Source organism: Coregonus clupeaformis, chromosome 24, assembly GCF_020615455.1.
Source record: "Coregonus clupeaformis isolate EN_2021a chromosome 24, ASM2061545v1, whole genome shotgun sequence".
NCBI classification, from domain to species: Eukaryota; Metazoa; Chordata; class Actinopteri; order Salmoniformes; family Salmonidae; genus Coregonus; species Coregonus clupeaformis.
Window position 1 is genome coordinate 17,306,214 of NC_059215.1, and position 140,000 is coordinate 17,446,213.

General features: G+C 44.6%; 3 protein-coding genes across 9 annotated transcripts in view; 2 read left to right on the plus strand and 1 right to left on the minus strand.

Moving 5' to 3' along the window:
* The window catches only part of LOC121537903 (extended synaptotagmin-1), a 47,410-nt gene extending 39,943 nt beyond the window's left edge, over window positions 1-7,467 (plus strand). Inside the window, exons 24-31 of the mRNA XM_041845545.2 lie at window positions 269-355; window positions 718-864; window positions 1,427-1,566; window positions 4,174-4,260; window positions 4,587-4,724; window positions 6,002-6,107; window positions 6,227-6,276; window positions 6,365-7,467. Of these exons, the coding sequence (XP_041701479.2) occupies window positions 269-355; window positions 718-864; window positions 1,427-1,566; window positions 4,174-4,260; window positions 4,587-4,724; window positions 6,002-6,107; window positions 6,227-6,276; window positions 6,365-6,392 (783 nt within the window). The 3' untranslated portion in view covers window positions 6,393-7,467. The remainder of the gene's footprint in view (window positions 1-268; window positions 356-717; window positions 865-1,426; window positions 1,567-4,173; window positions 4,261-4,586; window positions 4,725-6,001; window positions 6,108-6,226; window positions 6,277-6,364) is intronic.
* Window positions 7,468-9,889: 2,422 nt separating this feature from the next.
* LOC121537904 (formin-like protein 3) lies at window positions 9,890-93,463 on the plus strand. Of its 4 annotated transcripts, none has more exons than XM_041845548.2 (24): window positions 9,890-10,938; window positions 50,045-50,128; window positions 50,371-50,528; window positions 53,999-54,082; window positions 57,180-57,326; window positions 58,289-58,397; window positions 58,642-58,718; window positions 63,514-63,607; window positions 66,766-66,951; window positions 67,248-67,397; window positions 69,747-69,848; window positions 70,196-70,583; window positions 70,995-71,093; window positions 71,436-71,560; window positions 73,098-73,300; window positions 74,040-74,343; window positions 74,608-74,688; window positions 80,133-80,262; window positions 80,591-80,751; window positions 81,135-81,236; window positions 82,147-82,239; window positions 88,079-88,202; window positions 88,982-89,117; window positions 93,349-93,463. In XM_041845548.2, exons 1-23 carry the CDS (start codon window positions 10,822-10,824, stop codon window positions 89,071-89,073), a joined length of 3,210 nt encoding a protein of 1,069 aa, XP_041701482.1. In that variant the 5' UTR covers window positions 9,890-10,821; the 3' UTR covers window positions 89,074-89,117; window positions 93,349-93,463. The 4 variants fall into 4 exon arrangements, with proteins under 4 accessions (XP_041701482.1, XP_041701480.1, XP_041701483.1 ...); XM_041845546.2 differs by having other exon boundaries at window positions 88,982-89,103; XM_041845549.2 differs by lacking the exon at window positions 88,982-89,117 and adding an exon at window positions 89,744-89,791.
* Window positions 93,464-99,898: 6,435 nt separating this feature from the next.
* LOC121537905 (low-density lipoprotein receptor-related protein 1-like) overlaps window positions 99,899-140,000 on the minus strand; it is a 211,359-nt gene continuing 171,257 nt past the window's right edge. For 2 of the 4 annotated variants that reach the window (XM_045207073.1, XM_045207072.1), the window contains exons 57-91: window positions 138,953-139,136; window positions 138,506-138,591; window positions 138,020-138,139; window positions 137,503-137,690; window positions 135,358-135,563; window positions 127,567-127,755; window positions 127,266-127,414; window positions 126,736-126,829; window positions 126,301-126,417; window positions 125,148-125,267; window positions 124,765-124,887; window positions 124,205-124,330; window positions 123,777-123,893; window positions 122,174-122,280; window positions 117,010-117,142; window positions 116,484-116,606; window positions 116,119-116,241; window positions 115,697-115,834; window positions 115,362-115,499; window positions 113,622-113,741; window positions 112,737-113,020; window positions 112,143-112,324; window positions 111,895-112,001; window positions 111,580-111,699; window positions 111,118-111,294; window positions 108,538-108,678; window positions 108,192-108,365; window positions 107,363-107,524; window positions 106,821-106,995; window positions 103,765-103,866; window positions 103,450-103,523; window positions 103,153-103,246; window positions 102,921-102,956; window positions 102,082-102,226; window positions 99,899-100,818 (exon numbers count right to left, since the gene is read on the minus strand). In XM_045207073.1, the coding sequence (XP_045063008.1) occupies window positions 100,669-100,818; window positions 102,082-102,226; window positions 102,921-102,956; window positions 103,153-103,246; window positions 103,450-103,523; window positions 103,765-103,866; window positions 106,821-106,995; window positions 107,363-107,524; window positions 108,192-108,365; window positions 108,538-108,678; window positions 111,118-111,294; window positions 111,580-111,699; window positions 111,895-112,001; window positions 112,143-112,324; window positions 112,737-113,020; window positions 113,622-113,741; window positions 115,362-115,499; window positions 115,697-115,834; window positions 116,119-116,241; window positions 116,484-116,606; window positions 117,010-117,142; window positions 122,174-122,280; window positions 123,777-123,893; window positions 124,205-124,330; window positions 124,765-124,887; window positions 125,148-125,267; window positions 126,301-126,417; window positions 126,736-126,829; window positions 127,266-127,414; window positions 127,567-127,755; window positions 135,358-135,563; window positions 137,503-137,690; window positions 138,020-138,139; window positions 138,506-138,591; window positions 138,953-139,136 (4,824 nt within the window). In that variant the 3' untranslated portion in view covers window positions 99,899-100,668. The remainder of the gene's footprint in view (window positions 100,819-102,081; window positions 102,227-102,920; window positions 102,957-103,152; window positions 103,247-103,449; window positions 103,524-103,764; window positions 103,867-106,820; window positions 106,996-107,362; window positions 107,525-108,191; window positions 108,366-108,537; window positions 108,679-111,117; window positions 111,295-111,579; window positions 111,700-111,894; window positions 112,002-112,142; window positions 112,325-112,736; window positions 113,021-113,621; window positions 113,742-115,361; window positions 115,500-115,696; window positions 115,835-116,118; window positions 116,242-116,483; window positions 116,607-117,009; window positions 117,143-122,173; window positions 122,281-123,776; window positions 123,894-124,204; window positions 124,331-124,764; window positions 124,888-125,147; window positions 125,268-126,300; window positions 126,418-126,735; window positions 126,830-127,265; window positions 127,415-127,566; window positions 127,756-135,357; window positions 135,564-137,502; window positions 137,691-138,019; window positions 138,140-138,505; window positions 138,592-138,952; window positions 139,137-140,000) is intronic. The other 2 variants (XM_045207075.1, XM_045207074.1) reach the window with 1 other exon arrangement.

Here is a 140,000-nt window from a genome sequence, read left to right on the forward strand (position 1 = left end):
GAAACTAGCTGAAACGAGTCACCTACGATTCCCCACATGGCAGCTTCTTGTCATTGTTGCTAGCTATCTGGCCATCCAGAATCACAACAACTCATGGACTTCTGCCACGTTGAAGCCAATGCATAGTTTTTGTGACGTTGTCAGCTAACCCATCTATAGTTCTCTTCACTCCACGTCTATTTACAAATATGCTTACTAGAGAATACAAAATGAAGTATGGACAATTTTTGTTTTATCTTTGGTTTCTCCATTAATCTATTTTTCAAAGGTGTGTGAGCGCTCTACATCTCCTCAGTGGGATGAAGCTTTCCACTTCCTGGTTCGTGACCCTAAAGAGGAACTCCTTATAGTGAAGGTGAGTGAAGGGTCCACCAGGGTTGAAAAGTAAACATGTGTTTTACTGTATGAACGTCTTGGCTTAAGATTGTTTTTCTCTTGCTGCTGATAGTAGTGTTAACACGTTTTCATAGATCGCTTACACCTATTGATATGCCATTCAAAGCTGGGAGACAATGTGTTGACATTGGAATGATGACATTACGGTGCCCTATGTTTTCTCTGATGTGTGTATATGTGTGTGCGTGTGTGCGATTGTGAGTGCATGCGTGTCTGTCTATGTTTCGTGTGCACCATCTATGTTTCGTGTGCACCCATCTATGTTTTGTGTGCACCCATCTGTGTGCGTGTGTGTGTGCCTGTTTCTCTGTGTGTGTGTAGCTGTCCCACAGCTGGGGCCAGGCCCTGGGCATGGTGGTGTTGCCCCTGAGAGAGGTCCTGTCACAGCAGGGCCTGGTGCTGGACCGATGGCTCAGTCTGGACGGGGCCCTCCCAGAGAGCCAGATTCTACTGAGGGCCACACTCAAGGTTAACTCATAATGCAGACACACACACACTCTGTAACAAACCACTGTCCAGACCTGGGTTCAAATAATATTTGTATTCTCCCAAATACTGTATCTGTGCTAGATTGAGCTTGTCTGGCACAAGGGAACAGTAAAGTGTAAACTCTGCCCATCTGGCATTTCAGGCAGGCTCAATCAAATGCTCAAAGTATTTGAAAGAAAGCAAATACGATTTGAACCCAGGTCTGACCCATACACACACACTCTATATACCAAACAAACTCAATACTGTCATATGATTTTCATACTCTGTACTAAACTCAACACTGTCCCATGACTATTTCTCCAAAACAACATGATTCCATTTGCTCTGAACACCCTCTTTCTACATTAATGTCATCATGTGAGCTCTTCATACTTTCTATCCCGATAACAATTTTACTGTCACATGTCTCTTACTCATAAATGTTATATTTTATCTGTTTTTCAAAAGTGTGTTGTCACTGTGTGTGAAATTACCTTTAAAATGGAATAAACTGAAGCTTGAAATTTGAGAGGAATATGAAATGTCCTTTTTCCTTTAGATGTTGAACACCCAGCTGGCAGTGTGTCGTAGTGGTGTGTCCAGTGATTCTACTGAGGAGGGCAGTGAGGAAAGAGACCAGGTCATACACAGACGGGACACTGAACCAAACCTACGACACAGATCACCGTTCTCTCAATTGTGAGTCATTCTGAAGCTCACACTCGCATCAACGCCTCATTGTGTTCCGGTCACATTACAGTACAGTACATTACAGTACAGTACATTACAGTACAGTACATTACAGGACAGTACATTACAGTGCAGTACAGTGAGAACTGAGAACTGATGTCCAATGGGCCTGCATGGCACACGTTGTTCTTCTCACTGCAGTTTACTGTACTGTAATGTGCTGTACTATAATGTGTCCTTAACCATAGAAATAACACATTTCTGTGGTTTAAAATGATCATAACTAGGGCCCAGAGTGTTTCCTGACCTCGTGACCTGACCAGGAAGAACTCTGGGCCTAGTCATAATCAATGAGCAGGTTGACGTTTATTGGGATGAATCTTGTCCTGCAGGCAGAACTAAGCGATTTCCGCAAGATGGGCCAGCTGCAAAGTCAACATTGGCTATTTAAAAAAAAAAAACATTAAAACAAAAAGCAGGTTTTTGGTCTTAATTTAAGGGTTAGGCATTAGGGTTAGCAGTGTGGTTAAGGTTAGGGTTCGGCATTAGGGTTAGCAGTGTGGTTAAGGTTAGGGTTATGCATTAGGGTTAGCAGTGTGGTTAAGGTTAGGGTTCAGCATTAGGGTTAGCGGTGTGGTTAAGGTTAGGGTTAGCCATTATGGTTAGCAGTGTGGTTAAGGTTAGGGTTCAGCATTAGGGTTAGCAGTGTGGTTAAGTTTATGGTTAGGCATTAGTGTTAGCAGTGTGGTTAAGGTTAGGGTTAGCCATTATGGTTAGCAGTGTGGTTAAGGTTAGGGTTCAGCATTAGGGTTAGCAGTGTGGTTAAGTTTATGGTTAGGCATTAGTGTTAGCAGTGTGGTTAAGGTTTGGCATTAGGGTTAGCAGTGTGGTTAAGGTTATGGTTAGGCATTAGGTTTAGCAGTGTGGTTAAGGTTAGGGTTAGGCATTAGGGTTAGCATCGTGGTTAAGGTTAGGGTTCGGCATTAGGGTTAGCAGTGTGGTTAAGGTTACTGTCCGGTTTAAAATAATATTTTATGACTTTGTGACTGTGCCAGCTAGTGACCACTAGAGCTGCTTCCAGAACAAAATTAATTACGAAAAATGCTAACCTGCAATGAATTAATACATGTATAATCCATGTAAACTGTCACCATGGGAATTCTCAATTGGGCAAAAGTTCGTCCTCGTTGTTTGTCCTCCGTTTATGCATTTCACCAAACAATTTCATACACATCAAATCAAAAATTATTTATGATAGTAAATCTAATACAAAATAAGCACATTGTGGGCAGGATTCATTCTTCGGTATCATCACAATCCAATTCCATGTATTCAAAACAAAGGTTGGTTTGCTCATAGTTTTGTTGACTTTCCATTTGCGCCCAGAAACACAATCCACAATAGAAATAAGGAAGGGTGAATACAATAGAGGAACACAACTGATATGAATGTACTGGCCTATATTCAAACCAAAGTAAAGCTCTATAATGGAATATCACAATGTTGGAGATGATGACTTAGGAGTAACCCAAAGTTATGTATAAGTAACACAACTGATTTCTCTGCATGTTCGCAATATTGTAAAAAATCATAACAATTAGACAGTCCCCACTGACCACGTCTTTCCATATATTGTACATGGTATGACACTGATGGGGTGATTTAGAATTTCATGCAGTAGTATTTACTGAATGCCGGAAAACAGTGAACACAATTGCACACATTTCTGTTCTGATCAAAACAATGTTTTAATATTCTGTCAACAAAACACTTAAGACCTCATTTTGTATTCACTGATGACATTTGTATTTAATGTTTTGCAAAAGGTGGTCTAAGATATGCAAGTCATGTACTAAGGCAAGAAAATGATCAGAAGCTCTGTAAATATATTTGAGCATTTTATCATTGCTGTTCTGCTATAGATACGTTTCAACACAAATCAAAAATTGTTTGTACAGGATTGAGAAACTGTAATAGGCGAACGGAGGAGTACACTCTTTTAAAAAATGGTGCTATCTAGAACCTAAAAGGGTTCTTCGGCTGTCCCCATAGAATAACCTTTTGAAGAACCCGTTTTGGTTCTAGGTAGAACTCTTTCATGGAAACCAAAATAGTTCTACCTGGAACAAAAAAGGGTTCTCCTATGGGGACAGCCGAAGAACCCTTTTGGAACGCTTTTTTCTAAGAGTGTTGAGTAATGAGGTGTATCCTACCGGAGTCCTGCTGTAAGAGTTTTGAAATGTGCCACACCCCCTTCGAATCAGTTGTTGTTTTATCAGAGTAGAAAAGCATGCACACATTTATTTGAAATATGCTACTTATCCTTTTATCTATAAAATGTCTAGCACAACTAGCTACATTTCTTTTGATCACTTTTCATATGTATTTTGGGATTCCTCCTCTGTAAACGTAATTTGCCTGATGACATGCTAGTGGAGAAGGAGAGTCTCATTTCATACAAGCACATTTGTTTCCACATTTCCTCTCCTCACCCCCTCCCCTTGATTACCTCTGACCTTTTTCAAAAGGAGGCGAGGAGAGGACGGGGGAGAAGACGTGAGGAGTCGAGTAAAACCAATTGAGATTCTCCCCGTTTACCTTTTTCTCTTCTCTCAGAGGTGATCAGAGCCCTGGCCAGGTGAAGCTACAAATTGGCTACTCAATAGAGGAGAACAGGCTGTACATCATCGTCCTCTCCTGCAGGTCTGTCCTGAACAAAATTACCCACAAACAATGCACTGGATTTGCTGGTGGTTTACAGTAACTTGCCGTATAGTGCTATAGCCTTCATGTTCTATTGTTTTTTAATGTAATGTAAATGCATTCAGAATATTTGTGAATGTGAAGCCATTGTTATATTGTATTTGAATTAATACATAAATATTCTTAAAAAATAAAGAGAGAAAAAAGTTAGCCCCATAAGACTGTTTCAATGGGCTATTGTTTGTCTACTTCCAGTATGTGAACATTGTGCTTCCTGTACCCAGTGTCTGACACAGTTTGTCACCCAGTTCTCTGTTTGCCTTTAGGGGCCTGCCAGCTTGTGGGTCTGCTAAGGATGGCTCCAACCCCTATGTCTCCTTAATCCTTCTGCCGGACAAGAACAGGACCACCAAGAGAAATACCATCACCAAGAAGAGAGACCTCAACCCTGAATTTAACGAGAGGTGAGATGGGAGGTGAGACTAGAGAGAGGGAATGTGTAGGGACAGGAGGTTAGAGACAGGAGGGGACACCAGGAGACTAGAGAGAGGGAATGTGTAGGGACAGGAGGTTAGAGACAGGAGGGGACACCAGGAGACTGGAGAGAGGGAATGTGTAGGGACAGGAGGTTAGAGACAGGAGGGGACACCAGGAGACTAGAGAGAGGGAATGTGTAGGGACAGGAGGTTAGAGACAGGAGGGGACACCAGAAGACTAGAGAGAGGGAATGTGTAGGGACAGGAGGTTAGAGACAGGAGGGGACACCAGGAGACTGGAGAGAGGGAATGTGTAGGGACAGGAGGTTAGAGACAGGAGGGGACACCAGGAGACTAGAGAGAGGGAATGTGTAGGGACAGGAGGTTAGAGACAGGAGGGGACACCAGAAGACTAGAGAGAGGGAATGTGTAGGGACAGGAGGTTAGAGACAGGAGGGGACACCAGGAGACTGGAGAGAGGGAATGTGTAGGGACAGGAGGTTAGAGACAGGAGGGGACACCAGAAGACTAGAGAGAGGGAATGTGTAGGGACAGGAGGTTAGAGACAGGAGGGGACACCAGAAGACTAGAGAGAGGGAATGTGTAGGGACAGGAGGTTAGAGACAGGAGGGGACACCAGGAGACTGGAGAGAGGGAATGTGTAGGGACAGGAGGTTTTCCAGACCATGTAACTCTGGGCCCTAGTTATATAATAGTTTGTTCGGTACTGTTCTCTAGCTTTTGGTATGTCTAAAGTCCTAGCCCTATGTATGAAACGATCAGCTATACAGTAGTTAGTTGTGTGTTATTACTAGCACTGACTTTGCTGATAGCTACTTATCGAGGAAAAGTGTACTTACTATGCCTGTGATATGTGGTTGTCCCACCTAGCTATCTTAAGATGAATGCACTAACTTTAAGTCACTCTGGATAAGAACGTCTGCTAAATGACAAAAAATTAAATGTGATAATATTATTTGGAATAGTTATGTATAATAATACTATGTGGAATAGTTATGTGTAATAATACTATGTGTAATAGCTATGTGTAATAGTGATGTGTAATAGTTATGTGTAATAATACTATGTGTAATAATACTATGTGTAATAGCTATGTGTAATAGTTATATGTAATAATACTAAATGTAATAGTTATGTGTAATAATACTATGTGTAATAGCTATGTGTGATAGCTATGTGTAATAATACTATGTGTTATTACATATACTAATATCTGGCATTGTATGTCTTATCATTTTGTGCAGGTTTGACTTTGACTTCACTCTGGAGGAGTGCATGCAGAGAAGACTTGACCTGACTGTCAAAAACAACGTCTCCTTCATGAGCAGGGAGAGAGAGCTCATTGGAAAGGTATTATTTGTGTAAAATCCTTAAATATATTTTCTCTAATTATTTAGCCCATTTAGTCGTTCTAATGTAATATTTACTTCTCCAAGTGAGGTGAACTGTGTTTTTGTTGTTGTGTTTAGTTACAGCTAGATCTTGACCAGATAGACCTGGAGAATGGCGACACACAATGGTAAGTGCCATCCCATGTGCTACCTCTTCTACATTTGTTCATATGCATTCCACATTACTTTGATTGATAAGATCTCTTACTTTCTCAGGTACGATTTAGTAGAGGAGACCAATTAGATGAGATGATGGCCTCACATCCCTGCAGTGCAATGTTACTTTGACTACTGCTTGTTCTGTATGGTTTATTTTATATTTTTATTCAGCCAATGCACAATGGGACCACCACTGAAGAATCACTTACATTACATATCATCCCAACAATATCACAATTTATCTGTAAAAAGAATAATTACAAATGATAGATTTGGTCAGTCTTATTACAGTCTTACGAAGGCTCTGGAAGAAAGAATTCCTACATTCCTAATTCGAGTCTGAGAAAGTGTTCTTTAGAATCTTTTGGCTGAGTAGATATTTGATATGAAGGCAAATATGTTGCTCCTAAAGGAATCTATCTTGAAAAGCATAAAGTATTTTATAACCCCATAGTTCAGAAAATGCAGCAAAAATCCTGAACAGTTTAAACCTTCAGGTATTTTGAGTTGTTCTCATCACTTCAGTTCTTATTTACTACAAAAGTAATTGTTCTCGGAGGGTACTTTCTTACTTTGTTGCATTGTTTCATTTGTTTTATTACAAAGCTATATCAACCATCTTGAGATAAGTGTTTTAGAGTTAATAGCGACCAGGGCCCAACATACTGAGTTACGGGTACTGGCAGATATGATGATGAGGGTGCTGAAATGTTACCCTGTAGTTTTAGAGCATTTACGTGCCAACATGGATGGATTTTACAATCCTGAAATTATTACTTTTATATTTGTAAAACTTTTTTTTTTTTTTATGAATCAATCATTTTGTTACATTGTTTTTATGTTTGTATTTTTGCCTTATATATTCCAATACTGTGAACAATTTGAGAAGATTGAGAATAATGTTTATACTGATTGTGTTCATTCTGTTCCAAATGAAGAAGTTTTGTATGTTTTAATCAGATGTATTTAAAAGTTGATTTTATAATTCAGGAAAAGTGTTAGGAAATGACCCAGACCCTCACATTTGCCACTGAAAACACACTCTAGCTTTACAGTAATGCAAAGTCTGAATCACTGTTCTTTTATTTGATAAAGAGAACATTATACAGTGGGAAGAACAAGTATTTGATACACTGCCGATTTTGCAGGTTTTCCTACTTACAAAGCATGTAGAGGTCTGTAATTTCTATCATAGGTACACTTCAACTGTGAGAGACGGAATCTAAAACATTGTATGATTTTTAAGTAATTCATTTGCATTTTATTGCATGACATAAGTATTTGATACATCAGAAAAGCAGAACTCAATATTTGGTACAGAAACCTTTGTTTGCAATTACAGAGATCATACGTTTCCTGTAGGTCTTGACCAGGTTTGCACACACTGCAGCAGGGATTTTGGCCCACTCCTCCATACAGACCTTCTCCAGATCCTTCAGGTGTCGGGGCTGTCGCTGGGCAATACGGACTTTCAGCTCCCTCCAAAGATTTTCTATTGGGTTCAGGTCTGGAGACTGGCTAGGCCACTCCAGGACCTTGAGGTGCTTCTTACGGAGCCACTCCTTAGTTTCCCTGGCTGTGTGTTTCGGGTCGTTGTCATGCTGGAAGACCCAGCCACGACCCATCTTCAATGCTCTTACTAAAGGAAGGTTGTTGGCCAAGATCTCGCAATACATGGCCCCATCCATCCTCCCCTCAATACGGTGCCGTTGTCCTGTCCCCTTTGCAGAAAAGCATCCCCAAAGAATGATGTTTCCACCTCCATGCTTCACGGTTGGGATGGTGTTCTTGGGGTTGTACTCATCCTTCTTCTTCCTCCAAACACGGCGAGTGGAGTAGACCAAAAAGCTTAAAAAAATTATCATCAGACCACAAGACCTTCTCCCATTCCTCCTCTGGATCATCCAGATGGTCATTGGCAAACTTCAGACGGGCCTGGACATGCGCTGGCTTGAGCAGGGGGACCTTGCGTGCGCTGCAGGATTTTAATCCATGACGGCGTAGTGTGTTACTAATGGTTTTCTTTGAGACTGTGGTCCCAGCTCTCTTCAGGTCATTGACCAGGTCCTGCCGTGTAGTTCTGGGCTGATCCCTCACCTTCCTCATGATCATTGATGCCCCACGAGGTGAGATCTTGCATGGAGCCCCAGACCGAGGGTGATTGACCGTCATCTTGAACTTCTTCCATTTTCTAATAATTGCACCAACAGTTGTTGCCTTCTCACCAAGCTGCTTGCCTATTGTCCTGTAGCCCATCCCAACCTTGTGCAGGTCTACAATTTTATCCCTGATGTCCTTACACAGCTCTCTGGTCTTGGCCATTGTGGAGAGGTTGGAGTCTGTTTGATTGAGTGTGTGGACAGGTATCTTTTATACAGGTAACGAGTTCAAACAGGTGCAGTTAATACAGGTAATGAGTGAAGAACAGGAGGGCTTCTTAAAGAAAAACGAACAGGTCTGTGAGAGCCGGAATTCTTACTGGTTGGTAGGTGATCAAATACTTATGTCATGCAATAAAATGCAAATTAATTACTTAAAAATCATACAATGTGATTTTCTGGATTTGACAGACCTCTACATGCTTTGTAAGTAGGAAAACCTGTAAAATCGGCAGTGTATGAAATACTTGTTCTCCCCACTGTATGTGTAGAAGCTAAATATGTAGCCTTATCATGAATGTGTATGTTCACAATCCAAAGCAGCATTGTGTTGTGTACAGTATGTTTGTGTGTGGTTGTATGTATTTGTATGTGTTTGTAGTGCCAGTAGTGGCCTGGGGTCTGCAATAAGTCAGTCAATCAGTCATGTTACAAGTTGTGTGTTACAAAACACGTAGTCTTAGACTCCCCCCCCCCCCAAAAAAAAAAAAGAACCCAAAGGGCCGGTTTCCTAGACACAGCTTAAGCCTAGTCCTGGACTAAGAAGCATGTTGAATGGAGATTCAATGGAGAGTGCTGTTTAGTCCAGGACTAGGTTTCATTTGTGTCCAGGACACCAGCTCTGAAAGAAGCCAGCTAAATTTGTGGCAAGGAAATTCTCTTCCCCCCACTGTCACTCACTTCCAAGGCTTGAAACATTTATTAAAATGCTTGAAAATGTTGTTGGGAAATTAAATAAGTAGAAAATATGTTGTATGAGAGAGAGAAAGAGCAAGAGTAGAGAGAGACGTATAGAGAGAACAGCTCCTGCGCTTTCACACATGCATAACAATCACCACGTCTCTGTCGGCGCACTTTCATTAAACGTTTGCACTTTCAAAATCCCACTCATCTTTATGCTGGGAGATTGATGTAAGAGATGATCGCTGATTTAGAAACAAAACAAATGTCAACTTCTTCCGATAAATCAAGATGATCCCAATCTTCCCTCCTCCTGTTACTCACCTCTTCTGTAAGACAATGTCTTCCTACCAAAATGACACCCTATTCCCTAGATAGTACACTACTTATGACCAGAGCCCTATGGGAATACATTTACATTTTAGTCATTTAGCAGACGCTCTTATCCAGAGTGACTTACAGGAGCAATTAGGGTTAAGTGCCTTGCTCAAGGGCACATCTACAGATTTTTCACCTAGTCGGCTCGGGGATTAGAACCAGCGACCTTTCGGTTACTGGCACAACGCTCTTAACCACTAAACTACCTGCCATTTGTGACGCACAATATTTTATTATAAGATCAGCAGAAATCCTGTATACCACTTGTAGACTACACTGAAGACTTACTGGCTTATTGGCTTTAATGTCAAGGGATAAATACATTTAGTATGTGATGTATGAAGAAAAAAAAAAGTATGCACATTGTTAGTGCTGTAGTCATGATGGTGGCGATAAAGTGCTGATATCAAATTTACCAAATTGACCCAGATGTAGCAGGGTCTATGTCAACTATAACAGATGTGAGTGAATAGTAGAGAGATAGGCAATGTGATTGACAAGCCAACGCCTCAATAGAGAGGGCGTTCCTTTGCGAAAAGGGGCGGGGCAATAGCAGAAACTCTGCCTTCTGAGTGGAAGCAAGCACATCGAAGAGTCTTCTAATTTGGATCACACAACAATAATGAATGGAAAGGCATCGTAGCCAAGAAAATTCAGCTCAGCAACTAAGTAGCCTAGCTATTTGGGTGGATTATTATTGAAAGAAGAATTCACAGAAAGAAATGGAGATGGATTGGCCGGGTAAATTGGAGACCATTCTTTGGAACAGAAAACAATTGTATCCTCATTGTTACTGTTGAGAGATGAGGTTCCGTTTAGAGTAAGTTACAGTTTAGTGTTCTTTACAAATGCAAAAGTAGCAGTTTTTTTTTTATTGAGACAGAATGAAACTGGTGTGGTGTAAACTTTTGATTTAAACGGAAACTTTTGGAACAGAAGTGCTGTGATTTGGAATAACGCACTGGTGCATTTTGGAGGAACAGAGAACATTTTCCCACTTTTGGAAAAACTCTGGAAGAACGTCGAAAGAGGGAACTTTATCTATTCTACTTAAAGGATACAGTACTTATTTTAACCATGGGGAATATTGAGAGTGTGGATGGACAGTCGGACAATATGAAGCATCATGTAATGCCGTTGAAAGTGCCAATGCCTGACCAGTCGGAGTTGGAGGAGAGATTTGCTTTAGTTTTGGTAAGTGACTGTTGCCTCAGATAAATGTTTGAATTGGAATGGCTTCTGAGTTTGGTTTCCTGTGTTCCAGACTGTCACAGAGAGGGGACATATCAAACTTCAAAAGCGCACAATTAACATGTAAAAAAACATTAGGCTACCTACTGATCTGTCATGCTGACGTGATACAGTGTAGACCATTTATCACGAGTACAGAACATATGACCTACCATAGGGTAGGCTTTAAGAGGATGTGTGACGTTTTTCTTTAAATTAGTGGAATGTGTATGTTCACAATCCAAGGCAGCATTGTGTTGTGTACAGTATGTTTGTGTGTGGTTGTATGTATTTGTATGTGTTTGTAGTGCCAGTAGTGGCCTGGGGTCTGCAATAAGTCAGTCAATCAGTCATGTTACAAGTTGTTTGTTACAAAACACGTAGTCTTAGACAAAATACCCCCCAAAAAAATAAAAATAAAAATAATAATAATAATAATAACCCAAAGGGCCGGTTTCCTACACACAGCTTAAGCCTAGTCCTGGACTAAGAAGCATGTTGAATGGAGATTCAATGGAGAGTGCTGTTTAGTCCAGGACTAGGTTTCATTTGTGTGTGACGTTTTTCTTTAAATGAGTGGCCTAAAGTTATGATAAACAGCTCATGGATTTACACAGGCAACACTTATTTTTTCATTAAGATATTATTCCTTTTATCATATGGATCAGTTGGTCGGGTACCCCAAACAGGTTTCTAACATCAGAAACACAGGGAAAACACGAAAATACCATTTATCTAACACAAATGGTTAATCAAGACAATCCATATTTATCAGCCTAGTGCACTGTGATGTCTACAGTAAGACAGTGGATCTGTTTATATAGTTTCGTGTGTCCTTCTTGTGGAAAGAAATATGAGCAAAACTAAACTATCACACTTTTCCTTTCTTCTCCTGTAATGATATAGTTGCTGATACCGGTATTCTAAATTGGCCGACCCGACCCATTCTGTCCTACCCCCATCTGCTTTCTGTTTCTCCCCCTCTCGCTCCTGCGGTTCTTTTGTTTCCAAAAAGTCAGCTCCAGGCTTTGGGCTAATTTACTGAAGCCTATTGCCTTGTAAGAATTGGCTCGTTTTCAGAGTAACATTTCACTTTAATTATCAAACTTTTAATGACACGTATATGGCCCAAATTCCCGTTATGGAATTTCCTTTTTTTATTTAAAATTACGCACAGTCGCTTTCAGATCATTCGCTGACAGATTCCAACAACATTTTCTGAATTCCCCTAAAACTCCCACACGTGTGAGATCATAAAAAGAGAACCACCCCATCTCCTCTATTGCTCTGCTCGCCATCTTTGCATGGCCCATCTTGCGGGCTTGAGTTGTGCTGGGGCTTTGTGATGCTGTGTAGACTACACAGTCAAAACACACTTTATCCATTCAGCTGAAGTGTCAAGTGTGTCTGTCATCCTAAATCAAGAGACCAAGAAGATACTTTCTTTGTGTGTAATAATGATGCACTTTTATGTGCCAAAACTAAAGTGAACATTTAAAAAAAGTTGGTGGTGACTTTGTTTTTATTGGAATGCAATACCTTTGATTCCAGAAAATAGTAGACATCCGGTGATGGATAGTATGGCACAAATAATCCCTGTAATGTAAATGATGAAATAGTGGGCTATATGCCATCATTATGGTTTATAATATATTTATAATGACTATAACACACTTTAATCATAATAAGATTTGTTCTTGTGACAAACTCTCACCACCATTGGAATATTTTTCTTCATAGCTGTGTCAATAGCATAGCTATGGGCAGTGGTTATGCAAATGATATCGTATTCTTACATTTGAAAGCAAAGTTCCTTGTCATTCTTTCAGAACAAACTGTCCCCAAACCACATCTCTCCAAACCACTAATTTAAGAATCCAAACAAAAAAAGACTAATCCCTTCATTCCACCATGAATCAAAAAAATCGTTTCTCAGCCCATATGGCTTCCGCTGACCATGTCAGTAAGTCCTGTTAAACCTCTACAAATGTGTAGAGTCCAGTGTTTCCCACTTATATGATCAACCTCACCACACCACATCACACCACACCCAGCCTGAGTTTAGTGTCTGTGTGTGGACTTTACAGTAACAGTATTGGCATGTCCCAGAAACACTGCAGCTGGCATCCTCTCCTCTCCTCTCCTCTCCTCCCCTCTCCTCTCCTCTCCTCTCCTCTCCTCTCCTCTCCTCTCCTCTCCTCTCCTCTCCTCTCCTCTCCTCTCCTCTCCTCTCCTCTCCTCTCCTCTCCTCTCCTCTCCTCTCCTCTCCTCTCCTCTACCATGATACTCGTACAGCTAATTATTGAGCCAATCAACATCCCTCCTGAGAATGCCTGTCTCTTTTATATACTGTACTCTGTAACTGTATATCAGTCCACCTATAGGGACATTAATGTCTGTTGAAGTCTCTCATGTTACACTATATACAGTGCATTTGGAAAGTATTCAGACCCCTTGACTTTTTCCACATTTTGTTATGTTACAGACTTATTCTAAAATTGAGTAAATTGTTTTTTCCCCCCACATCAATCTGCACACAATACCCCATAATGACAAAGCAAAAACAGGTTTTTATAAATGTTTGCAAATAATAAATAAACCCCCCCAGCAAATATCACATTTACATAAGTATTCAGACCCTTTACTCAGTACTTTGTTGAAGCACCTTTGGCAGTGATTACAGCCTCGAGTCTTCTTGGGTATGACGCTACAAGCTTGGCACACCGGTAGTCCCCTGTAGCTCAGTCGGTAGAGCAAGGCGCTTGCAACGCCAGGGTTGTGGGTTCGTTTCTCACGGGGGGCCAGTATGAAAATGTATGCACTCACTAACTGTAAGTCGCTCTAGATAAGAGTGTCTGCTAAATGACTAAAATGTAAAAAATGTATATGGGGAGTTTCTCCCGATCCACTCAAGCTCTGTCAGGTTGGATGGGGAGCGTTGCTGCACAGCCTTTTTCAGGTCTCTCCAGAGATGTTCGATCGGGTTCAAGTCCGGGCTCTGGCTGGGCCACTCAAGGACATTCAGAGACTTGTCCCGAAGCCACTCCTGCGTTGTCTTGGCTGTGTGCTAAGAGTCGTTGTCCTGTTGGAAGGTGAACCTTTGCCCCAGTCTGAGGTCATGAGCACTCTGGAGCAAGTTTTCACCAAGGATCTCTCTGTACTTTGCTCCGTTCATCTTTCCCTCGATCCTGACTAGTCTCCCAGTCTCCCAGTCCCTGCCGCTGAAAAACATCCCCACAGCATGATGCTGCCACCACCATGCTTCACGGTATGGATGGTGCCAAGTTTCCTCCAGACGTGACGCTTCGCATTCAGGCCAAAGAGTGCAATCTTGGTTTCATCAGACCTGAGAATCTTGTTTGTCATGGTCTGAGAGTCTTTAGGTGCCTTATGGCAAACTCCAAGCGGGGTGTCATGTGCCTTTAACTGAGGAGTGGCTTCCGTCTGGCCACTCTACCATAAAGGCCTGATTGGTGGAGAGCTGCAGAGATGGTTGTCCTTCTGGAAGGTTCTCCCATCTCCACAGAGGAACTCTAGAGCTCTGTCAGAGTGACCATCAGGTTCTTGGTCACCTCCCTGACTAAGGCACTTCTGCTCAGTTTGGCCGGGCGGCCAGCTCTAGGAAGAGTCTTGGTGGTTCCAAACTTCTTCCATTTAAGAATGATGGAGGCCACTGTGTTCTTGGGGACCTTCAATGCTGCAGAAATGTTTTGGTACCCTTCCCCAGATCTGTGCCTAGACACAATCCTGTCTCGGAGCGCTACGGACAATTCCTTCGACCTCATGGCTTGGTTTTTGCTCTGACATGCACTGTCAACTGTGGGACCTTATATAGACAGGTGTGTGCCTTTCCAAAGCATGTCCAATCAATTGAAATTACCACAGGTGGACTCCAATCAAGTTGTAGAAACATCTCAAGGATGATCAATGGAAACAGGATGTACCTGAGCTCAATTTCGAGTCTCATAGCAAAGGGTCTCAATACTTATGTAAATAAGGTATTTCTGTTTTTCATTTGTAATACATTTGCAAAAATGTCTAAAAACCTGTTTTCACTTTGTCATTATGGGGTATTGTTTGTAGATTGCTGATAAAAAAATATGTAATCAATTTTAGAATAAGGCTGTAATGTAACAAGATGTGGAAAAAGTAAAGGGGTCTGAATACTTTCAGAAGGCTGTGTTGGTGTGTGTGGACCATGATAGATCCTTAGTGATGTGGACAAGCTCTCGACCCGCTCCACTACAGCCCCGTCGATGTGAATGGGGGCGTGCTCGGCCCTCCGTTTCCTGTAGTCCACGATCAGCTCCTTTTTCTTGCTGACGTTGAGGGAGAGGTTGTTGTCCTGGCACTACACTGCCAGGTATCTGTCCTCCTCCCTGTAGGCTGTCTCATCGTTGTTGTTGATCAGGCCTACCACTGTTGTCTATACAAATATCCCACTTTCAATTACTTTTCCCTGATTTTCTATGTTGTCCCTATCACATCCCTGCACTTGTTGACTGCTGTGCTAAAGTCTCAGCTCCCAGCTATTATGACAAACTATTATATCAAATATCCAAATATTTCACATCATCACCCCCACATAGAGAACTGCCTGCAGAAGCCAGTGTGTGGTAATCAAAGGCCAAGCTCAGCTAGAAGCTGTTCTCAGTTAGATATGGCTGGTGGGGGTCATGCAGAAACAGTTAGAAACAGTTACTTTTAGACATCATATTTTCCAGAGGGCAAAGCACTGCGGCAGGGGGTATGTTATGTATCAACAGTACTGTGTCCTCTCATGGCCTTTGGTTAGAAATGTGAGTTCTTAAAGGGCAATTCCACAGTAACGGAATTATGCTTTGACTCAGTTTTTTTTTCACTTTAAAATGTGTGCCAAACAAAAACCATTGATTTCAAAGTTTAACAAACCATACAACTCTATGCACAACCTTTAACAATTTCCACTGAACATTTTACAAAAACGAATTTAGTAGAAGAATTGTGCAGGTGCAAACGTTGGTAACAGAATTACAGTAAAATCTACCTCAGTTTTGTATACGACCACATTCTCCAAAAACGCTGTTAAATATCTACTCTGAATTAAGATTAAAATATGTAATCTTTTTTTATTATTGAACTACAGTAAGTGAAGTGGATTTACACCTGGTAACAAATTACAATAACAGAATTACATCATGGGTCCCTGATCTGTACTACATAGAAACGCATAATTATGATGATGAATTTCCTTCTCCTCATGTTTCAGAAGTTTGGACATCACAGAGCAGCACAGCAGAGCAGAGTAGGGTAGAGTGCAGTAGAGTACAGTACAGTAAAGTAGACTATAGTTCAATACAGTAGAGTACAGTACAATATACTGTACTGTACTCTACTTTTCTTTACTGTACTGTACTGCATTCTACTGTACAGTATTGTATTGTACAGTACTCTACTGTGCTCTACTCACTGTATTGTAATGTACTGTATTGCATTGTACTGTACTCTACTGTGCTCTACTCACTGAACAGTAAACAGTATTGTGCTGTATTGTACTCAGCACTGTACTGTATTGTACTGTACTCTACTGTGCTCTATTCACTGTACTGCACTCAGTACTGTACTGTATTGTACTGTACTCTACTGTGCTCTATTCACTGTATTGTACTCAGTACTGTATTTTATTGTACTGTGCTCTACTGTGCTCTATTCACTTTACTGTACTCAGTACCGTAATGTAATGTACTGTATTGAACTGTACTCTACTCACTGTACTGTATTGTGCTATCCAAACTTGTGAAACATGCGTCTATGACAGTCTGTCACAAGAGACTAAGTGATATGTAACAGGTTGAACTGCATAACTCATGGACAAATACACCAATAACAGATAGATAATAGTAAACTATCTACAACTGTCGTAATTTGAAGGATATCTTTTCATCCTCCTTGTCATCCCCACAAGACACTTCCTTGACTTTGTATCTTGTTGCGAGACAGAACAACATGTGTTTTTAGTGGTTTTATGGTGACAATGGTCTGTGTGTTTTTAGTGGTTTTATGGTGACAATGGTCTGTGTGTTTTTAGTGGTTTTATGGTGACAATGGTCTGTGTGTTTTTAGTGTTTTTATGGTGACAGAGGCTGCTGCCTCTGTTTAGGAGGTAAATAGACTTCAAAGCTCCAGGTTGTCAGGAAGAGAGGGAGACGCATGCACACACACACACATACACACGCACGCACGGACACACACTCACGCACACACATGGACACACACTCACGCACACACACGCACGCACGCACGGACACACACTCACACGCATACACACGCACGCACGGACACACACTCACGCACGCACATACAAACACACCATCTTGAAGTTGGAGGTAGTCAGGATATGGAAGAGAGGGCCATGGCTTGGCTAGCTGGCCGTGATTAGAGGTCAGGTCAGGTCACACTGGGGGTTTCCTTCCCAGATAGAATGGTACTATACTCTCAAAACAATCTCAGGGACTCTACATTGTTGTCTCACTCTGTTTGCTACAATAGATGAGGGAAAACGTTTCGATTGGTCATAAGATGGGGTAAAATGTTTCTATTGGTCATAAGATCCCATGTAGCTCAGTTGGTAGAGCATGGCGTTTGCAAGCCAGGGTTGTGGGTTTGTTTCCCACGGGGGGCCAGTATGAAAATGTATGCACTCACTAAAAACTGTAAGTCGCTCTGGATAAGAGTGTCTACAAAAATGTAAAAATGTATTGGTCATATTTTCAATGAATAAAAAATTGTCTCCATTTTGTTACAAGAAAAATGGTAGAATTTTCTATGGAAATAAACAAATCAGCATAAATAGAATTTCATAACTGTTTTCCATAAATGGAATTTTGTTATCACATTCTTCGTTCCGTGCATGCCTGTGTGTGTGTGTGTGTGTGTGTGCGCCTGCATGCGAATGCTTGTGAGGGTGCACTGGGATATGTGTGTGTGTGTGTGTGTGTGTGTGTGTGTGTGTGTGTGTGTGTGTGTGTGCGCCTGCATGCGAATGCTTGTGAGGGTGCACTGGGATATGTGTGTGTGTGTGTGTGTGTGTGTGTGTGTACTAAGGATGTGCATATGTGTATGTGTTTGGTGGGGCAGCCTCCCTCTCTCAGACAGAAGCAGGCAGCTCCCAGACATCCCTTGGCTTTTGGAATGGCAGCAGCGCAGACAGCAGCACATTATGATGTAATGAGTGCAGGCTGTGCCAGTGCAGTAATATCTATCCATCCACGGCTAACGACTTTAGCAGAATCACTCATCTATGGATGGGAGAGGAAATGGAGGAGGTTTTGAGTGGAGAGGGGGGCAGAGGATGGGGGAGTGGGGCAGGGGGTAGGAGGAGGACGGGGTGGGATGAGACCCCTGGGTTAAATTAGACTACTTCATGCGGTCTGATAATAAAATGGTTGGGTCAAGTCTAACCAGGAGCATGTGCTCTTTTCTCTCTTCTCTCTTGTTCAGTCCATCATCTCTCTCTCTCTCTCTCTCTCTCTCTCTCTCTCTCTCTCTCTCTCTCTCTCTCTCTCTCTCTCTCTCTCTCTCTCTCTCCCTTCCTTCCTTCCTTCCTTCCTTCCTTTCTTCCTTTCTTCCTTCCTTCCCCCCCCCCCCTCTCTCTTCAGAAACAGTCCTAGCTCTGTTTCTCTTCTTCTGTGGCCTAGCATTTGTACAGCACTCTACAGAGGTTTCGATACGGTAAGCTTTATTAGCTAACCTTCTCCATATGACGTTCTCCTTGGTGGTGGTGTTTTCAAAGGTGTGTATGGCTGGGCTGGAGTGGGGGCTGGGACCTTGCAGTTCTGGGATGGCCAGATCCTCTTTCAAAGTGCCACTGCTCTGTGTGTGTGTCTCTGTCTCTGTGTGTGTGTCCCCGCACCACTCCACTCCACCGCTGGATCCCTGTGGTCAAGTCTGGGCTGGGGCCACAGGACAACTCAGCCAGGCTCAGCTAGGCTCACAGAGAGAGCAGAGGGAAAATTCCCTTTGAACTGGCTGCCTGACACTGTGCTGCCTACTGCGGCCCTCTACTACTGACTTTACCAACGGGTTAGAACAGCACACACATAATTCATAGCTGTTTGGGAAAGAGACTGTGATTATTGTCTCTACTTGATTGCGTTGATTGGAATCCATCCTAACAGATTTGTCAGAGACTTTGTCCCAAAAGGCACCCCATAGGGCTCTAGTCAAAAGTAGCACCCTATATAGGGAATAGGGTGCCATTTGGGACACAACCAGAGTGGTGCAGAGAGTTGTAACATACTCCGAGGTTTGATTGTGGTACAGGCAAGTCCCTCTGGTTTGCATGAGCTCGGATATTTATGTGGAATGAGATTTTGAGAAGTTGGAGGAAGGAAAGGAGGGTTAGTGAACCATAGTCAAGTGAAATGAGACAGAATGTGATGACAAAGTGACTCCTTCACCCCTCCTCTGACATCAGCAGTAGTCAGAGAGAGAGAGAAATAGAAGTAGAAATGATCCATGACTGGACTGCTAAATGACTGGTCTGCGGTGCTTTACCCATTCTACTTATTCTGTTTCTATGGTCAGAAAGCACTAAAAAGACCTGGAGGGAGTCGGTCAGGATGGTGTGTGTGTGTGTGTGTGTGTGTGTGTGTGTGTGTTTGTTTGATAGATGCCACTCAGCTGAAACTAAAAGATTCAAGCTGTGTGCAGCGTTTATGGGACATTCAATCTAAATCATTTTCCTTTGTTTGGGGGAAGCTGCATTTTACACTCTTAGAAAAAAGGGTTCCAAAAGGGTTCTTCGGCTGTCCCCATAGGAGAACCCTTTTTGGTTCCAGGTAGAACCCTTTTTGGTTCTAGGTAGAACCCTTTTTGGTTTCAGGTAGAACCCTTTTGGGTTCCATGTAGAACTCTCTGTGGAAAGGGTTCTTCATGGAACCCAAAAGGTTTCTACCTGGAACCAAAAGGGTTCTACCTGGAACCAGAAAGCGTTCTTCAAAGGGTTCTCCTATGGGGACAGCCGAAGAACCATTTTAGCTTCTATATAGCACCTTTTTTTCTAAGAGTATATGTTTCTGAACAGGCAGCGGGTATGTGTTCATCTGTCTCCATCAGCGCCAAGCCAAGGGCCAGGCTCCATACAGCCACAGAGAGAGAGAGGAGTGGAGGGACTGTGGGATCAGGATGCAGTCTCAAATGAAGGCACTTCCACCTGTCTTTCTCTCCCACAGGCTATAGCTAGTCCCTATTATGGCCTAGTCTTTATGGGCCTGGGCCTAAAGGTTTCTAGTGCTTTTCTGAGCAAAGCAGTTATTTAGAAAAGCCCAGCTCAAGTTGAAGAGCATGACTGAACAGATACAGCGTGTCTCTACACACATGGAACGTCAATGACTCTGGAAGGGTTCTTCATGTGACCCACCTGACTGAACAAGGATTCTTCCATTCCATTCTTCAGTTCCGTTCTTTTAAGCAGCCATTCAACTGACCACCTTGATAGTATTGTTGAAGAGTACTCACGACTTCAACTTTAATGGTCTTGGCTGGAGGTTTGAGTCAAACATTGTTCTCTCCACTGAACTGTGGAATATGAAGTTGACTGAGTCTATGGAATGAGTATACATAGTGTGTTGTGCTGCCTCCGTACAATAAGCCATTTTGTATGATCTTTAATGTTGTTAATATAGTCAAGTATTGTTTATGTATGAGGGAGTGTGCAGGGCTATATTTATGCATGTGCATGTGTTAGTGTGTGTATGTGCATGCATGTGGGAGTAAAGGGGGGGGGGGACTGGTTTCCTCCGCAATACAATGGGGACTCTGTCAGTGGTGTTGTTTTAAACAGGGGGCCTCATCCCCTGGTGCCTTTTGTGCTACACTTATACGTTATGATGCTCACAGGGACGGATGCGAAGCTCACAGGGACAGATCCCGAAGTTCACAGGGTGATGGCTTTAACACTATGTATGCGTCCCAAATGGCACACTATTCCCTATGTAGTACACTACTCTTCACAGGGTCCATAGGGCTTTGGTCAAAAGTGGGGCACTAAATATGGAATAAAGTGCCATTGGGGATTCAGCCCATAAATCAGAAACCAGCTTGGTGATATAATCATTTTACCACTGAGAAACCAGCTTGGTGATATAATCATTTTACCACTGAGAAACCAGCTTGGTGATATAATAATTTTACCACTGAGAAACCAGCTTGGTGATATAATCATTTTACCACTGAGAAACCAGCTTGGTGATATAATAATTTTACCACTGAGAAACCAGCTTGGTGATATAATCATTTTACCACTGAGAAACCAGCTTGGTGATATAATCATTTTACCACTGAGAAACCAGCTTGGTGATATAATAATTTTACCACTGAGAAACCAGCTTGGTGATATAATAATTTTACCACTGAGAAACCAGCTTGGTGATATAATCATTTTACCACTGAGAAACCAGCTTGGTGATATAATAATTTTACCACTGAGAAACCAGCTTGGTGATATAATCATTTTACCACTGAGAAACCAGCTTGGTGATATAATAATTTTACCACTGAGAAACCAGCTTGGTGATATAAACCTTTTACACTCAGAAACCAGCTTGGTGAAATAATCATTTTACCACTGAGAAACCAGATTGGTGATATAATCATTTTACCACTCAGAAACCAGCTTGGTGATATAATCATTTTACTACTCAGAAACCAGCTTGGTGATATAATCATTTTACCACTCAGAAACCAGCTTGGTGATAAAATCATTTTACCACTCAGAAACCAGATTGGTGATATAATCATTTTACCACTCAGAAACCAGCTTGGTGATATAATCATTTTACCACTCAGAAACAAGCTTGGTGATATAATCATTTTACCACTCAGAAACCAGCTTGGTGATAAAATCATTTTACCACTCAGAAACCAGCTTGGTGATATAATCATTTTACCACTCAGAAACAAGCTTGGTGATATAATCATTTTACCACTCAGAAACCAGCTTGGTGATAAAATCATTTTACCACTCAGAAAACTGTCTTGGTGATATAATCATTTTACCACTCAGAAAACTGTCTTGGTGTATGTGTTCACTAGTGTTATAGTCATTTAGCACTAAGCATGCTGTTTGGACCTTATGTAAGATATTGCATCTCCCCCCTCTATCTCCCCCCTCTATCTTTCTCGCCATCTCTCGATACTAGGGTGTGGACTACTTCTGCTTTCTCAATGTATTTTGAGAGAGTGTTGAGGGTTGCCCCGGCAACTAGCAGTGAATGACGCTCAGAGTGGGTGGTTAGGAAACATGGGAAATGTCTTCTTGTTGCCAGACATGTGACCAGACTTGGGCCTAGATTCAATCAGATCAAGCGTTAACCGGCGTTAGCCGAGCTGCATAGCTGATGTTTTGGCGGTGTCAGAGATGTAACTGTGCTGGAGCTGTCAAATCGGTTAGCAGCTGCTCTTGATCATTGTCACAAAGCCACACCTGTTCCACTCGAGTTAGAACTTCAGATTGAGAAAGTGTAGGTTATATAGAAATAATGACGCTCAAATTGAAAATCATTAAATGAAATAATGAGGATTTCGATCATCCTAATAGAGGTGTAGATTACATTTCACATTCCAGTGTTCCAACTTATAAACTGGCTGCATGGGATTTATGTTAATGCGACTCCGTGTAGCCAATGGCAATGTCCACTTTAGGTATAATGTCGGGAGCCGCTTGTGGATTTGACAGTAGTTCCACCTCTGAAACAACAGCTATGCGGAGGTCTATTAAAGCGGATCTGATTGAATAGAGCCCTGAGTCTTTGTCCCAAATGGTACCCTATTCCCTATATAGTGCACTACTTTTGACCTGGGCCCATAGGTTATATAGGGAATAGAGTGCCATTTAGGACGCACATGGCATAGTGTGTATGTCAGGGCTCTCCAACCCTGTTCCTGGAGAGCTACCCTCCTGTAGGTTTTCACTCCAACCCTAATCTAGCGCACCTGATTCTAATAATTAGCTGGTTGATCAGCTGCATCAGGTTAGTTAAAACTGGGGTTGGAGCGAAAACCTACAGGAGGGTAGCTCTCCAGGAACAGGGTTGAAGAACCCTGGTGTAATAAGTATGTATACACAGTCATTTTCACACAGGGTCTAGGCTTCTCATTCCTTCACTGACCACTTAAGGCTCGCACACATCCCACTGAATGTGGATCTAGCATTTGTCTGCCAATCGTTCAGTGTGTTTTAGGGACCACCCGCAATAGATGTCTGACTGCCGTTTTCATACGATTCTACATGTAAAATTGTTGCACACTCTCTCAGTTTTAGTTGACTTTTCCCTCATTTTCAGCTCAATGCCTCTTTCCCATCAAACGTCATCCTGACCAGCCCCTGAAAAAGTCATGAGTCTTGGGGTTGGGGATAGTGTGGCTACATGTATTATCTTTAAAGCAATCAATCAATCAAATGTATTTATAAACCCAGCCTAAAACCCCAGAGAGCAAGCAATGCAGATGTAGAATCCTGGTGGCTAGGAAAAACTCCCTAGAAAGGCAGGAACCTAGGAAGAAACCTAGAGAGGAACCAGGCTCTGAGGGGTGGTCAGTCCTCTTCTGGCTGTGCCGGTGGAGATTATAAGCGTACATGGCTAGATTGTTCCTCGAGATGTTCAAACGTTCCTAGATGACCAGCAGGGTCAAATAATAATCACAGTGGCTGTAGAGGGTACAACAGGTCAGCACCTCAGCAGTAAATGCCAGATGGCTTTTCATAGCCGAGCATTCAGAGGTCGAGACAGCAGGTGCCGTTGAAAGAGAGGTTGAGAGAGAGAGGGGGTCGAAACAGCAGGTCCGGGATAAGGTAGCAGGTCCGGTGAACAGGTCAGAGTTCCATAGCTAGACCGTACTACTGCCACACCTGCGGTCACGAGTCATTAAGGCAGTCAAATTCCACGTGATCGTTTAGTCACGGTAATTAGGCTACTCCAAGCTCTGATGCTGCTGATGGTCATTAGTAGCCTACCAAACTTGCTAACTGCCTGGTACTCAGCACTCTATTGTCCCTCTAATCACTCGGACATCAATGCAAATGTTTTCAAAAATCTAATCAAACACTTCATGAGAGCCCATGAGCTCATGTTGCGCAACATTTCAATAGGCTATGCAATTGCGCGAGAAAACTGAGTGATGGCCTCTACTGAAAAGAGGAGGATCAGCTTTCTATAGGCTAGGCCTACTATATTTATTTTTCAACTTTCCTAATATTAAGCACATTGCTTATATTTACAACAGGAGTATAGCCTACCTGGCTGGCATGAAAATAAATCACGGGGAACTGTCGTCCATTCGCTATTTAAGTGCATAGATTACATGTATTTTTTCCCCATGCCCCTGTTTCGATACAGGTGCATGATAATGGTCCATTCTAAATCAAAACAAATTTCACACATATATTTTTTAGTATACGTAAAGACAAGATTAAATCAAGAATAGTCTGATTGGTGACAATATTAGCCTATCACTGAATGATGCCCAGCATAAGAAACAATGCCTTTTTTTTGTGACTTTTTCGAATCATAGTCGCACACCTCATGTAGCATAGCCCATAGGCCTATATGTTTTAATAAGGTTTGTATCACAACTAAAATTAAGCACATTAATCTGCCTTACAAGGGGTGAAGAGCCTAACTGGCATACATAAGCAGCGCGTGAGTTTCAAGTTTGGAGAAGATAATTTTCACCATAAAAATGCACCTTCATAATAAAAGCATTACATGCAGAATTGCATTTGCAGTCACTTTTGATAATGGTGTTTTCCGCTAATGGAACATTCGTGCTTATAGCCTACTACCATGTGCGCATTGCTGCGCTTATAATGTGAAGAAATAGCCTAATAGTTTATCAACATTTTAAGCTAAATGTTCTGATCTGTTGCGTCAGCCACATTGCGCAAAAAATATTTTTTGATGCTAGTGGTTGTATTAATTTGGGATCTATCGCATCCCACAACTGTCCCAGATTATGTTTGGAATATTTATTTCTCGCACAGAATAGAATAGGTCTACCTTTGTACTATGGGGGGTAGTAGATTGACATGGGCTAGTGCTTTTGCTGTTCGTTAGGCCTACTCATCTTGTTGGCCGACGAAAAGTAAATGTGGACAGTTCTTCCAATATCTTCAATATGCACCTCGGAATTGGATAAGGATGCGTCCCCGATGTGTCTGTCTTCACTTGTAGCCTGTGAGAAATACCCGATCACGTGATGGAGCGTGCAACACAGTGAGAAGGGCACAACGGCCACTGGCCGCAAAAGGCATGGATTTTTTTAGGGTGCATTACGGCCACACAAATAGGATGCCGCCGTGAAATTCTGAATGAGTGACTGATGTAGTGTGTACAGCCTGCGCAAAAAAACAAAGCAGAACTCATGCCTTTCAAGCAACTTTTTTTCAAATCATCATTAGTTGCATCATGCAGCCTTACAATGTATTACAAATCAAAACATATAGCCCAACGTTTGTAGAACAACTACAGTTACATTAATAACTCTAAATTAAGCATATAGGAATACCTATTTCTTTGTTAACCGCTCAACACAGAATAGCGGCATGTGCGCACTCCCTCAAATCGTTTGGAGAAAATATCCTTTCTATTTTATTCAGCTTTGTTTAATTGTATTCTTCATACTAAAACTCAGCAAAAAAAGAAACGTCCTCTCACTGTCAACTGCGTTTATTTTCAGCAAACTTAACATGTTTAAATATTTGTATGAACATAACAAGATTCAATAACTGAGACATAAAAAAAGTTCCACAGACATGTGACTAACAGAAATTGAACAATGTGTCCCTGAACAAAGGGGGGGTCAAAAGTAACAGTCAGTATCTGGTGTGGCCACCAGCTGCATTAAGTACTGCAGTGCATCTCCTCCTCATGGACTGCACTAGATTTGCCAGTTCTTACTGTGAGATGTTACCCCACTCTTCCACCAAGGCACCTGCAAGTTCCCTGACATTTCTGGGTGGAATGGCCCTAGCCCTCACCCTCCGATTCAACTGGTCCCAGACATGTTCAATGGAATTTAGATCCAGGCTCTTCACTGGCCATGGCAGAACACTGACATTCTTGTCTTGCAGGAAATCACGCACAGAACGAGCAGTATGGCTGGTGGCATTGTCATGCTGGAGGGTCATGTCAGGATGAGCCTGCAGGAAGGGTACCACATGAGGGAGGAGGATGTCTTCCCTGTAACGCACAGCATTGAGATTGCCTGCACACCGCCCCAGACCATGACGGACCCTCCACCTCCAAATCGATCCAGCTCCAGAGTACAGGCCTTGGTGTAACGCTCATTCCTTCGACGATAAACGCGAATCCAACCATCACCCCTGGTGAGACAAAACCGTGACTCGTCAGTGAAGAGCACTTTTTGCCAGTCCTGTCTGGTCCAGCGACGGTGGGTTTGTGCCCATAGGCGACGTTGCCGGTGATGTCTGGTGAGGACATGCCTTACAACAGGCCTACAAGCCCTCAGTCCAGCCTCTCTCAGCCTATTGCGGACAGTCTGAGCACTGATGGAGGGATTGTGCATTCCTGGTGTAACTCGGGCAGTTGTTGTTGCCATCCTGTACCTGTCCCACAGGTGTGATGTTTGGATGTACCGATCCTGTGCAAGTGTTGTTACACGTGGTCTGCCACTGCGAGGACGATCAGCTGTCCGTCCTGTCTCACTGTAGCGCTGTCTTAGGCGTCTCACAGTACGGACATTGCAATTTATTGCCCTGGCCATATCTGCAGTCCTCATGCCTCCTTGCAGCATGCCTAAGGCACATTCACACAGATGAGCACGGACCCTGGACATCTTTCTCTTGGTGTTTTTCAGAGTCAGTAGAAAGGCCTCTTTAGTGTCCTAAGTTTTCATAACTGTGACCTTATTTGCCTACCGTCTGTAAGCTGTTAGTGTCTTAACGACCGTTCCACAGGTGCATGTTCATTAATTGTTTATGGTTCATTGAACAAGCATGGGAAACCGTGTTTAAACCCTTTACAATGAAGATCTGTGAAGTTATTTGGATTTTTACAAATTAGCCAGATCAGCACCCAACATAAGGACAACTCAGAGTATGCTATTCTGTTCTTCTGAAATAGACTACATTTTCTTCATATCATGCTTCTTTAGACCTGTCTACAATAAATAATGGATTTATTGTAAAGGTGTAGGCTATATTACATTGATTTATTTGACTTTTTTAAATGTAGATGTTCCAAAGGTCAGCATCAGTGGCTTGTAGGCTAAGTGTGGAAGCCAGGAGATGCTAAATGTGTTTATGTTAATTAACGGTCAATTACCGTGAGACCAACAGTTATTTGCTTGACAATCACCGGCTGATGAGATGTCATGACCGCCACAGACCTATCCACAGCCAGAGGCAGAACAGCAGAAACTGGATCAGCAGCACAACCAGGTGGTCTGGGGACGGGGACATCCAGGAGTCATCAGGCCAGGTAGGCCTGAGGCATGGTCCTAGGGCTCAGGTCCTCTGGGAGGGGAGACAGAGAGAGAGAGAGAGCAAGAGAGAGAGAGAGAGAGATGGGAGAAATAGAGGGAGCATACCTAAGATCACACAGGACACCAGATAAGACAGGATAATTACACCAGATATAACAGACTGACCCTAGCCCCCCGGCACATTGACTATTGCAGCATAGATACTGGGGACTGAGACAGGAGGGGTCGGTGGACACTGTGGCCCAGTCCGACAATACCCCCAGACAGGGCCAACCAGGCAGGAATATAACCCCACCCACTTTTCCGTTCACTTCCTTTTCCATTCAGTACTGTGGTTTTAAGGTTAGTTATAGTAATGTACATCAATTATAGTCCTTATATCCACATATGGGTGAAATTCCAGAACCCTTAGTTCCAGAGGGGCCATTCTGCTGGTTCTGTTGTGTTTCCCCTCCAGGCTCCAGCAGATCTCTAGCTAACACGCTGACTGACTGGGCAGGGTGTCGAAAGGGCCAATCGGCCATCACCTGATTTACTGAGACGTTCATCTACCTGCATTCCTGGCGTACCATGTGTATTTCCTCTGCTTTGAGGCTTCCCCGTTTCTGCCTGGCGGACAGCCAGAGGGAAACAAACAGGACATCCGCTGTTACGCTGGAATGAATGAATAACTGATTTGTGATTCATGAGCAATTGTAATGGCCATTTTGTTTATGTTGCATCTCATAAACTTTTTCATTCCTCTGTTTCCTATGTCAAAACAAATTCACAGGAAATATGTCATTGGTCAGTTAGCTAGTAGCCGTGTTTTGTCAGGTGGGGGCATGCTAGGACATTGTTGTGTGATAAGGTCATTGATATGTTTTGGACATTCACAACAATCGCCTACTGTTGAAAGAACTCTAGGATATGTGGCCAGTGGGCAAAACTGGTTGAAATGACCTCGATACAACCAGTTGGATGTAATTATGTCATTTCAACCAGTTTTACCCACTTGGAAATGCCACCACTAGGCTTTAGATTCATATTGGAGGTTTGCACATCTGGCTCCTACACAGTGACCCTGAGCCCCTGACAAGGCTGTTTATCTCCCAGTGACTCCCACCCTGCTGATAACAAGCTTGGCTTCAAAGAACCCTATGATGAAAATTATCTTGAAACTCAACTCAGCAGGACTCAACAGGCTATCAGTGGCATAGACCATTCTCCTCATGTCCCAGATCCAGTCCCATTGGAGGATAAAGAAATAAAAATACCCTAACAAATAGTTTGAGGGGATAGCTCAATTATTGATTGTTGTTTTCTTCTGAAATGGTTTTCGGGAATCGCTCTCTTTATGTCGGCATGACGTGTGTCTCAGACCGACAATGGAATGTCTAGACTTTGTGTCTTTGGTTCTCCATTAGCAAGCAGCGGCTGGTAGAGAACGTAATCAAAGGTCACACTCTGAGAGCCAGAAGGCCCAGGGGAGATGAGGCAGTTGTCAGGCCAGGCTTCCAGACCTGGGTTCAAATACTATTTCAAATAATTCCAAATACTATTATCTGTGCTGGATTGAGCTTGGCTGTTGCAATGGAACCAATAGAAAAGTCCTGAAAGTGTAAACCCCATCCACCTCGCACTCCAGGCAAGCTAAAGCACACTCTTGAATTACTTGAAAGATTTTCAACAGTATTTGATCCCAGGTCTGCAGGCTTCAGAGGGGAAAATGGGGGGCTGCACTGCACTGTGTGTGTGTGTGGGTGTGTGTGTGTGTGTGTGTGTGCGCGCACGTGCAGCAGCAGTCAGCCCTGGCCCCTGGACTGCATGGTAGACAGAGAGCAGAGCAGAGCATAGCCGGCTGTAGGGCAGACTCCACAGCTGGAAAGCCTGTTGCTGCCGCATCATGTTGGGGATTTTTAACCCTCTGATTCATTTTTTTATGCTTTTCAGGCTTCCAATTCAGCTATTATGTTGCTTAGTAGCATGGATTCATTTTCTGTAGAGCAGCAGATCAGTGTCAGAACATTAATTCTACTTGATACTGTTTAAACATGATATGTTATATACAACATATTAAATACATTTTTACATTACTTTTTTTACTTCAAGTTACTTTGTGTTTTGAGTACAGATCAGTACTATCATTAGTTGTCATTACTGGAAGTTGTTTGGGACAATGGGATTGGAACGTTTTCATTGTCCTGGTGGTTCAGAGATTCCACAAGTCAAGAATGTGGTTCTGTCATTTAGCTTAGCATGTAAATGAACACCTCACTTAGCTCAGGTTGCTTCTGTAAACAAGAACCAGCAGGGGGGAGAGATAGGGTCGTATGTCACCCTGCCCATACTCCTCCCCCAACACTCCACCTCTTTCTCCCCCTCTCCTCTCTCTTTTCATCCTTTCTTCTCCACACGCTCCCCCTCTCACTCAGATCCCCTGTTTTTCTCTCTAATTCTCTCTACCCCTTTTCTCTCTCCCGTACTCTCTACCCTACTGCTCATCTCAATTCAATTTAAGGGCTTTATTGGCATGGGAAACATCTCTCTCTCTCTCTCTCTCTCCCCCCCCCCCTCTCTCTCTCTCTCTGTCTCTCTCTGTCTCTCTCTGTCTCTCTCTGTCTCTCTCTGTCTCTCTCTCTCTCTCTCTCTCTCTCTCTCTCTCTCTCTCTCTCTCTCTCTCTCTCTCTCTCTCTCTCTCTCTCTCTCTCTCTCTCTCTCTCTCTCTCTCTCTCTCTCTCTCTCTCTCTCTCTCTCTCTCTCTCAATTCAATTCCATTTAAGGGCTTTATTGGCATGGGAAACATTGCCAAAGCAAGTGAGGTAGATAGTAAACAAAAGTGAAATAAACAATAAATATTAACAGTAAACATTACACTCAGAAATTCCAAAAGAATAAAGACATTTCAAATGTTATATTATGTATACAGTGAGGGAAAAAAGTATTTGATCCCCTGCTGATTTTGTACGTTTGCCCAATGACAAAGACATGATCAGTCTATAATTTTAATGGTAGGTTTATTTGAACAGTGAGAGACAGAATACAACAACAAAAATCCAGAAAAATGCATGTCAAAAATGTTATAAATTGATTTGCATTTTAATGAGGGAAATAAGTATTTGACCCCTCTGCAAAACATGACTTAGTACTTGATGGCAAAACCCTTGTTGGCAATCACAGAGGTCAGACGTTTCTTGTAGTTGGCCACCAGGATTGCACACATCTCAGGAGGGATTTTGTTCCACTCCTCTTTGCAGATCTTCTCCAAGTCATTAAGGTTTCGAGGCTGACGTTTGGCAACTCGAACCTTCAGCTCCCTCCACGGATTTTCTATGGGATTAAGGTCTGGAGACTGGCTAGGCCACTCCAGGACCTCAATGTGCTTCTTCTTGAGCCACTCCTTTGTTGCCTTGGCCGTGTGTTTTGGGTCATTGTCATGCTGGAATACCCATCCACGACCCATTTTCAATGCCCTGGCTGAGGGAAGGAGGTTCTCACCCAAGATTTGATGGTACATGGCCCCGTCCATCGTCCCTTTGATGCGGTGAAGTTGTCCTGCCCCTTAGCAGAAAAACACCCCCAAAGCATAATGTTTCCACCTCCATGTTTGACGGTGGGGATGGTGTTCTTGGGGTCATAGGCAGCATTCCTCCTCCTCCAAACACGGCGAGTTGAGTTGATGGCAAAGAGCTTGATTTTGGTCTCATCTGACCACAACACTTTCACCCAGTTCTCCTCTGAATCATTCAGATGTTCATTGGCAAACTTCAGACGGGCCTGTATATGTTCTTTCTTGAGCAGGGGGACCTTGCGGGCGCTGCAGGATTTCAGTCCTTCACGGCGTAGTGTGTTACCAATTGTTTTCTTGGTGACTATGGTCCCAGCTGCCTTGAGATCATTGACAAGATCCTCCCGTGTAGTTCTGGACTGATTCCTCACCGTTCTCATGATCATTGCAACTCCACGAGGTGAGATCTTGCATGGAGCCCCAGGCCGAGGGAGATTGACAGGTCTTTTGTGTTTCTTCCATTTGCGAATAATCGCACCAACTGTTGTCACCTTCTCATCAAGCTGCTTGGCGATGGTCTTGTAGCCCATTCCAGCCTTGTGTAGGTCTACAATCTTGTCCCTGACATCCTTGGAGAGCTCTTTGGTCTTGGCCATGGTGGAGAGTTTGGAATCTGATTGATTGATTGCTTCTGTGGACAGGTGTCTTTTATACAGGTAACACGCTGAGATTAGGAGCACTCCCTTTAAGAGTGTGCTCCTAATCTCAGCTCGTTACCTGTATAAAAGACACCTGGGAGCCAGAAATCTTTCTGATTGAGAGGGGGTCAAATACTTATTTCCCTCATTAAAATGCAAATCAATTTATAACATTTTCGACATGCGTTTTTCTGGGTTTTGTTGTTGTTATTCTGTATCTCACTGTTCAAATAAACCTACTACTAAAATTATAGACTGATCATGTCTTTGTCAGTGGGCAAACGTACAAAATCAGCAGGGGATCAAATACTTTTTTCCCTCACTGTATATACAGTGTTGTAACAATGTGCAAATAGTTAAAGTACAAATGGTAAAATAAATCAACATAAATATGGATTGTTGTTTACAATGGTGTTTGTTCTTCACTGGTTGCCCTTTTCTTGTGGCAACAGTTCACAAATATTGCTGCTGTGATGGCACACTATGGTATTTCACCCAGTAGATAAGGGAGTTCCTCAAAATTGGGTTTGTTTTCAAATTCTTTGTGGATCTCTGTAATCTGAGGGAAATATGTGTCTCTAATATGGTCATACATTTGGCAGGAGGTTAGGAAGTGCAGCTCAGTTTCCACCTCATTTTGTGGGCAGTGTGCACATAGCCTGTCTTCTCTTGAGAGCCAGGTCTGCATATGGCGGCCTTTCTCAATAGCAAGGCTATGCTCACTGAGTCTGTACATAGTCAAAGCTTTCCTTAAGTTTGGGTCAGTCACAGTGGTCAGGTATTCTGCCACTGTGTACTCTCTGTTTAGGGACAAATAGCATTCTAGTTTGCTCTGTTTTTTTGTTAATTCTTTCCAATGTGTCAAGTAATTCTATTTTAGTTTTCTCATGATTTGGTTGGGTCTAATTGTGTTGTTGTCCTGGGGCTCTGTGGGGTCTGTTTGTGTTTGTGAACAGAGCCCCAGGACCAGCTTGCTTAGGGGACTCTTCTCCAAGTTCATCTCTCTGTAGGTGATGGCTTTGTTATGGAAGGTTTGGGAATCGCTTCCTTTTAAGTAGTTATAGAATTTAACGTCTCTTTTCTGGATTTTGATAATTAGCGGGTATCGGCCTAATTCTGCTCTGCATGCATTATTGGGTGTTTTTCGTTGTACACAGAGGATATTTTTGCAGAATTCTGCATGCAGAGTCTTAATTTGGTGTTTGTCCCATTTTGTGAATTCTTGGTTGGTGAGCGGACCCCAGACCACACAACCAAAAACTGAGATTTACTGTCAGGGCCCAGGTCTGACAATTTTAACCGCAAACTTGTTGTTTGTGTACATGGATTTTGTCGTATGTTTTCCCCCCAACCCCACTTTCCATAAATTTGTATAGCAGACCCTCATGCCAAATTGAGTCAAAAGCTTTTTTGAAATCAACAAAGCATGAGAAGACTTTGCCTTTGTTTTGTTTTGTTTGTTTGTCAATTAGGGGGTACAGGGTGAAAAAAAAGCCAATTTGACATTTGCTCAGTACATTGCTTTCACTGAGGAAATTAAGTAGTCTGCTGTTAATGATAATGCAGAGGATTTTCCCAAGGTTGCTGTTGACGCATAGAAGATGGGCCATAGCTAAGGATGATGTTAAAGAGTTTAAGTATAGCCAATTGGAATTTGTGGTCTGTATATTTTAACATTTCATTGAGGATACCATCAACACCACAGGCCTTTATGGGTTGGAGGGTTTGTATTTTGTCCTGTAGTTCATTCAATGTAATTGGAGAATATTCTCTCTCTCTCTCTCTCTCTCTCTCTCTCTCTCTCTCTCTCTCTCTCTCTCTCTCTCTCTCTCTCTCTCTCTCTCTCTCTCTTTCTCTCTCTCTCTCGCTCTCTCTCTCGCTCTCTCTCTCTCTCTCTCTCTCTCTCTCGGAGCCAGCCCCAGTAGTTCCAGTCTCTTTGTGCTGATGGCTCTGGCTCTGCTGGTCTTTGTTATGACTGCCTGCTTCGGGTTACCTCGGGTTACCTTGTGAAGAGTGCCAGGTGGATCTAATGCCAGCACAGAGAAAGAGGGGCAGCGTTTTCTCACACTCCTCTCTCTCTTGCTCTGCCTTTCTCTTCATTCAATTCAACAGGTCTTTTACCTGAGAGCACCAAAACAGTGACACTATCTTTGGAAAACACACACACACACACACACACACACACACACACACACACACGACTCAAGGCTGTTTTATTTACTGAACAGCCAAGGAAGTCCCCCTTGTCCCATGACGATGCTGAGGATCCTGTCCTATGTCCCTTTCATTGTGCTTCACCCCCAGTGTGTGTGCATGTGTGTGTGCCTGTCCTGTCCCCTTTCATTGTGCTTCACCCAGGGTGTGTGTGTGTGTGTGTGTGTGTGTGTGTGTACGTGTGCGTGTGTGCGTGCGTGTGTGCCTGTCCTGTACACTTTCATTACATTGTCCTACCAATGTTTAGAGTAAATGTGATGTAATTTTCCTTCAGGTCATTGGCATGTATGGATGACCTCACGTATGGGAGTCTGCAAGGTAGGGCAGGGGGAGAGGGGGAGTGGGAGAGGGGAGAGGGGGAATGGGAGAGGGGGAGTGGGAGAGGGGAGACAGGGAGTGGGAGAGGGGAGAGGGGGAATGGGAGAGGGGGAGTGGGAGAGGGGAGACAGGGAGTGGGAGAGAGGGTAGAGGGAGAAGAGAAGGGAGGCAAGGTAGAGGAGAGGGGAATTAAGTGAGACGGAATAGGTAGATAGGGAGGGGTGAAGGAGAGAGGGGGGAGAAGGGAGAAGGGTAGGAGGAGGGCTCTATTCTCAGAGTCTTCTCCCACTTGTTATTTAAGGGGGGAGGATGTTTATCTTGAGCTAAATCCAGACGACTCCACTCACTAATACTGGTTCACCGCCCAAACTCAATAGATAGGGTTTGCTTTTTAGAAGATGTGCTCCGTAAAAATGTCTAAAGAAAACCCAGTGGTCCAGGGCCAGGCCATATTCATGTTGTTTTCTTTGCCTGCTCAGTCTTGGATCCTTCTTGGATCTAGTTTCTTCCAGGGATCAACAGGAAGTGGCTTTCCATCCTTACCAGACAAAACCCTTTATTAAAGTGTTTCAGGGCTAAGCCTATCTCCTCCTCTATTGGCCAGCCTAGGGCTTCGCTCTCCATTTTTTAAGTGTTATCAGACACAGTCTAGGCGAGTGTTTCGCACAGTGGGATCGCTTTTAAAGGGAAAGTCACCAGTCGGCAGAGATGGAGACCACATATACTGTACTCTGCCAGTCATTTTTTAGTGGTCCTGTGTAGCTCAGTTGGTAGAGCATGGCGCTTGCAACGCCAGGATTGTGGATTCAATTCCAGGGGCCACCCATACGTAAAATGTATGCACGCATGACTGTGACTTGCTTTGGATAAAAGCGTCTGCTAAATGGCATAAATTATGTGTGATTGTCTCATAAAAACACATCAGGTCTTGTCTGCTGCAGTCCTTCTCTGACTAGGAGATGGTCAGACACTACCAGACGGTCAGGGTCGGGAGTGGAGTGTCTGTCTGTCTTGGGCTCACTCTCTAGCCCCGTTTATACCCTGTTCTATATTGCGTCCTTTGTCCTGTACATGTCCACTTCCTGATTGTGCCCAAATTTTTTGATAGGTGTAGATGATTAAAAGACACAATGTGATCTGATTGTGATCAGATCTTCCTGACCACCTCTGGAGGTAGTCAGGCACACATTGTGTCTGGATATCAATCAAGTGTAGATGGATCTGGATGGTTAAACCATTTAAATCATTATTATATCACCCTCTAAAATCATTGACAGGTGACATCATTGACTTATGACATCAATATATTTCATAAAATAGATAATCTAATATTAATTTGAAAGAATATCTGCCAAATGATTTATATACAAGGAGGGACCAGGAAATCTGGTCACAATGTGGACACAGTGGACAGATATCAGACCCATTTTAATACCATGTGTAGAATGTGGACAAGATCAGGACAAAGGACGCATGTTTGGACCAGGTATAAACAAGGCTTCTGTGTCTGTCTGTGTCTGGGCTGACACATGGATAGCTCCTCCTCCATCCCTCTCTCTTTCCTCTCAATGTCTGGCGTCTGTACAGCACATCAAATGGTAGACAGGGTGAGGTAGACAGGGACAGCTTCAGTGTAATCTATAACCAGCATTCTTTTAAACAAGTAGACAGATTCTTAGAAGTAGTGTCTAGTGTTCAAACTGCATTGCAGTTCTCAGCAATCAGAGAAAATCTTACCTCAACTAGATTTAATCAGTTTGGCTCTGTGACTGGGATCCAGCTTTCAGTCTAGATTTCTATGTTTTGAAGATTCATCACATTCAAACTTGGTCAGCCTATGGATTTAAAACAGAGATACGATCCTACCCACTATGCAATAATTTGCTTAATAACTCCTAGATTTACATGGGTTTTAGCCCAAACATAGAGCTCTTTATTGGGCTTGTTTGTGTTTGAGACTGTACCACAGAGATCTTGATTAAATAAACTGATGTCTGATATCTGGACACCAACCAGAAACACAATCAAACAAAACAAACTAGAAAGTCCTCTAGCTCCAGGAATACACATCTCTGTTTTTCTAGTGTTATTTCAGTAGAACATGGGACTATGGGAGGAAGCTCTGTTGATAGGACCGTAGTACTAAACGGTTGGTTGTGTGAGACTATGGTTGTGTCCCAAATGGCACCCTATTCTCTATGGGCCCAGGTCAAAAGTAGTGCACTATGTAGGGAATAGGGTGCCATTTGGAAAGTTGTCTATGACTAATGGTCTAATTTGGTACAGTATATCTGTCCTTTGTAGGTGTTGGATCTGTGGGAAAGTAAAGAGCTTGTGAAACATCCTGTTGGTCCTCCATGTTTCCCTCAGTAGTTCATTTGGGAGCTTCTGGCAGCTTTAAGGCCCTGCAGTAGACTAGTGTCCTGTCACACTCCAGAAACAGGAGGCTCCTGCCCGATGGGCTGCTCTGGCTCAGACAAGGCTACTACTCTGGCTGCTTTGCAGGTCATAAACTGAACTAGAGGATAAGTGGAAATCAGGCTAGAGACTGGTGTATATTTTACATTACATTTTAGTCATTTATCCAGAGCGACTTACAGGAGCAATTAGGGTTAAGTGACTTGCTCAAGGGCACATCGACAGACTTTTCACCTAGTCGGCTCGGGGATTAGAACCAGCGACCTTTCGGTTACTGGCACAACGCTCTTAACCACTAAGCTACCTGCCGCCCCAAGCAGATGAAGTCCCTGTTCCCTGGTGATTATGACATCTGTGTTGCGTGCTGAATCTCTGTGGTACTTGGTCTCTCTCTCTCTCTCTCTCTCTCTCTCTCTCTCTCTCTCTCTCTCTCTCTCTCTCTCTCTCTCTCTCTCTCTCTCTCTCTCTCTCTCTCTCTCTCTCTCTCTCCTCCCTCCCCCCCTCCCCCCCTCCCTCCCTCTTTAAGCTGACTTGTTATTGCCTCCCGCCCGCCTCCCCCTTCGCTTACTCTTTCCGACCGCTTTTGCGTGAGTAGTTGATTTGTGTCTGCATCTGTAAGACAGAAAGGGAATTAGAGAGCGAGAGAGAAAGAAGGTCAAAGGTGAGCAGAACTGTCTGCCGCCATGACCTCACCTCAGACAGCAATCTAGAAAAGTATTCTATAGTGTGTATTGCACATGCTCAGATCTAAGGGCATTTCACACAACTGAGCCGGACCAACATGTACTGAACTGTCCTGGTTACGCATCGACCATCGTTGCTGAAAGCGTGCTAAAAAAATTCTGCTGTACTAGTGTTTATTGCATTTCCCCAGACCCTAGACTCACCATTGAAACTAGCTCTTGTGTCCCATGATTACAATGGAAGCCTAATCATTAGTCCCATTCTGGTCCTTGTGTCCCATGATTACAATGGAAGCCTAATCATTAGTCAGATACTTCTGGTGATAATAGAACTGCTATAGCTGGTCAGGTTGGATCATAGACAGTATGAGAACAAAAGCCTTGCCACAGACCTGTTTGTTCTGTCCTGCCAACTCCTACAGTCATTGGCAAAACAGCACAAAGAGATCTGGGACAAGGCTATGAGAATACATGTTGGATGTGTAGTGAATTAGGGAAGTGTTGTTACCAGGCTCAGGCCCTGTGTGTGCCTCTCGGGATCAATGGGATACATATTATCACTGCCCACTGGCTATTGTCCTGCAATATGCTATTGGAAAAAATAGCTCAAATGTCAAAGGATGGGAATGGCACTGACTTCACAGAATCAAAACAAAGCTGTGTTTTCACTCCTTGGTCAAGCAGGCCGATCAATCTCAGGTCAAACAAGAAATGCCGTTTGCAGGGGAGATGTGGTGGGCAGAGTGGAACGATCACATTTTTGGAGTTTCTTTCTGCATCACTGTATTTTTCCTTCCTTATTCCAAAACACTCAGGAGAGGTACTACCTCTGTTGGAGTAGTGTTATTTCAAGAGTAAAAAAAAGTACTACTTTCTTAATACTTTCCATAGCTTCTTCTTGTAAACACAGGAAGTAGAAAGTCAAATTAAGTTAGCTAAATTGGGTTATGTTGCTCCAATTACCAGATTCTACCTTGAGGGGAAACATCCTCTCTGTCTCTGTGTGTGTTGCAGACAGCAGTCAGAGGGCCCGGAGAGGCAGGAGGAACACTGTCGTAGTCGAGTCGTTGTCGTAGTCAAGTAGTCGTCCTACTCTTGTCTGTCCTGCTTTTAAAGCAACACTAAACTGCTGCATACTCATACACCTGTATGTACACACACACACACAAACATGCAGGTGTACACCACAGGAGGTTGGTGGCACCTTAATTGGGGAGGATGGGCTGGAGCGGAATGGGTGGAATGGTATCAAATACAGCAAACACATGGTTCCCATGTGTTTGATGCCATTCCATTTGCTCCGATGCAGCCACTATTATGTACCGTCCTCCCCTCAGCAGCCTCCACTGACGTACACACACACCTGTGTATGTACTCCCCATATTGTAACCATTAGGGGAGATGTAAACAAGCCTGAACATGGAGCTGTTTGGCTTTTCATTTTCATTGAAGAGATCACAGGACCAAAGAGTAGATACATACAGTTGAAGTCGGAAGTTTACATACACCTTAGCCAAATACATTTAAACTCAGTTTTTCACAATTCCTGACATTTAATCCTAGTAAAAATTCCCTGTCTTAGGTCAGTTAAGATCACCACATTATTTTAAGAATGTGAAATGTCAGAATAATAGTAGAGAGAATGATTTATTTCAGCTTTTATTTATTTCATCACATTCCCAGTGGGTCAGAAGTTTACATACACTCAATTAGTATTTGGTAGCATTGCCTTTAAATTGTTTAACTTGGGTCAAACGTTTTGAGTAGCCTTCCACAAGCTTCCCACAATAAGTTGGGTGAATTTTGGCCCATTCCTCCTGACAGAGCTCGTGTAACTGAGTCAGGTTTGTTGGCCTCCTTGCCCGCACATGCTTTTTCAGTTCTGACCACACATTTTCTATAGTATTGAGGTCAGAGCTTTCTGATGGCCACTCCAATACCTTGACTTTGTTGTCATTAAGCCAATTTGCCACAACTTTGGAAGTATGCTTGGGGTCATTGTACATTTGGAAGACCCATTTACGACCAAGCTTTAACTTCCTGACTGATGTCTTGAGATGTTGCTTCAATATAACCACATAATTTTCCTTCCTCATGATGCCATCTATTTTGTGAAGTGCACCAGTCCCTCCTGCAGCAAAGCACCCCCACAGCATGATACTGCCACCCCCGTGCTTCACGGTTGTGATGGTGTTCTTCTGCTTGCAAGCATCCCCCTTTTTCCTCCAAACATAACGATGGTTATTATGGCCAAACAGTTCTATTTTTGTTTCATCAGACCAGAGGACATTTCTCCAACAAGTACGATCTTTGTCCCCATGTGCAGTTGCAAACCGTGGTCTGCCTTTTTTATGGCGGTTTTGGAGCAGTGGCTTCTTCCTTGCTGAGCGGCCTTTCAGGTTTTGTTGATATAGGACTCTAGGAGACAGAATGCGTCTCCTTCCTGAGCGGTATGATGGCTGCGTGGTCCCATGGTGTTTATACTTGCGTACTATTGTTTGTACAGATTAACGTGGTACCTTCAGGCGTTTGGAAATTGCTCTCAAGGATGAACCAGACTTGTGGAGGTCTTTTTTTTTATTTTATTTTTATTTATTTCACCTTTATTTAACCAGGTAAGCCAGTTGAGAACAGGTTCTCATTTACAACTGCGACCTGGCCAAGATAAAGCAAAGTAGTGCAATAAAAACAACACAGAGTTACATATGGGGTAAAAAAAAAAAACATAAAGTCAGAAATACAACAGAAAATATATATACAGTGTGTGCAAATGTAGCAAGTTATGGAGGTAAGGCAATAAATAGGCTATAGTGCAGAATAATTACAATAGTATTAACACTGGAATGCTAGATGTGCAAGAGATTATGTGCAAATAGAGATACTGGGGTGCAAAAGAGCAAATTAAATAACAATATAGGGATGAGGTAGTTGGGTGGGCTAATTTCAGATGGGCTGTGTACAGGTGCAGTGATCGGTAAGGTGCTCTGACAACTGATGCTTAAAGTTATTGGGGGAGATAAGAGTCTCCAGCTTCAGAGATTTTTGCAATTCGTTCCAGTCATTGGCAGCAGAGAACTGGAAGGAATGGCGGCCAAAGGAGGTGTTGGCTTTGGGAATGACCAGTGAGATATACCTGCTGGAGCGCAGACTGCGGGGGGGTGCTGCTATGGTGACCAATGAGCTAAGATAAGGCGGGGATTTGCCTAGCAGTGATTTATAGATGGCCTGGAGCCAGTGGGTTTGACGACGAACATGTAGTGAGGACCAGCCAACAAGAGCGTACAGGTCACAGTGGTGGGTAGTGTATGGGGCTTTGGAGACAAAACGGATGGCACTGTGATAGACTACATCCAATTTGCTGAGTAGAGTGTTGGAGGCTATTTTGTAAATGACATCGCCGAAGTCAAGGATCGGTAGGATAGTCAGTTTTACGAGGGCATGTTTGGCAGCATGAGTGAAGGAGGCTTTGTTGCGAAATAGGAAGCCGATTCTAGATTTAACTTTGGATTGGAGATTCTTTATGTGAGTCTGGAAGTTGAGTTTACAGTCTAACCAGACACCTAGATATTTGTAGTTGTCCACATACTCTAGGTCAGACCCGTCGAGAGTGGTGATTCTAGTCGGGTGGGCGGGTGCTAGCAGCGTTCGATTGAAAAGCATGCATTTAGTTTTACTAGTGTTTAAGAGCAGTTGAAGGCTACTGAAGGATTGTTGTATGGCATTGAAGCTCGTTTGGAGGTTTGTTAACACAGTGTCCAATGAAGGGCCAGATGTATACAAAATGGTGTCGTCTGCGTAGAGGTGGATCTGAGAGTCACCAGCAGCAAGAGCGACATCATTGATATACACGGAGAAAAGTGTCGGCCCAAGAATTGAACCCTGTGGCACCCCCATAGAGACTGCCATAGGTCCAGACAACAGGCCCTCCGATTTGACACACTGAACTCTATCTGAGAAGTAGTTGGTGAACCAGGCGAGGCAGTCATTTGAGAAACCAAGGCTATTTAGTCTGCCAATAAGAATGCGGTGGTTGACAGAGTCGAAAGCCTTGGCCAGGTCGATGAAGACGGCTGCACAGTACTGTCTATTATCAATCGCGGTTATAATATCGTTTAGGACCTTGAGCGTGGCTGAAGTGCACCCGTGACCAGCTCGGAAACCGGATTGCATAGCGGAGAAGGTACGGTGGTATTCGAAATGGTCGATGATCTGTTTGTTAACTTGGCTTTCGAATACTTTCGAAAGGCAGGGCAGGATGGATATAGGTCTGTAGCAGTTTGGATCTAGAGTGTCACCCCCTTTGAAGAGGGGGGATGACCGCGGCAGCTTTCCAATCTCTGGGGATCTCAGACGTTATGAAAGAGAGGTTGAACAGACTAGTAATAGGGGTTGCGACAATTTCGGCGGCTAGTTTTAGGAAGAAAGGGTCCAGATTGTCTAGCCCAGCTGATTTGTAGGGGTCCAGATTTTGCAGCGCTTTCAAAACATCAGCTGTCTGAATTTGTGTGAAGGAGAAGCGGGGGGGCATGGGCAAGTTGCAGCAGAGGGTGCAGAGTTGGTGGCCGGGTTAGTGGTAGCCAGATGGAAAGCATGGCCAGCTGTAGCAAAATGCTTGTTGAAATTCTCGATTATTGTAGATTTATCGGTGGTGATAGTGTTTCCTAGCCTCAGTGCAGTGGGCAGCTGGGAGGAAGTGCTCTTATTCTCCATGGACTTTACAGTGTCCCAAAACTTTTTGGAGTTAGTGCTACAGGATGCAAATTTCTGTTTGAAAAAGTTAGCCTTTGCTTTCCTGACTGCTTGTGTATATTGGTTCCTAACTTCCCTGAAAAGTTGCATATCGCGGGGGCTATTTGATGCTAATGATGTACGCCACAGGATGTTTTTGTGCTGGTCAAGGGCAGTCAAGTCTGAGGAGAACCAGGGGCTATATCGGTTCTTAGTTCTGTATTTTTTGAATGGGGCATGTTTATTTAAGATTGAGAGGAAATTACTTTTAAGGAACAACCAGGCATCCTCTACTGACGGAATGAGATCTATATCCATCCAGGATACCTGGGCCAGGTCAATTAGGAAGGCCTCTCGCTAAAGTGTTTTAGGGAGCGTTTGACAGTGATGAGGGTGGTCGTTTGACCGCGGACCCGTTACGGACGCAGGCAATAAGGCAGTGATCGCTGAGATCCTGGTTGAAGACAGCTGAGGTGTATTTAGAGGGTATATTAGTCAGGATGATATCTATGAGGGTACCCATGTTTAAGGATTTAGGGTTGTACCTGGTAGGTTCGTTGATAATTTGCGTGAGGTTGAGGGCATCTAGCTTGGATTGTAGGATGGCTGGGGTATTAAGCATATCCCAATTTAGGTCACCAAGCAGTACAAACTCAGAGGATAAATGGGGGGCAATCAATTCACATATGGTGTCCAGGGCACAGCTGGGGGCTGAGGGGGGTCTGTAGCAAGCGGCAACAGTGAGAGACTTATTTCTGGAAAGGTGGATTTTTAGAAGTAGAAGCTCAAACTGTTTGGGCACAGACCTGGATAGTATGATAGAGCTCTGCAGGCTATCTCTACAGTAGATTGCAACTCCACCCCCTTTGGCAGTTCTATCTAGACGGAAAATGTTATAGTTGGGGATGGAAATTTCAGAATTTTTGGTGGCCTTCCTGAGCCAGGATTCAGACACTGCTAGAACATCAGGGTTGGCAGAGTGTGCTAACGCAGTGAATAACTCAAACTTAGGAAGTAGACTTCTGATATTTATGTGCAAGAAACCAAGACTTTGCGATTACAGAAGTCAACAAATGATAGCTCCTGGGGAGTAGGAGTGATACTGGGGGCTACAGGGCCTGGGTTAGCCTCTACATCACCAGAGGAACAGAGGAGGACTAGAATAAGGATACGGCTAAAGGCTTTAAGAACTGGTCTTCTAGTGCGTTGGGTACATAGAATAAAGGGGGCAGATTTCCGGGTGTTATAGAAAAGATTCAGGGCATTATGAACAGACAAGGATATGGAAGGATATGAGTAAAGTGGAGGTAAACCTAAGCGTTGGGTAACACTGAAAGAGATAGTATCTCTAGAGGCATCAATTGAGTCGGTCTGTGAGTGTATGGGTGGAGGGACAAAGGAGCTAACCAAGGCAGGTTTAGCTAGGCTGGGGGGTCTACAGTGATATAGTACAATTAGAAATAACCGAAACAACAATAAACTAACCATGTTTGGGCTGAGGCTAAACATAAACAGGATGTAGTACCGTAAAAGGAACAGTCCAGCAGATATCAGCTGTATAGCTGAGTTATCATAAGGTCCGGTGGTGAAGCGCTAGTGAGTAAGAGGCCACGGCTAGCGTGTGCCACGTCCGTTTTGTTGTAGCCAGCTGGTAGCGATGAATCCGGAGTTAAAGGTCCAGTGATTCAGTGATGCCGGCGGAAAAAAACTGATATGTTCTGGGTCGATAACACGCAGTGCTGACTGGCGAATATCCGGTGATCAATGTCCAGTGATTAAAATTAATCCCGCGGAAAAAAATCAAATGTTCTGGGTAAAACACCGCTAGCTGTGGCTAATAGCAAGTAGCTAGTTCAGTTTAGTGAGTAAGCGTGTGCTAACGGGCCAGGGCTAGCAGATGGATGGAATCTTCGTGGTTACGTCGTAACCACATCAGACGACTTCGTCGGCAGACCAGTCGTGCAGGATCGGCGGGGATCCGTGTCAATACTAGGTGGTCCCGTCCGGTTGATAGAGAGGTAGATAGCCGGGAGATGGGCCCAGCTCAGGTTGATTAGCCAGACCACAGCGTCCGTCCTGTTGTAGCCAGCTGGCAGCGATGAATCCGGAGCTAAAGGTCCAGTGAATCAGTGATTCCGGCGGAAGAACTGATATGCTCTGGGTCGATAACGCGCTGTGCAGACTGGCCGAATATCCGGTGATCAATGTCCAGCGATTAAAATTAATCCCGCGGAAAAAAATCCAATGTTCTGGGTGAAACACCGCTAGCACCGCTAGCTGTGGCTAATAGCAAGTAGCTAGTTAGCTGGCTAGCTAGTTTCAACTGGAGATTCTAGATTCTAGATAAAAGGTAAGTCAATAATAGAATCCGTTCCACATTGAGTGAGGCGGGTTGCAGGAAAGTATATTTTGTAGAAGGATGAAAAGTCTGATAGGGAAACATGTACGAAAAATACAAAAAACTGGGTATTTACAGGCTATTTACAGACACACGACAGAAACAGAACTGCACTACTTCGCCATCTTGGATTCCTTGGCTGATTTCTTTTGATTTTCCCATGATGTCAAGCTAAGAGGCACTGAGTTTGAAGGTAGGCCTTGAAATACATCCACAGGTACACCTCCAATTGACTCAAATTATGTCAATTAGCCTATCAGAAGCTTCTAAAGCCATTACATCATTTTATGGAATTTTCCAAGCTGTTTAAAGGCACAGTCAACTTAGTGTATGTAAACTTCTGACCCACTGGAATTGTGATACAGTGAATTATAAGTGAAATAATCTGTCTGTAAACAATTGCTGGAGTTACGTGTGTCATGCACAAAGTAGATGTCCTAACCGACTTGCCAAAACTATAGTTTGTTAACAAGAAATGTGTGGAGTGGTTGAAAAACAAGTTTTAATGACTCCAACCTAAGTGTATGTAAACTTCCGACTTCCACTGTATATTGCTGTTAACTGTTTGTTTTTCTTTGTAAGGTTAATGTTTGGAAAATTAAAACATTTTCACAAGAATCAAAACAACTATGCCATGCCCCCTTGCTTTAATACTCTCCATTGAGATAGAGATAGAAGAGTGGAAGGCCATGGCCCATCTAGCTGACTGAGACTTATTAATGATGCTATTTAGGATTTAAACTAATAACTCCGATAAAGGATGCTCTCTCTCTCTCTCTCTCTCTCTCTCTCTCTCTCTCTCTCTCTCTCTCTCTCTCTCTCTCTCTCTCTCTCTCTCTCTCTCTCTCTCTCTCTCTCTCTCTCTCTCTCTCTCTCTCTCTCTCTCTCTCTCTCTCTCTCTCTCTCTCTCTCTCTCTCTCTCTCTCTCTCTCTCTCTCTCTCTCTCTCTCTCTCTCTCTCTCTCTCTCTCTCTCTCTCTCTCTGTCTGTCTGTCTGTCTGTCTGTCTGTCTGTCTGTCTGTCTGTCTGTCTGATTGGTTTTAAGGCCAGTGGACAGCAGCATTAGATTAGGGGAGTAGTGAACCCTGCTCTATGCATCAGTGGCGGTCAGTGCCGTTTATGATGAGGGAGGACTTTTTTTTTCTCCATAAGAATGGCCTTATTTCTATTACAGCATGTTGGATGACTGTCATTCATATTCCATTCACCCAGTTCAATGTAACATCGATAGGTTTAGGCTACTACATGATACTAGAATTTTCCCTATACCCATCATGAGGTTGCTACAACCTAACCTATGAATGAAAGTTTACAACGTAGGTGCACACAGGTCGAGTGAAACATTTGAGATGACAGACAGTGACACATGGACAGACAGTGACACATTCAATACCGCCTTGCACACTCTTGCCTGCATCTAGCTTATCTAGGGTGTAAACATTAGTCCAACAGCAAACGAGAGTTTCTATTGGACAAATTCAGGTATTTTTATCGCTGTTTCGTTTGCTTTCTTTTAAGAAACGTAAGAATCGGCTGAATGAATACACCCCTGATCATAGCAGCCACGTTTATTCATTCTAGCCTCTACGCACTCTCCTCCTCTCACCTTTTCCCTTTGTTTGTGGACTTCAATGAACAACACATCAGCTGTATGTGACCAGGCGAAAAAACCTTTCCAAGCCAAACCATATCATAACCGCTACACAGAGCCTACATCGTTGTCCCCATATTAGCTAAAGTAACGTCCTAGTCAACATAGCTAATAGAACTAATGCGTTAGTAAACCCGCTACAATCATGCAGTAACGTTACAGTGTATAGTCTGTAAGCAGTTACACCGGCGGGCCGTGGTGGCAATAAATTAATAAAGCCAAAAGCTTACCTTGACTTGGAAGAGCTCCAGTGTTGTGTTGGATAGTCATAGTCAGCTAGCTAACTTAGCATCCCTCTGTTTGAGCCGGGTGTTTGAGTAACTAAACTAGCCAGCTTCATTTGCTAGTTAAGTAAGTGAAACTGAAAGTGAATTATTTTTACGAAATCTCTCTCTCTCTCTTGCTTCTCCTTCATTTTTGAAGAAATTAATTTGTTGAAAACTGTTCAACTATTGTCTTTCTCTATTAGCAGATTATTTCACTTATAATTCACTGTATCACAATTCCAGTGAGTCAACTACTCACCACATGTTATGCACTGCAGTGCTAGCTAGCTGTAGCTTATGCTTTCAGTACTAAATTCATTCTCTGATCCTTTGATTGGGTGGACAACATGTCAGTTCATGCTGCAAGAGCTCTGATAGGTTGGAGGATGTCCTCCGGAAGTTGTCATAATTACTGTGTAAGTCTATGGAAGGGGGTGAAAACCAAGAGCCTTCTAGTTTTTGTATTGAAGTCAATGTACCAAGAGTAGGATGGAAGGTAGCTGTCCTCCGGCTAAACCATGGTGCTACCCTACAGAGTGCTGTTGAGGCTACTGTAGACCTTCATTGCAAAACAGTGTGTTTTAATCAATTATTTGGTGACGTGAATATATTTAGGATAGTTTTTCAATGTTTTACCATTTTTATTTTTATGAAATTCACTGAGGAGGATGGTCCTCCCCTTCCTCCTCTGAGGAGCCTCCACTGCTATGCATGTATTATGCCCCAAGGGTCTTTCTTAATTACACAGCTAGCTGGGGCTGGGACTGAGACTGGGGCTGAGGCTGGGGCTGGGACTGAGACTGGGGCTGAGCCTGGGGCTGAGCTGAGCTGAGCTGGGCAGCAAACCAAAGACAAATGAGTTCTGGGCTGAGGCTATAGCCTGGTCCCAGATCTACACAGCTAGCTGGGGCTGAGGCTGGGGCTGGTGCTGGAGCTAAGGCTGGGGCTGGTGCTGGAGCTAAGGCTGGGGCTAAGACTGGGGCTAGGGCTGGGGCTGAGGCTGGGGCTGGGGCTGGGGCTGAGGCTGAGCTGGGCAGCAAAACAAAGACAAATGGGTTCGGGCTGTAGTCCACTTAGCAAACATAAGTAGTTCTCCAACAAGGCCCATACGTACTCCCCCCAAGAAGCTGACAGAAGTCGTAAACAACATTACTGTACTGTACTGGTGGTAACGCACAAGTGTCATCAGCTTTGTTTGTTTTGTCTGAGAGTCTGAAATATTTCTAGTTGAACTGTACTGTTGACTATTTAACTTCGTGGTCAGTTTCCCAATGTGTTTCTGACATTTGGAATAAATGAGAGGCAGCTCACACATCAACAGTCCTACAGAGAGAGAGAGAATGAGAGAGAGAGAATGAAAGAATGAGTGAGAGAAAACTGTGTGGTAAATAACATTCTCCCCCAAGAGAGACAAGCGGGGGAGGAAAGAGAGACTGAGTGAGAGAGAGAATTTATAGCAAATTTGTAACCATTATAAACAGGACGCATTCCTTGTGTAGCCTAATTCTGGAGATCTGGAATGCTCAGCATCTGTGTTTTTTCTGAGCTGTGTGGGTTTTGGAAGGCAGAGGCACTATATCCCCTATATAGTGCACTGCTTTTGCCCTATGAGCCCTACACTAGCGAATACGGTGCCATTTGGAAGGAAATGTCTTGTCAAAGAGCCCTAATGTAACATATTCTCACTGATCTCTTCACTACAGTCAGGCCCGAGGGTCCAATATAGTTCTCAGATACTTTTTGTTGTTGGTTGAATTATCTTTCTTAATTTTTAGAGTCTTTCCGTTTCAGTTATTTTCTTTAATCTTGTATTATTTTTCTTATTTTTTTAAAGAAAATGTAACTAGTTCTTTGTAGACGTTCAAAGGATCAATGATTATAGTTGCTGTTTCTGTCAATGTGGTTTTAGAGTTTAAACAAAGAGTATGTAAGTCTGAGTCAATGTTACCCTTCCTCAGCAGTAGCCTGGATATCCAGACTGTTTGTTTCACTACTGAGTCAATGTGATTCAGTGATTCAGGCTACCTCAGCAGTACTCCACAGCACAGAAGCAATGTGCCGAAGTCCTCATTCATCACCTCAGACAGTCAGTCCAACATGATTCATGCTGTACATGCTGCTGATGGAAAGATCCAATCACCCCACTGCACTGTGGAAAATAAATTAAAATACACTTTATATGTGATATTCCACTGCTATGAATCATTGTAGGGATATGAATAGAAAGGCATAGGAAAGTCCATGGGGCATGATGACACCCCACATGCTGGTGTTACTAATAGAATGGTTTATTGGTTCGTTGATACATTTAATCTTGTACACATTCACAGCTAAAAGCTGAATTGCAGTATACTTGCTACTAATGGTTAAAGGGTCCAGAGGATCATGAATAGACTGGGTTGTGATCTGTTAAAGCTCAGTTAGTGTGGCTCTGTCTCTTTCTGCAATTCCTCTCATCCTATCTCCTCACCTCCTCAACCGTACTGGAGGTCTCTCACCTCAGCTCCTCCAGTGCATTTTGAGAAGGAGGCGAGGAGAGAAAATGCAAGAAGGAAAGATGAACGAGGAAAGATGATTTGAGAAATTGCCTGTGTGTGTCAGGAGGAGAGGCCGGGTGAGGCCAGGGGTGAGTTATACAGGTCAAGCTGACAGGCAGTTTGTGGTGTGTGTGTCTTTGTGGGTGTGTGTTGGTGCGTGTGTGTGTGTTTGTGCGCGTATGCTAGTTTACGTGCGTGACCGCGTGTGTGCTCTGTATGTGGGCTGTAAAATGGGGGGTCCTGAGTCTGAGGCTATATGAGAAAACAGAGCAAAGTCTTCATGGTCTCTTCACAGAGAAGCATTGAGGCAATCAGATACACTTGACTAGGTGGCGAGGAGCTAGCTGTAGCTAATGGCCACGTATTGTTGCACTTCCTGGTATTTAAGATATTTCAGAGTTGAACCCTGACCTCTGTTTATGGGCTCATGACTCATGGTAGGAAGTCTTTACCCAGAGGCACAGAGGCCCATGTCATATAGTCTGTGTTCTGGAACACACACACACACACTTAAACAACAAATGAGTCTAGAGCAATCATGTTGAATTACCTCATTTGAGCCATAGTATTAAAACTGTGATGTTGCCTGCCCTGTGGCTCTCAGCTCTCATGTTGTGTGTTTTTATTGCTGGATAAGTGATAGTAATAAGATAGTAATAATAGCCATTTCCTCGCTGATAGAGAGACAGAGAGGCTGTAGCCTGTATAGCCTGTGGTTAAAAAGTGCAGTGTAGTCGGACTGAAGGTTTTAGAAGCTTGTTGCGACCAACCGCAGAGGAGGGTTGCATCCCAAATTGTACCCTATTCCCTGTATAGTTCACTACTTTTGACAAAGGCCCATAGGGCTCTGGTCAAAAGTAGTGCACTATATAGGGAATAGGGTGCCATTTGGAACACAGAGGAGGGTTTTGGATGAGCTCATGCAACATGCTGCTGCAAGTCAACAGGAAGTGAGGTCATAGGCCTGTGTCACTGCCAAGGATTCGGGAGAGGACGTGTTGACCCACCCAAGGAACTAAAAGACACTAAACTGGCCTCAAACAACACAATATACTGAGGCAGGGTCATCAGCTCTGGAACGGTCATGAAATCATGAATTATGATGAAATGATCAATGAATGGTTCAACAAAGCGGTGTGAACTGATATTGCATTGGGGTGTGGCTGATGAAATCTTGTCTTGTGTTTTCAGAATTCCATGAACCTTCCTCCTGACAAAGCCAGACTCCTCAGACAGTATGATAATGACAAGAAATGGGACCTCATCTGTGACCAGGTAAACTCCTTTAAACACTACAACACATGTAGGTTACTACAAGTGAACAATCCCACACCTACACCTCTACAAACCCACACATCTAGTCTATTCAGAAACCAATAGCTATGAAGCAATGTTGATAGATTTGATAGAACCATTTATTTTTCCAGTGTAGGTTTATTCTTTACTGCATAATGATTTGAACCCTTTTACGTTGCACTGATGACTCTGTCCTCCCTCTTCCCTGTGTGTTCTACTAGGAACGGTTTCAGGTGAAGAACCCTCCTCACACCTACATCTCCAAACTACGGGGCTACTTAGACCCAGGAGTCACACGCAAGAAGTTCCGAAGGCGGGTCCAGGAATCCACTAAGGTTCTGAGGGAACTGGAGATATCACTGAGGACTAATCACATAGGGTGATGATCTATTCTCATCCCTCCCCTCCCCTCCCCTCCCCTCCCCTCCTCTCTTCTCTTCTCTTCTCTTCTCTTCTATTCTATTCTCATCTCTTGTTTTCCCCTTTAAGAAACAATTCCATGATCTCCCCTTTCAGAATGACCCTTGTTTTCCCCTTTAAGAAACAATTCCATGATCTCCCCTTTCAGAATGATCCTTGTTTTCCTCTTGAAGAAACAATTCCATGAACTCCCCTTTCAGAATGACCTTTGTTTTCCCCTTTAAGAAAGAAAGGGCCTTTCTGTCCTCTTCCTCTTCCTCTTCCTCTTCCTGTCCAAGGGACCTACAGCTTGTTTTCCTGATGCCCAGATCACTCCTAACTCCTATTGTTTTGTCCTGCCAGCCTCCCCAGCCTCCCCAGTCTTCCTCTTCACAATGCCCAGATGGTAGTCATTGTATTGTGCTGCTAGGAAAGGAATGGTCCACTCCCCCATAAAATAGTAGAGAGCAGGAAGCTTAGTTGTGTATGCCAGAGGGACAGGAAGCATGGCCGACCAACGATGAACCCTGTGAAAAACACACACACATGCACGGACATGCAGCATGGACGCACGCACACATGCACACTCACGCACGTAGGTACACAGACGCATACACATACATGCACACACACACACACATCTGTACATTTTAGTCACACACAGGTATGGACATGTACACGACACACACACACACGCAGGTCCGCGTACATACGCACACATACACAAATTCACACATATACGAAAAATACTCAGTTTGGAGAAACCTTCTCTCAGCCCCACCCTCCTCTCTGTCACCCTCACACACTGTTTAACTGATGTCATAATCAGACGTCAGACAGATACTTACTGTACCTCTGATGGGTGTGAGTTAGAGATGTCCTTTAAATCAAACTAAAATATACTCTCGTATTTAGAAGAGTTCTTTGTGATCTGTCATTGTATTCAGGGCGTGGCTCCAAGAATAAGACCTATTACATGTTTCCCTCATCAATACAAGTCTGTGTTCTGACATAGGAAAATAATGGGGATGCTATTTTCAGACAGAGGCTGTAGTTTAGTGGGTCGAATAGAGTCAGTGGAACAGAGCCATGGTTATTGCGTGTGTCCGAATCCTAGCCCCTCTCCGATTGACAAAACAATCTGAAATAGCATCTGGTTGGACAGGAAGAGAAGGTGGGGAGAGGGAGGGGAGAGAGGGGAGAGAGGGGAAGGGAAGTAGAGAGGGGAAGGGAGGAAGAGAGAGAGAGAAGGAGAGAGGGAGGGAGGGGGGCTGGTAGAAAGGAAACTGATCAAGCGCGCCTCCCCTTCCACCTCCCCCTCCTCCCTTTTACTCCTCCCTACACCCAATCTCACTGCTTCTGTCTCTTCCTCTGTTTCTCTGCTCACCTCTCTCTCTCACGCCCCTTCTCTCTCTCTCCCTCACACAATTCCACTCCCCTGTGGTTTCCTAAGGGGGGAGCAGGGGTCTTGAGGCTAAGGGGGAAGGCAGATTTAATACCGTGACTGTCAGGGGCTCCAACCTGAGCCCAGACCTCTCTCTCTCAGCCATTCCATATGCCTTCCATATTATTTCTCTCATCGCAATGGGAATTCCTTTGTTTGGACTTTCTTTTTCACCCCTCCAGGAAACTGGAATTAAATGAAGAGAAAATCTGAAGCCGTGCTCTCTCGCATTTACTTTCCGTTGCTGCCTTGCCAAGTCCTTTTTCTCTCCGCCAGGGATGTAGTGGGGGTGGAGGGGAGTGGGGGGGGACCCCATTTTGAGCAGACTTTAGTCTACAAGATGTAGACTCAAATATGTAGGCTTTTACAGCTTGCCTCTCTGTTCCTCTCGCCTGCCACTCTGTTCCTCACTGTCTCTCTCTGTTCCTCTCTGTTCCTCACCTGCCTCTTTGTTCTTCTCTGTTATTCTCTGTTCCTCTCTGTCCCTCTCATTCCTCTCTGTGCCTCTCTGTTCCTCTTTCCTTCCTCTCTGTTCCTCTCTCCTTCCTCTCTGTTCCTCTCTGTTCCTCTCTCCTTCCTCTCTGTTCCTCTTTCCTTCCTCTCTGTTCCTCTCTCCTTCCTCTCTGTTCATCTCTGTTCCTCTCTCCTTCCTTTCTGTTCCTCTTTCCTTCCTCTCTGTTCCTCTCTGATCCTCTCTCCTTCCTCTCTGTTCCTCTTTCCTTCCTCTCTGTTCCTCTCTCCTTCCTCTCTGTTCCTCTCTGTTCCTCTCTCCTTCCTCTCTGTTGCTCTTTCCTTCCTCTCTGTTCCTCTCTCCTTCCTATCTGTTCCTCTCTCCTTCCTCTCTGCTCCTCTCTGTTCCTCTCTCCTTCCTCTCTGTTTCTCTCTCATGCCTCTATGTTCCTCTCTCCTGCCTCTATGTTCCTCTCTGTTCATCTCTCCTGCCTCTCTGTTCCTATATGTGCCTCTCCTTCCTCTCTGTTCCTCTCTCCTTCCTCTCTGTTCCTCTCTGCTTCCTCTCTGTTTCTCTCTCCTTCCTCTCTGTTCCTCTCTGTGCCTCTCTGTTCCTCTCTCCTTCCTCTCTGTTCCTCTCTGCTCCTCTCTGTTCCTCTCTCCTTCCTCTCTGTTCCTCTCTGTTCCTCTCTCCTTCCTCTCTGTTCCTCTCTGTTCCTCTCTGTTCCTCTCTGTTCCTCTCTCCTTCCTCTCTGTTCCTCCCTGCTCCTCTCTGTTCCTCTCTCCTGCCTTTCTTTCCCTCTCTGTCTCTCTCTGTGCCTCTCTGTTCCTCTCTCCTTCCTCTCTGTTCCTCTCTCGTTCCTCTTTCCTGCATCTCTGTTCCTCTCTTCTTCCACTCTTCTTCCTCTCTGTCCCTCTTCTTCCTCTCTGTTCCTCTCTGTACCTCTCTGTTCCTTTCTGTTCATCTCTCTTGCCTCTCTGCGCCTCTCTGTTCCTCTCTCCTGCCTCTCTGTTCCTCGCTGTTCCTCTCTCCTGCCTCTCTATCAATCTCTCCTGCCTCTCTGTTCATCTCTCCTGCTTCTTTGTTCCTCTCTGTTAATCTCTCCTTCCTCTCTGTTCCTCTCTGTTCCTCTCTCCTTCCTCTTTGCCCAGAGTTTTTCCCTGGTCAGGTATTGTGGGGGAAACTCCTTGCCCTACTACAGATGTAGGATCTTAATTTGATCACCCAGTTGCAGGATAAATGTAACACTTGTAGTGTATTTGAGGTTTAAAAAGGCTTCTGAAGTTTTTGAACTTAGACATTTCCACTTTGACATTTCAGACTTGATATTCCCTTGTCAAGAATGTATAAACCCCTACAAAAATGTCCATTAATTATAATCCACATAATAATTCACATTTCCTTTTGCTACTTGATTATATTCCTGCTGTAGCAAACTGGCTCAAATTAAGATCCTACATCTGTAAGTTATGATCCATCACTAGCAGATAAGGGTGTGTTGGCTGCTGAATAATCTGTCCTGCTAACCTCTCTCTCCATGTCCCATGTCATCCAGGTGGGTCCGGGAGTTCCTAAACGATGAGAACAGAGGTCTGGATATCCTGGTGGAGTACCTGTCCTTTGCTCAGTGTGCTGTCATGTGAGTACACACAACCTAAGCTAAGCTTAGCATATCTTCAGAAGAGACTGGAAGTAGTTAGCTACCTAACCAGATTGGCACTGGATCCAAGAAGTGTTGATACAAACAGATAGGAGCAAAGGACACAGTCTTGTGTCTGTAAGAATGGGCAATAGCACACTGGATGGATTCCTTATAGCATTGTGTTTCTTTGAATGTGCCTGGGTGTGCTTGTAGGCCTCATATGCTGCATACTTGGCAGACTGAATGAGTGGTTCAAATCAAATCAAATGTTATTTGTCACATGCTTCGTTAACAACAGGTGTAGACTAAAGCTGTCTGCATCCTTCCCAATCCGAAACAGTTTGTGCATATATTATGACGACATTTAGTGATTTTTGTTATTTTCGTTTTGGTCTACGGCAAGGGTTTTATCGGCTATTCATGCACACAGCTGAAGTCTACGCCCCTTTGCGGTGATTGGTCAACAGCAGGGATTCTTCAATGAAGTGTTTGTTGTCATTCAAGGAGAGACGACTCGCTTTCATGCAACTTTTTTTCACTTGAGGAATACTGCACCAAACATATTAGTTAGATGTACAATTGCGTTACTAAGACGTCAAAATTAAGTACAGATTTCTTGAGTTATCTTAGATTAATTCGGACTATTTTGAGGAAGTGTATACTGGCTACGGCATCTCAAGAGGGAGAAACAGTACTGCCCTACCAAGCAAAAAGGCAGTAACTGCTAATTTGGTCGAAAATGAGTTAATGTCATTTTTGCTACATTAAATACATGCTTAATCATGTGGACAAGTATCCTGCCTCTATTGTATTGTGTTTTGGAGAAAATGGGGTCCATGTTAGCAGTAACTGCATAAGGTTACTGTGAAACCAAGGTAAATAAAAGCAATTTTTCTCAGTTCCACGCTATGAGCAGTTACTGCCTTTTTGCTTGGTAGGGCAGAGTACTATTGCCGCTTTTTTCTCGTTTTTCAAGCTAAGGTCTTTTTAGGGAGTATGAACCTAGTATGCAGATGCCTTAATAGTGAAATGCTTACTTACAGACAATGTTCCCTCTAATTTAGTTTTGGCACTGAGCAAATTTAAGGGCTGCTGAGCATAAACTTGAACGTTGTGAAAATTCTGTGCAACTTCTGGCGCGTTTACTGTGAACACTGAGGCTGTACCTGCTTTAAGTTACAGTTTTAACAGTGTGGCTATTTGATCATAATGTAGGCCTACCAGAGTAGCCTACCATAAAACAAATTGAGAAAATGCATCACATAACATTTTAACATGGAAATAGCTGTTCTATCATTCAGCCTACAGTAGCAGCCAATGTGTGGTGTTCAATGTAGGCCTACATTCCATGAGACTTTTGAAAAAAAAACATGCAGGGCTTGTCATTAACCTGTTTATCCACTTGTCCTTCAGACAAGGAGGTGACTGAAAATGTTACTGTGTTGTTTGATGCAAGAAACCACTTTACAAATGCATTATTATTCCCATACCATTATTACAGAGAAATTAACCAATTAAAAACAGTACTGTAGCAATGAGGATTGTGCAGTAAGCTATAGGCCCAATACAATTACCACCGCATATTGGCTTTGCTTGAATTGCCCTGCCAATGCATTGTTGTTCTGGCCATTCACATCGGTAATAGATCCGTTGTTGTACTTGTGAAGGACAGCTGAGTGAGCTACATTTAAATAATTAGCTTTTTATTTTCATTTTACTGGGCTGATGGTGCCTGCATCTGATGGTCAGTCTCAGTGGAGGGAGAGCAGCAGACTGAGGGTCCACCTCTCAACATCCCTCTGCTCTCCCTTTCCTCCACTGACACTGACACAAAAGGGACACCGTCTTCCAGCTGATGGCGAAACTCAAGTCGCACCTCATTATGTACAAATTCATGTTGTTACTCCTATGAACAGTTGTTCATGTTGTTACTCCTCGATATAAAAAAAGACCCAAGCCGCTAATAACATCAACACAAGCCTATAGATACACTTTCCTACTCATTCATTACTGCTGCAGTGCTTGTTGTAGCGGTGAGTGGAAATAGGAAGAACGCAAATGTTACGGCTTATACGGTGTTGAATACAAAGTGTTGACAGTGCTGAGTAAGAACTTAAACATGAACTCACTCATAAAAACAGCATCTCTTTGCTGTATTCGTTGACAGTGTCTCTCTAGACATGGTTTTAAACGTTTTGAAATCTCACAGTATCAACTTTGCTGTAGATTTATTTTATGCCTGCTACGTAACTGCAGACACGGTCATGTGAGCCATCCGATTGGCCAGCGGTAGGCCTATAGTGCACTTGATTTGCTCTCTGGGCCCGCCAGGAAGGCAGAGTTTGTGCCTTCAGACACATGAAATGGTTCAAAATGGCAACAGTTGGCCTATCTGGCGCGCAGGGCAGCTGAATCGGGTGCACCTACCGCCAACAGCCCTAGACAAAAAAAAAATAGGAACACAAGGCTTTATCTTTGGGTTTTTTACAGAAATGTTTGCCGATCGACTAGGAATGCCTTAGAGATCGACTGGTTGGTGACCACTGCTCTAGAAAGTTTAATCTCGTGCTTCTCTCTGTGGGCTGATATTTCTGTGTGGCAGTCTCAGGCTGCGCGTGCAGCTTAGAGGGAACATTGCTTACGGGTCCTTTTCCAACAATGCAAAGTTAAAGATAAAGATACAAAATGAAATAGAAATAGTGACACGAGGAATAAATAGGTTGGACTTGATTGTGAGCCACATGTCTGTGCTTTTATATTGCCATGCTGGCATATTATGGACTGGGCCTGAATGGGAATGACTGAGCCTTTCAACTCTGTGTTGCACTAAGCTTTACTGTGCAGACTTTTACTGTGCAGTTCTACTGTATAACATAACCTTTGATCTTTTACCAAGCTGCATTTCTAACCTAATCTACCTCGACCCCCTGTCTGCCCATCTTTCTTTCTGTCTTTCTATGTATCTGTCTTTCTGTTTGCCTGCCTGCCTGCCTGCCTGCCTGCCTGCCTGTCTGTCTGTCTGTCTGTCTGTCTGTCTGTCTGTCTGTCTACCCGTCCGTCCGTCTGTCTGCCTGTCTGTCCGTCCGTGGCCCAGGTTGAATTTTGAGGGTCTGGAGAATGGGGAGGAGATTTCCATGGACAAGGCTAAATCCTGGAGTAGGTCTATAGAGGATCTACACCAGAGTGGCGCTCAGCCTTTCTGCAACACGCTGGTCCGCTCTGCGCGCCAGTCTGTTCTCCGGTACGTATCGTCTGCTACTGTGTTGCTGCTGTTACTGTGCCTTGCTCCTTTAACCCTTGGCCCTGACGTATGTTAGCATGTTAGAATATCAGGTAGCCATCCAAACATATGTTAGCATGTCAGCTAGTCCTCTGCTATGATGATGATGATGATGGTGCCATGATGTTGAGCGGTCTCGGTCTGGAGAGGATGTGATAGGATAAGATGATAAGTGATGGGGTATGTGTCGTCACTCCTGAACTCATTGCAGGGGGTTGTGGGTTCATCTGTATGCTGTTACAGGTGAAGGAGCTGTTACATTGAAGGAGACAGAATGGTTGTTTTTGGCCACCTGAACTGTGCGTTTCCTTCCATGTTTGATGGTCTTCCTCCATCCAGATGTGTTCCACTATTCTGTCATGGACAGATTAGGCCCAGCTGTTCTGAGCTCCACATGTGGGCCGTCTGCCCTGTGATTCTTCATCTAGTGAGCACATCATAGCCAGTGAGAGGAGACCCAGAAGACTCTGTTTCAAAAAGCAGAAGCAGAAAAGATATAGACATGAAAACAGAGAAAAAGGAGAGCGAAAAAAAGAGAGAGACAGAAAGATGAGAGGATGTGGAGGATAGCCTGCTCTGTGACAAGCAGACATCAGCCTGGGGACAAACAGGTGTCAGGAAACCACCCAGAATGCATCAGTAACCACAGGGGCCATTTCGGGTCCCTCTGCTCTGCCAAATACTCTCCGTGACTCACGTTGAGCTTGGTGGTAGTGGAGCACAAACCCAGTAGATGCAGCCACATGACTGCCAGATACTGTACAGAAAACACACAATATGAACACACAATGAAGATGGGCTCTGACTGTTCAGATCAACCAAGAAGAATGAAGTGGAATCATAAGTTGTTGTTGTTGTTGTAGTATGATAACTAAACGTTGAATAAAAAACATGTTGTTGTTGACCTTTGCCCTCTGTTGCAGCTATGGCACAGCACCGAACAGCAAAACCATTAAGAACTCACGACTCGTGAGCCAGAAGGACGACGTGCATGTTTGCATCATGTGCTTGCGAGCCATAATGAACTACCAGGTACTGACTGGTGATATCCACTATCAAAGCAATCCCACTGTCACCAATATACAGTATAACCACAAATCACAATTCTCTCTCATTACAAAAAAGGGCAAATGCAGCCTAATTTTCTATTTAAGAGATGTCAGAGAGTCTGCTGTGGATGAGTGTGATTTTTACTGTATGAGCCACCACAGAGGTGAGTGGTGGAGTGTTCTTCTGTTTGACCACATCTTGTTCTATCTCTATTTCCTCTCTCCAGTATGGCTTCAACCTGGTGATGTCCCACGCACACGCAGTCAACGAAATAGCCCTCAGTCTGAACAATAGGAACTCAAGGTAAGCAGAACTCGGGCTGATCCTGCCTCCTTAGCTTGAGTATAGCCATTTTGAAAGATTCTTATAAAGGTTCATATGCAAACCAAGATAGTGCAGAGAGAAGCATTGTCACAAGTGAGGATGAGCCGGGGGGGGGTGCTCGGGGGGGGGGGGGGGGCTCCCACCCATCGGCTTCTCTGTAAAGTTGGGGGCTCCTACCCATCGGCTTCTCTGTGAAGTTGGGGGCTCCTACCCATCGGCTTCTCTGTAAAGTTGGGGGCTCCTACCCATCGGCTTCTCTGTAAAGTTGGGGGCTCCTACCCATCGGCTTCTCTGTGAAGTTGGGGGCTCCTACCCATCGGCTTCTCTGTGAAGTTGGGGGCTCCTACCCATCGGCTTCTCTGTGAAGTTGGGGGCTCCTACCCATCGGCTTCTCTGTAAAGTTGGGGGCTCCTACCCATCGGCTTCTCTGTGAAGTTGGGGGCTCCTACCCATCGGCTTCTCTGTAAAGTTGGGGGCTCCTACCCATCGGCTTCTCTGTAAAGTTGGGGGCTCCTACCCATCGGCTTCTCTGTGAAGTTGGGGGCTCCTACCCATCGGCTTCTCTGTGAAGTTGGGGGCTCCTACCCATCGGCTTCTCTGTGAAGTTGGGGGCTCCTACCCATCGGCTTCTCTGTAAAGTTGGGGGCTCCTACCCATCGGCTTCTCTGTGAAGTTGGGGGCTCCTACCATCGGCTTCTCTGTAAAGTTGGGGGCTCCTACCCATCGGCTTCTCTGTAAAGTTGGGGGCTCCTACCCATCGGCTTCTCTGTGAAGTTGGGGGCTCCTACCCATCGGCTTCTCTGTGAAGTTGGGGGCTCCTACCCATCGGCTTCTCTGTGGAGTTGGGGGATCCCACCCATCGGCTTCTCTGTGAAGTTGGGGGCTCCTACCCATCGGCTTCTCTGTAAAGTTGGGGGCTCCTACCCATCGGCTTCTCTGTAAAGTTGGGGGCTCCTACCCATCGGCTTCTCTGTAAAGTTGGGGGCTCCTACCCATCGGCTTCTCTGTGAAGTTGGGGGCTCCTACCCATCGGCTTCTCTGTGAAGTTGGGGGCTCCTACCCATCGGCTTCTCTGTGAAGTTGGGGGCTCCTACCCATCGGCTTCTCTGTAAAGTTGGGGGCTCCTACCCATCGGCTTCTCTGTAAAGTTGGGGGCTCCTACCCATCGGCTTCTCTGTGAAGTTGGGGGCTCCTACCCATCGGCTTCTCTGTGAAGTTGGGGGCTCCTACCCATCGGCTTCTCTGTGGAGTTGGGGATCCCACCCATCGGCTTCTCTGTGAAGTTGGGGGCTCCTACCTATCGGCTTCTCTGTAAAGTTGGGGGCTCCTACCCATCGGCTTCTCTGTGAAGTTGGGGGGCTCCTACCCATCGGCTTCTCTGTGAAGTTGGGGGCTCCTACCCATCGGCTTCTCTGTGAAGTTGGGGGCTCCCACCCATCGGCTTCTCTGTGAAGTTGGGGGCTCCTACCCATCGGCTTCTCTGTGAAGTTGGGGGATCCCACCCATCAGCTTCTCTGTGAAGTTGGGGGCTCCTACCCATCGGCTTCTCTGTAAAGTTGGGGGCTCCTACCCATCGGCTTCTCTGTGAAGTTGGGGGCTCCCACCCATCGACTTCTCTGTGAAGTTGGGGGATCCCACCCATCGACTTCTCTGTGAAGTTGGGGGATCCCACCCATCGGCTTCTCTGTGAAGTTGGGGGATCCCATCCATCGGCTTCTCTGTGAAGTTGGGGGCTCCCACCCATCGGCTTCTCTGTGAAGTTGGGGGCTCCTACCCATCGGCTTCTCTGTGAAGTTGGGGGCTCCCACCCATCGGCTTCTCTGTGAAGTTGGGGGCTCCTACCCATCGGCTTCTCTGTGAAGTTGGGGGCTCCTACCCATCGGCTTCTCTGTGAAGTTGGGGGCTCCTACCCATCGGCTTCTCTGTGGAGTTGGGGGATCCCACCCATTGACTTCTCTGTGAAGTTGGGGGCTCCTACCCATCGGCTTCTCTGTAAAGTTGGGGGCTCCTACCCATCGGCTTCTCTGTGAAGTTGGGGGCTCCTACCCATCGGCTTCTCTGTGAAGTTCGGGCTCCCACCCATCGACTTCTCTGTGAAGTTGGGGGCTCCCACCCATCGACTTCTCTGTGAAGTTGGGGGATCCCACCCATCGGCTTCTCTGTGAAGTTGGGGGCTCCTACCCATCGGCTTCTCTGTGAAGTTGGGGGCTCCTACCCATCGGCTTCTCTGTAAAGTTGGGGGCTCCTACCCATCGGCTTCTCTGTGAAGTTGGGGGCTCCTACCCATCGGCTTCTCTGTAAAGTTGGGGGCTCCTACCCATCGGCTTCTCTGTAAAGTTGGGGGCTCCTACCCATCGGCTTCTCTGTGAAGTTGGGGGCTCCTACCCATCGGCTTCTCTGTGAAGTTGGGGGCTCCTACCCATCGGCTTCTCTGTGGAGTTGGGGGATCCCACCCATCGGCTTCTCTGTGAAGTTGGGGGCTCCTACCCATCGGCTTCTCTGTAAAGTTGGGGGCTCCTACCCATCGGCTTCTCTGTAAAGTTGGGGGCTCCTACCCATCGGCTTCTCTGTAAAGTTGGGGGCTCCTACCCATCGGCTTCTCTGTGAAGTTGGGGGCTCCTACCCATCGGCTTCTCTGTGAAGTTGGGGGCTCCTACCCATCGGCTTCTCTGTGAAGTTGGGGCTCCTACCCATCGGCTTCTCTGTAAAGTTGGGGGCTCCTACCCATCGGCTTCTCTGTAAAGTTGGGGGCTCCTACCCATCGGCTTCTCTGTGAAGTTGGGGGCTCCTACCCATCGGCTTCTCTGTGAAGTTGGGGGCTCCTACCCATCGGCTTCTCTGTGGAGTTGGGGGATCCCACCCATCGGCTTCTCTGTGAAGTTGGGGGCTCCTACCTATCGGCTTCTCTGTAAAGTTGGGGGCTCCTACCCATCGGCTTCTCTGTGAAGTTGGGGGCTCCTACCCATCGGCTTCTCTGTGAAGTTGGGGGCTCCTACCCATCGGCTTCTCTGTGAAGTTGGGGGCTCCCACCCATCGGCTTCTCTGTGAAGTTGGGGGCTCCTACCCATCGGCTTCTCTGTGAAGTTGGGGGATCCCACCCATCAGCTTCTCTGTGAAGTTGGGGGCTCCTACCCATCGGCTTCTCTGTAAAGTTGGGGGCTCCTACCCATCGGCTTCTCTGTGAAGTTGGGGGCTCCCACCCATCGACTTCTCTGTGAAGTTGGGGGATCCCACCCATCGACTTCTCTGTGAAGTTGGGGGATCCCACCCATCGGCTTCTCTGTGAAGTTGGGGGATCCCATCCATCGGCTTCTCTGTGAAGTTGGGGGCTCCCACCCATCGGCTTCTCTGTGAAGTTGGGGGCTCCTACCCATCGGCTTCTCTGTGAAGTTGGGGGCTCCCACCCATCGGCTTCTCTGTGAAGTTGGGGGCTCCTACCCATCGGCTTCTCTGTGAAGTTGGGGGCTCCTACCCATCGGCTTCTCTGTGAAGTTGGGGGCTCCTACCCATCGGCTTCTCTGTGGAGTTGGGGGATCCCACCCATTGACTTCTCTGTGAAGTTGGGGGCTCCTACCCATCGGCTTCTCTGTAAAGTTGGGGGCTCCTACCCATCGGCTTCTCTGTGAAGTTGGGGGCTCCTACCCATCGGCTTCTCTGTGAAGTTCGGGGCTCCCACCCATCGACTTCTCTGTGAAGTTGGGGGCTCCCACCCATCGACTTCTCTGTGAAGTTGGGGGATCCCACCCATCGGCTTCTCTGTGAAGTTGGGGGATCCCACCCATCGGCTTCTCTGTGAAGTTGGGGGCTCCCACCCATCGGCTTCTCTGTGAAGTTGGGGGCTCACACCCATCGGCTTCTCTGTGAAGTTGGGGGCTCCCACCCATAGGCTTCTGTGTGAAGTTGGGGGCTCCCACCCATCGGCTTCTCTGTGAAGTTGGGGGCTCCCACCCATCGGCTTCTCTGTGAAGTTGGGGGCTCCCACCCATCGGCTTCTCTGTGAATTTGGGGGCTCCCACCCATCGGCTTCTCTGTGAAGTTGGGGGCTCCCACCCATCGGCTTCTCTGTGAAGTTGGGGGCTCCCACCCATCGGCTTCTCTGTGAAGTTGGGGGCTCCCACCCATCGGCTTCTCTGTGAAGTTGGGGGCTCCCACCCATCGGCTTCTCTGTGAAGTTGGGGGCTCCCACCCATCGGCTTCTCTGTGAAGTTGGGGGCTCCTACCCATCGGCTTCTCTGTAAAGTTGGGGGCTCCCACCCATCGGCTTCTCTGTGAAGTTGGGAATGAAAACCATACATCTAGCCTGGAAAAGCATGGACTGCATCCCAAATGGCACCCTATTCCTTTTTTAGTGCACTCATTTTGAGTAGGGCCAATAGGGCGCTGGTCAAAAGTAGTGCACTACAGGGAATAAGGTGCCATTTGGGACGAAGGCCTGTTATACATCCAGTGTGTTAGAGGAGTGTTTAGTATAGAGGGGATTACAGTGTTAAAGCGTGGGAGCTGATCCCTTCATAATTACCTCTTTTAGCATAAGCTCTGCTAGAGCCGTGACCAGCCCCTGCTCTCCTGCTTCTATGTGGGTGTTAAACATCAAAGTATGGATTTATGGATTACAGCTTCTCTATGTCTTCATGCAGTGCTTTAACAAGTGTTTGGAATGTATAAAGTCGATGGAGAGATGACATCTTTAAAGATTAATCTTATCAAAGTCATAGTGTGGTGGATGTGAACCACGTACAGGTGGAATACAGTGTCTTTTTTGTTTTGTCTACAGGACAAAAGCCCTGGTTCTGGAGCTGCTGGCTGCAGTGTGTCTGGTTAGAGGAGGTCATGAGATCATACTCTCTGCCTTCGACAACTTCAAAGAGGTGCAGTACAGCAAAAAATCAACAGGAAAATGCTAACAATAGTTCGTCCACCAGATCTGATTCAAATACTTTGAGGGTTTGATTGAGTGCCAGATGGGTAGGGTTTATACATTTGGGACTATTCCACTAGTTCCATTATGCCAAGCAAGCGCAATCAATAAAACAAATACTACTTGAACACAGTTCTGCTATGCAAAGCCCAAAACCCTGCTATGTCTGGGGCTATTAGTCTCATTAAGCCACCAGATGTGAGGCAACCTTGATAAGGATCATCTCCCCTTTGGGAGTGAGTGGATCACAAAGGTTTGCTTAGCCTTTCAGTTCCTAGCCTGTGTAGTCATCTAAACACCGGAACGACCCAATTACTCTGAGCAATCTGCAGAGCCCCACAGAGCCCCAATACTCTAATCAGCCACCCAGTCAAACAATGTGGGAACCAACCTAGATAGTTTGTGTGTATGTATTGGTATTGATATGTAGGCTACTTGTGCCTTAAAAAAAATATATGTTTTATTGATGTACAGTACCAGTCAAAAGTTTGGACACACCTACTCATTCAAGCGTTTTTCTTTATTTTTACTATTTTCTACATTGTAGAATAATAGTGAATAAATCAAAACTATGAAATAACACATATGGAATCATGTAGTAACCAAAAAAGTGTTAAGCAAATCAAAATATATTTAATATTTGAAATTCTTCAAATAGCTCTTGGCATTCTCTCAACCAGCTTCACCTGGAATGCTTTTCCAACAGTCTTGAAGGAATTCCCACATATGCTGAGCACTTGTTGGCTGCTTTTCCTTCACTCTGCGGTCCGACTCATCCCAAACCATCTCAATTGGGTTAAGATCGGGGGATTGTGGAGGCCAGGTCATCTGATGCAGCACTCCATCACTCTCCTTCTTGGTCAAATATCCCTTACACAGCCTGGAGGTGTGTTGGGTCATTGTCCTGTTGAAAAACAAATGATAGTCCCATTAAGCCCAAACCAGATGGGATGGCGTATCGCTGTAGAATGCTGTGGTAGCCATGCTGGTTAAGTGTGCCTTGAATTCTAAATAAATCACAGACCGTGTCACCAGCAAAGCACCTCCACACCATAACACCTCTTCCTCCATGCTTTACGGTGGGAAATAGACATGCGGAGATCATACATTCACCCACACTGCGTCTCACAAAGACACAGCGGTTGGAACCAAAAATCTCCAATTTGGACTCCAGACCAAATGACAAATTTCCACCGGTCTAATGTCCATTGCTCGTTTTTCTTGACCCAAGCAAGTCTTTTCTTATTATTGGTGTCCTTAAGTAGTGGTTTCTTTGCAGCAATTCGACCATGAAGGTGTGATTCACACAGTCTCCTCTGAACAGTTGATGTTGAGATGTGTCTGTTACTTGAACTCTGTGAAGCATTTATTTGGGCTGCAATTTCTGAGGCTGGTAACTCTAATGAACTTATTCTCTGCAGCAGAGGTAACTCTGGGTCTTCCATTTCTGTGGTGGTCCTCATGAGAGCCAGTTTCATGCACTTGAAGAAACTTTCAAAGTTCTTGAAATGTTCCGCATTGACTGACCTTCATGTCTTAAAGTAATGATGGACTGTCGTTTCTCTTTGCTTATTTGAGCTGTTCTTGCCATAATATGTACTTGGTCTTTTACCAGATAGGGCTATCTTCTGTATACCCAGCCCCCCCCCCCCCCCCCCCCCACCCACACTCCTTGTCACAACAGAACTGATTGGCTCAAACGCATTAAGAAGGAAATAAATTCCACTAATTAACTTTTAAGAAGGCACACCTGTTAATTGAAATGCATTCCAGGTGACTACCTCATGAAGCTGGTTGAGAGAATGCAAAGAGTGTGTAAAGCTGTCATCAAGGCAATATATTTTGATTTGTTGAATAATTTTTTTGGTTACTACATGATTTTGGTTACTACATGATGTGTTATGTCATAGTTTTGATGTCTTCACTATTATTCATGTAAAATTAAAGAAAAACCCTTAATGAGTAGGTGTGTCCAAACTTTTGACTGGTAGTGTAGTTCTGTCCTTGAGCTGTTCTTGTCTATTAATGTTCTGTATTATGTCATGTTTCATGTTTTGTGTGGACCCCAGGAAGAGTAGCAGCTGCTTTCAGAACAGCTAATGGGGATCCTAATAAAATACCAATACCAACCAACCAACCAACCAACAGCTCTCTAGTGGGATTTTAAAATGTCATCATAATGACAGTTGACACTTTACTGAAATGTTTTGGGCCCTGGTCAAAAGTAGTGCACTATATAGGGGATAGGGTGCCATTTGGGACACACTCCTGTTTTATAGCCATATATGTTCTGTAATTAAGTATTAATTACAGCACAACAATTCTAGGCTAAAGAATGCTGATATGGAATAAGGGATTGGACTTGTGTCTTTATTAAAATCAGAGGGGTTTCTTTATGTTGGGAAATCAGCTCTGTGTTTGTATGTGTGTGTGTGTGTATCCGTTTGTGTGTGTATATGTGTGTGTGTGTATCCGTTTGTGTGTGTGTATGTGTGTATCTGTGTGTGTGTCTGGCGAGATCTTTATCCCTTTGCCTTATTTTATTCTGTTCCCTTCCCATGAATTCCTATAATCAGTCTTTTCATTGCAAATGGAGTGTGTTGACGTCTGCTTACACTCATAGCCTTGGCATCCCAGGCGGTATGTTTTTTGTTTTTATCATACTTCATTAATAAATTGAAGTATATTGAAGTATGTCCGTGATAAATATACTTTTGTATATTTTAAATGATCTAAATTGGAACAATTTTAAATACATGTAATGCCTTTAATGTCAACTTTATTAGTGTTTCATTAGGCATTCTGTAGGGAGGGAAGATTATCAGTAATTCAAAATAAAAAAATGATAACGGGTCACTCTCTAACCTGAGACTGTTATACAGCACAGCAACTCCATATGACAAAGAGACAGCCATACATTTTTATGTCAAATATATTGGAAAAATATTGGACCATATCGGACACTGAGGTGGTTCAGAAGTGAACATAACTGAAGTATATCCTACTCTATTGGACTGGAAGATTACTTTTTTCACTGCTTGGCAAACCTCCCCAAAATATGCTCAGGTCTGTATTGATCTAATACATTATCTTTCTATTCCTTTTCAGGTGTGCAAGGAGAAGCATCGCTTTGAGAAGCTGATGGACTATTTCCGTGTGGAGGATGGGAACATTGACTTCATGGTGGCCTGCATGCAGTTCATTAACATCGTGGTCCACTCAGTAGAAGACATGAACTTCAGGGTTCACCTGCAGTATGAGTTCACCATGCTGGGCCTAGATGACTACCTGGAGGTACGGAGGATGCTATAAATACAATATAATAAATCATCTAAATCATGTATTCATGAACAGTCACTAAAACCAGGGCCTGGAATTATACCTGGTCAGGTCAGGAAAAACTCCTGGCCCAACATCTACTTGAATGTCTTATGCCTTTTTGAGGCAGCATTTGAAGGCAGGAAGTGAAAATTGTCATTTTAAGTTCTGTCCCTTTTCCAAGATGCCTTTTAAAATGTTACCTTCTAAGGTACCTTCATATGTGTCTTACTGTGAATCACTGACCTGAACCTCTCCTTCTCTCCCTCCAGAAATCCAAGTACACAGAGAGTGACAAGCTGTCAGTCCAGATCCAGGCCTACCTGGAGAATGTGTTTGATGTGGGCGGCCTGCTGGAGGATGCAGAGACCAAGAACGTGGCTCTGGAGAAGGTGGAGGAACTGGAGGAACACCTGTCCCATGTAAGAACCACCAGACTGACCACCAGACTGACCACCAGACCACCAGACTGACTACCAGACCACCAGACTGACCACCAGACCACCAGACTGACAACCAGACCACCAGACTGACTACCAGACCACCAGACTGACTACCAGACCACCAGACTGACTACCAGACCACCAGACTGACAACCAGACCACCAGACTGACAACCAGACCACCAGACTGACCACCAGACCACCAGACTGACCACCAGACCACCAGACTGACTACCAGACCACCAGACTGACCACCAGACCACCAGACTGACTACCAGACCACCAGACTGACAACCAGACCACCAGACTGACTACCAGACCACCAAACCACCGACTGACTACCAGACAACCAGACTGACAACCAGACCACCAGACCACCAGACCACCAGACTGACTACCAGAACACCAGACCACCAGACTGACTACCAGACCACCAGACTGACTACCAGACCACCAGACTGACAACCAGACCACCAGACTGACTACCAGACCACCAAACCACCGACTGACTACCAGACCACCAGACTGACAACCAGACCACCAGACTGACTACCAGACCACCAGACTGACTACCAGACCACCAGACTGACTACCAGACCACCAGACTGACAACCAGACCACCAGACTGACTACCAGACCACCAGACTGACTACCAGACCACCAGACTGACTACCAGACCACCAGGCTGACCACCAGACTGAACACCAGACTGACCACCAGGCTGAACACCAGACCACCCACTATGCCTCTTTACAGGAGTGGGGATGTCTTGGGGATGTGGGGATGTCTTGGAAATACATGCATTCTATAGATTCTATATGTGTCCTTTTCCATTCTGAACATTTTACATGAAACGGTTCCATGAACAAAGTAATCAGGTACATCATTATTGTCTGATTAGGTCTTCTCTGGTGTGTCAGTCAGTCAGCAACACAAGTAAACAATCCACCAAACTGTTACAATGACAGAAAGGTCAGAGTCAGACATGCCGTCATCCTAAGAATTTCAAAACAAACCCTGCTTTCAGGGACCAGGAATTATGGGGGAGGAAGAGAGTGAAACATTCCACCCTAAGAATTCCTTTAGTTTACAACACGTGCTATCTGTCCAAATTCAAAAGTGAAAACTGTGTCAGCTCAGCCTCACTTACACTAGCTGTGTCATGTTGCTAGGCATATCACATTTCTTATTAATTCTGCAGAGAATACAGTACAGGAGAGAGAGAGAAAGACAAACAGACCCCACAGAGCCCCAGGACAATAACAACAACACAATTAGACCCAACCAAATCATGAGAAAACAAAAAGAGAATTACTTGACACATTGGAAAGAATTTTTAAAAAAACAGAGCAAACTAGAATGCTATTTGGCTCTAAACAGAGAGAACACAGCGGCAGAATACCTGACCACTGTGACTGACCCAAACTTAAGGAAAGCTTTGACTATGTACAGACTCAGTGAGCATAGCCTTGCTATTGAGAAAGGCCGCCGTAGGCAGACCTGGCTCTCAAGAGAAGAAGACAGGCTATGTGCACACTGCCCACAAAATGAGGTGGAAACTGAGCTGCACTTCCTAACCTCCTGCCAAATGTATGACCATATTAGAGACACATATTTCCCTCAGATTACAGAGATCCACAAAGAATTCGAAAACAAACCCAATTTTGATAAACTCCCTTATCTACTGGGTGAAAACCCACAGTGAGCCATCACAGCAGCAAGATTTGTGACCTGTTGCCACAAGAAAAGGGCAACCAGTGAAGAACAAACACCATTGTAAACAACAACCCATATTTATGTTTATTTATTTTCCCATTTGTACTTTAACTATTTGCACATTATTACAACACTGTATATAAACATAATATGACATTTGAAATGTCTTTATTCTTTTGGAACTTCTGAGTGTAATGTTTACTGTTAATATTTATAGTTTATTTCACTTTTGTTTACTATCTACTTCACTTGCTTTGGCAATGTTAACATACGTTTCCCATGCCAATAAAGCCCTGAATTGAATTGAGAGAGAGAGAGAGAGAGAGAGAGAGAGAGAGAGAGAGAGAGAGAGAGAGAGAGAGAGAGAGAGAGAGAGAGAGGGGGGGGGGGGGGGGAGAGAGAGAGAGAGGGGGGAGAGAGAGAGAGCGAGAGAGAGAGAGAGAGAGAGAGAGAGAGAGAGAGACTGGATCAATGCTTTAATTCACCTCCTCCTCCCCTTTCTCCATCTCTTTCTCCATACCTCTTGTCCTGTCTCTACACTCACTCCTTTTCTCTCCATGCCTCCTACCTTCTCTTACTTTGCTCACCCTCTATCCTCTCCACCCTGTACTAGGTGACGGAGAAGCTTCTGGACGTGGAGAATGAGACCATCATGAAAGTGGCTGACCTGGAGAAGCAGCTCCTACAGAAGGACAAGGATCTCCATGTCATACGGGTAAGATAAGCTAGTGATCACTATTATGATACAGAATTAAATTATCATTATATTTCTCATATACAGTATCAAATGTACTCTTGATGATTCAGTACAGCAATAGCGTGCATTCGCATGTCTCAATGTTGTATTAATATGTTGTTTTGCAACAGTGTTTTACAACTCCTGGAGAACTATATGTACGGCAATGGCAGAATAACATTAAAGTTTGATCAACTATGCTCTAGGAAGAATGCTATGATAGCAAATTGATTGGTAGGAAATGGAGTGATTATGATCCTGTATAGTTGGTGGAGTCATCATAGTGTGGTTTCTCTCTGTCTCCCAATGGTGTTCTGACCCAACAGGAGACGTATGAGTCGACCAACACCCAGGTCCACACCCTGAGGAGGATGATCAAGGAGAAGGACGCTGCCTTCCAGAGGAGCTTCAACATAGAGAAGCGCCTGCTGGAGATGGAACAGCAGGGGACCATCCGCCTCCGCAAGCAGCCGGACGGGGACATCGCCATCGAGCCCCTGGGAGGGGGCGGTGGTGGTGGTGGTGGAGGAGGAGGAGGGGGTGGAGGTCCGGGGGTGCTTCTGGGTGACTTTGGGCAGAATGGAGGGTTCTCAGTGGGGCCTGGAGGAGTAACAGGGCCAGGAGGACCAGGAGGACCAGGGACTAGTCTATCAAGGGCCAGTGAAGCACCACCTCCCCCACCTCCTCCTCCCCCTCCACTTCCCTCTGCTTTAGGTACAGTACCATGAGCAGTTATACTCTTTCACATCATTGTGCCGACTCCAACTGTACTGTGTTGGCTTTCTTTTCACATTGTCCTTCACAGCAGGGGTTCTCAACCTTTTCCATTCCGAGGCCCACTGAAAGGTTGAGAATCACTACTTTACAGCACGGTTCCAGGAACTATGGTGAAACACACACACACACACACACACACAGCTGGATGGACGCACAACATTAGTATATGCCACCATAAACCAATATGAATGATCTTCTATTCATCGTACTGATTTGGTACAGCATGTTAGAGCTCCACTAGTCTCTCTCACAGACATTCATAAGCTTGAGATTTGATTATGGCTCAGGAGAATAGAGCTACAGAGACTGCCGTTGTTTTATGCTGAGTGTTTGTCTTCTGTTCCACAGGAGAGAATGCTCCATGCCCACCTCCACCCCCACCCCCTCCTATGGCCCCGCCTCTACCAGGAACTGCACCCAATTTCATCCTCAATATGGGCCTATCAGGTAAGAGCATCTAAATATACTGTATTGCACATCTGCTACGGGGCCATTATGGTTAATCTAAACTAAAAAGGAACTTAGGGTGGAGTATAGAATGTGTTCAAAAGAATACAGTACAATATACAAGTCGGATTGTGTGATGGTAATATGCCTGATTTTCTATGTAATGGCTGTCCTAATTTTCTATGTAATGGCTGTCCTAATTTTCTATGTAATGGCTGTCCTGATTTTCTATGTAATGGCTGTCCTGATTTTCGATTAAATGGATGTCCTGATTTTCTATGTAATGGCTTTCCTGATTTTCTTTATAATAATAATAAGGACTCTAATAATGTCGGTCTGCAGCTATCAGGATCAAGAAGCCCATCAAGACCAAGTTCCGTCTGCCTATATTCAACTGGACCGCTCTGAAACCCAACCAGATCAATGGTACGGTCTTCAGTGAGATAGATGATGAAAGAGTACTAGAGGTGAGTCTACCAGTTCAGGACAAACTTCCCTTTACGGGCCTTCATCTGACCGTTTACCACCTTAATTAGGGGCCTTCATCTGACAGTTTACCTCTTAATTAGGGGCCTGAGTTGTTCTTAGTCATGTCGCATGGTCAGGAAAATAGGCCCTCAAGTGTGACAATCTGGCTCTATGGACTTTGATTTTGAGCCAGGGTTGTTCATTTCACTTGGGTGTATTTCTATGTTGGTTAGTCTAGGTTGTTTTTTCTATGTTTGGTCAATGACTCCCAATCGGAGGTAACGAGTGTCAGCTGTCGGCTCGTTATCTCTGATTGGGAGCCATATTTATACTGTGTGTTTTCACCTTGGGGTTGTGGGTTTTTGTTCCAAGTTTAGTCTTTGTTACTATTGGACTTCACTTTCGTCTTTTGTTTTGTATTGACGTGCTTTTCTAATTAAAAGTCATCATGTTCACTCGCAACGCTGCGCCTTGGTCCGCTTATTTAGACGATCGTGACACCTCAAGGCCCTACTCCTAACTCATTCAAGGCCCCACTCCTAATTCATTCAAGGCCCTACTCCTAATTCATTCAAGGCCCTACTCCTAATTCATTTAAGGCCCTACTCCTAACTCATTCAAGGCCCCAGTCTTAACTCATTCAAGGCCCTACTCCTAACTCATTCAAGGCCCTACTCCTAACTCATTCGAGGACCTACTCCTAATTCATTCAAGGCCCTACTCCTAACTCATTCAAAGCCCTACTCCTAACTCATTCAAGGCCCTACTCCTAACTCATTCAAGGACCTACTCCTAACGCATTCAAGGCCCTACTCCTAATTCATTCAAGGCCCTACTCCTAACTCATTCAAGGCCCCAGTCTTAACTCATTCAAGGCCCCAGTCTTAACTCATTCAAGGCCCTACTCTTAACTCATTCAAGGCCCCACTCTAACTCATTCAAGGCCCTACTCCTAACTCATTCAAGGCCCCAGTCTTAACTCATTCAAGGCCCTACTCCTAACTCATTCAAGGCCCCAGTCTTAACTCATTCAAGGCCCTACTCCTAACTCATTCAAGGCCCTACTCCTAACTCATTCAAGGCCCTACTCCTAACTCATTCAAGGCCCTACTCCTAACTCATTCAAGGACCTACTCCTAACTCATTCAAGGCCCTACTCCTAACTCATTCAAGGCCCCACTCCTAATTCATTCAAGGCCCTACTCCTAATTCATTCAAGGCCCTACTCCTAATTCATTCAAGGCCCTACTCCTAATTCATTCAAGGCCATACTCCTAACTCATTCAAGGCCCCACTCTAACTCATTCAAGGTCTTACTCCTAACTTGATCAAGACCCTACTCTTAACTCATTCAAAGCCCTTCTTCTAACTAATTAAATGCTGATTGTCAAACCATCCCTGCTTTGTTCCGTATGATTATTATTTTTTTGCACAAAAAACCCCTCCTAACTGAAACATTTTCCTTGTCATAGAAAATGGACATGCTTTGAGGTATCACCTTTGACTGAGTGTATCGTGTGTGTTGTCTGTCTATAGGACCTGGATGTGGAGAAGTTTGAGGAACTGTTTAAGACCAAGGCCCAGGGTCCAGTGGTGGACCTGAGTGGCCCCAAGACCAAGGTGTCTCAAAAGGCTGTCAATAAGGTCTCCCTGCTGGACGCAAACCGCTCCAAGAACCTGGCTATCACCCTGAGGAAGGCCAACAAGAGCACTGAAGAGATCTGCAAAGCCATACAGACGTACGTACTGTAGCCTATAGCTTGCTCTCCATCAATCAATCACATCAACAATTCAGTTGTCAAAGTGCTTTACAGTGACCAGCCAAGCAGAAGCACAGTGGCAAGGAAACACTCCCTAGAAGGAAGAAACCTAGAGAGGAGGCAGACTCAGAATGTTATGTTTCCAACCTGTCTCCCGTCCTGTCGGATGTTTATAACCTGTCTCCCCCGTCTGATGTTTATAACCCGTCTCCCCCGTCTGATGTTTATAACCCGTCTCCCCCTGTCTGATGTTTCTAACCTGTCCCGTCTGATGTTTCTAACCTGTCTCCCCGTCTGATGTTTCTAACCTATCCTGTTTGATGTTTCTAACCTGTCCTGTCTGATATTTCTAACCTGTCTCCCCCCATCTGATATTTCTAACCTGTCTCCCACTTGTCTGATGTTTCTAACCTGTCTCATGTTTCGAACCTGTCCTGTCTGATGTTTCTAACCTGTCTCCCACCTGTCTGATGTTTCTAACCTGTCTCCCTCCTGTCTAATGTTTCTAACCTGTCCTGTCTGATGTTTCTAACCTGTCTTGTCTGATGTTTCTAACCTGTCTCCCCGTCTGATGTTTCTAACCTGTCCTGTTTGATGTTTCTAACCTGTCCTGTCTGATGTTTCTAACCTGTCTCCCCATTTGATGTTTCTAACATGTCCCGTCTGATGTTTCTAACCTTTCAGTATTGTAACCTGTACTATATTTTTCTCCCTATAGCTTTGACCTGAAGGCCCTGCCGGTGGACTTCGTGGAGTGTCTGATGCGTTTCCTTCCAACGGAGGCGGAGGGGAAGATGATGCGTCAGTACGAGCGGGAGCGGCGACCGCTGGACGCGCTGACGGACGAGGACCGATTCATGCTCTTCTTCTCCAAGATCGAAAGGCTCACCCAGAGGATTAATATTATTACGTTCGTAGGGAACTTCTCAGACAACGTCAACATGCTAACCCCGCAGCTCAATGCCATTATCGCAGCGTCCGCATCCGTCAAGTCTTCACCCAAGTTAAAACGAATGCTAGAGGTAAGGGTTCTCTCATCGTGATCGTCCATCATCAGCGATTAAACTGGTTTGAATTGGAAGAGAAGCATCCTTTCACATTATCTGTCAGTGGTGAGTTTCCCAAAAGATTCATAGCACTAAGATCATCCAGGTCAATTGTAGGCAATGGACGAAAGATGCTCTTAGTGCAACAAAGCTGTAGGGAAACTCAGTAGCTTTTGCTTGACCATGGCCACATTAGTATGGTGCTAAGATGTTTATTCTTTACTTTCTGTACTCTCATAGATCATCTTAGCCCTGGGAAACTACATGAACAGCAGCAAGAGAGGATCTGTGTATGGCTTCAAACTACAAAGTCTTGATCTGGTGAGTACTGTATGATACAAAGTAGCACATTCTAGAGAGTTGCTCTCTGCAAGTCCTCAAGAGACTGCTCAAGGGCTACACTTTTCAAGATGTACTCCTCCAGAATGAAAAGATCCTTGGCTGTAATGAATGGCGCCGGAGAAGATGGCTGCCGTTTTACAGCCCTCTAACCAATTGTACTATTATGTGTGTTTTTCCGCGTAATTTGTAATTTATTTTGTACATAATGTTTCTGCCATCGTCTCTTATAACCAAAAAGAGCTTCTGGATATCAGGACAGCGATTACTCACCTCGTATTGGACGAAGATTTTTTCTTCAACGAGGTGGCCGCGAAGGATATCCTACAGACACCAGACAAGGCCCAAATCCCTGTCATTCGCATGAGAAAGAGACAGAGATATCGTGGACGTAGGTCGGGGTACCTTGTAAGGATCCGACAGCGAGCGAGTAAACTGCCTCTTCCATCAATCCTATTAGCCAATCTTCAATCATTTGAGAATAAATTGGATGACCTAAGATTACGGTTATCCTACCAACGGGACATTAAAAACTGTAATATCTTATGTTTCACCGAGTCGTGGCTGAACGACGAAATGGACAACATACAGCTAGCGGGCTATACGCTACATCGGCAGGATAGAACGGCTGACTCCGGTAAGACAAGGGGTGGCGGTCTGTGTATATTTGTAAACAACAGCTGGTGCACAAAATCAAATACTAAGGAAGTCCTGAGGTTTTGCTCGCCTGAGGTAGAGTATCTTATGATAAGCTGTAGACCACACTATTTACCAAGAGAGTTTTCATCTATATTTTTCATACAGTGAGGGAAAAGAGTATTTGATCCCCTGCTGATTTTGTACGTTTGCCCACTGACAAAGACATGATCAGTCTATAATTTTAATGGTAGGTTTATTTAAACAGTGAGAGACAGAATAACAACAAAAAAATCCAGAAAAACGCATGTAAAAAATGTTATAAATTGATTTGCATTTTAATGAGGGAAATAAGTATTTGACCCCTCTGCAAAACATGACTTAGTACTTGGTGGCAAAACCCTTGTTGGCAATCACAGAGGTCAGACGTTTCTTGTAGTTGGCCACCAGGTTTGCACACATCTCAGGAGGGATTTTGTCCCACTCCTCTTTGCAGATCTTCTCCAAGTCATTAAGGTTTCGAGCCTGACGTTTGGCAACTCGAACCTTCAGCTCCCTCCACAGATTTTCTATGGGATTAAGGTCTGGAGACTGGATAGGCCACTCCAGGACCTTAATGTGCTTCTTCTTGAGCCACTCCTTTGTTGCCTTGGCCATGTGTTTTGGGTCATTGTCATAATGGAGTACCCATCCACAACACATTTTCAATGCCCTGGCTGAGGGAAGGAGGTTCTCATCCAAGATTTGACAATACATGGCCCCGTCCATCGTCCCTTTGATGCGGTGAAGTTGTCCTGTCCCCTTAGCAGAAAAACACCCCCAAAGCATAATGTTTCCACCTCCATGTTTGACGGTGGGGATGGTGTTCTTGGGGTCATAGGCAGCATTCCTCCTCCTCCAAACACAGCGAGTTGAGTTGATGCCAAAGAGCTCGATTTTGGTCTCATCTGACCACAACACTTTCACCCAGTTCTCCTCTGAATCATTCAGATGTTCATTGGCAAACTTCAGACGGCCCTCTGCTTTCTTGAGCAGGGGGACCTTGCGGGCGCTGCAGGATTTCAGTCCTTCACAGCGTAGTGTGTTACCAATTGTTTTCTTGGTGACTATGGTCCCAGCTGCCTTGAGATCATTGACAAGATCCTCCCGTGTAGTTCTGGACTGATTCTTCACCGTTCTCATGATCATTGCAACACCACGAGGTGAGATCTTGCATGGAGCCCCAGGCCGAGGGAGATGAACAGTTATTTTGTGTTTCTTTCATTTGCGAATAATTGCACCAACTGTTGTCACCTTCTCACCAAGCTGCTTGGCGATGGTCTTGTAGCCCATTCCAGCCTTGTGTAGGTATACAATCTTGTCCCTGACATCCTTGGAGAGCTCTTTGGTCTTGGCCATGGTGGAGAGTGGAATCTGATTGATTGATTGCTTCTGTGGACAGGTGTCTTTTATACAGGTAACAAGCTGAGATTAGGAGCACTCCCTTTAAGAGTGTGCTCCTAATCTCAGCTCGTTACCTGTATAAAAGACACCTGGGAGCCAGAAACCTTTCTGATTGAGAGGGGGTCAAATACTTATTTCCCTCATTAAAATGCAAATCAATTTCTAAAAAAATTCTGTCTCTCACTGTTCAAATAAACCTACCATTAAAATGATAGACTGATAATTTCTTTGTCAGTGGGCAAACATACAAAATCAGCATGGGATGAAATACTTTTTTCCCTCACTGTAGCTGTCTATTTACCACCACAAACCAATGCTGGCATTAAGATTGCACTAAATTAGCTGTATAAGGCCATAAGTGAACAGGAAAACGCTCATCCAGAGGCAGCGCTCCTAGTGGCCGGGGACTTTAATGCAGGGAAACTTAAATCCATTCTACCTCATTTCTACCAGCATGGTAAATGTGCAACCAGAGGAAAAAAAACTCTAGACCACCTTTACTCCACACACAGAGACGCATACAAAGCTCTCCCTCGCCCTCCATTTGGCAAATCTGACCATAACTATATCCTCCTGATTCCTGCTTATAAGCAAAGACTAAAGCAGGAAGCACCAGTGACTCGGTTAATAAAAAAGTGGTCAGATGACGCAGATGCTAAGCTACAGGACTGTTTTGCTAGCACAGACTGGAACATGTTCCGGGATTCTTCAGATAGCATTGAGGAGTACACCACATCAGTCACTGGCTTCATCAATAAGTGCATCGATGATGTCGTCCCCACAGTGACCGTACGTACATACCCCAACCAGAAGCCATGGATTACAGGAAACATCCGCACTGAGCTAAAGGGTAGAGCTTCCGCTTTCAAGGAGCGGGACTCTAACCCGGACGCTTATAAGAAATCCCGCTATGCCCTCCGACGAACCATCAAACAGGCAAAGAGTCAATACAGGACTAAGATTGAATCGTACTACACCGGCTCTGACGCTCGTCGGATGTGGCAGGGCTTGAAAACTATTACAGACTACAAAGGGAAGCACAGCCGCGAGCTGCCCAGTGACACAAGACTTCCAGACGAGCTAAACCACTTCTATGCTCGCTTCGAGGCAAGCAACACTGAAGCATGCATGAGAGCACCAGCTGTTCCGGATGACTATGTGATCACGCTCTCCGTAGCCGATGTGAGTAAGACTTTTAAGCAGGTCAACATTCACAAGGCCGCAGGGCCAGACGGATTACCAGGACGTGTACTCCGAGCATGTGCTGACCAACTGGCAAGTGTCTTCACTGACATTTTCAACATGTCCCTGACTGAGTCTGTAATACCAACATGTTTCAAGCAGACCACCATAGTCCCCGTGCCCAAGGACACTAAGATAACCTGCCTAAATGACTACCGACCCGTAGCACTGACGTCTGTAGCCATGAAGTGCTTTGAAAGGCTGGTCATGGCTCACATCAACACCATTATCCCAGAAACCCTAGACCCACTCCAATTTGCATACCGCCCCAACAGATCCACAGATGATGCAATCTCTATTGCACTCCACACTGCCCTTTTCCACCTGGACAAGAGGAACACCTACGTGAGAATGCTATTCATTGACTACAGCTCAGCATTCAACACCATAGTGCCCTCAAAGCTCATCGCTAAGCTAAGGATCCTGGGACTAAACACCTCCCTCTTCAACTGGATCCTGGACTTCCTGACGGGCCACCCCCAGGTGGTAAGGGTAGGTAACAACACATCTACCACACTGATCCTCAACACGGGGGCCCCTCAGGGGTGCGTTCTCAGTCCCCTCCTGTACTCCCTGTTCACCCATGACTGCATGGCCAGGCACGACTCCAACACCATCATTAAGTTTGCAGACGACACAACAGTGGTAGGTCTGATCACCGACAACAATGAGACAGCCTATAGGGAGGAGGTCAGAGACCTGGCCGTGTGGTGCCAGGATAACAACCTCTCCCTCAACGTGACCAAGACAAAGGAGATGATTGTGGACTACAGGAAAAATAAGAGGACTGAGCACGCCCCCATTCTCATCGACGGGGCTGTAGTGGAACAGGTTGAGAGCTTCAAGTTCCTTGGTGTCCACATCACCAACGAACTATCATGTTCCAAACACACCAAGACAGTCGTGAAGAGGGCACGACAAAGCCTATTCCCCCTCAGGAGACTGAAAAGATTTGGCATGGGTCCTCAGATCCTCAAAAAATTCTACAGCTGCACCATAGAGAGCATCCTGACTGGTTGCATCATCGCCTGGTATGGCAACTGTTCGGCCTCCAACCGCAAGGCACTACAGAGGGTAGTGCGTACGGCCCAGTACATCACTGGGGCCAAGCTTCCTGCCATCCAGGACCTCTATACCAGGCGGTGTCAGAGGAAGGCCCTCAAAATTGTCAAAGACTCCAGCCACCCTAGTCATAGACTGTTCTCTCTGCTACCGCACGGCAAGCGGTACCGGAGTGCCCAGTCTAGGTCCAAAATACTTCTCAACAGCTTCTACCCCCAAGCCATAAGACTCCTGAACAGCTAATCATGGCTACCCGGACTATTTGCACTGCCCCCCCACCCCATATTTTTACGCTGCTGCTACTCTGTTAATTATTTATGCATAGTCACTTTAACTCTACCCAAATGTACATATTACTTCAACTACCTCAACTAGCCGGTGCCCCCGCACATTGACTCTGCACCGGTACCCCCCTGTATATATAGCCTCCCTACTGTTATTTTATTTTACTTCTGCTCTTTTTTTCTCAACACTTTTTCGTTGTTGTTTTATTTTAATTTTTTATTAAAAATAAATGCACTGTTGGTTAAGGGCTGTAAGTAAGCATTTCACTGTAATGTCTGCACCTGTTGTATTCGGCGCATGTGGCCAATAATTTGATTTGATTTGATTTGATATGTATTCTGGTCATGTATTCAGTTCCAGGTGTTCCGTTTATCTCCACGTTAGTTATACAAGGCTACACTTGTACACTTGTTTCAAGAGTGATAAAAGAGGCTGATATGTATTCTGGTTGTGTATATCTTTTTCTCATTCAGCTGCTGGAATCTAGTTATAAAAGCCTACATATGTATCAGTGGAGGCTGCTGAGGGGAGAAGGGCTCATAAAAATGGTTGGAACGGAGCCAATGGAATGGCATCAAACCATGGGTTTGATGTATTTGATGCCATTCCACCAATTCTGCTCCAGACATTACCACGAGCCCGTCCTCCCCAATTAAGGTGCCACCAACGTCCTGTGATGTGTACACTTGTTTGGAAATGTACTCCTCCAGAGTAAGTGAAAAGAGCCTTGACTGATATGTAATCTTCTCCTCCCCTAGCTACTGGACACTAAGTCTACAGACAGGAAGATGACTCTGCTCCACTACATAGCTGTGGTTGTCAAGGAGAAGTATCCTGAGCTGGCTAACTTCTTCAACGAACTGCACTTTGTGGACAAAGCTGCTGCAGGTGAATACACAGTTACACACACAGACACCATGCAACTGGAATGGGATTATTCTCTTCTCACTGTATGAAGAAGACTACAGCACAGTTGAAATGAGGAGGCTTGATATTTTTGTGTGTGTGTGCGTGCGTGCATGCGTGCGTGCGTGCGTGTGGGGTCCTCTGTAGCTCAATTGGTAGAGCATGGCGCTTGTAACGCCAGGGTAGTGGGTTCGATCCCCGGGACCACCCATACGTAAAACTGTATGCACACATGACTGTAAGTCGCTTTGGATAAAAGCGTCTGCTAAATGGCATTATATTATTTATTTTTATTATTATCTCTCTCTAGTGTCTCTGGAGAATGTGCTGCTGGACGTGCGGGAGCTGGGTAAAGGGATGGATCTGATCAGGAGAGAGTCTAGTCTCCATGACCACTCTGTTCTCAAGGGCTTCCTCCAGACCAGCGACACTCAGCTGGACAAACTGCAGAAGGATGCCAAGACCGCTGAGGTACTCACCCCACCTCCATCCTATCAAAACTACAAACATCCTATCAAAACTACAAACTTAATTTTTCAACACTAACGTCGCTAACATTTTAAACTTGTAAACTTCTTCCGCTACTGCAAAAATATTTTTTGACCACTAAAACAAGCACACAATTTTTCTTCAGGAAAAATACCTCTTCTAAAACTACCAACTGGTCAAAACACAACACAACACACTGTAACACGAAACAACACCTCTTACTTCCTAGACACAGCACAACAAAGGCCAAAACGCCTGTGCAACAATACAGCACAACACTATAGAAAAGGCTTTGTTAAGGTTTGCAATGTTGACAAATGTTGTGTTCCTACCCTTGACACTTCTCTCTCCCGGGTCATTTCTAGGAAGCCTTCAACAATGTGGTGAACTACTTTGGGGAGAGTTCCAAGACTACTCCTCCCTCCGTGTTCTTCCCTGTGTTTGTGCGATTCATCAGAGCTTACAAGGTAAGGAAGGACCAAACAACACACGTCTTCTACAGGGGTCACGTATGTAACAGGCCACTTAGCTAACACTGTTATCCAAAGTGACTTATTGTAAAGTGAGTTCATACATGTAGGATGTGTATGTGATCCCTGTAGGAAATGAACCCACGACCTTGTAGTGACGTGTGTCACTAGCTCCACACTTTTACCAACTGAGCCACACAGGGCCATGTTTAGGTTACTCTCTCTGTCCTATGGGAGTTAGCCTATCCTTGGTTAGCCTTGCTGCCTCCCAGAGAAGAGCAGAACTGTCTGTGTGCCACAGGACAGGGTGTAGACTGGAGTCACAGATCTAATAACAGGAAGGGCCAGCTGGGTCAGAGCAGTAGCTGTGGTGTTTAAACTGGGCCCGTCTCCCCCCTTCCCACCTGCCTTTCCCTCCTACCCCTGCCTCCCCCTTCTGACCCCTGGACCAATGACCCCGCCCTGCACTCTGCCTCCCCCGGATGGACAGCTCTGTCCTGCCACACAGACACCTTCCTGAGATTGTTCTCTACACGGATTTATGGATCTGTTGAAGAAACGTGCAGTGCAGCAAAAGGATCTGTGCGTTTGAATGCATTTGTGTGTGTTGTGTGTGTTTGTGTGTGTGTGTGTGTGTGTGTTTGTGTGTGTGTGTTAGAGAGAAACAGGGAGGGTGAAGAGCGAAAGACACACATACGCACAGAGAAAATGAATGGTGCTGACTGTTTAGCTACATGAAAGTATGTTCTCTCTATGTTTATTTAACACCCAGATCCAGTTAATCTATTATAAAATATAATATTTCCATAGCTTGGCTTAGCCAGTTTCTTGATTTGGACTATTGAGTTGTAGTCTCTTTTCTGAGTTTTCTCTGAATGGCGTCCATTTTGTGTTGTCCTCCCTACAGGATGCGGTGGATGACAATGAGCAGAGGAAAAAGCAGGAGAAAGCCATGAGAGAGAAGTTACTGGCTCAGGAGGCCAAGCAACATGAGCCCAAGGTACAATACTAGAAGTCTCCCTAGCCCTGACTCTGACAGACAAGGCCCAAAATTATTTTTTTCATTGGCAAGATTAGCAAATTTAGGCATGACATGCCAGCAACAAATGCTGACAAATGCTGACACATCCATGTATATCTGACCAAATTATGAAAGACAAGCATTTTGAATTCTGTGAAGTGAGTGTGGAAGAGGTGAAACAATGATTGTTGTCTATCAACAATGACAAGCCACCAGGGTCTGACAACTTGGATGGAGAATTACTGAGGATAATAGCGGACGATATTGCCACTCCTATTTGCCATATCTTCAATTTAAGCCTACTAGAAAGTGTGTGCCCTCAGGCATGGAGGAAAGCAAAAGTAATTCCGCTAAGAATAGTAAAAAAAACTTTACTGGCACAAATAGCCGACCAATCAGCCTGTTACCAACCCTTAGGAAACTTTTGGAAAAAATGGTGTTTGACCAGATACAATGATATTTTACAGTAAACAAATTGACAACAGACTTTCAGTACGCTTATAGGGAAGGACATTCAACAAGCACAGCACTTACAAAAATGACTGATGATTGGCTGAGAGAAATTTATGATAAAAATTGTGGGGGCTGTTTTGTTAGACTTCAGTGCGGCTTTTGACATTATCGATCATAGTCTGCTGCTGGGGAAACATATGTGTTATGGCTTTACACCCCCTGCTATATTGTGGATAAAGAGTTATCTGTCTAACAAAACACAGAGGGTGTTCTTTAATGGAAGCTTCTCCAACAAAATCCAGGTACAATCAGGAATTCCCCAGGGCAGCTGTCTAGTCCCCTTACATTTTTCAATCTTTACTAATGACATGCCACTGGCTTTAAGTAAAGCCAGTGTGTCTATGTATGCGGAGGACTCAACACTATACACGTCAGCTACTACAGTGATTGAAATGACTGCAACACTTAACAAAGAGCTGCAGTTAATTTCAGAATGGGTGGCAAGGAATAAGTTAGTCCTAAATATTTAAAAAATGAAAAGCATTGTATTTGGGACAAATCATTCACTAAACCCTAAACCTCAACTAAATCTTTAATGAATAATGTGGAAATTGAGCAAGTTGAGGTGACTAAACTGCTTGGAGTAACCCTGGATTGTAAACTGTCATTGTCAAAACATATTGATACAACAGTAGCTAAAATGGGGAGAAGTCTTTCCATAATAAAGCACTGCTCTGCCTTCTGTTCAGTCGTGTGGTCAGGTGCCATAAAGAGGGACTTAGGAAAATTGCAATTGGCTCAGAACAGGGCAGCACGGCTGGCCCTTGGATGTACACAGAGAGCTAACATTAATAATTTGCATGTCAATCTCTCCTGGCTCAAAGTGGAGGAGAGATTGACTTCATCACTACTTGTATTTGTGAGAGGTATTGACATGTTGAATGCACAGAGCTGTCTGTTTGAACTACACAGCTCGAACACCCATGCATACCCCAAAAGCCATGCCACAAGAGGTCTCTTCACAATCCCCATGTCCAGAACAGACTATGGGAGGCGCACAGTACTACATAGAGCCATGACTACATGGAACTCTATTCCACATCCAGTATAGTGCCTTGCAAAAGTATTCATCCCCCTTGGCATTTTTCCTATTTTGTTGCATTACAACCTGTAATTTAAATGGATTTATATTTGGATTTCATGTAATGGACATACACAAAATAGTCCAAATTGGTGAAGTGAAATGAAAAACCAAACTTGTTTAAAAAAATTCAAATAAATGAATAACGGAAAAGTGGTGCGTGCATACCAATTGTGCAAGTTCTCCCACTTAAAAAGATGAGAGAGGCCTGTAATTTGCATCATAGGTACACGTCAACTATGACAGACAAAATGAGAAGAAAAAAAATCCAGAAAATCACATTGTAGGATTTTTTATGAATTTATTTGGAAATTATGGTGGAAAATAAGTATTTGGTCAATAACAAAAGTTTCTCAATACTTTGTTATATACCCTTTGTTGGCAATGACACAGGTCAAACGTTTTCTGTAAGTCTTCACAAGGTTTTCACACACTGTTGCTGGTATTTTGGCCCATTCCTCCATGCAGATCTCCTCTAGAGCAGTGATGTTTTGGGGCTGTCGCTGGGCAACACGGACTTTCAACTCCCTCCAAAGATTTTCTATGGGGTTGAGATCTGGAGACTGGCTAGGCCACTCCAGGACCTTGAAATGCTTCTTACGAAGCCACTCCTTCGTTGCCCGGGCGGTGTGTTTGGGATCATTGTCATGCTGAAAGACCCAGCCACGTTTCATCTTCAATGCCCTTGCTGATGGAAGGAGGTTTTCACTCAAAATCTCACGATACATGGCCCCATTCTTTCTTTCCTTTACACGGATCAGTCGTCCTGGTCCCTTTGCAGAAAAACAGCCCGAAGCATGATGTTTCCACGCCCATGCTTCACAGTAGGTATGGTGTTCTTTGGATGCAACTCAGCATTCTTTGTCCTCCAAACACGACGAGTTGAGTTTTTACCAAAAAGTTATATTTTGGTTTCATCTGACCATATGACATTCTCCCAATCCTCTTCTGGATCATCCAAATGCACTCTAGCAAACTTCAGACGGGCCTGGACATGTACTGGCTTAAGCAGGGGGACACGTCTGGCACTGCAGGATTTGAGTCCCTGGCGGCGTAGTGTGTTACTGATGGTAGGCTTTATTACTTTGGTCCCAGCTCTCTGCAGGTCATTCACTAGGTCCCCCCGTGTGGTTCTGGGATTTTTGCTCACCGTTCTTGTGATCAATTTGACCCCACGGGGTGAGATCTTGCGTGGAGCCCCAGATCGAGGGAGATTATCAGTGGTCTTGTATGTCTTCCATTTCCTAATAATTGCTCCCACAGTTGATTTCTTCAAACCAAGCTGCTTACCTATTGCAGATTCAGTCTTCCCAGCCTGGTGCAGGTCTACAATTTTGTTTCTGGTGTCCTTTGACAGCTCTTTGGTCTTGGCCATAGTGGAGTTTGGAGTGTGACTGTTTGAGGTTGTGGACAGGTGTCTTTTATACTGATAACAAGTTCAAACAGGTGCCATTAATACAGGTAATGAGTGGAGGACAGAGGAGCCTCTTAAAGAAGAAGTTACAGGTCTGTGAGAGCCAGAAATCTTGCTTGTTTGTAGGTGACCAAATACTTATTTTCCACCATAATTTGCTAATAAATTCATTAAAAATCCTACAATGTGATTTTCTGGAATTTCTTTTCTCAATTTGTCTGTCATAGTTGACGTGTACCTATGATGAAAATTACAGGCCTCTCACATCTTTTTAAGTGGGAGAACTTGCACAATTGGTGGCTGACTAAATACTTTTTTTCCCCACTGTATGTATTCACCCCCTTTGCCATGAAGACCCTAAATAAGATCTGGTGCAACCAATTACCTTCAGAAGTCACATAATTAGTTAAATAATGTCCACCTGTTTGCAATCTAAGTGTCACATGATCTCAGTATATATACACCTGTTCTGAAAGGCCCCAGAGTCTACAACACCACTAAGCAAGGGGCACCACCAAGCAAGCGGCACCATGAAGACCAAGGAGCTCTCCAAACAGGTCAGGGACAAAGTTGTGGAGAAGTACAGATCAGGGTTGGGTTATAAAAAATATCAGAAACTTTGAACATCCCACGGAGCACCATTAAATCCATTATTTAAAAAATGGAAAGAATATGGCACCACAATAAACCTGCCAAAAGAGGGCCACCCACCAAAACTCACGGACCAGGCAAGGAGGGTATTAATTAGAGAGGCCAAAGATAACCCTGAAGGAGCTGCAAAGCTCCACAGCGGAGATTGGAGTATCTGTCCATAGGACCACTTTAAGCTGTACACTCCACAGAGCTGGGCTTTATGGAAGAGTGGCCAGAAAAAAGCAATTGCTTAAAGAAAAAAATAAGCAAACACGTTTGGTGTTCGCCAAAAGGCATGTGGGAGACTCCCCAAACATATGGAAGAAGGTACTCTGGTCAGATGAGACTAAAATTGAGCTTTTTGGCCATCAAGGAAAACGCTATGTGTGGCGCAAACCCAACACCTCTCATCACCCCGAGAACACCATCCCCACAGTGAAGCATGGTGGTGGCAGCATCATGCTGTGGGGATGTTTTTCATCAGCAGGGACTGGGAAACTAGTCAGAATTGAAGGAATGATGGATGGCGCTAAATACAGGGAAATTCTTTCAGTCTTCCAGAGATTTGAGACTGGGACGGAGGTTCACCTTCCAGCAGGACAATGGCCCTAAGCATACTGCTAAAGCAACACTCGAATGGTTTAAGGGGAAACATTGAAATGTCTTGGAATGGCCTAGTCAAAGCCCACACCTCAATCCAATTGAGAATCTGTGGTATGACTTAAAGATTGCTGTACACCAGCGGAACCCATCCAACTTGAAGGAGCTGGAGCAGTATTGCCTTGAGGAATTGGCAAAAATCCCAGTGGCTAGATGTACCAAGCTTATAGAGACATACCCCAAGAGACTTGCAGCTGTAATTGCTGCAAAAGGTGGCTCTATAAAGTATTGACTTTTTTTGTCTTATTTCTTGTTTGTTTCACATAAAAATATATTTTGCATCTTCAAAGTGGTAGGCATGTTGTGTAAATCAAATGATACAAACCCCCCAAAAAATCAATTTTAATTCCAGGTTGTAAGGCAACAAAATAGGAAAAATGCCAAGGGGGGTGAATAATTTCGCAAGCCACTGTAACTCATGCAAGCAGTAAAATTAGATTTAAAAAACAGATACAAATACACCTTATGGAATAGTGGGGACTGTGAAGAGACACAAACACAGGCACAGACACATAACAAATACAAATACTCAAACTGGACTCAACTAACATTAGTAACGTTGAGCTTAGAGTACTATAGAATTTAGACTAAATGGTGGATATGACCACCTGACTGACCACCAGGCCACCAGACTGACCACCAGACTACCAGACTGACCACCTGACTGACCACCAGACCACCAGACTGACCACCAGGCCACCAGACTGACCACCAGACCACCAGACTGACCACCAGGCTGACCACCAGACCACCAGACTGACCACCAGGCCACCAGACTGACCACCAAACCACCAGACTGACCACCAGACTACCAGACTGACCACCAGACCACCAGACTGACCACCAGGCTGACCACCTGACTGACCACCAGACTGACCACCAGACTGACCACCAGGCTGACCACCTGACTGACCACCAGGCTGACCACCAGGCTGACCACCTGACTGACCACCAGACCAAATGTGGGAGAGACAGACAGCAAGGTTTATACAAATCTTCGCTGTTGAAAACGAAATGCTAGTCTAAAAGAAATGGGAGATAATGTCTAGATTATTTTTATAGCGGAGATTGCCTGGCTGGGCTGATGAGACAGTTGAATGCGCAGTGAGATGGAACAGAGTAAATAGGCATTTCAACGTCATAACTTTAGCCGGTGGTAACTTGTGGAATAGACACCAGCTGGAATGCCCCCCGTGTAGCTCAGTTGGTAGAGCATGGCGCTTGCAACGCCAGGGTTGTGGGTTCGATTCCCACGGGGGGCCAGTATGAAAAAATGCATGCACTCACTAACTGTAAGTTGCTCTGGATAAGAGCGTCTGCTAAATGACTAAAATGTAAATGTAAAATGCTGTATTAACCAATCAGCATCCAGGATTAGACCCACCCGTTGTATAATTCTCAATATAAGACTCTCACACGTACAATAAGGAGTTAATGCATTTGTATGATTGAAACGATCCATGGGCAGCTCAAGCCATTTAGGCAGAATTTGATATTCTTCCTCCTCTCCCTCCCAGGTCCAGGTAGTGAAGAAGAGGCAGCAGCAACAGGAGCTGATCTCAGAGCTGCGTAAACGCCAGGCCAAGGACCACCGACCCGTCTACGAGGGGAAGGACGGCACCATCGAGGATATCATCACAGGTGGGCTCGATATGCAGCCACCCAGGCCCCAGTAGGTCAAAGCCCCATCCCAAGCAGCCCCAGGGGCTGGGGCTAGGCTAAGATCACTGTGGTCCTCAACTGCTCGGCTAGAGGAGGACTGTGTTACGTGGTTCAGACACCACTACCAGAGGCTCTAGAGCATCTAGACAACAGCAGATTCCAGTTCTGAATCATGTTCCTTTTTGTGGCCTGCTAGTTATCTAGATTAGTAGTGTCTCATCACCATATGGTATCTGTGCAGCTAAGCGGCAATTGAGCCTCAAAGTATAAGTAGGCATGTAGTCGAGCCATTGCGCTCCCAATGCCCTGCTCCATGGGAGGTGCTAACAATGTTAATCATTGTAATAATATGTTAATAATGTGTTAATAATGCTTTTCCTCCCCACTACTAGGGCCTTTACAAAACGTACGTCATCTACGTTATTCAACATGCAGTATATCCCTGTCCTCCTGGACATAGCGTGCGTCTGAAATAGCACCTTACTCCCTGTAGTGTACCACTGGTCAAAACGTAGTGCACTAAATAGGGAATATGGTGCAATTTCAGACACAGCCAAAGACCTTGTGGTCCATATACCAAAACAGGGAGGTGTGGCACAGAGAGAGCTGGGATACTGGCTATACAGATATTACAATGACAACACTGAGAAGTGGACCAACCTGATGGCAGATTAGGGGGTGGACCACAGTACAGCACAAGTACAGGTTCCTCTGTCTCAGGTGTGATGTTTTCTCCCCTCATCCTCCTCCCCCCTCAGTGTTGAAGAGCGCCCCCTTCACAGCCCGTACTGCTAAACGAGGCTCACGGTTCTTCTGTGAGGCACAGCTGTGTGACGACTCCAACTGCTAGCCTCTACAGTTCCTCCCCCCTAATGCCAAGGTTGTCCAAAACAGGTGTCCCCTCCTCGTTCCCCCCCTTCTACCTGACCACTGTGCATGCAGCATGACCTCCCACCCTGTCACTCCCTAAGACTACTCCTTAACCCTTCCTTTACTAACTTAGGTGGCAATTTAACAGTTCAGCACAGTGCAGTTTGTTTGAATCCTGGCCCTCGACTCTTATTGGTGGGCAAGTGATGTGTTCAAAAGACCTCTACCTGAATTACCAGGGTAGAAGTCAGACAGCCAAACCTCTTTGGATTTCTGAACCTGCTAAGACTGTATCAAAAGCTAATGTTAAAATGTGAATACATAATTATTTACTACCACGAAATATAATCATATGGCTCAATATGACCAATATGAAGTTGCAGCTAGCATAATAGCATGGGCATGGAAAGCTACATTACGGTATGTAATATATACTGTATGTACATTTTTTATCAGGTTTTATACTTTTTAAAATTTATTTTTTATAAATCTTAAAAGTACACTATAGTAATAAAGAGGTTTGGCTACAACTGCTAACAATGCCTTGTGGTTCCATGAAATGAACTAATGTGGATGGGTTGGTTCCCCTCTAACCTGGTAACCACCTTTCCTCAACCATCACCCTGTATTCATTCTACCCCTCTGGACAGCTGAACAGAAGATTAATGACAGTATATGCCACTTCTAAATGCTGCTGGGTAAGGAAGGTAGCCTGAAGCCTGTTTGCTTGGCCCTGGCCATGCTCGTACTGTGTGCTGCGGCCTGCTGCCATGCTGTGTGCTGCGGCCTGCTGCCATGCTGTGTGCTGCTAGCTACACAGTCTACGGTGCTGCTACAGTGATGTCAGCTGCTTCAGCCAGCCCAGTGCTTCAGATGCAAACAGGAACATGCTTTACTCTACAGCAAAGCATTCGGATATGCTTTACAACAGCCAGGACTGCTTTACTGCACATCAATCAGATATGCTTTTACAACAGCCACAGCAAAGCAGTCAGATATGCTTTACAACAGCCAGGCCTGCTTTACTGCACCACAGCCAGACAGTCAAACATGTAGCTTACAGTAACATGCTTAATAGTTATATAGCTGGATACATCCCCTCAGTAATCCAAACAGTCCCATCCCCCAGAATACTACTTCAAGTTCATGCCAGGTCATTTTCTTTTCCATCAACTTTACCTCTTAGGAAAACAGATCCAGCGGTAGTAGGGCGATTACATTTAAAGGGGCTATCAGCAGTTGATACATCCATTTTTGGACTTATAATTTCATTATATGTATTCTTGAAGAATATATAGTGCCTTGCAAAAGTATTCATCCCCCTTGGCGTTTTTCCTATTTTGTTGCATTTCAACCTGTAATTTAAATTGATTTTTATTTGGATTTCATGTAATGGGCATACACAAAATAGTCAAAATTGGTGAAGTGAAATGAAAAAAATAACTTGTTTCAGAAAATTCAAAAAAATTAATAACGGAAAAGTGGTGCGTGCATATGTATTCACCCCCTTTGCTACGAAGACCCTAAATAAGATCTGGTGCAACCAATTACCTGTACTTGCTGCAAAAGGTGGCTCTACAAAGTATTGGCTTTGGGGGGTTGAATAGTTATGCACGCTCAAGTTTTCAGTTTTTTTGTCTTATTTCTTGTTTGTTTCACAAAAAACACATTTGCATCTTCAAAGTGGTAGGCATGTTGTGTAAATCAAATGATACAAACCCCGCCAAAATCCATTTTAATTCCAGGTTGTAAGGCAACAAAATAGGAAAAATGCCAAGGGGGGTGAATACCTTCGCAAGCCACTGTACACTATGTATACAAACGTATGTGGACACCCCTTCAAATTAATGGATTTGGCTATTTCAGACACACCCGTTGCTGACAGGTGTATAAAATCGAGCACACATCCATGCAATCTCCATAGACAAACATTGGCAGTAGAATGGCCTTACTGAAGAGCTCAGTGACTTTCAATGTGGCACCGTCATAGGATGCCACCTTTCCAACAAGTCAGTTCGTCAAATTTCTGCCCTGCTAGAGCTGCCCCGGTCAACTGTAAGTGATGTTATTGTGAAGTGGAAATGTCTAGGAGCAACAACGGCTCAGCTGCGAAGTGTTAGGCCACACAAGCTCACAGAACAGGACTGCCGAGTGCTGAAGCGTGTGGCGCGTAAAAATTGTCTGTCCTCGGTTGCAACACTCACTATCGAGTTCCAAACTGCCTCTGGAAGCAACGTCAGCACAAGAACACAAGCCTAAGATCACCATGCGCAATGCCAAGCGTCGGCTGGAGTGGTGTAAAGCTCGCCGTCATTGGACTCTGGAGCAGTGGAAACGCGTTCTCTGGAGTGATGAATCACGCTTCACCATCTGGCAGTCCTGACAGACGAATCTGGGTTTGGCGGATGCCAGGAGAACACTACCTGCCCGAATGCATAGTGCCAACTGTTAAGTTTGGTGGAGGATGAATAATGGTCTGGGGCTGTTTTTCATGGTTTGGGCTAGGCCCCTTAGTTCCAGTGAAGGGAAATCTTAACTCTACAGCATACAATGACATTCTAGACAATTCTGTGCTTCCAACTTTGTGGCAACAGTTTGGGGAAGGCCCTTTCCTGTTTCAGCATGACAATGCCCCTGTGCACAAAGCAAGGTCCATACAGAAATTGTTTGTCGAGATCGGTGTGGAAGAACTTGACTGGCCTGCACAGAGCCCTGACCTCAACCCCATCGAACACCTTTGGGATGAATTGGAACGCCGACTGTGAGCCAGGCCTAATCGCCCAACATCAGTGCCCGACCTCACTAATGCTCGAGGCTGAATGGAAGCAAGTCCCCGCAGCAATGTTCCAACATATAGTGGAAAGCCTTCCCAGAAGAGTTGAGGCTGTTATAGCAGCAAATGGGGGACCAACTCCATATTAATGCCCATGATTTTGGAATGAGATGTTCGACAAGCAGGTGTCCACATACTTTTGGTCATGTAGTGTAACTTATAAATGCCTCATGAGCTTAGTTCAACTGTCATACCCCATCACAAGCTTGTTTTACTGCAATGTTTGTAAACAAAGTAAATGTAAATGTATATAGCCTCAAAACATGGTTAAATCTACCCTTTTGATATCATGGATGGTCAGTCCTTGCATTAATGGCTCTGTTTATGAATTTGAGAGTGATTACATTTCTCCAGCCTCATCCCTCAGCTTTTTACCAAAACAGGGGCAGGGACAACGCTTTGTCATTGTTTCTACTGCTGATTGCCACTATAAGGTAGTTTCCAATTGAGCCTATATATGCAGCGTTTTCCCGTGAATGCAGACTCCGCGAACGCGAGAACATTGCCTTTGAATTTAAATTGCGCTATAGCGCGGATCTTTCACGCTATAGATTTAATCTACATTCATCCACCATGACAGTAATTTCTTCTACTCAGCTCCCTCCATCATCACCACCTCACCTCTTGTCTTCCATGTCGCATGCTGTGTCCAGTGTTCTGTCCATCCACCGCTCACCAGTCTGTCACCTGTTGATGACATGTCTCAATGTTGTGTTTGTCCCTGGTAACTGTGACTTGCGGTTTGCTGAACAGCTCGTTGGTCAACCAGCTCTGTTGAGGCCTGCACATATCCACACACACACACACACACAGACATATTCAGACAAAATTCACATTTATTCAGACAAATGGACAGAAACATTGGTAACACTACTTGAACACTCCATTTTAAGGGCTACATAACACTGTCATAATCATGATGGTATAAACATTTTAAGGAGATGAGAGCTCCTCTCAAGCGACAGGCTAGATTAGTTTTATGAATATTTAGCGTCTCTATAGCACAGTACCTCACAGAGCTTGTTGATTACAACTGTGATATTATTATAACGTTTGATTATTGTTTTGTTCCCTACATTGTTGACATAGTGGTTTGTTTGAATAACTAAACCCCCATAGCCTTGGATTGAAAAATCTATATTTCTCTGTCAGTTTTAAGTTGACAATTAAAGGCGTCATTCTCTTTTTGGTTAATGGATACCCACATTCAATTGGCTACCCATTTGACAACATATAAGTAAAATTGAAAATTCTAAATATAATTTAGACCATATTTGCAGAAATATGCTGTTAGAATAAGCACTGCAAATATAGGTTCCTTAATCAACAACCTCAAACCTGAGCATGACGCCACTGGACCAGAGTTTGACTTCCCAGTTAACCTGCGTGACCCCTCTCTCGCCCTCCCTCACCCACTCACAGATCTCCGCAGCCAGCCTTTCCTGCGGCACGACACGCTGATCCGGAGCAGCTGGAAGAGACCCTAAACAAACCACTCGTTCTTCCTCCCTCTCACCCCTTCCCTTTATAACCAAACCCCCCCTCTTCCATGTGTCCCGGTGGTCTCACCCACCCGAGGCTGCACAGAGACTAAAAGGCTGACAGGACCGACCCAATGGCCCTTGTTTTACGGGGGTATTTATTTATTTATGGATATCCTTTATGGACACTGTCTCTCAACAAGCAGGTATAACTGTAGTAGCACAGACATCATGTGTGTTAGCCTACCCTCCTCTCCCACTGCAAACACACAAACACATGCACACACACAGATAACAGAGGTCTACAGCGAACACCAGTGTGTTGGCATTAAGAACAGGACTGGGCAGAGAGAGTCCAAAGAAGAAGAGTATAGTGGTGAGTTGAGCCCTTAAAGGGGCGGCTCACCCCACACAAACAGGAAGGAAGGACACTTCAACTGCATAAGGTGGACATGGAACCACAAGTGCCTCCTGCCAAGTGCCTGCTAACATGGATCTTATTTCCATGAACCTGAATTTCCTCAGATTGTGCAATCCAAGCAAGATTGAGACTGGGAGACAGTCAAGTCGCTTGGATAAAATGACAGCATATGTTGACTCTGCTGCTGGGATTTCCACTTCAAATAGAACTGGGTTGTTTTCATAAGGCACCAAATGGAAGAAAACAGAATGAAACAGTGAGGGACTACCTGGACTTGACCAATACAAATCGTAATTTTCATTTTCCGTTGCAAAACGTTTTCGGTTCTCTGCCCTACCTAATGAATAGGGCCCAGGGTTTTGCCTTCACAGGATGTCTCTGTCCACAGATTAAAGAAGGATTGAAGATGATTGTTATAGAGACTTTAGATCATTGGGAGTCTTTTCTGGACAAGCTAGCCAAACCAAACTTCCTCTACTCTCGGGTCATTTCCTATTGTGCTAAAAAAGTGCCTTTTTGATAGTATTATTTCTGTGACTCAGCCATCATTTGTATCTTTAAATGCTTTTTTTGTTAGATTGTATTTTGTATTGCCTTTGTATGATAACATTCAAATACTGTAAAAAATACGAATAATCTGAATCCCAGATTTAATCACTAAAGTATCTAAAGTTTGCTTCTCAGTGCTGTGATATACAGTGGGGAAAAAAGTATTTAGTCAGCCACCAATTGTGCAAGTTCTCCCACTTAAAAAGATGAGAGAGGCCTGTAATTTTCATCATAGGTACACGTCAACTATGACAGACAAAATGAGAAAAAAAAAACAGAAAATCATATTGTAGGATTTTTAATGAATTTATTTGCAAATTATGGTGGAAAATAAGTATTTGGTCAATCACAAAAGTTTCTCAATACTTTGTTATATACCCTTTGTTGGCAATGACACAGGTCAAACGTTTTCTGTAAGTCTTCACAAGGTTTTCACACACTGTTGCTGGTATTTTGGCCCATTCCTCCATGCAGATCTCCTCTAGAGCAGTGATGTTTTGGGGCTGTCGCTGGGCAACACGGACTTTCAACTCCCTCCAAAGATTTTCTATGGGGTTGAGATCTGGAGACTGGCTAGGCCACTCCAGGACCTTGAAATGCTTCTTACGAAGCCACTCCTTCGTTGCCCGGGCGGTGTGTTTGGGATCATTGTCATGCTGAAAGACCCAGCCACGTTTAATCTTCAATGCCCTTGCTGATGGAAGGAGGTTTTCACTCAAAATCTCACGATACATGGCCCCATTAATTATTTCCTTTACACGGATCAGTCGTCCTGGTCCCTTTGCAGAAAAACAGCCCCAAAGCATGATGTTTCCACCCCCATGCTTCACAGTAGGTATGGTGTTCTTTGGATGCAACTCAGCATTCTTTGTCCTCCAAACACGACGAGTTGAGTTTTTACCAAAAAGTTATATTTTATTTTCATCTGACCATACGACATTCTCCCAATCCTCTTCTGGATCATCCAAATGCACTCTAGCAAACTTCAGACGGGCCTGGACATGTACTGGCTTAAGCAGGGGGACACGTCTGGCACTGCAGGATTTGAGTCCCTGGCGGCGTAGTGTGTTACTGATGGTAGGCTTTGTTACTTTGGTCCCAGCTCTCTGCAGGTCATTCACTAGGTCCCCCCGTGTGGTTCTGGGATTTTTGCTCACCGTTCTTGTGATCATTTTGACCCCACGGGGTGAGATCTTGCGTGGAGACCCAGATCGAGGGAGGTTATCAGTGGTCTTGTATGTCTTCCATTTCCTAATAATTGCTCCCACAGTTGATTTCTTCAAACCAAGCTGCTTACCTATTGCAGATTCAGTCTTCCCAGCCTGGTGCAGGTCTACAATTTTGTTTCTGGTGTCCTTTGACAGCTCTTTGGTCTTGGCCATAGTGGAGTTTGGAGTGTGACTGTTTGAGGTTGTGGACAGGTGTCTTTTATACTGATAACAAGTTCAAACAGGTGCCATTAATACAGGTAACGAGTGGAGGACAGAGGAGCCTCTTAAAGAAGAAGTTACAGGTCTGTGAGAGCCAGAAATCTTGCTTGTTTGTAGGTGACCAAATACTTATTTTCCACCATAATTTGCAAATAAATTCATAAAAAATCCTACAATGTGATTTTCTGGAGAAAGAAAATCTCAATTTGTCTTTCATAGTTGACGTGTACCTATGATGAAAATTACAGGCCTCTCTCATCTTTTTAAGTGGGAGAACTTGCACAATTGGTGGCTGACTAAATACTTTTTTTCCCCACTGTAAATGAGCTTAGGCCAAGTGTCTTCCAAAACGTTTTTAGCGTTTAAAAACATTCATTTTTAGCGGGTAAAAACATTCATTGTATTTGCTCTCTATTACCTCTTCACCTTTATGACCTACTACAGTACAATTACCACTTCAGTCGTACAACTTAATTACCACATAATTACCACTTAAGTCTTAAACACTCCCAAGTTAAACTGAATTATTTCAAACCACTGACAAAGAACCAGAAGGAACTTTATCTTGCTCAGAAGTTGAAAGCAACAGTAAAGTTGGTCTGAATGTTATATAACTGACAAGACTGTCTTGCTTAGCAAGTGACGAATGTATGAGGATGTTTCTAAACTGACTGTTTAGCTTACTTGCATTTGTTGGTGGGTAAAGAATGCATTCCTATGAGTCTAACCATGTTCTCTATGCTTGCTCTCTTTGCTTCCTGTTTTAGAACCGTAATTACCTTAATAGCCATTGAGTAAGCAGAATGATTGTGCACGCTGAGACTCTGTGTTTCAATATGACATTTCCACAAAAGGGACCGCCCATATTTACACTACTTACATTACCTTAAAGTTGTACGAGACAATTCTCTTATAGCAGATATTTCTATACACATTTACAAATCAATGAATAGAAAAAGGCTTGTACTTTAAAAAAATAAAATGAAATAGTGCCTGATATTTGATGTATGTTGTCTTAAAGATGACTGCACTTCCCCGTTAATAAACAAAATGACAATGTGACCCAAATTTAAACATATCTTCTTTCTCTCTCTCTTTCGGGCTATCCTTCTTTCTTTCTTTCGGTCTCTCTCTCTCTCTTTCGGTCTCTCTCTCTCTCTCTCTCTCTCTCTCTCTCTTTCGGTCGCTCTCTCTCGCTCTCTCTAAATGAAGGTCAGAGCCACCATGCGTTTTTACTATAAAAATCAATTTAATTTCTTATATCAAAAAGAAATAAAATCATAACCAACTGAAATAGAGCAACAAAAATCCATGTGTCAGGTTTTGTTTTGCTGAAGTATTTATGTCAAAATTAAAACAGATTGTACCTAATTTACATCAAATAAAAATGTAACAGAGCAGAAATGAAATTAAAATCCAATTCATGATGAATACTGTTAATATCAAATGATGGTTAAGCCAGAGTGGTTTGCTTTTGGGTTTGTATGTGTGTGTGTATTGTGAGTTACATGCAGTGTAAACTGTAATATAGTATGGCAGATATGGCTAATCACCTCCGATTGGTTAGAAGCAGCATGGTCAGCAGCGCGTGATTGGCTGAGACTGAGATTGGACCAATGACAGACAGGAAGGCAAACAGACATAGACAGACAGTTCTATCAGAGCAACAGACAGACAGACAGGACTGACTGGCTGACAGGGATGGCTAGACAGACAAGCCGACAGACAGACAGATGGATAGGTAAGGGATAATCAACGAGGGGCTATGCGTTCTCTGGAAAATAGTGCATGACGTGGAAGGTGTGTTCCACGACACGTTAGCGGAGTGGAACTAACCTTCCATGGTTCCAGAGAACGCATTGAGCCCTGAGTTGATTATCCCTTTTATACCATGGCTATAATTTATCATATTTGCCACTAGAAATGTATTAATTTGCCAGTAGAAATGTGACAACATCCACTGAAGTAGTTAGCACGTTTACTCGCTAGCTAGATAGCTACAGTAGTTGCCTTGGTAACCAAACAGGCTTGCCAGCTTAGCTAACCAAACCATCATCCTAGCTTGCTATTATGAAAATCGAATTCAACAATGCCAATAATGTTTTCAATTCGAATTTTGCCTTCAAAAGCTGCTAAAAAAATATAACATGTAAGAACGAACTTCATAGCCTTTGAATTATACTGTGCAATTATACCATGCGTTATAAGGAAATAATGCATGCTCTAGAATGCCCTTCAAGCCAATCAGAAACGAGTATTCAACAATGCCATAGCATAACTAGCGTTAGCAGCAAGGCAGAGGGGGAATCAAGAGGGGACGCTAATCAGGAGGCTCACAATCCTAACCTCCTGAGGAATGCACTTACAATGAGCAGAAACCGAAATTACATAGGCATGATGTAATTATTACATACATTAAAAACAAAACATAAAAACACACAACATTGTTGTTTTAAAATTCCCCACAGAAGTACCATGAAACAACTGTCTTTCTGGCCTCTCCTGAAAGTATGTTTACAATCACAGACAAAGACAAAAGCATCGTCAGCTTGTTGTTTTATCGTAAATGGTTTGTTTCAGCAATGTCAGGCATTCACAGAGGCTTGCTTGGTGCTAAAACTGCCAATCACCAGGCTGACTGTTTACAGTTGATAGTGTACTAAACAGTCACTGAGATGGTCCTGGAACCTATGGGCCCCAATATGCATCCTCTCACATCCAGGCCCCCCTAAACACATTCTGGGTTACCCCAAAACATGTCCTCTCGTACCGCAACAATGGCCTCAGTTACTTCCCAAGGTCACGGATATCCGTCCCCTGAATCTTCATCCTGGAATGTCTGCTTTAATACAATCATCTTCCTCCAACACATTACACACTCCATTACTCCACTGACTTTCATTCATTAAGCACATTTAGCCAGTCATTTATATCAGACAAAAAAAGAAAACGTGCTAAAACATAGTACAGACCGACTGTTATTTCATGTTTGTGTAAATATACACTATATATACAAAAGTATGTGGACACCCTTTCAAATTAGTGGATTTGCAATTTCAGCCACACCAGTTGCTGACAGGTGTATAAAATTGAGCACAAAGCCATGCAATCTCCATAGACAAACATTGGCAGTAAAATGGCCTTACTGAAGAGCTCAGTGACTTTCAACGTGGCACCATCATAGGATGCCACCTTTCCAACAAGTCAGTTTGTCACATTTCTGCCCTGCTAGTGCTGCCCCGGTCAACTGTAAGCGCTGTTATAGTGAAGTGTAAACGTCTAGGAGCAACAATGGCTCAGCCGCGAAGTGGTAGGCCACACAAGCTCACAAAACGGGACCACCGAGTGCAGAAGCGCATAGCACGTAAAAATTGTCCACGGTTGCAACACTCACTACCGAGTTCCAAACTGCCTCTGGAAGTAACGTCAGCACAATAACTGTTTGTCAGGAGCTTCATGAAATGTGTTTCCATGGCCGAGCAGCCGCACACAAGCCTAAGATCACCATGCGCAATGCCAAGCGTCGGCTGGAGTGGTGTAAAGCTCGCGGACTAATCTGGGTTTAGAGGATGCCAGGAGAACGCTACCTGCCTGAATGCATAGTGCCAACTGTACATTTTGGTAGAGGAGGAATAACGGTCTGGGGCTGTTTTTCATGGTTCGGGCTAGGCCCCTTAGTTCCAGTGAAGGGAAATCTTAATGCTACAGCATACAATGACATTCTAGACGATTCTGTGCTTCCAACTTTGCGGCAACAGTTTGGGGAAGGCCCCTTCCTGTTTCAGCATGACAATGCCCCCGTGCACAAAGCGAGGTCCATACAGAAATGGTTTGTCGAGATCAGTGTGCAAGAGCTTGACTGGCCTGCACAGAGCCCTGACCTCAACCCCATCGAACACCTTTGGGATGAATTGGAACGCCGACTGCGAACCAGGCCTAATCGCCCAACATCAGTGCCCGACGTCACTAATGCTCTTTTGGCTGAATGGAAGCAAGTCCCAGCAGCAATGTTCCAACATCAAGTGGAAAGCCTTCCCAGGAGAGTGGAGGTTGTTATAGGGAGGACCAACTTCATATTAATGCCTATGATTTTGGAATGAGATGTTCGACGAGCAGGTGTCCACATACTTTTGGTAATGTAGTGTATATATACTGTATATATATAACCTTTAGTCTTCTGCAAGGAGGAAAAAGACAATCACTTGGAACATAGTTCTCAACAGAACAGACATTAGTATATGTGATGCTGACTGACTCCTAGTTCCAACAGCCATGGTCTCACTCTACACCATTCACCATTCTATTGATATACTGTACACCTCAAGCAGTAGAGACAGATAGCACAGAAAGTGACACATAAACCAAACCAGCATCAATTGGCATTCAGAACTGACTGACTATTAAACTTGACATCCTCTTTTCTCCACGTCTTTCACAAACAACAAACACTTCTCTGGAATAGAACAATGTTTTTTTCCCTTACAATTCATACAAAATGATAATTGTTCCACTGTTGTTTGTTTTTCTCTACACCTTTTCATAGAGGTAGTGGCTATATGGATGAAGGGATGAAGGGGGAGTGACAGTATCGATGGGAGGAGGAAGGTGAGCAAAATAAAACGAGAGTTGAATTAATAAATCTATTAAATGGTTCTTCCTTTTTCTGAATAGAGGAATTTTCATTTTTCTCAAAAGAACAAAATATAATACTGCAATCACATACAAAAGTAGTCCTTCATTTGATACATTTTATACAGTGTTCTCGCTTCCTTTCCTCTTTTTGATGCTTTTCCTTTCTCGATTGGTAAAAGGCATGTGGGCGTGGTCCAGACGTGGCTCGGGCGTGCCTGACCCCTGACCTCTATGCCAGCGGGTCACTCATGTCCTCGTCCTCCCCATCGTCCCCCTGTGACAGTAACTCTTTCTTCTCGTCTGTACTAGCCAAGGAGTTGCGACTGTTGTGGGCTCCCATGTACAGGGTGGCGTACACTGGGTTGGTGAAGTTGGTGGGCTGCAGGGATGAAAGTAGTAAAATACTGGTTAGACAAAGAGCATACGAGGGTCCTACATTAGGTTTCATTGCAGAGTATTATGGTGTGCAGAAAAAGTATTTAAAGTTAGATTCAGTGAAATTACGTTGCCGAGCAGCACCAGCAGCACTGCAGATATTGAGATGAGCGAGATGCAAGACGTCGCTCTCACACAGTCAGACACAGTATATGCGCATGTGCACGGGTTCACATCACGCTGTTCACAGCATGGGAGCCACGGGACCAAAACAGAGGAGAAGTTGAGCCTCACGCTTCAACACTCAGTTGTTGCGGAAATTGACCCACTGTGCTGTTTACTTTCTGCATCTACGGCATATCGTTGAGTCTACCTTTAATGTGTCAATGCCAGTTTACTAGGTACACCCCCCACCCCCCCCCGTTCACGAAAATGGTTTGCTCTTACAGATGGTGGCTTGCTATATAAAGCAGGCAGACAGGCATCGAGGCATTCAGTTACTGTTCAATTGAACATGAGAATGGGCAAAACTAGTGACCTAACTGACTTTGAGCGTGGTATGATTGTCGGTGCCAGGCTCGCCGGATCCAGTATCTCAGAGAGGCCGGCCTCCTGGGCTTTTCACACACAACAGTGTCTAGGGTTTACCGAGAATGGTGCAACAAACAAGAAACATCCAGTCAGTGGCAGTCCTGTGGGCGAAAACAGCTAATTGATGAGAGATCGAAGGAGAATGGCAAGAATCGTGCAAGCTAACAGGCGGGCCACAAACAGACAAATAACGGTGCAGTACAACAGTGGTGTGCAGAAAAGCATCTCAGAACGCACAACTCGTCGATCCTAGTCACAGATGGGCCATTGCTGCAGACAACCACACCGGGTTCCCCTCCTATCAGCTAAAAACAAGAAGAAGCGGCTCCAGTGGGCACGCAATCACCAACACTGGACAATTGAGGACTGGAAAAATATTGCCTGGTCCGACGAATCCTGGTTCCTGTTGCTGATGGCAGAGTCAGGATTTGGCGTAAGCAACATGAGTCCATGGCTCCATCCTGCCGGGTGTCAATGGTACAGGCTGGTGGAAGTGGTGTAATGGTGTGGGGAATGTTTTCCTGGCATGCGTTAGGTCTCTTGAAACCAATTGAGCAACGTTTCCATGCCCCGAAGAATTCAGGCTGTTCTGGAGGCAAAGGGGGGTCCGACCCGGTAGTAGATGGGTATACCTAATAAACTGGTGAATGAGTGTAAGATTGTGTGTGTGTGTTACCTTATCTGGGTCTAAAGCGAAGTCTGAATCCAGGAGTTCCCCAGCATCGTCGTCTGGCTCCCCTTCGTAGATCTTATAGGCTGGGTTCCCTATCTCCACATTCATGGCCCCGTTGGTCATTCTGTGGTGCTGAAAGCCCTTAGCACTGTACACACACACACACACACACACACACACACACACACACACACACACACAATCACACACACACACACACACACACACACACAGTGTTTGTGTCCTCTCAACACTTCACCAGTAGCAGCGACTTAGCCACAACACAGGAGCACACACTGAAAGTGCTGAGAGCCTTGGTTCAAGCCACTGACAGGATAGAAAAATCCAGCATACACCACCAGTTACATGTACAGTACAGGAAACAGTTTCCACACAGTCAAGGCAACACAGAACCATGGTACATTGACAATGCAAATGAGCTTTTTTCAAAAGGCCATTTGGACACATCCAGTGTCTATCCTGGTGAATGCTGGATTTTCCACAACGCAAATGTTCCACTTCTACAATGCAGGCATAGAAGCATCACTGATAGATACACATATTTATACATGTAAACAGGGAAAGGTATGGATGTGTAGGGAAGAATCAGTCAATCTATCTGTCAATAGCCCCTTGCGTTCCTGGGTGGGAAACCCTGTACTAAACAGGAGAGAGCGGGCAGGGACAGACAGACAGACAGACTACTACAGAAAGACCAGCAAAATGGAGGACTGTCACTGAACCCACAGACAAGACGGTGGTTTAGATGAGGCTTTGGGGAGAGGGAGGAGAAGGGGGAGGGTCTGGGGGGAGACGTGATAGATGTGACCCTATTAAGTTACCAAGAACGACGGGAGCGTTTGCCTGGCAATACAGACCTGGGGGACAGGAAAGAGGTGGTTATCCACAGAAGAGAGAAAGAGAGAGAGAGAGAGAGAGAGAGAGAGAGAGAGAGAGAGAGAGAGAGAGAGATGGTGGGAGGTACAGATGAGGTGTAAAATAAATTTGAGTTTGACCGAATGAGTGGGACCTCTCACACCCAGTCTCAACACAAAGGTTGTCTACTCTACTCACCCACGCATTCTCCTCTTGTACCATAAGATGGCGCCGACAACCAGCAGCGCCAGTAACAACAGCAGCAGCACAGGGATGATTATGGAGGCCGAACCTGCAGAGAGAGCAACACACCCATCAATGAGTATATGCAACACTGACCAATGAGCTCAGAGTATGCAACACATCGACCTATGAGCTCAGAGTACAGACAGTTTATAACATTTATTGTGTTATAATCATGTGTTATAATCTGTAGTTATAACATGTATTTCACTGACACTGTAAACAGACTATAAAGTCACTAAAGTAACTTACTTCCACTGGTGTCAGGAGAGTCCACAGGAGAAGCTGTGACTTCACATCGATGCCCCCTCCATCCTATAGAACACCTGAATACACATCACACAGGTTACAGAGACCTAAATACACATCACACAGGTTACAGATCCACCTAAATACTCATCACACAGGTTACAGAGACCTGAATACACATCACACAGGTTACAGATAGTCCCAAAGCGTGCGTCTGTGTGTGTGTCTGAATGAGCTTGAGTGAATGTGTGTGTACGTATGAGTGAGTCATCTTGTGTGTGTGTGTGTGTGTGTGTGTGATAGGGTTCATCCTCTTACTTGCACTGGGGCAGTAGTGTGCGTGGTTCGATAGAGCAGAGTCCATTGGTGCAGAAATCTAGACAGGTGTAGCAGCTGGGCTGGGTACGACCGTTAGGACAGCTGGACATAGACAGGCACACAGAGACAAAGAGAGAGCGAGAGAGAGAGGCAGACAGACAGACAGAGAGAGACAGAGAGAGCAGAGCGAGAGAGAGAGAGAGACAGAGAGAGAGACAGAGAGACAGAGTCAACCAACAGAACTAGATTGAATCTTTACCGGATAACACCAGGATAACTCTTATATTACAGTTTTTTCCAACTGCTTACACACAAAATCTTTTCATGTCACACGATTTTTGAAACCTCTCCTTTAAAGTGCAAAACTACACACCAAATCTCCAAAACCATAAGCTATTTCTCAGCCTTTGACTCAGTTGTCAATTGCATAAAACACTTTTTTCAAAACACTACACACAATTCTCTACCTAAAACACAGAAATCTAACAGGAAGTGAGTTGCTTTCCTTTTCCAAACACAACCAATCAAAATGCTACACTTATTCACCAGGTCACACACACACTCCTCACATGTGCAAACACTAATTGCTTAACTGATCACTAACCAATCGCTGCTTTACTGTAGTATAGGCCTATAAATAGGTCAAAGGTCAGATTACCTGTTTTGAACAATGGATGCCAACAATGGACAGAGAGCAAGAGGAGTAGGAGGGAGAGGCAGGGGACAACAACGAGGACAAATTCAAAGACGAAGAGTTGGAAGAGGAGGAGGTGGAGTAGGAGGAAGAGGAAGAAGAGGACGAGGGCAAAGAAGAGAAGGAAGGAGAGCCATCTCTGATGAGATTAGGGCAACACTTGTTGATCATGTGATCAACCACGGTTTGACCATGAGAGAGGCTGGACTGTGAGTCCAGCCCAACTTGAGTCGATTTACAGTGGCGTCCATAATTCGAATCTTCAGAAACGAGAACAGGTATGCAACTATCTAATGACTATTTTAGCATTACAGTAATGTACTGTAAAATACGTATGACTGCATAGTATTGCATAAACATTTGTAACTCTAAGCCATCCATTTACTGCACTGCATTGAATGAATGAGGTTGGTTATCATGCTGTACTACATTTTTTTGTACATTGTTTACAGTTCCTATGCTGAACACATACTGTGTTTGAATTCTGTACAGAGTGGAAAGGCAAAGACATCATGGAGGACGAGGACGCTTGTTTACAGATGTACAAGAGACTGCAATTATAAATATGGTTTTGGCCAACAATGCAATTAGGATTCGAGAGATAAGAGAGCATATCTTGAATAATGACACCATATTTAACAACATCAATGCTGTAAGCCTGTCGACCATACAACGCATCCTCCAACGGCACCAAGTGACGATGAAACAACTTTACAAGGTGCCATTTGAGAGAAACTCTGACAGAGTCAAGAATCTGCGACATGACTTTGTAGAGGTATGTATGCAACACTACTTCCAGTACTTCAGACATACCATATTTACTCATCTGTATATTATCTGTTACAGAGAGTATTGGAGATGGATGCCCATGTAATTCGCCATGAATTTATTTATGTGGATGAGGTTGGCTTCAACCTCACCAAAACCAGACGCCGCGGAAGAAATGTAATGGGACAGAGGGCAATTACCAATGTCCCTGGACAGCGTGGGGGTAATATAACTATGTGTGCTGCCATCACTCAAATGGGGTCCTCCATCACAATGCCACACTGGGTCCGTACAACATCGGCCATATGCTCACTTTTCTGGATGGAATTTACACAATGCTTGTTCCTGATCCAGATCAGGAGCCTGCTAGATTTGTGGTTATATGGGACAATGTTAGTTTTCACCGGGCTGTTCTGGTCCAAAACTGGATTGCCACCCATCCACAATTTGTAGTTTTGTACCTACCCCCATATTCACCTTTTCTAAATCCCATAGAGGAATTATTCTCAGCCTGGCGCTGGAAAGTGTATGATCGCCAACCCTATGCCCGCATGCCGCTTCTCCAGGCAATGGAGGACGCATGTGGGGACATAGAGGTTGCCTCTGTCCAAGGTTGGATACGCCATGCTAGGAGATACTTCCCTCGATGTTTGCCAAGAGAAAACATATCTTGTGATGTGGACGAAGTATTGTGACCAGACCCAGCCCGGAGAAGAGATGAAGCGTAGTTTAGCACTGGTGACTGCCCCCCCCCCCCTACCAATTCCTGGGCTGCCCCCCCGGGACCCCACACACACACAATTGTGTTATTTACTGTATTCTAAATAATATACTTTTGGTTTACATATGTTTATGGTTTTGTTGTATGCTACTGTATACAACAGTAATGTTTGGCCTAATAAATATTTTCTGTTTCTACATTGCATTGGTGTTTACAGTGTACTTGTTACCCCTCTCAGCAGATTACTTTCACTGTAGAACATTGTATTGAAATGTAGATATAAGCCTATGAAAGACCAAAGAGCTTTAGATTTAGAACAACAGTGTTTACATGGTATATCCAAAATGTACTATTATGAAAGAAGTGTTTGCTATTTGATGCAAATGCTTCATTCTGACATGTGTTTATGGCATTTTGAATGCAGTGTTACATTTTGAAGGAGATGTGAGGCATTTTGCATTTTGTGTGTGCAGTTTTGGGAATTGTGTGTAGAGTTTTGAAAAAAGGAGACATAGTTTTGAAAACGTGTGTAAGCAGTTGGAAAAAACTGTAAGATAAAACAAACTGGATAGTGAGCAGAGTGTGTGTGTACAGTATAAAAGTATGAAAAAATGTATGCACTCACTAACTGTCAATTGTCTGGATTAGAGCGTCTGCTAAATGACTAAAATGTAAAAATGTGTGTGTGTGTGTGACTGGACAGTGTGTGTGCATCTATGTGTGTGTGTGTGTGCATGTGTGAGTGAGTGTGAATGGATTGAACAGTGTGTGTGTGTGCATGTGTGAGTGAGTGTGAATGGATTGAACAGTGTGTGCGTGTGCGTGCGTGTGCGCGCGTGTGTGTGCTGTATATGTAGTGTGCATGACCTGTACCTGCACATGACCTCTCCTGAGGGTTTGGGCAGACACTTGCCGTTGGGTCCGCAGTACTCGCACTTGTCCAGCTCACAGAGCTGTCCATGGAACTGAGGGGAACAGCGACACAACTTGGTGGCATTGGCCGTCTGCAGACACATGGCCTCATTCTCACAGTAACCTTCACATGTACCTGGAGGGGTAATGAGCAGATAGAGGCAGGGAAACAGGGCTTACAGTCAGTTCCTCACAGAGCGAAGACTCTCCTTCTTTTCAGCCATTTCTGATTAGGGATTAAGTATTGCGCTACAAAGTGGATTGTAGACTGGTTATTGAAATTTTAAAAATCAGAGGAATGACAAATACACATACATGAAGTATACCTTTAGTTACACTGTTATGATACAGGAACAATAGCTTTAGTTACACAGTTATAATACAGGAACAATAGGTTTAGTTACACTGTTACACAGAGGTGAGACAAAGCTGAAAGCGCTACATCCACTTGGCATGGTTGCTTAAATCATCCCTTATTAACCCATTATAAACTACACACTCACTGTATTGACACTGGTCTCCCAGGTACTCAAGCGGACAGCGGCAGGTGGGCTGGTTGCCCTGGGATACAGTGCAGTTGCCTCCATTATGACAGTAGTCCTGACAGGTGTGGAGTTTACACTGAGGCCCCGTGAAGCCCTTCAGACAGCGACAGGTAGGGGCCCCTGGGAACAAAGGGTCATGTTAAATAAGAACAAAAATCGAATGTAGGCTAAATAAAATGGGCCCGATTCAGACTTAGGAAATCTACGCCTTTCCTACGCACTTCTCAGTAGTTGGTGTTTAGCTCCCAATAGTGGCTAATATTTATCATGATACACATTGTAAAATAAAATGGAGAAAAGCCGGGTATATAATTAAAACATTCTCCAGCGCATACATGAACTCAGCAGGTTCGGCCCTACAGAAGCCTATAGTTTGGGTCTCCAAATTTCATCCAAGCAAATTATGAGGGCATACAAATTTTGAATAACGGCACAGCTATTCATAGCCTACTTCACTGTGGAAAAGGGACCGCAATACATGTCATGTTGATATGATTTTCTGTTTACTTCCATATGACTGGTTTAACATTAATCTCTATGGATCATAAGGAAACATTTTACTAAAACAATTGCTATGTGTATTTACAATCCCCCTCTCCAAATGGATTACTCATTTCCCTAGCTGTTATCAATAGCTCTTATTAATTTATAAATGACAGTGCATGGAGAATGGTGTTATTTCTAGAAAGTAGATGCTTTTCTGCAATAGAAAATGGCAGCCACCGGCACCTAGACTAGTTTGCCAGTTGCGGCCACACCAATGACTGTATATGCTCAGGTAACCTACCTGCGACTGAGGCAGTGCAGGCTCCTCCATTCTTACAGTAGTCTCTACACTGGTTGACCTCACACCTCTCTCCAGTGAAGCTGGGCTGGCACTGACACTTAGCCTGCTGCCTGGCGTTCAGGAAACAATTCCCTCCGTTCAGACACTGGACCGTACATGGCCCGGACGGGGGAGCTGGGAGGAGAGGGAGAGAGATTATTGATAGAGTCCCACTGGGCACCAGACGTCAATTCAACGTCTATTCCATGTTGGTTCCACTTAATGTTTGTTGAAATGACGTGGAAACAACGTTGATTCAACCAGTGTGTACCCAGTGGGGTATGTGTGCATGTGTGTGTGTACTCACAGAATGGAGACCGTGTGGAAGGCGGTCTCTCCACACATGTGCCATTTTCAGCCACGCGGTCGTTAGGACAGGTGCATACTGGACCACTGGGGCTGAGCAGACATAACCACTCACACTTCTTCCTGTCACATGGGTTGGTCACTGATGACACAGAGAGCGAGGGAGAACAGACAGTAAGAACTAGAACAGGATAAAGAGAAACTCCACTAAAATGTGTTAAACTCCACTGAACCATATGTGGAATAGATGTCAACAGTAGTGCACTATGGGGAATAGGGGTCAGAAGAAGAACACTGTGGAAATTGGGTCAAAGCTATGAAATACTGTATATAATGGATAGTGAAATACTGTATATAATGGATAGTGTGTCATTTGGGTTAAGTTCAATGGGAGCTACAGACAGACAGACAGACAGACAGACTGAAAGAGAGAGAGAGAGACACAGACAGAGAGACAGACAGACAGACAGAGAGAGAGAGACTCAATTTGGCATGAGGGTCTGCTATACAAATTGATGGAAAGTGGGGTTGGGGGAAAAATATACGACATTATAAAATCCATGTACACAAACAACAAGTCTGCGGTTTAAATTGGCAAAAAACACACACATTTCTTTTCACAGGGCCGTGGGATGAGACAGGGATGCAGTTTAAGCCCCACCCTCTTCAACATATATATCAACGAATTGGCGAGGGCACTAGAACAGTCTGCAGCAGCCGGCCTCACCCTACTAGAATCTGAAGTAAAATGTCTTATGTTTGCTGACGATCTGGTGCTTCTGTCACCAACCAAGGAAGGCCTACTGCAGCACCTAGATCTTCTGCACAGATTCTGCCAGACCTGGGCCCTGACAGTAAATCTCAGTAAAACAAAAATAATGGTGCTCCAAAAAAGGTCCAGTTGCCAGGACCACAAATACAAATTCCATCTAGACACCGTTGCCCTAGAGCACACAAAAAAATGATACATACCTCGGCCTAAACATCAGCACCAAAGGTAACTTCCACAAAGCTGTGAACGATCTGAGAGTCAAGGCAAGAAGGGCCTTCTACGCCATCAAAAGGAACATAAATTTCGACATACTAATTAGGATCTGGCTAAAAATACTTGAATCAGTTATAGAACCCATTGCCCTTTATGGTTGTGAGGTCTGGGGTCCACTCACCAACCAAGAATTCACAAAATGGGACAAACACCAAATTGACTCTGCATGCAGAATTCTGCAAAAATATCCTCTGTGTACAACGAAAAACACCAAATAACGCATGCAGAGCAGAATTAGGCCGATACCCGCTAATTATCAATATCCAGAAAAGAGCTGTTAAATTCTATAACCACTTAAAAGGAAGCGATTCCCAAACCTTCCATAACAAAGCCATCACCTACAGAGAGATGAACTTGGAGAACAGTCCCCTAAGCAAGCTGGTCCTGGGGCTCTGTTCACAAACACAAACAGACCTCACAGAGCCCCAGGACAACAACACAATTAGACTGAACCAAATCATGAGAAAACTAAAAGATAATTACTTGACACATTGGAAAGAATTAACAAAAAAACAGAGCAAACTAGAATGCTATTTGGCCCTAAACAGAGAGTACACAGTCGCAGAATACCTGACCACTGTGACTGACTCAAACTTAAGGAAAGCTTTGACTATGTACAGACTCAGTGAGCATAGCCTTGCTATTGAGAAAGGCTGCCGTATGCAGACCTGGCTCTCAAGAGAAGACAGGCTATGTGCACACTGCCCACAAAATGAGGTGGAAACTGAGCTGCACTTCCTAACCTCCTGCCAAATGTATGACCATATTAGAGACACATATTTCCCTCAGATTACAGAGATCAACAAAGAATTTGAAAACAAACCCAATTTTGATAAACTCCCTTATCTACTGGTGAAATACCACAGTGTACCATCACAGCAGCAAGATTTGTGACCTGTTGCCACAAGAAAAGGGCAACCAGTGAAGAACAAACACCATTGTAAATACAACCCATATTTATGGTTATTTTCCCATTTGTACTTTAACTATTTGCACATTATTATAACACTGTATATATACATAATATGACATTTGAAATGTCTTTATTCTTTTGGAACTTCTGAGTGTAATGTTTACTGTTAATATTTATTGTTTATTTCACTTTTGTTTACTATCTACTTCACTTGCTTTGGCAATGTTAACATACGTTTCCCATGCCAATAAAGCCCATAAATGGAATTGAATTGAAATTGAATTGAAATTGAATTGACAGACAGAGACAGAGAGAGAGGGCGAGACAGAGACAGAGAGACAGACAGAGAGACAGACAGAGAGAGAGACAGAGAGACAGACAGACAGACAGACACAGACAGACAGACAGACAGAGACAAACAGAGAGACAGACAGACAGACAGACAGACAGAGAGAGAGAGACAGACACACTCTGCTGGTTTGTAGCGGTGGTGGTTTGTAGCGGTGGTAGAGGACTTTGTCTAGTGCACTTTGGTGAATAGGGGTCAAAAAGGAGTGTACTATATGGGGGAGTAGGGTTTCATTTAAAGAAATGAGCTATAGTGTAGGCAGACAGCCACTCACTCTCTGGTTGTTTGTAGCGGTGGTAGAGGACTATGTCTGTGGCGTGGTTAATGCCAGTGGTCAGGTTCTCCATGGGGCTCTTGCCAAACTTGTTGACCCGGAACACAAAGTTATTAATGTAGGTGACGCCATATATGTAGTCCTCAAAGATGTCGATGCTGAACGGATGGAGCAGGTCTAGGGATGGAAGGAGAGAGAGTTAGGAACTGTTAATCCTGCTATAACTATGTCATTTTGAGAACTGAACAAGGCCAACACACTCTGTAAAACAGTGACAACTGTATCTTGTTTGAAAATACAATTTCCCTACTTATCTTTTAATTCATAAATTGTTACCCATGTAAAATTCTGTAGGAGTTTGAAACAAAGATGGGTGATATCCTCATAAGACTTCATGAAAATCATTAAACTACACTGAACCCCAGCCCTGAGATAAGTGTAGTTTAGTGTAGTGAACTGAACTGTTTTTGAGTCCTGTGACGGAGATGACAGGGTCAGAGCCGTTGAGTCGCACGCTCCCGATGACAGAGAGCTTAGCGTCCGCCCAGTACAGGCGCTCGTTGAAGTAGTCTACCGCCAGACCTGGCGAGAGGAGGAGGAGGAGGAAGAGGAGGGGTAGTAGGAGGGGAAGGAGGAGGCGAGGGTTAAAGAGGACATGGATAACACAAACAGTGACCAGAAAAAGGTATGACAACACATACACCACTATGCTAATGCTAGGGCATAATGCTAGGTGTTAATGCTAATGCTAGGCTACAATGCTAATGCTATACAGACCTGTGGGCCACTGGATGTTCTCATGGACGATGGTCTGTCTCAGGGTTCCGTCCATGGCTGCTGTCTCAATCTTAGGGTGGTTTCCCCAGTCGGCCCAGTACATGGTCCTGAGGACACAGAGAAACGCAGTCAAAACAGCTCAGCATGGTCTTTTCATGGACAGTGGTGGATGCATAACTAGGCCAACTCAATATAGCTGTGCTTGGCTGGGGTTGGCTCAGTAGTGGTAAAGGGTACTAGTCTCTTACCCTCTCTGGGGATCCACTACGATGGCGTAAGGCTCGTCTATCATGCCTGAGATCAGGGTCTTGCGGTGTTGGCCTGATAGTTGGGCCACCTCAATCACATCTCTGCCAGAGTCAGTCCAGTACAGGTTACCAGCCACCCAGTCCACCGCTATACCCCGAGGCATGTTCAGATGCCCTACAATCTAGTCAGGAGTAGAGGGTTGTTTAGGTACATCTCATTATGTTGTGAACAGAAAACAACAGATCTTTCTGAACTATGAGACTTGGCACTAACTGCATTCAACTTATATTGTATCACACATAGGAAGTCATAACAGTACCCATGTTGTAGTGTGTGTGTGTGTCTGTTTGTGTGTGTGTGTGTGTGTGGGTATGTGAGTGTGTGTGTAAGTGAGTGTGTGTGTGTGTGTGTGTGTGTGTGTGGGTATGTGAGTGTGTGTGTAAGTGAGTGTGTGTGTGTGTGTGTGTGTGTGTGTGGTTGTGTGTGTGTGTGTGTAGGTATGTGAGTGTGTGTGTAAGTGAGTGTGTGTGTGTAAGTGTGTGTGTGTGTGTGTGCGCATGCGTGCATTCCTGCTTGCGTCACTCAAGCCTCACCTCCAAGGTAGTAACACTTCCCTCACTATGGCGACGGTTGCGCTGTGTATTTGATGAAGAGGAAGATGACGATGGTGAAGGCAGCTCGTAGGAGGAGATTCCGCCAGTGTGCCAGTTGGTCCAGTAGATACGGTTCGTCTTGATATGCAAGTCCATGGCATCGACGCGTACGTTGGCATCGCCCTGAAAGGTCTGTTCGTAGCTCCAGTTGGGCATGCCAGGGTCCAGGCTGCGGATCTCATTGTCATCGGCGATGTAGAGCACCTGTCTGCTACTGTTCAGGTCTGGAGAGACCGGAGGGGGGGAGGGGAGGGAGAGGGCGGGAGGAGGGAGAGAGAGAGAGGGGAGGGAGATGAAAATGTCAACTCATTCATTGCGGCTGTGGCTGAGGAAGGGTTAGGAATACACTATTTCAAACTATTTAGGATTTTGAAGAAGAAAAGTACACTACTACAAGAAAACTACACTACTAAAAGAAAACTACACTACTAGAAAACTACACTACTAGAAGAAAACTACACTACTAAAAGAAAACTACATTATTAGAAGAAAACTACACTACTAGAAGAAAACTACACTACTAGAAGAAAACTACACTACTAGAAGAAAACTACACTACTAAAAGAAAACCACACTACTAAAAGAAAACCACACTATTAGAAGAAAACTACACTACTAGAAGAAAACTACACTACTAGAAACTACACTACTAGAAGAAAACCACACTACTAAAAGAAAACTACATTACTAGAAGAAAACTACAGTATTAGAAGAAAACTACACTACTAGAAGAAAACTACACTACTAAAAGAAAACTACACTATTAGAAGAAAACTACACTACTAGAAGAAAACTACACTACTAGAAGAATACTATGCTACTTACTGTCAGCCTTGCAGGTGGTGTTGATCCTGGTGAAGTATTTGTGGCAGCTACACTTGTAGGATCCCTTGGTGTTGTTGCACATATGGGAGCACACTCCAAACTGCTTACACTCATTCTTATCTGAGAGGGGACAGGAAGGGGACAAGGGGGTTAATAAAGATACCTCAATGAGCATTTGAACAACAAAATGAAATATACTGATTGAGCCCAGAGTGAGTGAGTGTCCATGAAATGTGGGCTTGTAACCTTGTAATGACATTCTGGGAGATGGGATTGAAAGTGAGCTATCCAAGTAGCTACTGTTTGTAACAATTGTGTACATAGTGTAGTAGGCTTCACCCTGTTGAGGACATCCTGGTGTATATAATAAGCTTCACCCTGTTGAGGACATCATGGTGTGTGTAATAAGCTTCACCCTGCTGAGGACATCCTGGTGTGTGTAATAAGCTTGACCTTGTTGAGGACATCCTGGTGTATGTAATAAGTTTCACCCTGTTGAGGACATCATGGTGTATGTAATAAGCTTCACCCTGTTGAGGACATCCTGGTGTATGTAATAAGCTTCACCCTGTTGAGGACATCATGGTGTGTGTAATAAGCTTCACCCTGTTGAGGACATCATGGTGTGTGTAATAAGCTTCACCCTGTTGAGGACATCATGGTGTATGTAATAAGCTTGACCCTGTTGAGGACATCATGGTGTATATAATAAGCTTGACCCTGTTGAGGACATCCTGGTGTGTGTAATAAGCTTGACGCTGTTGAGGACATCCTGGTGTATGTAATAAGCTTGACCCTGTTGAGGACATCCTGGTGTATGTAATAAGCTTGACCCTGTTGAGGACATCATGGTGTGTGTAATAAGCTTGACCCTGTTGAGGACATCCTGGTGTGTGTAATAAGCTTGACCCTGTTGAGGACATCCTGGTGTATGTAATAAGCTTGACCCTGTTGAGGACATCCTGGTGTGTGTAATAAGCTTGACCCTGGTGAGGATATCCTGGTGTATGTAATAAGCTTGACCCTGTTGAGGACATCCTGGTGTGTGTAATAAGCTTGACCCTGTTGAGGACATCATGGTGTATGTAATAAGCTTGACCCTGTTGAGGACATCATGGTGTGTGTAATAAGCTTGACCCTGTTGAGGACATCCTGGTGTATGTAATAAGCTTGACCCTGTTGAGGACATCCTGGTGTATGTAATAAGCTTGACCCTGTTGAGGACATCATGGTGTGTGTAATAAGCTTGACCCTGTTGAGGACATCCTGGTGTGTGTAATAAGCTTGACCCTGTTGAGGACATCCTGGTGTGTGTAATAAGCTTGACCCTGTTGAGGACATCCTGGTGTATATAATAAGCTTGACCCTGTTGAGGACATCATGGTGTATGTAATAAGCTTGACCCTGTTGAGGACATCCTGGTGTGTGTAATAAGCTTGACCCTGTTGAGGACATCCTGGTGTATATAATAAGCTTGACCCTGTTGAGGACATCCTGGTGTATATAATAAGCTTGACCCTGTTGAGGACATCCTGGTGTATATAATAAGCTTGACCCTGTTGAGGACATCATGGTGTATGTAATAAGCTTGACCCTGTTGAGGACATCATGGTGTGTGTAATAAGCTTGACCCTGTTGAGGACATCATGGTGTGTGTAATAAGCTTGACCCTGTTGAGGACATCATGGTGTGTGTAATAAGCTTGACCCTGTTGAGGACATCCTGGTGTATGTAGTGTACCTTCACAGGTGTTATGCCCAGTCTTCTGGAAGCCTGGTTTGCAGGAGCAGAAGGAGTCTGTCCCGTTGCTGACACAGTGTGCCTCGTCCCCGTCCCCACACAGAGTCCTGTTACTCCTGCAGTCGTTCAGCTTGGTGTCTGCAGGGCCAGGGACACATACACACCACAGGCAGGGAAAAACAGTGTTGAGCCATTGGAAGGTTAACGGAACATTGTGTAAAACAAGAACATATGTGTGAGAAAAAGAAACCAACGCCGTCTTCTCTAACATGCCATGAGAACGGTATCCATCAGTAGACATGGTGATAGTGTTAACCAGTCATGACTTGGAGCACCTGTCTTGCAGTGGATCTCGTCCGAACCGTAGTCTTCACAGTCGTTGAAGAAGTTACAGCGCAGGTTGGAGCTGATGCACCTCCCATTGGCACACAGGAACTCATCCTTGTCACAGGTAGGCTCGGCTGGAGGGGGCTCTGAGAAAACACACATAGACCAACCATCACATTGCCCCTGAGTGGATAAATAAAGTTGTACATTTATTTCAATTAACACAATGACTCTGATCCAATGTCCATAATTGCAAACCAATGAATAAAAAAACAATGAAGCACTGTATTGGATATGCATTCTGTTATAAGTAACATAAGTGGTATGCTAGGGTGGACAGATGGAACCTCTCCACAGGGAACAACAGATCATCAAGGAGACAGCCTTGTGTTGGTGTGTGTGTTAAAGGCCAGCAGCACAGTAAACTCACGGCAGTTGAGCTCATCAGAGTTGTCCCCGCAGTTGTCAACTCCGTTACACTGTTTGGACACCTGCAGACACACACGGTCGTTCTGGCAGCGGAAACTCCTGGTGGGGGGGCACTGGAACATCCCTAACGGGAGGAGAAAGAGGGGTTAGGAGTCAGAACAGGCTTTAGGATCCATACCCTTTTCAGACCATCGTGACAACCAGAACTGAACTGTGGTGGCTCTGATATTTTATTTTAACATTGTCCTTTCCATCATGATGGATGAGTAACCAGGCCAGCACAGTACAGGTCAGTTCAGCTCGGTACTGTGAAAAGGGCACTAGTCGACAGGATAGGATGTCACAGGATCTGATGTCACTACTCACTGCACTCATCAGGGTTCTCGTCCGAGTTGTCTCCACAGTCGTCCTCTCCGTCGCATTTCCAGGCCAGGGGCTTACACAGCGTGTTGTTACACTGGAAGTCATCCAGGGGGCAGTGTCTCTCAACTGAGACATGGAGAAAAGAAGAAGAACAACTGTAGGTTGTCCATTATTGATCCTGTTCCTATAGATCAGGGTTCTTCAATTCCGGTCCTGGAGGGCCGAAACACCTCTGTTTTTCATCCTCTCCTTCTAATCAGGGGCTAATTCAGACCTGGGACACCAGGTGAGTGCAATTAACTACCAGGTAGAAATAAAAAACGAAGAAGAACGAAAAAGAAGTGTTTCGGCCCTCCAGGACCGGAATTGAAGAACCCTGCTATAGATCCTACCACAGGCTAGATCTCCAGAATCCCTCTCAATTAGGAAACGTAGAGGATATTCAATCTTAGTATAACCACTCTCTTTCAGCACTGTGACCATCTCAAACGCCGGCATGAGTGAGGCACATTGGGACACACAAACTCACCAGCGATGTGACACCTCTCCTCATCGCTGCCGTCCAAACAGTCAGCATCTGCGTCACAGCGCCAGCGGTTGGGGATGCAGTGGCCGTTCTGACACTGGAACTGATCACTGTCACACTTCAGGTCACAGCCGTCCTGAGGAACACAGACACACGCACGCGCACACACACACACACACACACACAGACGCACGCACGTACGCACCCACCCACACACGCACCCAGTCCCTCTCTCAATTTTAATCACTCAAGTAAAAGGCACATCTCTAAGCTATAAGGTCAACCGATAATATTTATTTTTATTTAACCTTTATTTAACCAGGTAAGCCAGTTGAGAACAAGTTCTCATTTACAACTGCGACCTGGCCAAGATAAAGCAAAGCAGTGCGATAAAAATAACAACAACACAGAGTTACATATGGGATAAACAAAACAAAACATACAGTCAATAACACAGTGTAATACAGTGTGTGCAAATGTAGTAAGTTATGGAGGTAAGGCAATAAGTAGGCCATAGTGCAAAATTATTACAATTTAGTATTAACACTGGAATGATAGATGTGCAGAAGAGGATGTGCAAATAGAGATACTGGGGTGCAAATGAGCAAAATAAATAACAATGTAAATAACAATATGGGGATGAGGTAGTTGGGTGGGCTAATTACAGATGGGCTGTGTACAGGTGCAGTGATCGGTAAACTGCTCTGACAACTGATGCTTAAAGTTAGTGAGGGAGATAAGTGTCTCCAGCTTCAGATATTTTTGCAGTTCGTTCCAGTCATTTGCAGCAGAGAACTGGAAGGAATGGCGGCCAAAGGAGGTGTTGGCTTTGGGGATGACCAGTGAGATATACGTGCTGGAACACATACTACGGGTGGGTGTTGCTATGGTGACCAATGAGCTAAGATAAGGTGGGGATTTGCCTAGAAGTGATTTATAGATGACCTGGAGCCAGTAGGTTTGGCGACGAATATGTAGTGAGGGCCAGCCAACGAGAGCGTACAGGTCACAATGGTGGGTAGTATATGGGGCTTTGGTGACAAAACGGATGGCACTGTGATAGACTACATCCAATTAGCTGAGTAGTGTTGGAAGCGATTTTGTAAATGACATCGCCGAAGTCAAGGATCGGTAGGATAGTCAGTTTTACAAGGGCATGTTTAGCAGCATGAGTGAAGGAGGCTTTGTTGCGAAATAGGAAGCCGATTCTAGATTTAACTTTGGATTGGAGATGTTTAATGTGAGTCTGGAAGGAGAGTTTACGGTCTAACCAGACACCTAGGTATTTGTAGTTGTCCACAAATTCCAAGTCAGACCCGTCGAGAGTAGTGATTCTAGTCGGGCGGGCGGGTGCAAGCAGCGTTCGATTGAAGAGCATGCATTTAGTTTACTAGCGTTTAAGAGCAGTTGGAGGCCACGGAAGGAGTGTCGTATGGCATTGAAGCTCGTTTGGAGGTTTCCAATGAAGGGCCAGATGTATACAAAATGGTATCGTCTGCGTAGAGGTGGATCTGAGAGTCACCAGCAGCAAGAGCGACATCATTGATATACACAGAGAATAGAGTCGGCCCGAGAATTGAACCCTGTGGCACCCCCATAGAGACTGCCAAAGGTCCAGACAACAGGCCCTCCGATTTGACACAATGAACTCTATCTGAGAAGTAGTTGGTGAACCAGGCGAGGCAGTCATTTGAGAAACCAAGGCTATTTAGTCTGCCAATAAGAATGCAGTGATTGACAGAGTCAAAAGCCTTGGCCAGGTCGATGAAGACGGCTGCACAGTACTGTCTTTTTTCGACCGCGGTTATTATACCGTTTAGGACTTTGAGCGTGGCTGAGGTGCACCCATGACCAGCTCGGAAACCAGATTGCATAGCGGAGAAGGTACGGTGGGATTCAAAATGGTCGGTGATCTGTTTGTTAATTTGGCTTTCAAATAATTTCGAAAGGCAGGGCAGGATGGATATCGGTCTGTAACAGTTGGGATCTAGAGTGTCACCCCCTTTGAAGAGGGGGATGACCACGGCAGCTTTCCAATCTCTGGGGATCTCAGACGATATGAAAGAGAGGTTGAACAGACTGGTAATAGGGTTTGCGACAATTTCGGCGGCTAATTTTAGAAAGAAAGGGTCCAGATTGTCTAGTCCAGCTGATTTGTAGGGGTCTAGATTTTGCAGCTCTTTCAGAACATCAGCTATCTGAATTTGAGTGAAGGAGAAGCGGGGGGGGCATGGGCAAGTTGCAGCGGAGGGTGCAGAGCTGGTGGCCGGGTTAGGGGTAGCCAGGTGGAAAGCATGGCCAGCCGTAGCAAAATGCTTATTGAAATTCTCGATTATCGTAGATTTATCGGTGGTGACAGTGTTTCCTAGCCTCAGTGCAGTGGGTAGCTGGGAGGAGGTGCTCCTATTCTCCATAGACTTTACAGTGTCCCAAAACTTTTTGGAGTTAGTGCTACATTATGCAAATTTCTGTTTCAAAAAGCTAGCCTTTGCTTTCCTAACTGACTGTGTATATTGGTTCCTGACTTCCCTGAAAAGTTGCATATCGCGGGGGCTGTTCGATGCTAATGCAGTACGCCACAGGATGTTTTTGTGCTGGTCAAGGGCAGTCAAGTCTGGGGTGAACCAGGGGCTATATCTGTTCTTAGTTCTGAATTTTTTGAATGGGGCATGCTTATTTAAGATGGAGAGGAAAGCACTTTTGAAGAATATCCAGGCATCCTCTACTGACGGAATGAGGTCAATATCCATCCAGGATACCCGGGCCAGGTCAATTAGAAAGGCCTGCTCGCTGAAGTGTTTTAGGGAACGTTTGACAGCGATGAGGGTTGGTCGTTTGACCGCGGACCCATTACGGACGCAGGCAATGAGGCAGTGATCGCTGAGATCCTGGTAGAAGACAGCGGAGGTGTATTTAGAGGGTAAATTAGTCAGGATGATATCTATGAGTGTGTTTACGGATTTAGGGTTGTACCTGGTAGGTTCCTTGATAATTTGTGTGAGATTGAGGGTATCTAGTTTAGATTGTAGGACAGCTGGGTTGTTAAGCATATCCCAGTTTAGGTCACCAAGCAATACGAACTCTGAGGATAGATGGTGAGCAAGCAATTCACATATGGTGTCCAGGGCACAACTGGGGGCTGAGGGGGGTCTGTAGCAAGCGGCAACAGTGAGATACTTATTTCTGGAGAGGTGTATTTTTAGAAGTAGAAGCTCAAACTGTTTGGGCACAGACCTGGATAGAATGATAGAGCTCTGCAGGCTATCTCTACAGTAGATTGCAACTCCGCCCCCTTTGGCAGTTCTATCTTGCCTGAAGATGTTGTAGTTCGGAATGGACATTTCTGAATTTTTGGTGGCCTTCCTAAGCCAGGATTCAGACACTGCTAGAACATCAGGGTTGGCAGAGTGTGCTAACACAGTGAATAAATCAAACTTGGGGAGGAGGCTTCTGATGTTAACATGCAAGAAACCAAGGCTTTTACGGTTACAGAAGTCAACAAATGATAGCTCCTGGGGAGTAGGAGTGATACTGGGGGCTACAGGCCCTGGGTTAACCTCTACATCACCAGAGGAACAGAGGAGGAATAGAATAAGGATACGGCTAAAGGATTTAAGAACTGGTCTTCTATTGCATTGGGTACAGAGAAGAGGGGCAGATTTCCGGGCGTTGTAGAATAGATTCAGAGTATTATGTACAGACAAGGATATGGAAGGATATGAGTACAGTGGAGGTAAACCTAAGCATTGGGTCACGATGAAAGAGATAGCACCCAACATAGAGGGGTTGTTAGTAGGGGAGAGTGGGGTAAGTTGAGCCACCCTATAATTTATAATTTGACCAAATATTTAGGAAGAGTCTGTGAAGGAAGAAACCACATGGAAAAAGTGGTAAACAAAGTTAGGTCCAAAAAACGGGTTTTAACCAAGTCAAATTAATTTATTGTGTTTGAGGTTTCATGATGCTTGTATATAAACCAAAGTAGATAATTGAAAGATTGTTCTATACATGAGTTATGGTCTCTATAAGCTTCATTATAAACATGTAGCTGGGTGGTTCGAGTCCTGAATGCTGATTGGCTGAAAGCCGTGGTATATTACGGGTATGACAAAAAATGACTTTTTACTGTTCTAATTACATTGGTAACCAGTTTATAATAGCAGTAAGGCACCTTGGGGGTTTGTGGTATACGGCCAATACACCACAGCTGAGGGCTGTATCCAGGCACTCCGCGTTGCGTCGTGCTTAAGAACAGCCCTTAGCCGTGGTATATTGGCCATATATATGTGGTCCTCTGTAGCTCAATTGGTAGAGCATGGCGCTTGTAACGCCAGGGTAGTGGGTTCGATCCCCGGGACCACCCATACGTAAAAATGTATGCACACATGACTGTAAGTCGCTTTGGATAAAAGCGTCTGCTAAATGGCATATATATATATATATATATTTTTTTTATATCACACCCCCTCGTGCCTTATAGCTTAGATATGAGGTCCTAAACCTAGCAGGAAAGTGCATCCTTGTAGCTGTGTGGGCTAATATAGTCAAAATGTCTGCCTTGGGGTAAGTTGAGCTAATGGCCATGGGGTAAGTTGAGCCAATGATTGAGCCAATGGCAAGTTGAGCGAATTGAAGTGTTTTCTTCCCAGGCGTAATGCAAGGCATTATCTCTGGGATATGAGGTAACAACAGGGCCTATGTTACAAGTGTAAAAAAAAACGAAAAAGTGCTTGTGATGTAAGCCTAAAATGATTCAAAGTGCAATTGTGATTGTGCTGAATTGTGTTTGGAAATAAAGATAGACAAGTAGTGGTAATATTTCATTCAGTACAGAAATGTGTAGACGGCTTAACTTACCCTGTCCCGCCGCTCAACCTACCCCATACCCGGGATAAGTTGTGCCAAGAGACCACTTTTTTTGGACAAGCTATGTTTTCAAAACTGTAAAATGTACATTAATTCTGATTATTTCCAGGTATACACAACATCCTGAAATATATGTAGATATCTTTGTTTGAAAGAATACTATATTTGCCTTGACGGAGTGATACTGAATGTAAAGATTGGCTCAACTTTCCCCACTCTCCCCTACAGTATGAGTCCGTAGCGTTATCTAACACACGTGTCTAACCCAGATATGTTGCTGTGGTTGAGTCAGGTGTGTTACCTCATCAGATCCGTCAGCACAGTCATGGTCTCCATCACACTTCCACCTCCCGGCGATACAGCGTCCGTTGGTACAGGCAAACTCACTCTCTGAGCACGGTCGAGGGACTATAGAGACACAGCAACACAGGTCTCACATAAGGACCACTATACTGTATAGCTTAGCTGGAAATGGCTTCCAAATAGGTGTTGTTTTTAGTAAAAGTCCAAATTCACAGGGGAGAGAGTACTGTACACAACAACTCACCTCACAACACATCACAAAACCTCACAACACAACACATCACAACACACCACCTCACAACACACCACAACACCTCACAACACACTACAACACTTCACAACACACCATAACACATCACAACACACCACAAGCATGGACACACAGAGGGAGGCCAACAATGATGGTCAAAGGAGAGCTCCAGAGATTCAATAGATGTCCTAGGTGTCTGATGAACAACATTGCATATTTTCTGAAACTGGTAGCATAGCTGTGTGCTTTCACCCTGCTTAACGGAAGTTAGCCTCTTTTTTGTTTTGTTTGTACTTTTTCGTGATATCCAATTGGTAGTTACAGTCTTGTCCCATCACTGCAACTCCCGTACGGACTTGGGAGAGGCGAAGGTCCTCCGAAACATGACCCTGCCAAGCCACACTGCTTCTTGACACACTGCTCGCTTAATCCGGAAGCCAGCCACACCAATGTGTCAGAGGAAATACTGTACAACTGGCGACACGAGTGAATGTGCCCGGCCTGCCACAAGGAGTCGCTAGAGCGCAATGGGACAATGACATCCCGGCCGGCCAAACCCTCCCCTAACCCGGACAACGCTGGGCCAATTGTGCGCCGTCTCATGGGTCTCCCGGTCACGGCCGGCTGCGACACAGCCTGGGATCAAACATGGGTCTGTAGTGACGCCTCTAGCACTGCGATGCAGTGCCTTAGACCGCTGCGCCACTCGGGAGGCCCCGGAAGTTAGAGTCTTAGAAAATAAGACTTACACTTCGTTGAGTACAGAGGCCTCAGGTGGTCATGTAGGAAATTACAATACTTTACTGTAGAAACACTCATTTGGAGCACTACTTTGACTTGTCACTGTCTGAGGAGATATCAGGGGAGATGGGAGTTGAAATGGGCATCATCAGACATATAAATGACTGCGATGGGATTGAATAGGATGCAATGGGAGGGGAGGAGCAGAGTGACATTAGGGGTTGGTGAGATGGGGATGGTTGAAAGTGGAGACCTACCTCTGGCTCATGCCAACAGGTCAGTGAATGGGAAATGAAACGTAAACATTAGATGAGGTGAGATGCATCACAGATGAGTTAAGGCCAAACTAAATGATAATGTCTCAGTGTGTGTTACAAAACATCTACTGACACTGGGACGCAAAACAAACACACAAGAATCAAACAATTGAAACTGTATTCCGATGGTCGGTCATGAGGACTAAGGCGCAAGCTTCCAATGCAGAACATGTTATGCCCAAAAGATCACAAACCATGAGCATACTATAAATGCAATGATACAATGCAGTGACATTGGCCAGGGTGAGATGGGGCCACAAGGATAGTGTAACAGGAATGATAGAGAGACATACCACACTTGTCCTCGTCTGAGTTGTCCCCACAGTCGTTGTCATAGTCACACTGCCAGCGACCCGGGACACAGCGGTTGTTCTTACACCTGAACTGGTATGGCTCACACGTCCTCTCATCTACACAGCGACACGGCAAGGGTCAGACCATCAGCTCCATAACACGACACTACAGTACATGCAAACTGTACAGGAGGTTAACACCATAGCATGAACCTTCATAGAGGAGATAAACACCCCTCTACAATACACGTATGATCTTGTTGGCAATCTCAAGGATTGCTAGAGGGAATTCAGAGAGAGAGAGAGTGAATTTTGTATTAAAATAAAGTCTAATGGATGCAGTACCGGGTCATAACCAGATTCTATGGTAAGGATCCAGATAAATGCTTTGTAGTCTCTGTTTCCTGTGTGACAGACAGAACACCCACCACACTCCTCTTTGGGTTCGTCAGATGAGTCTCCACAGTCATCCTCCCCGTCACACTTCCACCGGGCCGGGATGCAGCGACCAGAGTCCTTACAGCGGAACTCATCCTCGCTACACGTCATCTGGGCTGGAGAGTTAGGAGAGGAGGGGGGAGGAGAGTTAGGAGAGGAGAGGGGAGGAGAGGAGAGGAGGGGGAGGAGAGGAAGGGGGAGGAGAGGGAGAGGAGGGGGGAGGAGGAGGTGGGAGGAGAGGGAGAGGAGGGGGGAGGAGAGGGAGAGGGAGAGGAGGGGGAGGAGAGGAGAGGAGAAGAGAGGGAGAGGAGGAGGGGGGAGCGTTAGGAGAGGGAGAGGGGACAGACTGAGGCTTGTCACAGGCCAGATGACAGACTGAGTAAAGTATAAGGTGGAGGGAGGATGTGACGAGGTCTGAAAGATCTAGTGTATCTGTAATTCACTAGTTTGGTATGTTAGCCAGAAACATGTATTCTACTGCAACATGGATATTGAACTTGACTTGCGTGTGTGTCATTATTCTAGAATAGTCCTCTGAATGGGGTCTTACTGCAGTTGGCTGGTTCGTCCGATCCGTCCACACAGTCATTGTCACGGTCACACACCCAGACACGAGGGATACAGCGCTTGGTGATGGCACACTGGAACTGGGTGGGCGCACAGGTGACCTCGGCTAGATGGAGAGAGATCAGACAGACGACTGTTACTGACTGGAGAGAGCAACCCATAACAACAACAACAACAACAGTTTATTTCTTATTTAACATTCATCTATCCAGGTTAGTCTCACTGAAATACAATCTCTGTCACAAGAGAGACCTGGTGCAACACAGCAGTATTACCAGCAATTAAGAACAAAACATACTAAATGTATAACATGTAATAAAGAATGTAGATGAGGAGATAGGCAGGAAAGAGAAGGTGTGGACTCACGGCAGTCCGTCTCGTCCTCTCCTTCTCCACAGTTGTCCTGTCCGTTACAGCGGAAGACTCCCGGGATACAGCGGCTGGGGTGGGAGCACTTGAACTGACTGGGCAGACACACGTGGATATCTGTAGGACAATCACACATAGACAGAAACAAGACATGTCAGAGAGACGATAGAGGATGGGTAAGAATAGATGTTAGGAGGTGAAGATATGAAGGGTTGAGAGAGAACGAGGCAGAGAGAGGGAAAGAGAGAGCAAGATTGAGAAAGAGGAGAGAGTCAGAGAGAGGGAGAGCAAAAAAGACAGAACGAAAAGAAAGAGAGAGCGAGAGAGACAGAGAGAGAGACAGAGAGAGAGTGACAGAGAGAGACAGAGACAGAGAGAGAGCGAGAGAGACAGAGAGAGAGACAGAGAGAGAGTGACAGAGCGAGACAGAGAGACAGAGAGAGAGAGAGAGCGACAGAGAGAGCGACAGAGAGAGAGAGAGACAGAGACAGAGAGAGAGACAGAGAGAGAGACAGAGACAGAGAGACAGTGACAGAGCGAAGATTTGTGACCTGTTGCCACAAGAAAAGGGCAACCAGTGAAGAACAAACACCACTGTAAATACAACCCATATTTATATTTATTTATTTACCCATTTGTACTTTAACTATTTGCATATTTGCACATTGTTACAACACTGTATATATACATAATATGACATTTGAAATGTCTTTATTCTATTGGAACTTCTGAGTGTAATGTTTACTGTTAATATTTATTGTTTATTTCACTTTTGTTTACTATCTACTTCACTTGCTTTGGCAATGTTAACATACGTTTCCCATGCCAATAAATCCCTTAAATTGAAATTGAAAATGCAATTGAATTGAATTGAGAGAGAGAGAGAGAGAGAGAGAGAGATAGAGAGAGAGAGAGAGAGAGAGAGAGAGAGAGAGAGAGAGAGAGAGAGAGAAAGACAGAGAGAGAAAGACACAGAGAGAGAGAGAGAGAGAGAGAGAGAGAGAGAGAGAGAGAGAGAGAGAGAGAGAGAGAGAGAGAGAGAGAGAGAGAGAGAGAGAGAGAGAGAGAGAGAGAGAGAGAGAGAGAGAGAGAGAGAGAGAGAGAGAGAGAGAGAAAGACAGACAGACAGAGAGCATTAAAGAGGATGTACCGCAGTTGGCCTCGTCCGAATTATCCTGGCAGTCGTTGTCCCCATCACAGATGTAAGCTGGGTTGGTACAGATGCCTGTCCCACACTGGAACTGGCCTGGCCTGCATTTGAACTTAGCTACAGGGAACAATGGATGTCACAGACAGAGACACAGTCAGAGGTTGTTTCAAAGTCTGAAACAGGCCCATAGCAGTTTCACCAACCCTCTTCCTCTCTTACTCCCTCCTCTCAACCTCAGAGCCCCGTAGAAACATCCATGAGACTTTGCTATGCATCCACATACTCCTCATTAACCCACCATTCACCACTCAAGTACGTAGCACTGGCTTTGCAAAGGTCATGGGTTCAATTCCCACAGGGACCACATACACACACTAGAAATGTATACAGACACTGTACTATAAGTCGCTTTGGATGAAAAAGTGGCACACTCACGGCATTCTGCAGGCTCGTCCGAGCGATCCCCACAGTCGTCCTCCGTGTCACACTTCCACCAGAATGGGATGCACTTGTCGTTTTTACACACAAACTGGACGAGGAGAGGAGGAGAGAGGAGAGGAGAGAGGAGGAGAGAGGAGAGAGGAGAGAGGAGGAGAGAGGAGGAGAGAGGAGAGGAGGAGAGGAGAGAGGAGTGGAGGAGAGGAGAGAGGAGGAGAGAGGAGATGAGAGAGGAGAGAGGAGGAGAGAGGAGAGAGGAGAGAGAGGAGAGAGAAGAGGAGGAGAGGAGAGAGAAGGAGAGAGGAGAGGAGAGAGGAGGAGAGAGGAGAGGAGAGAGGAGAGAGGAGAGAGGAGAGAGGAGGAGAGAGAGAAAGAGGGTGAACTCAAGCTGATGACACACTGTATGTACTGCCGTGATAATGATGCTTAATTGACCAATCACAAAGCATACCCCTATTCCACAAAAGGCTGTGTCGCCCCCTAGCTGTCTGGCCCCCCAATGGCCATATCATTACACAGTCCCTCACCTGGCTGGCAGTGCAGTTGGACATGCAGGTGAGACCATCGTTGGCCAGGTAGAAGTTGGTGGGACAGGCACACTTGTAGCCCCCTCCAGGGCTCAGCAGACACAGGTTACTACATCCGCCGTTGTCTGTTTGGCACGGATGGTTAAACACTGGAACCATAGAGGGGAGAGGGAGACTGTTTCAACTGGAACAACCACGTGTGTGTGTATGTGTGTGCGTGCTTGAGTGTGTTTGTGTGTGAGTATGTGCGTCTGTGTCTATGTGTAAGTGTGTGTGTGTGTTGTACATTCGTATTTCTTACCCTCAGGCTGGCGGTAAGGGTGGTAGATGTGGATGTCCATGGGCCGGTGGAGGGTAGTGATCAGGGTGGTCTTGTTGACGCCCAGGGTCTTGTGACACCTGTTGATGGACTTGGTCTCCCAGTCGGTCCAGTAGATGTACTCCTCAAACAGAGTCATGGCAAAGATGTGGGGGATGTCCTGGGTAAGCACTGTGGACACAAACACACACAGTCATAGAGGAGTGAGGCAATTAGAATCATATTACACTGTGTTTTACCTGGCCACCACGTGACCTGGCCAGTCAGCTCATAACTCTGGGGGCCATAATTACATCACAATGTTGTTAGTCAAATCATTCATAGTCACACAATGCCCAATGACCAACACAAGGAAAACTGGATCTGGAGCATTAGCCATTCATGACAGCATGACAGTACCTCACAACTTTATCTCTGGGTTGTGTAGCATCACAACTTTATCTCTGGGTTATGTAGCATCATTACTATCTCTGGGTTATGTAGCGTCACTACTTTATCTCTGGGTTATGTAGCATCATTACTATCTCTGGGTTATGTAGCGTCACAACTTTATCTCTGGGTTATGTAGCATCATTACTATCTCTGGGTTATGTAGCATCACTACCTTATCTCTGGGTTATGTAGCATCACTACTTTATCTCTGGGTTTTGTAGCATCACTACTTTATCTCTGGGTTATGTAGCATCACTACTTTATATCTGGGTTATGTAGCATCATTACTATCTCTGGGTTATGTAGCATCACTACTTTATCTCTGGGTTATGTAGCATCATTACTATCTCTGGGTTATGTAGCATCACTACTTTATCTCTGGGTTATGTAGCATCACTACTTTATCTCTGGGTTTTGTAGCATCATTACTTTATCTCTGGGTTATGTAGCATCGCTTCTTTATATCTGGGTTATGTGGCATCATTACTATCTCTGGGGTATGTAGCATCATTACTATCTATGGGTTATGTAGCATCATTACTATCTCTGGGTTTTGTAGCATCACTACTTTATCACTGGGTTATGTAGCATCATTACTTTATCACTGGGTTATGTAGCATCATTACTATCTATGGGGTATGTAAATATATTGCTAAATATATATATATTGCTAAATACAATATACTTGTCCTAGCTAGCCAACGTTTAATCATTGCTGCGTCATGAAAGGAACTTGACACAGACACGAATGATCTGTTTAGTGTGTTAACACACTATTGGTGGTTTGTTGTGACCAAGTGTTGGTGCTAAACTGTGTGTTACTGGATGCTAGCATGCTAGTTAGCTAGTTAACACACTATTGGTGGTTTGTTGTGACCAAGTGTTGGTGCTAAACTGTGTGTTATTGTTATTGGATGCTAGCATGCTAGTTAGCTATGGTGTCATAGTTAGCTAGCTGAATAAAGTGGGTTGAGTCTATTCCTTTAAACATTGAACAGCTGTGGTTCACAACAATTCTGATTTCTAAAGGTGGAAGTTGGGAGAGTTTTTGTTCGGGTGGTTCAGTGAAACAATTTTAGTTTCTGAGGTAGAAGTTTTTGGTGAGGGAGGCCCTGCTCTCTCCTCTCCCAGATGCTTAGCTCATTTCATTCCGATCTCCTCTGCATTTTTGTAGCCATTTGCTACAGCCTGTCAACTATGCCTCTGCCTATCCCTGTTCTCTCCTCTCTGCACAGGCTACACAAACGCACCACACCGCGTGGCTGCTGCCTCTCTAACCTGGTGGTCCCTGCACGCACCCCACACCTGGAGTTCCAGGTCTCAGGCAGCCTCTGGAACTGCCGTTCTGCTGCCAACAAAGCTGACTTCATCCCAGCCTATGCCAACCTCCAGTCCCTCGACTTCCTGGCGCTGACGGAAACATGGATTACCACTGAAAACACTGCTACTCCTACTGCTCTCTCCTCGTCTGACCATGTGTTCTCGCATACCCCGAGAGCATCTGGTCAGAGGGGTGGTGGTACAGGAATCCTCATCTCTCCCAAGTGGACATTCTCAATTTTTCCCCTAACCCATCTGTCTATCTCCTCATTTGAATTCCATGCTGTCACAGTCACTAGCCCATTTAAGCTTAATATCCTTGTCATCTATCGCCCTCCAGGTTCCCTTGGAGAGTTCATCAATGAGCTTGACGCCTTGATAAGTTCCTTTCCTGAGGATGGCTCACCCCTCACAGTTTTGGGGGATTTCAACCTCCCTATGTCCACATTTGACTCATTTCTCTCTGCCTCCTTCTTTCCACTCCTCTCCTCTTTTGACCTCACCCTCTCACCGTCCCCCCTACTCACAAGGCAGGCAATACGCTTGACCTCATCTTCACTAGATGCTGCTCCTCTACTAATCTCACTGCAACTCCCTCCATGTCTCCGACCACTACTTTGTTTCCTTTTTCTCTCTCGCTCTCCTCCCACACTACTCACTCTGCCCCTACACAGATGGTAATGCGCCGCCGCAACCTTCGCTCTCTCTCTCCCACTACTCTCTCCTCTTCCATCCTATCATCTCTTCCCTCTGCTCAATCCTTCTCCCTCCAATCTCCTGATTCTGCCTCCTCAACCCTCCTCTCCTCCCTTTCTGCATCCTTTGACTCTCTGTGTCCCCTATCCTCCCGGCCGGCTCGGTCCTCCCCTCCAGCTCCGTGGCTTGATGACTCATTGCGAGCTCACAGAACAGAGCTCCGGGCAGCGGAGCGGAAATGGAAGAAAACTAAACTCCCTGCCGACCTGGCATCTTTTCCTCCCTCCTCTCTACATTTTCTTCATCTGTTTCTGCTGCTAAGGCCACCTTCTACCACTCTAAATTCCAAGCATCTGCCTCTAACCCTAGGAAGCTCTTTGCCACATTTTCCTCCCTCCTGAATCCCCCCCCTCCTCTCTCTCGTGGATGACTTCGTCAACCACTTTGAAAAAGAAGGTTGACGACATCCGATCCTCGTTTGTTAAGTCTAATGACACTGCTGGTCCTGCTCACACTGCCCTACCCTATGCTTTGACTTCTTTCTCCCTCTCTCTCCAGATAAAATCCTGCGACTTGTGACTGCAGGCCGCCCAACAACCTGCCCGCTTGACCCCATCCCCTCCTCTCTTCTCCAGACCATCTCCGGTGACCTTCTCCCCTACCTCACCTCGCTGATCAACTCATCCTTGACCGCTGGCCATGTCCCTTCCGTCTTCAAGAGAGCGAGAGTTGCTCCCCTTCTCAAAAAACCAACACTCGACCCCACTGATGTCAACAACTACAGACCAGTATCCCTTCTTTCTTTTCTTTCCAAAACTATTGAGCGTGCCGTCTTTAGCCAACTCTCTTGCTATCTCTCTCAGAATGACCTTCTTGATCCAAACCAATCAGGTTTCAGGACTGGTCATTCAACTGAGACTGCTCTTCTCTGTGTCACGGAGGCTCTCCGCACTGCTAAAGCTAACTCTCTCTCCTCTGCTCTTGTCCTTCTAGACCTGTCTGCTGCCTTTGATACTGTGAACCATCAGATCCTCCTCTCCACCCTCTCCGAGCTGGGCATCTCCGGCGCGGCTCACTCCCTGGATTGCGTCCTACCTGACCGGTCGCTCCTACCAAGTGGCGTGGCGAGAAGCTGTCTCCGCACCACGTGCTCTCACCACTGGTGTCCCCCAGGGCTCAGTTCTAGGCCCTCTCCTTTTCTCCCTATACACCAAGTCACTTGGCTCTGTCATATCCTCACACGGCCTCTCCTATCATTGCTACGCTGACGATACACAACTAATCTTCTCCTTTCCCCCTTCTGATAACCAGGTGGCGAATCGCATCTCTGCATGTCTGGCAGACATATCAGTATGGATGACGGATCACCACCTCAAGCTGAACCCTGGCAAGACGGAGCTGCTCTTCCTCCCGGGGAAGGACTGCCCGTTCCATGATCTCGCCATCACGGTTGACAACTCCGTTGTGTCCTCCTCCCAGAGTGCGAAGAGCCTTGGCGTGACCCTGGACAACACCCTGTCGTTCTCCGCTAACATCAAGGCGGTGACCCGCTCCTGCAGGTTCATGCTCTACAACATTCGGAGAGTACGACCCTGCCTTACACAGGAAGCGGCACAGGTCCTAATCCAGGCACTTGTCATCTCCCGTCTGGATTACTGCAACTCGCTGTTGGCTGGCCTCCCTGCATGTGCCATTAAACCCCTACAACTCATCCAGAATGCCGCAGCCCGTCTGGTGTTCAACCTTCCCAAGTTCTCTCCGTCACCCCCCCCTCCTCCGCACACTCCACTGGCTTCCAGTTGAAGCTTGCATCCGTTACAAGACCATGGTGCTTGCCTTTGGAGCAGCGAGGGGAACGGCACCTCTGTACCTTCGGGCTCTGATCAGTCCCTACACCCAAACGAGGGCATTGCGTTCATCCACCTCTGGCCTGCTGGCTCCCTTCCTCTGCGGAAGCATAGTTCCCGCTCAGCCCAGTCAAAACTGTTCGCTGCTCTGGCACCCCAATGGTGGAACAAGCTCCCTCACGACGCCAGGACAGCGGAGTCACTCACCACCTTCCGGAGACATTTGAAACCCCACCTCTTTAAGGAATACCTGGGATAGGATAAAGCAATCCTTCTACCCCCCCCACACACACAGCGGAGTCGCTCACCACCTTCCGGAGACATTTGAAACCCCACCTCTTTAAGGAATACCTGGGATAGGATAAAGTAATCCTTCTACCCCCCAAAAAAAAAATTGTAAAGTGGTTATCCCACTGGCTATAGGGTGAATGCATCAATTTGTGAGTCGCTCTGGACTAGAGCGTCTGCTAAATGACGTAAATGTGCCCTTGAGCAAGGCACTTAACCCTAATTGCTCCTGTAAGTCGCTCTGGATAAGAGCGTCTGCTAAATGACTAAAATGTAATGTAATGTATGTTGCATCACTACTTTATCTCTGGGTTATGTAGCATCACTACATTATCTCTGGGTTATGTAGCATCACTACATTATCTCTGGGTTTTGTAGCATCACTACTTTATCTCTGGGTTAGGTAGCATCACTACTTTATATCTGGGTTATGTAGCATCATTACTACAGTATCTCTGGGTTATGTAGCATCACCATTATCTCTGGGTTAAGCAATAAGCGCCACGCTTCATTGGGTCTTACAACACTAATGACTTTTAGACTCATGACTGTAAGTGTTCCTGTCTATGTTAACAATGTTCCTCTTCATCACACTCATTCTGTTTGCTCCATGTGTCTGAGACATACTGTTATGGAAAAACCCCATTAGCTGCCTGACTGTCCCCTGATGTAAAAGCACTGTAGGCTACAGCTACAACACAGACACACACATGCCACATCCTGGATTAAAACATCACTTGTGGCATTAGGATGGTGGCATCTCATCATTGGTAAATTGATATTCTAATCAGTGTTGTGGTACAAATACAATATGAGACTCCTGCCACCTGGACAAGTCCTGAGGGAATTTCTGCTATGATACTGGAGCTGAGAGGAGATGTTGGTTGGATCTACATGGAGTGGCCTTTGACCAGCTCCCTCCCTTATTTCAATTCAAACAGCCTGGGTTATGTAGCGTCACTACTTTATCTCTGGGTTATGTAGCATCACTACTTTATCTCTGGGTTATGTAGCATCATTACTATCTCTGGGTTATGTAGCATCACTACTTTATCACTGGGTTATGTAGCATCATTACTATCTCTGGGTTATGTAGCATCATTACTATCTCTGGGTTATGTAGCATCACTACTTTATCTCTGGGTTATGTAGCGTCACTACTTTATCTCTGGGTTCTGTAGCATCAATACTATCTCTGGATTATGTAGCATCACTACTTTATCTCTGGGTTATGTAGCATCATTACTTTATCTCTGGGTTATGTAGCATCATTACTATCTCTGGGTTATGTAGCATCACTACTTTATCACTGGGTTATGTAGCATCATTACTATCTCTGGGTTATGTAGCATCATTACTATCTCTGGGTTATGTAGCATCACTACTTTATCTCTGGGTTATGTAGCATCACTACTTTATCTCTGGGTTATGTAGCAACACTCTTTATATCTGGGTTATGTAGCATCATTACTATCTCTGGGGTATGTAGCATCATTACTATCTCTGGGTTATGGAAAAACCCCATTAGCTGCCTGACTGTCCCCTGATGTAAAAGCACTGTAGGCTACAGCTACAACACAGACACACACATGCAATATCCTGGATTAAAACATCACTCGTGGCATTAGGATGGTGGCATCTCATCATTGGTAAATTGATATTCTAATCAGTGTTGTGGTACAAATACAATACGAGACTCCTGCCACCTGGACAAATCCTGAGGGAATTTCTGCCATGATACTGGAGCTGAGAGGAGATGTTGGTTGGATCTACATGGAGTGGCCTTTGACCAGCTCCCTCCCTTATTTCAATTCAAACAGCCTGAGTCTCCCTTAGCAAACACACTGGCCCCATTAGTGTGTGTGTGTGCCTGTTACAGGAGGGGGTCGCAGTTCCGGAGCGACCCACTAGGTGTCATCCTCCGACAACCTTAGGCACCTCCTCACTCACAGTCTGGACTAATCATTATCCTATTGGTGTCACCTGTGTCTACCTGTTGACCTGTGTATGTATGCCCTTACTCTCCTGTGTTCCCTTGCTCTGTTTTCTCTGCTAGTTTCTCGATGCCAAACAGTACTAATCAGTGTCTGATCGCGAGACGTATGTACAGGTACTTGAGAAGTGTTCTCCCTGTTTCATTGTTGTTTACTGTCTATTCTGCACCGCACCTGGGTCACACCTCACACCAACCGTTACATGTGCCTAGGTTAAAATGAATGGCCCACAGGTGGGCTAGCACCACTGCACCAGAGCGCTAACATGGGCCAGGCTCAACTGTTAACCTTTTACTGCAGTGGGCTAAATCAGGTTCACACAGAGTGTTTCTTGGAAGTCTTTAAAAAATCTACTTTGAAAGAAAACTATACACCTCACACACATGGTTATGGGCTTTAAAAAAAGAAGACACCTGTACCATGTCAGATATAGAGTTGAAATGTATTGAATTTTGAGTTTGCATCCCAATATTACACTTTATATACATCACAGAAGACTGAAATATAACAAAACCGTTTGACATAGATAAGCCGGATTTTCAGCGGTGAAAAAAAATAAATGTTTATCAATTATGAAATTATGAAACATACTAATAACATTCCACCCATGAGCTTGCTTCAGGCAATGGGAACCATAGTCAGCCAGGTCAGGGCAAGTCCCACAGAACACACATGCAGCTTACACATTGAAATCTGGATCCCAACTCTACTATGAAACCTCCATGATGACCAAGATATGGGCGAGGAGATAAATCATCTGAAAGCAAGCTTTGTGTGCAACATGCTCTAGTGTCAAACTGTGGTTTGTGAATGTGAGAAATTATAATCAGGAACTTCCTCTGCATCCCTGCATTCTTCTGCATGGCTGATTGGCTGACAATAATGATGTATTGTTCTAAGTCTGGTAACAAGGTTTGGGATATTCAGACGTCATCCATGTGACAGCCTCATCAGTAGTCTGACAGAACAACAGTCTTCCTTCTCTCTCTCTGTCCATTGGGCCTGTGTACTGTGGCAGGGCTATCTCCAGCACCACTGTGACCTGGTCTGTGGCATCATGCTGTGTGTGTGTTTTTTTTACATAATTACATAACCAATTATGTGACAGCGGTTTGATGTTCCATGATGGCAAATTGAATGTAGTCATTTCTCCTATTACATGAATGACTGTGTGTGTCTATGACAATATACATTACCCGTGTGTCTGTTGGTCCCGTCCAGGCTGGCGAACTCAATGTAGTCCTCTCTGGCGTCGGCCCAGTAGATGCGGTCATTGATTAAGTCCAGCGTGAGGCCGTTTGGCCAGGTGATCTTATCCTCTACGATCACACTTCTGTTGGAGCCGTCCATCCCGATCCGCCCTATGTGGGGGTTGTCCCCCCAGTCTGACCAATACAGGTACCTGATGAACAGGACAGGGGAGAGCATCACATTATTACACCATTACATCAGCATCACATTATTACACCATTACATCAGCATCACATTATTACACCATTACATCAGGATCACATTATTACACCATTACATCAGGATCACATTATTACACCATTACATCAGGATGACATTATTACACCATTACATCAGCATCACATTATTACACCATTACATCAGGATCACATTATTACACCATTACATCAGGATCACATTATTACACCATTACATCAGGATCACATTATTACACCATTACATCAGGATCACATTATTACACCATTACATCAGGATCACATTATTACACCATTACATCAGGATCACATTATTACACCATTACATCAGGATCACATTATTACACCATTACATCAGGATCACATTATTACACCATTACACCAGGATCACATTATTACACCATTACATCAGGATCACATTATTACACCATTACATCAGCATCACATTATTACACCATTACATCAGGATCACATTATTACACCATTACATCAGGATTACATTATTACACCATTACATCAGGATCACATTATTACACCATTACATCAGGATCACATTATTACACCATTACATCAGCATCACATTATTACACCATTACATCAGCATCACATAATTACACCTTTACATCAACATCACATTATTACACCATTACATCAGAATCACATTATTACACCATTACATCAGGATCACATTATTACACCATTACATCAGCATCACATTATTACACCATTACATCATAATCACATTATTACACCATTACATCAGGATCACATTATTACACCATTACATCAGCATCACATTATTACACCATTACATCAGGATCACATTATTACACCATTACATCAGCATCACATTATTACACCATTACATCAGCATCACATTATTACACCATTACATCAGGATCACATTATTACACCATTAAATCAGAATCACATTATTACACCATTACATCAGGATCACATTATTACACCATTACATCAGCATCACATTATTATACCATTACATCAGCATCACATTATTACACCATTACATCAACATCACATTATTACACCATTACATCAACATCACATTATTACACCATTACATCAGCATCACATTATTACACCATTACATCAGGATCACATTATGACACCATTACATCAGGATCACATTATTACACCATTACATCAGCATCACATTATTACACCATTACATCAGCATCACATTATTACACCATTACATCAGGATCACATTATTACACCATTACTTCAGCATCACATTATTACACCATTACATCAGGATCAAATTATTACACCATTACATCAGGATCACATTATTACACCATTACATCAGGATCACATTATTACACCATTACATCAACATCACATTATCACACCATTACATCAGCATCACATTATTACACCATTACATCAGCATCACATTATTACACCATTACATCAGAATCACATTATTACACCATTACATCAGTATCATTATTAGTGTAAAAGAGCACCATCTTGTAGTCATGGTCCTTTGAGCCGGATAGGACTTAGGGCCTTACCAGGAAAAACTCTGGGTACTAGTTGTAGCCTAAACTATGGGTACTAGTTGTAGCCTAAACTCTGGGTACTAGTTGTAGCCTAAACTCTGGGTACTAGTTGTAGCCTAAACTCTGGGTACTAGTTGTAGCCTAAACTCTGGGTACTAGTTGTAGCCTAAACTCTGGGTACTAGTTGTAGTCTAAATGTGGACATGTCGTCAGGAAGAATTTCTGTCCTTAATAATGACATACCATTATATTTCACTATCAATCCATACAGAGGAGGCCTGAGTATGTGACAAAGCGCCAGTCTCAGACCATGCAGAAGTTTATAGTGTAGCCTCCTGTACTGTATTATATTCTGGGCTGTGCCTCTTACCCATTGCGTACGTCCAAAGCCACAGCGCGTGGTTCCCTCAGACCGGTGTTCACCAGGACCAACCGGAAGGTTCCGTTGAGCTTGGACACCTCGATGGTGTCCCGCCCCTTATCACACCAGTAAAGATTCCCTCCCACCCAGTCTACAGCCAATCCATCTGGGTTACTGAGGGAGGTACGGTGCAGCACCTGGACAAGAGCCAATCAGAGCGTCAGATACTGGCTAACTGACCAACTAGAGAGTCATAGACTGGCCAACTGTCCAATCAGAGCCACAGAAAGGCCAACTGTCCAATAAGAGAGAAATAAACTAGCCTACTGTCTAATGAGAATCACAGTCTTGGGAAATGTCAAATTCAACAGGTCAGTTGTCCAACCAGAGAGTCACAAACAGGTCAACTGACCAATCAGAATCACTAACAGATCAATGGTCTAATCAGAGTCAAGGACTAGCCAGCTGTCCAGCTGTCCTTAGACTCAAATGAGAGAGTCACAGACTGGAAAACTGCCATACTGACCTCTATGTTACTGCCATTGATGTTCATACGTCGTATCATGGAGCCCTGAGTGGTCACGTCTGTCCAGTAGATCATCTGCTCTGCATAGTGGAAGTCCAGTGCCACTGCGTTGTTCAGGCCCTGGTACCCACACACATACATTTTAAATAGGTTATTTGGATTCATAAATTACATTACACATGCATACATTTTGAACTCAAATTATATTTCATTTGCAAAGGATCCAAAGATTCCAAAAATCATGCTTTGGATGTATATAATGTCTGGGCACATAGTCATGGAAACAAAAATCATAGTCCCCTCCACTCCGCCAAGCATACACCCTCGAATACACGCACATGCACGCAAACACACAACACTCGAACGCATACACATTCACACGCCACGATACATCCGTTATCACTATCACTGATTATGGAAAATCCTAAAAACTGACACATGTTTAACATTTAGCTCATTGTTCCCACACAGTGCTTGTTGTCTCACCTGTTTTATCAGGGTGTAGTTGGTACCATCCAGGTCCAGCTTCCTCAGGTAGTACCGGTTAGCAAAGATCAGGAACGGCTCCTCATCTGTAGAGAGACAGACAGATCGGGGAAAGGGGCTCTGTGTACAGTTGAACTTGTCACAAAGAAATACATTTTTTAAATGTATATATTTTGTTTTACCAGGTAAGTTGACTGAGAACACATTCTCATTTACAGAAACGACCTGGGGAATAGTTACAGGGGAGAGGAGGGGGGATGAATGAGCCATTTGGAAGCTGGGGATGATTAGGTGGCCATGATGGTATGAGGGCCAGTTTAGGAATTGAACCACTTACAGCTGGGCCATGTTCCCTGGGGCACGCAATGGAAGACATTTTAAAATAAAACGAAAATGAGCCTTTCTTATTGGACCTTAAGTCCAAGTAGTCCCCGCTGTTGGTCTTACCAGAGGTGGACTTGCAGATAGTAGGATCTTCAGGTCGTAGCTGGAAGCCCTCCACACAGAGACAGTGGAAGGATCCGTGTGTATTGATACAGCGCTGGGTACAGGGGTAGGATGTGGTACACTCATCTATATCCACACATGTCTTCCCATCCCGCTTCAGCTGGAAACCAGGAAGACACCTGCACTGTAGGGAACCAGGGGACACACAGACAACATGTCAATACATCAGAACACTGTAGGGAACCAGGGGACACACAGACAACATGTCAATACATCAGAACACTGTAGGGACCCAGGGGACACACAGACAACATGTCAATACATCAGAACACTGTAGGGAACCAGGGGACACACAGACAACATGTCAATACATCAGAACACTGTGTCACGCCCTGGCTCTGGGACTCTTATATGTTGAGCCAGGGTGTGTAGATTCTATGTGTTTGTGTTTCTATGTTAGGATCTAGTTCATGTGTATCTATGTTGGCCGGGGTGGTTCTCAATTAGAGGCAATGAGAATCAGCTGTTGCTTGTTGTCTCTGATTGGGAACCATACTTAGGCAGCCTGTTTGGCACAGTGTATTGTGGGATCTTGTTCCGTGTATGGTTTGTGTTTTGTTACCAAGGACTTCACGTATCATTTTGTTGTTTTGTTCGTGTGGTGAATATAATAATAAAGTATGTTCGCATTCCACGCTGCGCATTGGTCCAATCCTTTCGATGATCGTGACAGAAGATCCCACCAATACTGGACCAAGCAGCGTGTTTCGGAGCTAACGGCGGGTAAGGAGATGGAGAAGTTGGCGATGGCCCAGGTGGGCCAATGGTGGTCCTGGGAGGACATGTTCGAGGGCAGAGGACCATGGGCAAAGGTTAAAGCCTTGGCGAGAGAGGAGGTACGGCGCCAACAGTGTCGTCGTCGGACAGGCGAGAGGCAACCCCAAGAAATTTTTAGGGGGGGGCACATGGCATGGACGACGGGGCTGCTGGAGGCAGATAAGGGGCGAGTTTGTGGACGAGGAGAGAAGGCCACCGGGTTACGGGAGCC

Bases quoted from the DNA above. Each gene is read 5' to 3' on its own strand.
- LOC121537904 (XM_041845548.2), top strand. From the start codon at position 10,822: ATGGGGAATATTGAGAGTGTGGATGGACAGTCGGACAATATGAAGCAT. The intron at 80,263-80,590 runs GTGAATACACAG...ATCTCTCTCTAG, and splicing joins TGTGGACAAAGCTGCTGCAG to TGTCTCTGGAGAATGTGCTG. The intron at 80,752-81,134 runs GTACTCACCCCA...GGTCATTTCTAG, and splicing joins AGGATGCCAAGACCGCTGAG to GAAGCCTTCAACAATGTGGT.